This window comes from Odontesthes bonariensis, chromosome 18 (genome assembly GCF_027942865.1).
Source record: "Odontesthes bonariensis isolate fOdoBon6 chromosome 18, fOdoBon6.hap1, whole genome shotgun sequence".
Classification (NCBI taxonomy): domain Eukaryota; kingdom Metazoa; phylum Chordata; class Actinopteri; order Atheriniformes; family Atherinopsidae; genus Odontesthes; species Odontesthes bonariensis.
Window position 1 is genome coordinate 3,419,191 of NC_134523.1, and position 134,459 is coordinate 3,553,649.

The 134,459-nt window shown below is 40.3% G+C and overlaps 3 protein-coding genes across 3 annotated transcripts; 1 reads left to right on the plus strand and 2 right to left on the minus strand.

Annotated features, from left to right (window-relative positions):
• The first annotated feature begins 1,824 nt into the window (after positions 1 to 1,824).
• Positions 1,825 to 72,710, plus strand: col22a1 (collagen, type XXII, alpha 1). Its single transcript, XM_075449920.1, has 64 exons — positions 1,825 to 1,964; positions 2,061 to 2,627; positions 8,009 to 8,089; positions 23,718 to 23,829; positions 24,916 to 25,039; positions 25,185 to 25,460; positions 25,551 to 25,631; positions 30,095 to 30,211; positions 30,327 to 30,371; positions 30,478 to 30,540; positions 30,784 to 30,822; positions 32,461 to 32,514; positions 32,619 to 32,672; positions 32,781 to 32,834; positions 34,493 to 34,546; positions 34,644 to 34,688; positions 37,248 to 37,301; positions 37,400 to 37,453; positions 37,992 to 38,027; positions 38,650 to 38,679; positions 39,577 to 39,630; positions 39,787 to 39,840; positions 42,978 to 43,031; positions 44,003 to 44,056; positions 44,580 to 44,633; positions 44,762 to 44,815; positions 45,309 to 45,362; positions 45,490 to 45,534; positions 45,629 to 45,691; positions 45,976 to 46,029; positions 46,198 to 46,239; positions 46,348 to 46,380; positions 46,561 to 46,614; positions 47,064 to 47,117; positions 47,199 to 47,252; positions 47,344 to 47,397; positions 47,511 to 47,564; positions 47,990 to 48,094; positions 50,842 to 50,886; positions 51,378 to 51,455; positions 51,542 to 51,577; positions 51,662 to 51,715; positions 51,971 to 52,015; positions 54,505 to 54,540; positions 54,638 to 54,751; positions 55,063 to 55,116; positions 55,351 to 55,404; positions 55,515 to 55,568; positions 55,725 to 55,778; positions 55,954 to 56,007; positions 56,118 to 56,171; positions 56,293 to 56,346; positions 56,434 to 56,478; positions 58,820 to 58,873; positions 60,638 to 60,691; positions 60,838 to 60,891; positions 64,021 to 64,092; positions 65,333 to 65,368; positions 65,476 to 65,520; positions 67,601 to 67,780; positions 67,911 to 67,977; positions 68,077 to 68,259; positions 71,446 to 71,523; positions 71,607 to 72,710. The coding sequence occupies exons 1-64, from the start codon at positions 1,874 to 1,876 to the stop codon at positions 71,795 to 71,797; spliced, it is 4,866 nt and encodes a 1,621-aa protein (XP_075306035.1). The 5' UTR covers positions 1,825 to 1,873; the 3' UTR covers positions 71,798 to 72,710.
• LOC142368181 (uncharacterized) lies at positions 9,103 to 11,225 on the minus strand. Its single transcript, XM_075450321.1, has 3 exons — positions 10,955 to 11,225; positions 10,367 to 10,681; positions 9,103 to 9,289 (listed from the first exon to the last, which is right to left on the minus strand). Exons 1-3 carry the CDS (start codon positions 11,223 to 11,225, stop codon positions 9,183 to 9,185), a joined length of 693 nt encoding a protein of 230 aa, XP_075306436.1. The 3' UTR covers positions 9,103 to 9,182.
• A 2,314-nt stretch (positions 72,711 to 75,024) lies between the features above and the next one.
• col9a1c (collagen, type IX, alpha 1c) lies at positions 75,025 to 110,944 on the minus strand. Its single transcript, XM_075449787.1, has 38 exons — positions 110,916 to 110,944; positions 104,990 to 105,075; positions 103,653 to 103,724; positions 102,599 to 102,728; positions 98,237 to 98,633; positions 97,778 to 97,858; positions 95,558 to 95,575; positions 93,721 to 93,810; positions 92,757 to 92,792; positions 91,358 to 91,429; positions 91,164 to 91,208; positions 91,009 to 91,044; positions 90,871 to 90,894; positions 90,694 to 90,747; positions 88,837 to 88,908; positions 88,059 to 88,097; positions 87,801 to 87,857; positions 86,325 to 86,378; positions 86,090 to 86,143; positions 85,920 to 85,973; positions 85,789 to 85,842; positions 85,641 to 85,694; positions 85,507 to 85,560; positions 85,365 to 85,418; positions 83,000 to 83,053; positions 81,532 to 81,576; positions 81,346 to 81,399; positions 81,196 to 81,249; positions 81,005 to 81,058; positions 80,270 to 80,341; positions 80,148 to 80,183; positions 80,015 to 80,059; positions 79,872 to 79,904; positions 79,449 to 79,595; positions 78,937 to 78,991; positions 78,626 to 78,820; positions 78,125 to 78,211; positions 75,025 to 75,897 (listed from the first exon to the last, which is right to left on the minus strand). Exons 1-38 carry the CDS (start codon positions 110,942 to 110,944, stop codon positions 75,695 to 75,697), a joined length of 2,850 nt encoding a protein of 949 aa, XP_075305902.1. The 3' UTR covers positions 75,025 to 75,694.
• Positions 110,945 to 134,459: the final 23,515 nt, after the last annotated feature.

Sequence of the window (134,459 nt, forward strand, 5' to 3'; positions counted from 1 at the left end):
TCTTTTAGGACAAATGAAAACTTCAGCACAGTAAAGGAATGGCTCATTTCTGTCATTTTGCCTTTTAGTTTTATGGAATATTGGCATAAAATTACAGAGTGACAGTGATTAAACAAGGGGAGAGCAGATAAACCAGGCTGATCCGCCTGGTCGTCATTAAGAGATGAATGAATCGTAATGCAGTATTAGCTTAATACAACTTGGAGATTTTCACTTGAATATGTTCAAAACTTGAGCGCAAAGCTAGCAGCTTGTTTATCCATTTGTTTGTCTGTTTATCCAGCTTCCTGACATCCGGCGTGGTTTTTCTCTGAAATCCACTCCAAAAGTTTCAATCTTTGATTGACTCGCTCCAGTGGAATGAATGGACTTCCATTTGACTTGCAAACATCACACACATATGTGGAACTGAGGCAATGAAGTTATCATGAATGGGTAATGGATATTGTGTAAATAACTGGCACCCAGTTGAATCCTTAGTTATAGCTTCCACAGCTTCAATACTTTTCCATGTTTTGGGGTCTTAAGCAATCAGGTCATAAAATGGTTTACACTTATCTCTTTGCAAATAGTAAGCAGAAGAGATGAATGATAAACGTGCTTTCGATCTTTTCTTTTTTATTAATTTCACACAGCGTCCTCCTGCCAAACTGCACACTCAACCTGGTTTACAAACGGTCGGGAAATTCTCTCATAACTCGTTACAAAAGAATAAACAAAGACACTACCCAAAATGTTAAAGCATTGCAAATAATATCAAATTATTTCTTTCTGAACTCAAGCATGTGGGTTTGGGTGAAAGCAAATGAATTGACGGCAAATTCAGCGGAAAAATGTCAGAGTACACTGAAACGTGGTGAAGGATGGTGAAAAGCTTTACAGTTCATGAGGTGTTGTTGCTTTCCAGGTTGTGCATAACTCAGATTTTCCTCCCCTGGGCAACCGCCCCCCCCCCCCCCCCCCCCCCCAGCGAGACGCTCTTCCTGTCAGGATGAGCCCATGTTTAGGCTGCAGTCAGTCACACATCAGTCCTGCTGTAATAGCAGACAGCACGACCACTTGAGTAAGGAAAGGGAAAGAATAGTTTTGTGTTTATATGACAGGATTCTGTATTTGCCAGCAAGGCATAACAACATAATAAATGAGCAGAAACCGACAGATCAGCTGTATGTGGCGTCATCAAACTGGCACAAATTTTACTCTGACGTCGACTACAAATACACGTACTGTCCTAAACCTTGAAAAAGTAAAAATAAAAACTCAGACAGCACAACGTCAGCACTCTTCGCACGTGGAGAGGGTTAAGAAACAGTCTGGCTGCAAGTTTCAACCACCTTTGGTTAGTCCAGCTTTCTCTGGATGGAGAATTCACTTGCTACTGTGGAGAGATGTGTAATTCAGTCTTAGGTTTCAATTTACATGTCCTGAGAATGGAGAACATTTCCTGCCAGCTTCCACACCAAAGAAATACCAACAACAGAAAGGGATTTTCTTGTAGGAGCTCAAGTTTCTTTATACAAATAAAGTGCCAATACAGTTTTAAATTGGTTTTCCATAAAGCCCTTGTCAAAGTAAAGATGTGGCAGCAGCCACTGGAGGAGGCCTGCTTCTCATAGCAATCTTCATGCTCTACAGGAGGTACTTCTTCCACTATGGTCAAATGCTTATAAATTCTGCTTGTGTTTGAGTGAAGGGAAGGTACAAGGGGACAGCTTTAGATTGTAAAAAAGTATTTCCAATTCAGCTGTACATTTATACATTGAGCTTTAAACCTTCAAAGATAAATTGTTGATCTTTCCACTGACCTTTCCGCAGACTGGACAGCTTGATGGTGGTAGAAAGCTAAACAAAACAGATTGCAGCCAAGGCCGAGATGGAGTTACGGCTGGGATTTAGGATCACCCTGGTCTGGTTCATCCTGGCCTTGACCCTTTCCAGCAAGAGAGTAGAAGCACAAAGGGCAGGTAAGATGGCTAAAAATAAAGATCTGGACATAACAGCTGCCGTTGAGTCTCAACTGACTATAAGTGACTAAATCCCTTTGTATCTGTCTACTACAGGGTGTAAAAATGTCCACTATGACTTGGCATTTATCCTGGATACCTCGTCCAGTGTGGGTAAGGAGAACTTTGAGAAGATAAGGCAATGGGTTGCCAACTTGGTGGAGTCTTTTGACGTGGGACCTGACAAGACAAGAGTAGCCGTGGTTCGCTACAGTGACAGAGCCACCACTGAGTTTAACCTGGGGCGACACAGGACCCTAGAAGACGTTAAGCGAGCTGCCCGTAATATACGCTACTTAGGGGGAAATACAATGACTGGGGATGCTATCAGCTACACCACCGACAACATCTTCATCGAGCGCAACGGTGCAAGACCCGCCGCCAGAGGCATTCAGAAGGTGGCCATCCTTCTAACTGATGGCCGAAGCCAGGATTATGTTCTGGAACCTTCTAAGGCAGCTGCCAAAGCCAACGTCAGGATGTTTGCTGTGGGCATCGGGGAGGCTCTGAGGGAAGAGCTGGAGGAGATCGCGGCCGAGCCAAAGAATGCCCACGTCTTCCATGTGACCGACTTTAATGCTATTGACAAAATCAGGGGCAGACTGCGGAGAAGGCTCTGTGAGAGTAAGTCATTTATCAGGCTTTTTGCTGACGTATCACTAACACTACACACTGCATCGCTTCTTTTTGAAGCCTGGCTTTGAAGAGCCTGCCACACCCGGAACGTGCATTTAATGAAATTACGCTCTTATTTTAACCTTTAACCACCATGCAAAGGAAAGACCCTAACCACAAAAACCCCTCCCAACCAAGGAGAGCTGCACACTGCTGCTGCACTGACTTCAGTGATGTTTGGGGGGGCTGCTGCAAAAATTGTCTTGTAAATGATAGTTTCCTAACCGAGACATATCTGTGGTACAGCTGCCTTTTTGACTGCTGCTTCGGAGCAGAGGCGTTCAGCACTGGAAAGCTTATGCAGACCTCAATGGTTTTTCCACTATTGTGCTGAGAAAATTCTTTCAGCACAGGCACACGGGCTTAAAAAGTAGTTCACACAGCTACATAAATCAACTGAAACAGGCTCGAAAATAAACACTTATAATGGCCTCATGTTGTGGCTGTGTAGAGAAATGGGAAACATCTCTGTGCTGGTTTTTCACAGAGAATATGGATACTTATTCTGCTCCACTGCTTCAAATTCCTGCCTGAGATTATTTAAAGGATGTGCAATGTGTGTCTTAAATCTAGCTCTAAATCTGGCTCTAAGTCGTCAGTTTTGAAAAGACAAAAGCAGAGTCCTCTAAACAAAGTGATGACTCAGACTGTATGATGCCTATTCTTTTTCAGCGACTACCGTCTTGCCAAATCAAACACCGCTTGGGCTTTAAAGGCAGCTTGTAAATTCATTTTAAAGCCAGTGACCTCTGACCTTGCTGCTGGAGTCAATGGATTTTCTGTGTGGCAGCAAGTAATGTAGGCTGTATATTATGAGGCATGCTGTGCAGCTAGTTTTTATTTCAGAAATAGCCTAAGGCTAAATTTACCATTGGAGAAAAAGTTCCAGAGTTTTCTTCCCGTAATCTCTGAAATCGCCACGAGTTAGCCTCCAAGCATATCAGTGGTCAGCGCAACGGGCTCCCTGAGCAATGCCAGTGATTTTCACTCCAAAATTATAGCTCTAATGTTTCAAGTGGGTCCAGTGCAGCCGCTCAAATGTCTATATTAAATGTTTCACCTTTTAATCTATAGGTTTAAAAATGGGCACCGTTTATTTCGTGCTGCACCGATTCATTAGGGCAGGAGTGGCCTCACCTAAGAATACACGCTCCTAAGATCACAAGTGTGGCCGTACGTCACCACCGTGACAAACTGGCAGCTCCAGAAGCTTAAATTGTTGAAAACGACTCAGCAGCCGTAATAGTGAACGAGAGCACAAGTAATTCCAAAAATGAAAAGTTTACCAATCTGTTTGCAGCAAAAAGAGAAAAGAAAATATTGGTTGTAGGTGTGTAGTGCTCAAGCAAAGGCAGGTTTTACACTGTTTCCAATTTCACTCCTAGTCAAATCCCTAAATTATAGCCCCAGGGCCACAAGTGCAGGGAGTTGCTCAGCTATCCAGCATGCTAAGATTCAGGGCTGTGCAACAACGCTGTCTTTAAATAAGAGTGACGCACTTCCATTCGTTCACAGAACGGTAATTTTTGGTTGACAGGCTGGCTTTCTAAACAATATAAACCAAGTATCCGTTGGGAGGTCTTCTATTATCACGTTAGGAGACTCAAACACTAGACAAAAGGACCTTTCAGTTTGAATGAAAAAAAGTTCAACAAATAAATAAAAGAGACAGTGCTGCTCCTTGTGGAATGACTAAAAGCTATACTAATGCTGTCAGTTAACTAGAGACGAGCCATGGTGACACAAACAACAGCAATAAAGATTCATAGCCTCTCTGACATGATGATTTTTATAGCTGTGACTTAAGAAAATTATAGGATTTTATAAGACATGAACTTGATGTACAAGATGTGCAAGTACTTGACCCAATCTAGGGACGCCGGAGTGTATTTTGAGTCACAGATCGTATCACAGATCGAGTTAGGAGAACGCAGGCAGGCTGTTGGCTTACAGTTTAATGAGAATTTCCTCAGAACAGATTGGACACAAACCAGTGACATCATCCCGATTTGCTGTTGCCTGAAAGTCTTCCAGACGTGTGTGACGGGTGAAAGGTTTTCATTTTTCATTCATCTGCTTAAATTTGCCAAAAGTTATGAGAGGGAGCAGACTGAGGTGATGTTTTCGAATACTAGTAAAGCCCAGTTTGTCTTGATTACCATGGGATTTAATTTGGGGAAACTACATCCATCTACAGCATTAGTGTTGGTGATGAGACATTTGGAAATATAGACTGATATTGGAAAGTAATCACCCTTAAAAGAATCACACTTTTTGTAGATTTATAGTCAATGTGAGAATGAGTATTTCCACTTGTTTCCTTTATGGCCATTTGATTAGTTTCAGGTTTTCGGTGCTTGCTGATACAACAAAGGTAATGACACCATATGTATAGACAGCACAGCACTGTGCAGGGTGTTAGTAAAGTACATCTGAGGCTGATGGAAACACTGACTATTGCAGTTTTACTGATGATGATGCTTGATGAGCCAAAGTTACGACGTGTCACCTAGAAGGCAATATGTGCAAATAGCCTTATTACAGTTTATCCAGTAGTAGTTAGGACAGTTCACAAGAGAAAAAGAAAAAATACAGACATAAATATGAGGTTGTGCTGAGCAAAAATCAAGTTATCTACAAGAGAGATGAGAGTCCCAGTTGTCAGGAGGGTGTTGCTTTTTTATGTTTCCAGAAACCACGGATACGTATAATCGCAATGTCTTTTAGCCAGAAGAGCTCGGTCTTTGTTGTGCCAAACATGCAGGGTTTTAAAAAGGCTGTATTTCACACATTTCAAACCATGACTTCTTCCTTTTCCTAACTCTAGCAAAGTATTTCTGGTGTCTAAACCAACGATACGAGCAAGAACAAAAGTAAAAAAAAAAAAAGAAAGAAAAGATTAGTCCTATCAGCATTAATCCCAAAAGTAACTTTGAAACTACACATTTACTTCAATCTAAGTAAAAAGCATCTAAGTCGAAATTAATTTTTTTTTTACTTTGAAAGTTTGGTTGGCGAGGTGCAGATTTTCCTTTCGGACGTTTCCCATTGAAACAGGGCAAGACTATTTTATGACATGTTATTTATCTTTCAGGTCACTTATAGAAAAATGCGTGCGCTGAAGAGTTTGATTGAATCATGAAAAACCAAGCTGAATAAAAAAAAAACAGCCTGTGAAATAACATTAGCAAAGACACTTGCTACGACAATGAATGAAACTGAATGTGCTGCACGTGCTCATTTCATGAAAATGAAAAATAAACTTTGTTTTACCACCTTAGACTTCGTCATTTACATCCAGAAATGCCACAGATCCTCCTCATCACTGCTCCGTCATTGGCCAGCAAACACAGATCAGAAGAGACAAACCAAACTCTGGCTATAGAATAGGTCTTTTGACCTTTTCTCAGCCACTTCTTATTTTCCTACCCACTTGTAAGGGGAGATTTTTTTGGTAGTAATTCAGCACTGGGAGTGTGACAGGTAAGTATGAAGAGAGAGGTACCGTCGCATGACAAGTTGGGCCTTGAACTTTGACCGGCTGTGATGAGGACCTCAGCCTCTGTATATGGGGCCTGTTCAACCAGTTAAGCTACACAGCACCCCAGCTGGCTGAAAAGCATGCTGCTTCGTGGCACTCTATTCTACACATTGTGTAGAATGTGTTTGATCAGGTTCACAGTCTGTCAGATAAAGTTGTAGCAGATGAAGCCCAAGTTTCACGATCCAGGCTTAAAAATTGTGACAACCTATGACAACACTGTGCAACCAGTGGGTAAAGTACATGAAAAAGGATAGTTTTCTTATTTTAACCGTGCATTTTTGTACATCTAAGCCTAACTATTATACATTCATTTGAACCCGAACCATGTACTTTTAACTCCTAACTGAGGGCGCATGGGATCAAAGTAGCTAAGTAAGACCTCATGGAAGTAGAGAAAGTGAAAGGATTGCTCAGATCAGAATTTGAAACAGCAATTTTACGCTTGAAGGTCAAGGGTTTTCACACTACCAAACAGCCCTTGTTATCATTACATCGCGAACGTTAACGTCGTCATGTGGCAGCGGGAGTGGAAAGGTCATCAGTGGCACGATGCGTTGCATTAGAGAGCCGAGCAGGGAAAACGTAGCTATCGCACATTTTTTGAGCCTTTGTTGTGAAATTGCTACGTATTTTTCCATCACCCAAAGTAGGTCTCTTACCACCTGGCACGAGACAGCGTTGCTTATCGCACCGACTCCCCCAACAACCTTGACAAGTCCATTTGTTTACTGGTTGATAGGGCACCTGCGCTTATATAGCATGACTAATTGGCTACATGACTATTATACAAAAAAACACAGCAAGTGGTGTTGTGTGTGATTACAATACATTCTGCGCTTTTCACAGCCTGTCTTTAAGGAGTAGTTATAATACACCAAGATAGACCATGTGTTATTACTAAGCATCCTTTCTCGCATTATCTTGTCAGTTCAAACTACATGACCGGATCGCACCCTGCTCTCTACTTTTACCCTTGCCCTAACGATTTGACTTATCATAATAAGAGCAAAAAGCTTGAAATTACTGTAAATGACATGAAAGAATGTGCCCAAAGAGGAGCGCTATTTATACGCGTATCCATGAGCTCACGTTGCGCATGAGGCACAAGCTCATTCATGTTGCCCGTGTTTGCTGAGAGAAATACTGATTATTCTTATATTTGGTTTCAAGACACTTTCAAGAAATGATATGGCAGGCCTTGCAAAATATCAGCCAGGAAGAAATGATCTGAAACGACTGACTGACATTTCAATAAGAGGTGTGAATCCTTTAAAAATTTTCTTCACATCTTTAAGCCAACATTTACCTCCAATAAAGTAAAGAGTGTCCCTCTCTGCACTCTTTAGTAGTGAAGCTGGCATCTTGACACAAATAGAAAATTACCCCTCCTGCCAATAAAAACTCAACCTGAAGTGTTCCCTTTCTCACTGTCACCACCATCATTGAACTATGCGTGTATGGAAATATAAAACCTCCCACCCATCAGAGCATTTCACTCGTTCAGACATCAGACATGAGATATAGCAAAAAGAGGGCAATCTGTCTACACTGGTGCTGTTGAAATCACAACAAACAATCCAGCTCCTCTCGCCATTTTTTGTGTGAACCCTCAGAGGTTTTCTGGTTGGCTTCCACTTCTAATTAAACAGTAACACATGATTAGATCTCCAACTGGAATTTACAAAGTTTTCCTAAGCGTTTGAACACTTCTCTTCCTGTGCACCTACATGAGCATCATATTTTACCTGACAGCACGCCTAACTGAACCATTGTCTTTTCTTCTCAGATGTCCTGTGTCCAAACATGAAGGTCCAACCTGATCGCTTTCAGCCCGACAGCACCAGTTATGGTCTTGAAGAGGTTCCAGGTATGTGCAAACTGCTGCTTTCCGAACGGCAACACACAGTGCTGGCAGTACTTGCCTGTCAACCACAAAGTCAACGCTTCATCTTTCAAAGCATTTCCTACACACCCACATTTGGCCTTTTTTTTTTCTATCCAAAGAGAGGCACTTTATATTGCCAAGATTTAGACAGCTTTCAAAATTTCCATCTATTCCTATCTGATTGGAGTGTAAATTGGTTTTATTTATGACTTTGAAGGTGCTACCCAGAGGAAAATTTTACTGCTCAAAGCTTGCTCTTCTATAACTCAGGAGACAAATTTGAGATTCTCATCTCAGCCTCATTTTAGTTTCTATTTTGTCTAAAATGTTTCTCATGTGTTTCTCCTAAAATTCACTAGGAGCAATAGGTGAGACAGAGTAATTAGAGGGAGTCATACTTGAGATTTAAGGGAGATACCTTGCTAATCTCAATTCAGTGTTTTTAATGGCTCCTTTATTTCTCCTTGGACAAGAAAATGAGCCATACTGGAGCTGCTATGGAGCAATATGGTGCGCGCGCACGCACGTGCACCATATTGCTCCATAGCACACACGCACACACACACACAGTAGCATATATATATATATATATATATATATATATATATATATACACACATACACCCCAACAGCCATCAAGCTATATAATTCTATAGCAAATGAGCTGACAGACAAATTGATTTCCCTTTTGGAATGAATAATCTGAATCTTTATTCAAAATCAAAACAATGACTAAGTACAATGACTGAGTATTTCAAGGAGCTGTAATAAGGTTAACAATAACAATAATGTTTACAAAAAAAAAGTTAACATTGAAAGACAGCAAAAGCTATTCTCACATTATTATAAAAACTGAAATATAAATGCTCTTTTCAGTAAAACTATGTTTTTAAAACAGTACCAATGTCCAACAGTGTTTTGAGCAGCATCAGCACAACTTTACAACAGTGCACATTGCACAACATTTAACAACTTTTAAGAGTCTTTAAGGCCCTCATTCAGCATTTGTATACAGGGACTTTTTTTGAACATGGTCATTTCAACAAATGTCTATCAGTATGCCCTATGAAATACTTCACAGCGTTGAGGCCCTGATGCGGCATTTATTTATGAAGGCTTTTTTTACTTTACTTTTCTCCACCGGTTTCCATCCATCCAGGGTACTACAGCGCATGATGTAAGCTGCAAGAAGAAGAAAAACAGAAAAGAAAGCACAAATTACAAATTTCATAATGTAACAGCAGTTACAATGACAGTATTGAGAGCTTTTTTTATGTCACAAAATTCACATTGAAATATCTCTGGTTCACACGAGGAAATTCAGTAAAACTGTGAGGTCACTGAAACAATCAAAACATTAAAGGGATAGTTCGCCTCTTCTGACATGAAGCTGTGTAACATCCCATATCAGCAACATCATTTATGAACATCTTCTTACCCCCTGCTGCGTCCTGTGAGCAGAGTTCCAGCCTCGTTTTGGTGTTGATGAAGGTAGTCCGGCTAGTTGACTGGGGTTTAAAAAATAAAGCGTATTGCTTCTCAAAACAATATGCGTTCAACAGAGTAATACATTTGCATCACGAAATTGTTCTCCAGGAAAAAGTCAGACCTCACAATCGCTTGGCCCTATTTTCTCTCCCTTCGTATCACTGCCTGCTGCCGCCTGCCGACAGCCGCGCCTGTTACGGTGTTTGCTGCTCGGTCTGCACAGTTTACACAGCCCGTAGTGATACGAAGGGAGAGAAAATAGTGCCAAGCGTTTGTGAGGTCTGACTTTTTCTGGATGAACGATTTTGTGATGCAAATGTATTACTCTGTTGAACGCATATTGTTTTGAGAAGCAAAACGCTTTATTTTTAAACCCCAGCCAACTAGCCGGACTACCTTCATCAACACCAAAACGAGGCTGGAACTCTGCTCACAGGACGCAGCAGGGGGTAAGAAGATGTTCATAAATGATGTTGCTGATATGGGATGTTATACAGCTTCATGTCAAAAGAGGCGAACTGTCCCTTTAAATGTAGCTATGTGACACATGGGGTTCTAACACATAAGAAATTATACCAAATTTGGCCAGATATTGTGATGAATGTGAGAAGGGGCAGAAGAAAGAGGGGAAAACAAACTAGAAATTAAAAGTAGAATGACAACAAATTAATTTTTGAAAATAATTCTTCTTTATGTTATGTATTTTAACTGATGGATTTCCACAACCTGTCCATATTTCCATAAATTGTTAACAATGAGCAATGTACTTACTTAGAATCCCACTGACTTTGAACTTATCCAGGACTGTCTTCCCATCTGGCACCTTCCCGTGCTTCCCAAAGGCCACAGCATTTCGGCACTCCTCTGCAGTAAAAAACTCATCGAAAAGAAGATGGAACAATCTGAGGCAGTCCTTCTTTGCTTCTGCATGTATTGCAGCCAGGCGGGTAGAAGACATGAATAGGCCACTTTCTGGAAACAGCTCTTGCTTCCCAGATCTGTGTTTTGGAGCCCCAACATCAGCCTGAGGTTGGATCTGTTCCACTTTGCTCAGAAAGCTTTTTAATGCCTCGAGGTGCTCACCACCTGTGACACAAAATATGAATTACCTTACAGGGACACAGCAGCAAAAATAAACTAAAGAAAAGGAAAAGACTAGTTCAAAATAAATTAATAAAAAAAAAAAATAAATAAATAAATAAATAAATAAAGAGATTTCAGGATGGGCTAAGATTTTTTCCAAATTGCTAAAAGCTTTTAAGTTTTAGTTTAATTTGGTACATTAGGGAAATTGTGAAAGGAAAAAGTAATAGTGTTAAAGGAACAATTAACTGCAACAGAGAGACAAAATGTACTTACTTATACTGCACAGCACATCCTGCAGTGTGGCCTTCTCCTCCACTAATTTTTCCACCTTTGCCTTGCATGCCCTGCATGGCTTCCATGATCTGTCTTCTCTTGATTCAGGCAAACTGAAAATTGGCTCTCCATATTCTGGAAGTGGATCACGCTCGATGATGAAAGTATCTGCAGATGACGAGCTTGAAGAAGTCTCATGTTCAGATGTACTAGGCTGGCTCTGGTCCCCAAGAACAGCAAGTGTTTGGTTTTTACTAGGACTGTACAACATTTTGAGAAAGCTTTCTTTGGCTGTTACAGTAGGAGCTGGTGGCTATCTTTGGTGATCCAAATCCATGAAAACAGGTTGTTCTGACAGGTCTGAAGATGTGGGCAGTGCCGTGTGAGATTGGTGATGCTTTGAATACTGTGAAAGATTGGAACAATGTGTGACTGGAGACAGAGTGGGTACATACTGGTGGGGCGGCTGGATAGGTGGAAGCTCGTAACATGGATGCGTACGTGGCGATGACTGGGAAACTGGAACCTGGTACTGTGGCCGGGCAGTTACAGGCTGGTGCTGTGGCTGGATAGGTAAAGATGACTCGGTAGGTGGAGGTTGGTACACTGGCCAGGTAGTTGGAGACAGGATGACTTTGTGATCCACAGTATTTGGATGATCCTGTTCAGAGGTGGACTGATCTGTTTGAGGTAGTGATGGAAGGTTGTAGAATCTTTGAGCAGCTGCATCTTTTTTTTTCATGTCTTTCTTTGTGGCCTTCTTGGCATCCACTGTCTTGTTAACTGTTCCAACGAAGTCTACTGTGGCGCTGTAGAACTTGTTGTCGGACCATCTTGCAAGTACTTCTTCCCCTGGCTTCAGATCTCTAAGACAGGCGGTGGGTTTATCATCTTTGCTTTGTATATCACAGACATTAAAAATCTTTGCCGTGTATCCATCTTCAAAGGTCAAAAATACAAAAAGTCCTGAAAATGAACAGATAAAGGAGATTTTGAGTAAACTAGAACAGGCTAAAAATAAATCTTACTTATCATGGTACTATATCTTATTGGTCTCAATTCTAATCCTCTTAGACCTTAGCAAAATAAATTTGTTTCTTCACTTGAGCCTTCAACTAGCATTAACTTTATTCTTTTTGCATAGACTTTATTATCTTGTTTTTTTTAATCAATTTCCCAGCCCCAAATGTAGTGATAATTTGACCAATACAGTTGTAAAATTCTGTCACTAAAATGTATAGTTTCAAGTGGGGGTTACTCTCGCCTTTCTTGACATTTCTTTTGAAAAAATCCTGTAAATCAGTGTTTGTGGCTGAAACTGCCAATATATTGATAATAATAATCCAAGTCATAAGAGACCAGAGACTGTCAAAGATTTTGGTTATTATAGTGTCCAAAGTAAGTTAGAAATGACAATTACACCAAAAATGAGCAGAGCAATGTAGTGAAAAAATAACTCAATTACCATCTGAGTCGTCTTTGGGTGAGCCGGGGTCTGCTTCATAAAAACACATCTTCTTCGGTGGGTTTCGCGCTCTTTTGGGCATCTCTTTTTTGGCATTTCCTGCTGGGCCATCCATTCTGTGAAATACATAAAAGTAGAATACATTTTAATTATTTAAAAAGGTGATTCAATGTCTTATTTAGTTTTATCATGTCATTAAATATCATAATTTGGTACAGAAACTTGTTGAAACATTTGGATACAGAGATGTGTTACTGTAACCATATCAGACAAGTCAGGAACTGAAAAACAATGTCTTAAAGAGGATATATCCTCTTAAATTTCAACACATAACAATTTTGGCCACAGCGAGCACTTTAAATATGCATGAGGCTCCAAAGCAAATATCTTAATTGCCAAAAATCATACCTTTAAGGTAAGATTTGATCACCAAATCAGACTTGCTGTCTTGTTTGCTAATTATATATAAAATATAATTAACCAACCACAGAAATCTGAAGAACTAACACATGAAAAAGTATATAAAATTAAGTTTAAGTCATGAAACAATAAGCATCTGCTCTGAAACACTGGAGGTGTTTGCTGGAGATACTGAACTCTGTCCAGCTGCCTGCAGAACTCCCTTATAAACATACATACATTTACAACAAGCCTTGTTTAGAGCAGTCTTGGGTTAAACCTAGGGATAATAATGAAAAAATAACATTCATTAGCCACTTCAATGTCATTCGGCACATATTTTGTAGGTAAAATTTTGAAGGTCAACTATAGTTTTTCAAATTTGAAAGTTTTTTCAATGGAGTTCAGTATTATCTCACTTCACTGTTTGTGAACAAAAAAAATAGCCCAAAGTGCATATTATTTAAATCAGTGGTTCCCAAACTTTTTGTGCCCAAGGCACAACAAAGGACAAGTAAAAATATCTGACTGACCGACATGATTGCATCATGCATCACCGGCCAAACTGGCTAGCAAGTTTTTATTAACACCTACGAAAATTATTTTTAACCCACATATGGCGGGTTGGCGGCTGTTAATGTAGAACCCTGGATATGTCACAAATCTCACCGCACACCCGGACTTGACCCGCGGCACGTTTGGGAACCAATGCTCATGGCCACATGTGCTCCAGGCATATAGCCTCACTAGCTAGCTTCACTATTTGCCACATATACCAACCAGTTTCTTCAAAAAAAGTATCTGAACCAACATAAGTACTCGCCATTTAAATTTTTACAAAGTTTTACCCAAATTACGCTTGACAAATATGCCGCTTACCTTCTTTTACGTCCAGTAACGGCTCCTTCTTTCTCCATTTCTCCTGCCCGCAGCCCGCACTCAAACCGTTAAGACTTTGTCAGACCTATGTCAATTTACCAATCATGATGCAGTATTTGTGACTGATGGCGCTCTCTCCCAATGAAATGTTGACGTTAGGGCTGCATCATTTACTGGGTTCAAAGTTCACAACTCGTTTGCGCCAAATGCAACTCGTTGAAGAAAACAAAGATCCATGATACAGCTCCTGTAAGTGGTGAGTATATAAAGCTACACTTTTTCTAAAGAATCAGTTTACTTATTTTCTTTATGAGTTTAGCTTTAGTTAGTTTTGCATGTACAATATATTTTATGAATATTTATTGCGATTAATTTCGATTAATTAATTACAAAGCTTCTAATTAATTAGCCGGCCCTATTTTTTTACACTCAGTATTTCGACATTTTCATTAAATATAATACCCTTATAATACCCCAATAATGAAATGGTGTGAAAGATAAGTTGGTGATTATTATATGTCAGTAATATATATATATATATATATATATATATATATATATATATATATATATATATATACACTGTACTATGAATATATGTAATTTGTATATGTATCATTTTCACGCATGTATCTCTACTGTTGAAATTATTTCAGGCAAACAGTTGGGCACATTTGAAAATGGCACAGAGGCACAACTCACGCTGGAGGAGAAAGGTGAAGAGCCAACAAAATACTTGCAAAAGATACAGAAGAAAGGTAAGGAAATTTACATTTTATTATTTATTGTCACTTGCGGTGATGGAATATAAGTATATTTACTCAAGTGTTGGTACTTAATATTTCCACTCCACTATATTTTGGAGACAAGTATTTTATTGTTTATAACAGAGCTCAAATAGGGAAAACAGTTTACACTTCCAATCAGTATGTCAAAGCCAAAAGACGGAACAATTCCACAGTCTTATTTTGTGATGGTATGCAGATCAAATATGGCCAGATTGAATTATTGTGTTCCTACAAAGAAACCAGTGAAGGTCAAAATGAGATGAATCTTGTATTTGTGAATGAATTTGCAGTTGCAGGCATAAATCTTCTAAGGGACACTTTGACAGGTGGGACATGTTTCCATATTGTGAGCCTCTTGGAAGTTCCTGTAAAAAGGACAGTAGTTGGACTTAAAAGTATTTTGGGAAACTTGATGTTCATTGATTTGTCCTCAATGCCTGGTATTGTGTTTGCTGCACATTTCCATAATAAACTTGAAAGGGACTAAACATTATGAACTCAAAGACATGATCTTTTTGTGAACAGAAGACCCCATGATTTTTCCAACTAGTAGAAATTCCTTACTGAAAATGTAAAGTCTCAAGTTGATGGGCAGATAGTATTTTGATGCCATATTAAGACAAATGTCAGTGATCTCAACAGTTTTATTAATCTATTGCCACACAAATAGGTCACTTTGGGGCTTAACATGAGAAGATACAGACATCTGAATATAGTACATTGACACACACCACTAATGATCTGAGTTTTTGGCAGTTAAACTTTGATACAGCTGAAACATATTTTCTTGGTCTTAAAAGCTACATCATTGGATGCTAATATAGTTTTGATCTTGAAAGACTGTGATAAGTGCAATGTTCCATGTACTAATTTTATTAGATTATTGATTTTGAGATGTCCAGTGAAACATATCGTTATAATTGTTTTTGTTGGCATTTTGTAAAATAAATTCCCTCAATGCAAATGTCAAAAGTGTGACTTTCTGTTTACTGTTTTGATAGTTATTTTCCGAACTATTTTCACAAATGTGTTTGCTATTGGAGGTAATGGTAGTGGTAGTAGTATTTTTTTCAAGTATTAAAAGGTGCTATATTCTGATATTGGACTTTGTTGAAATAGTAACTTTATTGCTCTCAAATTACTAATAAACTACTGTCGTTTTATTTTACGTTTTATTTGGTTCATGAAAAAAACCTGAATTACGTGCATTGGAATACTTAAAATTATTCATAGAAATATAATTAATATAAAAGCAGAAGGTCTTTGCAGCCTAAATCCATAAATTTTCAATCAATTCATTCTGAGTACAGGAATACATCATTTAAAAAAAAATCATGTGGTTTACAATAAAGTCAACGTGATTAACAACAACCAAAACATTGATCTAAGTCTGAGAAATAAATGAGTGCTTGTGGAGAGCTCTTCATTTGTTCTGTCTGAGCTTAGTATGAGATGGATAAACTGAAGCTGGGATGAGAATAGATTGAGTTTATAGAGAGAGCTCTCTAATTTCTCTGCATGAGGTCACAGAGAGACACAAAAGTTGAGAAACTCTGAGAATTATATGAGAGCTTGTTGAGATCTCTTCTGAAACTTAAAAGGAGACTAAATTGAGATTTAGTGCATCTTATTGCTCCGGAGAAAAAGATGAGACACAGGAGAAATGACCTTTAGTCTCAGTTTGGTGTCACAGAGATCTCATAGTTGTCTAGGAGAAGTAAATGAAACATTGTTGAGATCTCTTCTTGAGTTTTCTTTTCCTCTGGGTACTTCTCTGGCACTATTTGACACTGCCACAGTACAAACACAATATATCTGGATTTGCACAAACAAAATGCTTTTGCAAATCATTTTGCAAATGTTTGTGTTTTAGGGATGTATGTATTCTCTTTAATCTTCAGGGCAGCTCTTAGCTTTAGTCCATTCAGACAACATGAATATTTATCAGGGGGCGATAGATGTGTAATATCTGCATGTATCATTACAAAAAATACATAATTATGGTAACAGGAAATATTCAACATTGTCAGGGAGAGAGAAGTCTCCAGTTTTGTCAGTATGATGCTACAGCAGCTGCTTGTTTGGTAAAAATGAAAAAGTAAAGAGTTTAAATTACTTCCACCAAATTTTGAGTTTTTATTTTGACCTTTTATCATGTCCATCAGATGTTTTTTTGTTTTTTTTATGTTACTGACAATATAAGGAGAAAAATGTGCCATTGACACAGAGGATTTCTGCTTTGAATCTGCAGAACACTATCTACAGTCTCAGAAAAGCGAGGACAAACGCTATATTTATATATTCCACAAAAAAAACATTGAACAAATCACTGCTGACTACTATCTGGGACTTTATATGCATACATAGTGTGGAGCCATTGGAAAATTCGATGCTAGGGCCAACTATGAAAACTCAACCGACTGCTCCTAGCAAATGCTAGCTTCTGCAGCTACTACAACAGTGACTGTAAACACACAAACATACTGAATAACACAGGCCACATGCCAGTGGAAGTATCAGAATAGTCATTTATTTCCTGTCTATCACTTTCAACAATATCATAAATGCATGGCTCACCGTTCAAGTGAGACAACAGTCATTAGCAGTCGTGTCTCTGACCTGCTAGCTGCCACTGGCCTTCCCATCCACTATAGCCATTAGCTTTTGTAGCTTGGTTGGTGGGTGACTGCTAGCTGCCACCTAGCTGCTAGTGAGGACCAGACTAGCCGTATATGACAGTGGCTATATAGCAGTACTGCTAGGCATGCTAGCCTATAAATGGCCTGTATCTGTGTTCCTATGTGGTTATTTTCATGTCTGGGTGCACAAGATATTGTCCCAAGACATGTTGTGTTGTTATGACATGTTGGTGACCAAACTAATGTGTTAAAACATCATAGTAGACCTAGGTGGACCAGCAACACCACATAACCTTTCTAAACTGTTTAAAGCTATTTTTGTCAAAGGAGTCTGGTAGCTTTTTGATGGCGTAGACATACATTTTGGCTTCAGTTTGCTACTGATATATGTGTGTGTGTATATACATACATATCTATCCCTCTCTTTACATATATAAATATGCATTTGGATAGATATTAATACATATTGTCTATCTCTGTTAAAACAAAGCCCAGTCACCAGAGTATAATATAGCTATCTTTTCTTTCTAGAAACCATGGATATGTATTATTTAATTGTTTCTCATAGTTCTCAAGTTGGTTGCAAGTTATGTTTCTTCACTGTACAACTAACAACAGAACATAACAGAAACCTGTTTAAAATAATGTTACACAGATCCTTCGAGCAGGAAGAGTGTGGAATCACACAAATGCAGTTATTTAAATACAACTGTTATTTAATTTGTCGAAACTAAACTCTGCACATTGCTAGATGTAAGTCAGCTGATGATTTTATTTCTTACTGTCCAAGCGGCCCTGTTCAAGGCTTTTGCCCGAAGGTCTTGAATAACGTTTATCCAGAAAGGTCGGATGTTGTTACAAGAGTGTCTTTTGGGAGATCTGAGTTCCTGTCTGTCTCCCACCCACCGCCATCACACTAAGAGAAAAAACAGATGCACTGGCATGATTTGTTTAGACTCCTGCTATGTCCAAGTACAAGGAAACAAGATGTCAGAGCACGAAGAGCTATGTTTCATAAAAGTTGACTCTTAACACACTTGGCTGGCACAATGTTATCTGATCATTTGGTTAACTGATAAAGGTTCAGACTTTGTCTTATAGATATTAATGGACTCTTGTGCTGTATTCAGTTATTATGTCTTTTTTAGTTGAATGAAAAATGGTTAGAGCAGCATTATAACAACGATCACAGGCCACTTTATTGGCTTGGTGTTTGGAGAAATGAATAAAAATGATATATGTTGACGATTGAACATGGTTGCATCTATCTTTTATGTATGCCCATAATTTATGTTGAGCATATTCAGTTCAGTCCTGAGTCAAGTGCTGACATGGGACAAGAGACAGGGTGCACCATTAACAGGTTGAACAATCTATGACAGCTCACACGCACAACAAAACTCTTCTCTCGTATGGGCAATTTGAAGTCTCCAGTTGAGCAAACCAACATGTCCTTGGTCTGCAGGAGGAAACCAGAACAACAGCTGGAGAACTCCACATAGACATAACAAGCAACTTTTACACAGAAAGACCCCAGCTGGCAAGTGAATTATAGTCCAAGAACTGTATGTTATGAAGCTACTATGGTTACCACTGAGTAAAATGGTAAGCAGGAAAGATGGATACATTTTGGAAAGAAATTAAATGTCTGTACGAGTTTCATACGTTGCTATTCAAGCTGTTGATTTCGGGAGAGCACCATCATGTGAGAGACTGATGACCACGGCAGATATTTGATACGTAATAAAAGGCAGGTATTTGTTTAGCATACTGAATGTTCTTGGGTGTACAATGTTTGACTGACAGCTTTTATTAAGCTTTTTAGACCATGATCTGCAGTATGACAGGAACATTTAGAGCAATTAGATCTCAAAAAATATTTAGATATGGTACATTAGTAAAAAGAACATTACAGCCAAGAAGTTAATACTGCAGAGTTCTATCACGCCTAAAGAAAGAAAAAAAAAGCTCAGTAAGTTAATTAAGTTGATATATATATTTGAATGAATATATTTTTGTTTTAAACTAAATGTTTTTTAAACATTAAACTGTATGACACCACCATTATTATATTTGTTATCACTGTGGAAGTTTGCAGTTTCAGCTGCTGAAAACCCATAGTCTTGCTGCAGGATAGTTCAAAAACTGCGAGAGCCGGCCTTGCTGGGCTAGCTTGCAGCCTTGAGTTAGCTCAGTTAGCTTCTCGAGTATCTTCCAGCTCACACAGTGAGCAAGCTCCTGGCTCCCAACTGAATGAGGTCCCTGCTTGCTTCCAAGCTCCTAATTTGCAAGGCCTTAAGTCGAGCTTCTTCACTGTGCCTTGTTTTTACCTTCCTCTCCTTGTAGTCTATGCTAACTTCACCCTAAAGCTTGTGTTATCTTCTCATTTAAAATGCTACTACAGCGTTTACAAATTAGTGCTGGTTCCTCCAACCTTTTGTGTGGGGAATGTGCCTCCCTGACCCCGTTTTTCTTAAACTGTTGGTGTTGCTTTGTAGATTCACAGCAGAAATCCTGAGCCATTGAACTGACATGCTCATCTTAAAGATACGCTAACAACTTTGAAAACTCAATTCTTGGTGGAGAGGGACTGAAACAGATCTGTTTTGGTTGTACTGACACTGCTGTTATACTTCATGCACAATTTGTCACTTCAACATTATCTGACAATTATCAAGTGTTTTATGACCTGGTGTTTCATAACCGACGGATAAAGTCTTTATTTTCTATCTTATTTCTTCTTTTGTGAACACAGCGTGGCTGCATTGTGACTTTTTGGTCAACCCTTTTGCCCTCGGCAGGGATTCAACGGTACAGAGAGGAAGAGAGAGTGTTCATGATCAGAGACGATAGCATTTCTTCACACTGTAAAGACACATTATCGCATTCTTGTCATTGGGCATGTGCTCATTATGTGGTTTTGCTTTTCCGCTTCGCTGCAAAAGGAAATAAGAGTAAACTTTCGATAAATCATTGAAAGCTGCTGTTTACAGAAGCAAACATCCCATTTTGTGTCAAAAGCATTTGGAATAAATCCTCTCGTTTTTTTTGTTGCTGTTGTTTTTGTCTTATACCTCCAGAAAGCAAAACTAGAAAATCTTTTCTTGTAACCAAAAGTAAAATTTGTAAATATAATGTAGGCTACCCTGGTTTATATTAATTTTACATATAGATAGATAGATAGATAGATAGATAGATAGATAGATACTTTATTGATCCCGAAGGAAATTCAAGCATCCAGTAGCCAGACATAATAAAGCAATAAAAATGTTTATACAATTATAAACAATTTAAAAACAATCTAAAAATTTAAAAAACAATTTTGAAAAACAGTTAAAAAATATAACACAAATGAAATGCGGTGCCTGTAGTGTTCTCAAGGCACTATAATAATTAGAAATCCTTGCTTCTGCCATGATGTTTGAGTATTATTTAGAAAACAATGTCCAGATGTGCATGAAGAGGCCAAAGCGGGTCAGCAGAAAATTTCAGTTTTCATCCTAACTGTAGATGCTGCACGTTGCGAAAAAGAATTACTCCAGTGCAACACTGACAGTCATGTCATAATTAGTTTCAAAACCTGATGTGGGCCCCACTTTGGGCAGAATGCTATCAAACCGCGGTCTGAGGTCTTAAACACTTACACGGTAAAGATGTCTGGGGGTTTCCATAGTGTCGTAACTTGATCTATGCAGCCCTAACTTTAAGGCATGCATTGTCAAACACACTTGAGTGAAGTGCTTTTTTCAGGTCGTGACTCGGCACACAGAAGTTTTCTACATACAAAGTATCAGACCTACAGGATTTATTGTCACTACTCCGACAGCTCCCACTTATAATTACCCAAAAAAATGTTTACAGTGGTGCAGAGAGAGTGCAGTTGTGTCTGAAAAATGTCAGGACCATTTGCCACTGATTATGATTCGACAGCCAAGAGGCCTGTGGTTTCAGGCAGACAGTCGTCTGACCCCTCAGGATACTGAGTGCACACAGGAGGCTGTGAAGCGTCTTTGTGGTTCTGTGCTCACTATCTACTGCACAAATGCTGCCATCTGCTATGATCAAAAGAGCGATGTGTGCATGCATTTGCCTTTCCCAGTCAGTGAACTCATCTGGCTTTTGCCGCAGATCACCCCATTGGTCGGTCTTGGCTGTCCAAAATAACTTTTTTTCGGGTTAATTATACGCTGTCAGCTGCCAGTCCAAATTACAGCTCTGAGCTCAGATGGACCCCGAGCAGCCAGAGAGATGGCGTGGTGAGCCAATGTGCACCACACAAGCGTGGTGACAGAAAGTAGCGAGTCCAGTAAAAGTCGCAGCTGCATGGCGTCTTCGAGCAACTGATAACCAGCGAAACATCCCTTCAGTGGAGGCAAGCACCACGAGTGCTGAAAGGGAAGAACTGAGAAATTTACTTTTTTACTTTCAAAGTTGTCAGTAAGCAAAAGTGTTTTTTTTCATCTTTAGGGTGTAATATCTGAATATTGCTCAGATTCAACAGGAAAACAAGCCCTTTCAGCATCACTCTTCTATTATTAGACCTCAGTGGTTAAGATAAGGTTAACCTTGACCTCATCTCTTTTAAAACAAGCTGCAAATGTTCTGTTTGATCCAGCTCTCACTTAAGGTTGTAAACAATGGCTTTATAACAGAATACAGCAACAAATATTTAAAGGGATCCACTGCACTTACTCTCTGACGTACTCAGAATCACACACACGGAGAAGAAGAGATGTCACTTCTGTACCCAGAGGTATAGTTAGCAGAATAGTACGCCGTAAGGTACACATGTGGTCCTTCAGGTAAATATTGTGGACCTTTGTTTAATTCTCAGCTTTAATGGTCTTTAATAAAGCAGCAGAGAGAGACAGGAAGGTGGGCAGAGACAGGGAGGTAACATGCACCAAAGCGCAACAGGCCTGGACATGAACCCGGACTGGCCAACATCAGGACGTACTTCCTCTGTACATGGGATGTCCACCCAACCGGCCGAGCCATCAGGCGCCCCCATAATTGTACCTTTAATACCCTGAACCTTTAGGTAAATAGATTAAAGCTTACATTTGAGTTTATTCAGAACCTTAATATATACATTTGTCCACATGTACAAAATGTAGAGGGTCACATATGGCCATGCTCTTTTTTTCTGTTGGGCAGCCTTCATGTGACACAATAAGAAACATGGGGCATGAAACAAAAGTAGAAACCCAAACCATTTAGATTTTTATAACCGTCTAACCATGTTTTATAACATGACCACCTAACCTCGTGCACTGATTTAAACTCTAACCTTGTTCTTTGAACACCGAACGCTAAACAGTGAAGAATTCTGAGTGGAAGGAAAGTCGAAAAGGACAATGAGCTTCTAAAATGCTGCGCAGGGTTGTCCCACCGGGATAAAGCATACATACCCGTTTGAGACCATTCCTGCGCTTGGATTTCTTAGTGATTTCTTAGTGAGTACTGTTGCCTCCATATTGATACACCTATTGAAAGTTCAAAATGAGAGCAGTTTTAGGGACGAAGATCAGTAATGTGCTCTTATAAAGATTAGTTTATCTCCAGAATTGATAGCCAACTATAATGGTGACAAAACCCCAGTACAAATGATTAATTCTGCATTTTGAGGCAAAGAAGACACAGCACCATCTCCTGGCCAGTCCTGTCACAGATTAGAGTGAACATGCGGTTTCCAAAAGTGTATTAGAAATGTCCCGTGAAAAGTTCTACCCTTGAGAGTGTAAAAAAGTGAATATGAGCCTCTTTACTAAGAGACAAAGAAGCGGAGCCCCTTTAACTTTTACTCGGTTGCTAAAGGTGGAGCGTAGGGGGCCTGTATGTCTTACCACCTGTTTCCAGGCTATTTCTAATGACATCCACAAAGCTTTTGCCAGACTCTCACATTACCACTCTGGTTTCCTCTTTGAAGGTTTAGCGTGCTTGTGTTAATATTCCCACTGGAAACCTTACAACCCACAGGTTTCCCTGCAGTATTAAGACATGCAGGAATACCATGAAGCTTTGCACGTCTTTTAGACATTATAATGGCACTTTGTCCTCTCAAAAGAGTAATCACCTGCTTCCAGTGAGAGTTGCACAGTTAACTGGCAGTTTCAGAACTGCATAAGTTGGCATCACCATGGCTACAGCACTTGTTTGCAATAAAAGGGAGTATCCTTTCTAAACCACCTAAGTACAGTCTGTGGTTAAACCACTTCAAATCACACGCTGCAGGGAAATGTACACACACGTGGACACACTCACAGGAGGACCTCACCAGCGATGGCCGCTAGTTTTATACTCTGGCAGCAAATCTAACAAACATCTCAGTGTCCTAACAAACGGCCCCTTTTTCCATTTGTTCCGAGTCAGACGACGATTTCAACTTTTATCCAAAAAAGCCGCAAACAGAGCAGCTACAGGGTGTGGTGGGCCTGGCCCAGCTAAACTACAGCACATCACCAGAAATCTGACAAAGCCATAAGTCAACCTCAAGACTTGAGAGCCTGCTGTGCTTATTTATGTGTGTGACAGAGAAAGTAAGTCAGAGACTGTTTGGAGTCCAACTGGGCTGTTTTACTGTGTTGCTGCAGGGTTCGACCTGATGGAGTACTTCAATGTGAAAGATATTCTGGGAGGCAGAGTTGACGACGGCCAGAGCTCATATGTTCGTCTTGGCACCATGCCGATAGTGCAGCAAACAGAGTAAGTGGGCACACCGTCATGCTGCAGATTCAGTTCATCTCACATTTTCTTCAAAAAATACAGAAAGATAGAATCTAAAGGCTTGGCCAGACTCCCCAGGTAGTAGGGACAAAACATTTTTCTTCTGACCACAAGCCTACCCACCCTCAGAGGAACAGGTGTGCCACGTTAAGCACAATTTATTATACAGACTAGCAGAGATAAAATTGCAGTGACCAGACACAACTACTTTAATTAGGAATTAAGTGTATAAATTAATATTGCCTAGAAATACAGAGGAAATATGACTCTGCAGGGCATTAATTTCAAAAGTTATTCCAGCAGATCGTTGGGCTAAAGCTGCAAATAAGTGATACATTTTTTAAAACAAATTTACAATCATGCAATTGGCAATAAATATATCTGACCTGTGAATCGAGAATTTTTCCCATTATGATGGCTTTTTTTAAGTTATTACAGTCCAAATGTTTGACTTTTTGGGAAGCTACTCTTGAGTTGGTTCAACAGGTTTTAAGGTTTTACTGCCATTAAAGGGAAAATAAATGACAAAAACATTCATTATCAGCTTTTGGCCTTCGAGCAAATTATTATCTACAACATCGGTATTGGTTTCGCAATCATTGCATTCCTAGTTTTAGCCCTGTGTCATGGAACAATTGAACTGTTATCTTTTCTACAATAGCTTTGGCAACAGTATAAAGTCTAGACAAGGCAAACTCCCCTCACTAAATATCATGTGGTGGAAAGCAAAGTCTATCACATGCATAGGCACAATACCGGGATGAAAATACTATTGTGTGTGCATATAGTGTGTAACAGGCCTATTATATATGTATTTCATTGAGAATACAAGTTTAGGAAATGATGTCGAGCAGAATTAATGTATCTTGTTAATATTAAACATCAGAGTACAGTATAAAAGAAAAGCTTAAAAAATGCATGAGCAGTAGCTATAAACTGAGTGGTGGTTAGATGAAACACAGACACTGTTTACATTGGGGTTTACACATTCATATTTAAAGTGTGTTTATCACATTAAGTGCACAGACTTTAATAAACCAACAACTCTGTTCTTTTATTTGGCAGAGATGTGTTTCCTCAAGGTTTGCCAGATGAATATGCCTTTGTGACAACGTTCAAATTCAGGAAAACCTCAAGACGTGAAGATTGGTACCTCTGGCAGATTTTTGATAAATATGGAATCCCACAGGTGGGTGAGCCAAATGTGTTCCGATTTGGAGGTTTCAACTTAGAATAGTCTCAGCTCACTGACCATTCGGCTCCTTGTTAAACTGATAGGATATGGCTTGTTGGAAAAGTCTTTAATTTACGTTATCCTCCCTCTGACTTGCAAGGTGTCCATCCGTCTGGATGGTGAGAACAAGGCGGTGGAGTACAACGCTGTCGGACTGACAAAAGATGCTGTCAGAGCTGTGTTCAAGAACCCTGAAGTTGACAACCTCTTTGACCGCAATTGGCATAAGATTGCCCTCAGCGTTGAAGCCAAGTCTGTAACACTGTACCTGGACTGCAAACGCATCCAGACTCTGCCAATTGAAGAGCGGGAGGACATAGATATTCAGGGGAAGACAGTAATTGGAAAGAGGCTGTATGACAGTGTGCCAATTGATGTAAGTCTCTACCTTCATGCTTGACACATTTTACTCATGTAAGCTTCTTTTCTCGGAGGTTTATCTGTTCGTCTGCCTGTTTTCATGCAGTTTGACCTCCAGAGGATGATGATTTACTGTGATTCCAAGCATGCAGAGCTGGAAACCTGCTGTGATCTCCCCAATGGGCCTGTGAGTATTACTGGTTTTAGACTTTCAGTCTGCATTTTTGTATTGGTGGTGCAACCATGTACTTTAGAAGCTGTGGTGTCACATCTGCCTCAACCACAGACATTCATATGTATATTAATATAGATTAAAAGAGAGGAAGGCATTTGGGCTTTTAAGTGTTTAAGGTTGAGCCAAATAAGTTATTTCCGCCCATTTTCTCTCTAATTTGAATAATTTCTTTTAGCTTGAAAATCCATGCTAGTTAGCATGAATTTTCAGGTTTTTAGCATCACTGTAGATTTCAACACTGTTACAAGCTGTTGTTGCAATACTAGAATAGAATAGAAAAATACTTTATTCATCCCCGAATGGGGGAAAGTCAAATAACTAGTAGTTAGTTTTGCTCAAACTAATGCTGTGATAAGAAGCAGTATATGTATTTATAAGAAAAGTATTGTCCAGAATGGGTTTAATCAACTTCATGTTTATAACATGTTAGGTTAATTGGTGTCTCTAAAATATTATCCTTAGGAGTGAGTATGAGCATGTGTGCATCTATTGAGGTTTTGTAGTCTACTAGCTTGCACTAGAAATCTTTGACTCTGTTCTATTCATCCAGTTGCTCACTATGTAGTCCACTGTGCAGTGAATTAGTCATTTTGTAGCACTATTTGAAATCTCAACCATAACATTTCATTAATTGTATGGTGCACAGATTTTCTTAGCATAAAGTTTAATGTCAGTACTGTGGCAAGAATTGTTATTTCTCAATCAAAGACAGCAACCTTGTGCTGTGGATCACCTCAGATTTTTGCTTGTACTTATCCTTCGGGTGTTTATGTGACACTGAACTTTTTTATCTTATATTTATTAACTTAACTTAATTGTCACTTAACTTATTGGGGCCTGCCATAGCATTGCATAGGAGGCCTCCATGCAAATGCAAGGCAAGGCACCTATTACTATTCCGTTGGCAAAAGTCTATGGGATTTAACATTGAAAACGTGTCTCTTTATATATATATTTATTCTTACGGGCCCGCACATCCCAACAATATATATATCAAAACGACCGGCTCGATGAGTTTTCGCGGGCTATTACTTTAATTGAAGATTGGAGTTACCATGGCGACGTAATAAGCAAAAAACAGCCCCCCATAGACCCCTAGGAATAAACAGGGGGATGACCTAGAAAAATCATAAAGAAAAAAAAATTTTGAGCAGTTACTGTGTCATCATGCATTAACCTAGAAACGCCATTCAAATGTCAGTTTGTAGATACGTCCGCGCTGTGTTCAGAAGTGAAGACGCCATGTCGATACCTGCTACGGATTTCCCACAGCATGCCTCCAAGCGACCCAACGTTTTGGCCAAAATCTGCAAAATTTGTAGCCTAGAAATCTAGACGCCCCTAGCGGCCGCAAATGGAATTTGCTCCGGGGCTAGTCTAGTCACTTGCGGTCGTTTTGCAACGTTCCAAATCAAAACTTGATCGAGCAAATCAAATCGTGAGGAGCGGGGTCGGAGGCCAGGCTACCTAGTGACGACAGAGGTGCGACGTTTCAGTGTGTAGTTCCAGAGAGAGGTAAACAACAACAAAAAAAAGTTCCATTAGCTAGCTCTCTTTAGCTTTATAGGGAAACGAAGTAAACTTACATCTGAGAGCAATCCCCAGTCAATTGCGAGCATGATGTACCGAAGACAGCGGGCCGATCTTCGTCTCAGAGCTGAGAAAACTCTCCGGTAAGGCATTTGAACGGTCAAATTCCGTTAACGGGACGAGAGCAGTCAAAACGGCTAAACCGGAAGTGCGTTGCTCACTGCGGCTAGCTTTAGCAGCGCCGAATTCGTGGGAACAAAATTGTAAATAGCCGGTATTTTGTCAGATTTTCAACACCTTGGGGATCTAAACGACTACTTTCTCGCCTGAAAATGTTTCAAATGTTGCTAAAGTTTACAGAGTTTAGAGCTTAAGGGAAATCAGCTTTTCAGGCCATAGACTACAAACCACAATGTAAATTCCGTCACGTTGACTACGTAAAACTTCTTCATCGCTCTGATTGGTTGTTGCGCCATCCTATTGCGTGGCGTTGAACTTGACAGACAGCCGTTTATCCCGCCCACACTGCTATCCAGCGTCACTAGACCCATGTACAGCTTTTTGCTGTACGGGTCTGGCTTGCTAGGCTACAAAATTTGAATTTTTAGAGAACAACTGCCATTTCATTAGAGTGTGGGAAGAGCAAGAGTTCTGACCTCAGATTCATTTTCGAATCGCCCTCACGCCTACAAATATTGCTCCAATGCCATTATGTACTGTCATAATATAGGCACGCATGTTGGGATTCATAAAATGTTTTCATATTTCATCTAGGGCTGACCGTTTGCTCTCAGAGCCCCTCAGAGCAAAGTGATGTCGGGGCTCAAAGACCTCAAATCCCCATTTTAATTCATCCAATTCTGAGAATCTCAGCAGCTCCTGCAGCCCTTCTTTCTCTCATCCGTGCTTTCACTGTGACTGTGCTACAGATCTGAAACGCGGGAATATTGAAGTCCAAAGGTGTCCCTCTGCGAGAATTCTGCGAGAATTTTTTCCGTAGCTCTTACGGTTTCCAAATGGGAAGCATCTGTTCGTAGAGGTTTTTTGGCTCTGAGAAGCCTGAGTCTAATATAATTAGTGTAGCAGCAGCTGGGGAGGGAGATTAATTACCATAGAAACAAGGCTAGTGGCCCAGCCAGTCCTTTGAAGTTTCAACAGCACAATTAACGCTTTAAAGGGACAGTTCGCCTCTTTAAAGGGACAGTTCGCCGATTTAAAGGGACAGTTCGCCGCTTTAAAGGGACAGTTCGCCACTTTAAAGGGACAGTTCGCCACTTTAAAGGGACAGTTTGCCGCTTTAAAGGGACAGTTTGCCTCTTTAAAGGGACAGTTCGCCGCTTTAAAGGGACAGTTTGCTGCTTTAAAGGGACAGTTCGCCTCTTTAAAGGGACAGTTCGCCGCTTTAAAGGGACAGTTCGCCTCTTTAAAGGGACAGTTCGCCGCTTTAAATTTTTTAATTTAAACGGCTTTGATGCCGTTTAGGCTTGAATGCTTCTTCTTTAGGCCTTGCGAACCATTACTGAGCAGCCGTGATTGGTTGAGCGATACGCACACTTTTGCAGGCCCCTGCTAAATTTCTTCAGAAATGTTCTAGTTATAGTTATAAACCACCTCTGCATTATCTGAAATTCATAAGCGACTGTCTGCTCCTATTCCCAAGGGAATTCTCTCTTAGTGAATAGAGAACTCATTCATAGTGGATGACCACAATGGACAATCCAAGTGCATCCACTGAGCGGTCCTTATTGGATGCACTTGTGAATGTGTAGCTTACAGCCATGCTTGGTTAGGCTTTAGAGGATTTCCCCTCTCAATGTAATTTTTTTCCCAGTGTGTTTTTAACATTGTTAACTTTTGTGTCAGTCTCATTTTTGGTTGAGGCCTGAGGGGCCAGGTTGTAACATAAATGGGGGCTTGTCCGGGATTTGAACCCAGAATCTAAAAATGGGCCTGAAGAGATATTCCTGTCCCACAATTTTATGTGGGGGCATAGAGCAACAGTCTACTATGACACTGTACAGTAATTAGTGATTTGGACAAATTCCAATCCTTTTCCTGAGCTAACAGCTAATAGCCCCCTGGATCCTGCTCTCTGGTTGACTGGCAGACACGAGATGGGCATCTATCTCAATTTAAAGAAGTGTATAGAAGTATGCAAATAACTATTTCATCAGACAGTATTTATCTTCAAGATTTCCAAAGTGTCATATGTCAAATCAAAGTCGAGCAGTGATGGCTAACCCCCATCGTGTCTCCTCACATCAGCATACTCAGGGGAATATAATTGCTCATGAATGCACTGCAAAGACAATCTCCATCTGACAACTCTGATGTACAATGTATGCGTGTGAAAAAGGACACAACTTTGCAGAATTTGCTGTGCAGAATGGAGCAGGAGTCTATGAATTATTCAGTATAGTACTGTTGATTATTAGTTCAGTTTTATCGTCCAGCATAGTTCCAGCTTAATTATTGTCTGTTTTTGATGTGTTCAGACTCAAAAATTTGCATTTCAATTTAAACCAACATATCATATGAATTATTTGTGACAACGCACTGCAGAGTTCATGTCACAATGCTGAAAGGCAAATCAGAGGGATTTCTCTTACTCTCCTACCTGATTGCATTGTAACATAACATTTAAGTTTGAAAAAGCCTGAACAGGGTCTGACACAGCCGACGATACAGTACATGCCTAAAAGACGAGACGGACAGATATTCACAAATGCTCCAAATGTTCCCAATGGCTGATTGTTAGGTTTGTATAATCGATTTTACATAGTGTAGTTGCCAAATCAAGAGCAAATAGAAATACTTTTTAGAGACTTGTGCCACTTTCTCGTTGCTTTTCTTCATTTTTTTCTAAATAAACTGTATCATTTCAGTGCCCGAAGAAAATTGTGACAGAGGCTCCGCCTGTGCCAATTCCCTTTCCAACACCTACTGTCGTGGAGCAAAAGAGAGGCCCTCAAGTAAACTGCTCCTGCCCCGAAGGGGAGAAGGTAAAGCTACTTGACCCTACCAGACTTCTTTATCCCTGTCTATTATTTCCATGGTTGAGTGGGAGTCCTTTCTTTAATGGCTTTCAAAGGACGGCTGTATTCTCATTTCTCGCAGGGAGATATCGGTGCACCTGGTGTTGCAGGTCCAAAGGGTGAAAAGGTCATCTATCCATCGTTGTAATTCCGTGCTAGTGTGGCACACAAGATTACAGTGTCTTTGTGTCTATCCTGCTTTTTTTATTGTGTAAACATGCTTACCTTTTTAGGGGGACCTTGGCCCTAAGGGTGCCATCGGACCAGCGGGCATCAAAGGAGAAAGAGGAGAAACTGTATGAAAAATTAGCGTCCACAATCTCACGTGTTTATTTTTGTTCCAATGCAGAAAAAAAACAGCTAATAATCTAAAAGCTAGCTCACTAAATTGGACTTTATCATGCAATCAAAGGTTAGAAGATTTCTGATCAGTGTAGTTTCAAGCAATCTGAAATCTTTTCACACTGCATGCCTTCCAGCTGTTCTGCTTCTTCTCCAGCCTCGATAATAATTGATCCTTATCGATTAATTATTTGCAGGGCAAAGTAAACTCTGTCAAAGGTGACAGAGGCGCGAAGGTAAGTAAACATGTCTTGTCGCAACTCTGCATGATCCTCATCTTAACTCAAATACTTGTCAGTCTGGATATGATGCATATTTGTCTTTGCATGTGGACAGAACATTCTAATCTTGTCCTGGAAATATGTATTTTTCATGCTTATTTCTTTCCTGCGTGCTTTTCATATTTTCATATTTTCAAATTGAATCTACTATTTACACAGAGCATTTAGGAAGTGGCTTATTTGAATGTTATTGTCAGAATTACAGGACAGCTCACTGATGTTGAGCCAGTAGGGAGGAAGTTGTAAACAGCAGCCTAATAAGTCAAATCACAGCCTCTGTGCTCCCGAACAGTGAAAACAAGCAGCATCAGAGCTTGATATGGTTTATGAGACAAACACCTTGGCACACATCAGTAACACTGCCCTGAAGAGGCCGCTTAATACGACCACAACGGGTCTTGAAACCCAGAATAGGCCCTTTTATTTATTCAGTTCTTCTGTTTATTTTGTGCATGTGATAGTTTTTGGAATACAACTAAAGAGTCCTTTGGTTAATAGAGTCGCACTACAGGAAGCAGCAGGACACCTATTCAGAAAGGCAGCTGAGCTCTTTTCATCACATGTTTATTGATTTTATCGTCCCTAATGCTGGGAAAAAAAACCTTGTGGCTTTGATGAAAGTGCATTAAATCAAACTTTAATGCGTGGCATCCCTGTTGCTTCTCCACTTGTTACCTTCTGCTTCAGCATCTGTCTTTGCTTTCTCTGAGAGAAAGCTGCAATTTGCTGCTGTAAACTTTTTCCAAACTTGAAGCAAACCCATGACGTAGGCTTCAAGCCACAGTTAAAATTGGCGGTGTTGGTCATCTAGTCGAAAGGGGCGAAAGTGAATTCGTCCTGCTGTGCTGTGATTGCTTCTAATTGCGCCTTTCACCAACGCGAGCAGAAAAATCCCCCCGCGTGGCATTGTTGTTGTAGGTAATTTTCCTTTTGGTTTTAGGGCACGGCAGTGCAGGGGACCTCTCTCCTTACATCTCTGATGAAAGAAAAGCAGCGTGTTAATATGAAAAGAGCCTGAGATAATTAAAGGGCAACCTTCTGTGACTTGTAAAGTGGTTTATGGAGCAGAGGGAAGTCTTGCGGTGGGCAATACCTCACGGTACCGTGTAATTTAACAGCCATTAACTCTTACTCAGTCCAGCTTTGAAAATCTACTGGATTCTTTGGCACAGACGGTGACATCAGTGTACGATCCAAAACTGTATTACTCTGAGGACAATGAAGAACCGCTGTTTCTTAAGTGTTTGGTTGAATGTGCGACCAAACCATAGTGGGTCTCGGTAAAGCATTGAGCAGTTTGTGGCTCCCGAGCCTTTGCTCAAAAGTGTTTTGTTTACCTCCTTGTGTCCTCTGTGAAGCTTTAACATCACATTTGTCTGTGTGACTTCATGTTTCTCTGTTCAAATAACCAAGTCTAATAATCAATCTCAAAATGTGTACTACTGGGTTTTGTATTAATCTGTGTACTAAACAGTTCTGTGATGCTAACAGGTTGATTTTCTGACAACACGCCATCGTCGCCTGCACCAGCCGACCTGCATGCTCGTGTTTGACCAAACCTAAAAAGTAAACACTTGTTTTTTTGATTTACAGGGTGATAGAGGCAGTTTAGGGTTGAAAGGTGCTCCTGGACTAAAGGGAGAGAAGGTGTGAACCGGAAGATGTGGAGGACGTTTTAAAATATTGTTTTTGAGTCTTAAAAAAACAGGTCTTATACTGGTATTAATGATGTGTTTTCAATCATTCCACAGGGTCTTGGTGGTATACCAGGTATTGATGGTTTATCTGGTGACAAAGGGCAGAAAGTAAGAAACAGAGTTTTTGCATATCAGTGTAAAATTTAGGCTTTGTGGCACTTTGAATTGCTTCAATGTTTCAATCGTTGTTTATTCATTTATTTATGTTGTAATTAGGGGGAAGCAGGCTTGGCTGGTGTTGCAGGGCCTCCAGGTTCATCTGGACAGAAGGTGGGTGAATGTGATGTGTTTTTTAATCAAAGCATTAGAGAGCGCTCATAGATGTGTGCCAGCAGTAGTATTTTTAAAACAGATTTCAAAAAGAGAAATGAAAATTAGCATATCTTTAGTATATAGCTAATATTTAGAACATTTTGAATATAGCTATTTTTTTTCTTTCTTGTTTTGTGACTTTTTCTGTTAAATGGGGCATACATATTTATATTTTGGTTAACTTTGTCTTGAATGAGGCGTCTGATTAAAGAGACAGAGGAGGGAAGGTAGAGGTGTTATATCTGATTGGGCTACTGAGCTATAACACACTGCCAAACCTAATGAAGGAAATTTACATGTAGAGCACACTATCAACTTTTATTGTTTTGATTTCTTTTGTGCTGACATCAGTTGTAGGAAGACGGAATGAAGGTGATGTCATCAGGCATGTCAGTTTATTTGGGTTCCGCCCTCTGGTGGCAAAAAGGCAGCTGGCTCAGCGGCCGCAGGCTGTTTGACTGACTGAAAAGCACAGAAAACGTGTCTAAAATAGTGAAGAGCTCTGTTGTGAAACAGATTCAGAAAGAAGATGGGGTTTTACTTTTTACAAACTTACAAAAAGCTTTCAGAAGAGAGTTAATGGGGAAACCAGGATGCTTAATTAGTAGTAAAAGGGACAGATAGTTTTCTCCGCAGTTGGTGCAGTTAATTACTGACGTTTTAAACGAATATTTTTGTCAGGAAATACAATCCTAAATGATACATTTCTCCTTCGTAAGCTGGATGCAAAAGTAAGCTAACATGTTTCCCAGAGGATCTTTATTTGGCAACAGTTTGCGTGGCTTTTGAGTTGTTCGGTTATTGTTTAGCTTTTCCAGCCTCAAAAGAGTTGAATAGTTTTTCTATATTAAGCAGTGCCAAATATATCTAACAGCAGTCTTTTATTCTAAATATATACGACAGCTGACAGCTAGCCCTTTTCATAGTCGGAAAAAACAGTGCTATCCATAACAAACCTATTAGACGGTGTAACAAAATGAGCACAAAGTCTCATAATAAGCAGAAGTATGGCTTTCGTGGCATGAACCCTGACATTGACTTTTTATTTTGTGTCTTACCTTAAAAACAGTGGAAACTTGTGAAATTACTTAGTAACCACAGATGGAACGTAATCCCATTGTATAAACATAAAGAAACATGCTAAAATATGTACATATACAGTTTGGGATAATGTCTTGCTCATTTTTTTACTTGACTTACAATGGTACAACAAAAAAAAGAAAAGAAAAGGAGGACATTGTTATAGCGACTCAGGTCCCACCACAAATGAATGGAATTGGAGTGCTTGTTTGCTAGGAGCCCCACTCAGTTTTTTGTAAAAGGAAAAAAACAGTAATTCTACTGGATGTCAGAGGACCAGGAGACACGTTTCTCTCTTGTTATTGCCAAAAAGAAAGAAAGCAAGCCCAGAGGTTTTACCGCTGAGGCTATGTCCTTGACTGCTGTTTGATCTTTCTTAGTTGGTCAGTTGCAAATTTTAGGGTGACTCAACTCTGACTGAGCAGCTCCGACTTGGCTGACAGAATACAAATGTACTGCAGAGTCAGCAGAACTAACACTGGTCCCAAGTCAAAAACTCCCACTGACACAAATGCTGATCATTTTATGTCATACAGGGAATCCAAGGCGATGCGGGGGATCCTGGTGCGCCTGGACCCAAAGGTGTTACTGTGAGTAATGCACTTCAGTATCTTCAGAGGCGATTTGATGGCAATTTAAAATGTTATTTTAGAAATTATTTTATGATGTCACTATGTTTTGTTGTAGGGCGATTCTGGTAATAAAGGTGAAAAAGGAACTCCAGGAACCTCAGTAAGTTACTGCATACTGTAACCGTTTCTTAAAGAAAATAGAAGCTATAGCTGGAATCATTTTTATTTCACTTTCCATATATTCTTACTCACACCTCCGAGTTATAAACACGAGTCCTTTAGTCACGCTACTCACTACTTATCAACAGTCATTGCTGGGAAAAACAGAGACCCCCTCATTTACTTTCCTAATCCATGTTTTTGCCAGCATGTCTTGAGATCCGAACCATGATTCTAGGTTTAACCTTTACGGAGCTGGATATCCTGATAGCAGAGTAGACTTCTGAGAAAGTGAGATCATTCTTCTCAGAGGACCTGAGAACTGAGGGGAGTGATCGTGCAAACAGATGGAGCTCTCTTGATTTACTCTCCATACTTCCTGTCTGGAATTTTGTGGGGGTGTTTTGGGCTTTGTTGATGTCTGATGTTTCCTTTGAGATGTTAAAACCTTCCTTAGAGATGCTAAAAACTTCCTTCTGTCGCTATCGCAGCGATGTTAGAAAACAATAAAGATTTCTAATATCACTGTGAAACGTTTATCTGGCAGCATTTGAAATGGTTTTCGCTGAAGTCGTTGAATTTGTTGATGTTTTTATGCGTCAGGATGTTCTTTTCATCATGACCTCAGATGTTTCAAGTTGCATATTGAGTATCATCAGAAAGATATGAGAACAAATTGTATCAATACGTTTTTTTAATTTTTTTCATCGTGCTAAGAGGTCAGCTTGAATTTCAACTTAAGACTTCAACAGGTGGTTTTATAAATAAATAAATGTAAAATTGGCACATTAATTGCTTTGCCACATGGCTCGAGGATTTGTATCGGGTTCTAAGAACACTATAGCTTCACTCAGTCATGCTGTGGCCAGGTTTAGAGCTGTCTGTCAGCCATTCAGTCACTCAGTCAATCAGTAAGCAATTTCCTGTGGGTGAAAACTACTGGAAAAGTACTTGTCTCCTTATGGTGATAAAGGGCTTAGGTGGTTTAGAGGAGGCACATGGGGTGGATGTTTGAGCAGAGTTTGACGGGAAAGTCAGGAATGTGTTTTTAGGGTTCAGCAGCACTGATCCACCACTTCAAGAGATGCTCTTTTATTAGGAGTGGTGGTCGTGTCGGTCAGGTGGTCTAGCACTTAGGTTTTGAATATATAAATCACATGAAATAGACAGCAACACACAGATCTATGAAGCAAAAAGGAGTGTTAACTGTTGTGAAACACTGGCTTTTACTTTAAGGCCTGAACATGAGCGAGGCATTACTGACTGAAATACTTCAAAAGTCTTGGGAATTGAGACTGCACTGGAAAAAAATCAAAGTCTTACCAAGTATATATGTCTCATTTCTAGTCAAAATATCTCATTACACTTAATATGAGACACAACTGCCTAACAAGTTCTATTTCAGCCAGCTATAGGGACTGGTTTTAATACAATACATCTGGAATATCTTGTTAAATGAAAAAGTCTTGAAAACAAATTGTTTTGAGTCGGATTTCATATGAAACAAGCTTTTTTTGACATTTGAAGAGGTTTTTAAGCTAATTTCAAGATCACTTTTATCTCAAAAGTCCCAAATATCACATCTTATTTCAAGAAATCTTGACAAGCCGATTTTCACTAGTTCCAGATTTTATTGCTTATTTCAAGCAAAAACGTCTTTTATTTGTTGTTTTTCTTAATTATTTTTGGAGGGGCATTTTTTCCAGTGTGATATGCATATAGGCTACTAGTTGGTGCCAGTTGGCAAATGCTATGCTAATATGCTAAAGTACGACAGTGAACACGGTAAACACAATGTGAAATATATATATATGTGTGCAACATATTGTGTTAGTTTCACAGAAACATTAGCCTTGAAATCAACAAATGCTTACGGATGGCGTTTGGATACATTTCACACAAAAGCATAAATCAAGTGTGCTTACATATTAAGAGGTATCACTCTGGAATACATAAGTATCTTCCCTTCCAACTGCCGATTTTCCCAACATTCTGATTGAATTGAAATTAAATGCCAGAGAGTTCTTCGGTCGTCGTCCGAATTGAAGCGATCATTGTGGCCTGGTATGAGCACAAAGATATTTAGATATGGTACGCAGTGTAGTTTAAGAGCCAAGTGACAAAAAGATTTGCTATTAAAAATAAAGGATCCAGCCATGAGAAAAGGAAGAGTATTTGAGATCACAAATTGCTGGAGGTTTACTGCAGCTTTATGTATTTATTGCAGCATAGCCACTGTGAGACATGTGACCACAAAACTGAAAAATATAGCAGTCATCAAAAGCCTTATACAAATCCATTAAGAAAGCATAAATAGCATATTTTAGTAGTGTTTTCAACATGGTGCTTCATCATTTGAGGTATGACTGCTGGTTGACGACCTTTACCTTTTTCGTATTTAATGACTCCCAACTGAATGTTCACTGACACCACCTCTTTATCTCAGTGATCCCTTATATTAGAATGTGTATTTTTCAGAGTTAAAGATTAATTTGATTTTGTGCGACACTATACAAAGCTGACTGATGTACCCCTCCTACATCTCTAAAAAACCTTTTAGGGTGCAGCTGGTCTGGATGGATTACCAGGAAAAGCTGGACTTCCTGGGAAAGACGTAAGTTGTGATCATGTTTTCAAGAACCTGAAGTTATGAAGACACTAAACATACACTGCACTCCTTGAGTTGTGACCTTTATCATACATGTTTTTTAGGGTTTGAGAGGACTGGCTGGAGGATCCGGGCCGAATGGAATTAAAGGCGATAAGGTTTGCTCACCCGCCTGCTGTTCTGCATACAAAACATTATTTTCACTTGCCTTCAAATAATTTATAGAGGATATTGCCACAAGCATAACGTTAGGATGTTTGTGCTGATATAAATCATTTTAAAGGGCTATCATCAGAAGTTTCCCAGGCTACTGTCTGCCTTCTCCAGACATTCCTCTGTCTCCTCTGTGCTCCATCAAAGTCAGCCCACTCGTTTGTCTGAGAAATTAAAACACACAGTTCATTTGTCTGCCCGTGATTACTGCCTTTGATGCTTCTTCCAGTAATGCACACATGCTAACAATACCACACCCATGAGCATTCACTCAAGCACACACATGCATACAAAGAGGTGCTGTGGTACTTCACCCGCAAGTTTCACTTTCCTTTAGCCCACAATAACTACACGCTTTAACGTGACTCATCTCATGAATTATAGTTCCAGCTGTGTTATTACCATAATGCTCGAGGGGGCTGTTCCCTGAAGGTCTCAAGATTCTAATGAGGGGATATTTGTCCTTGTTGTGTGAACTCATAGGGGGAGAGAGGCCTTCCTGGATTACCAGGAGATGCGGTAAGTGCTAAAAACACTTCAAAAGGGCAGAGGAATAGCATCCTCAAGAACTCCCCCTTTTTTTTTTTTGATGGTGATGGAGAACACTGTGAAGCGATGTAATTAGAGAGAAGAGCAGCAGATTATTGCAGAAGCGATGGTAGTGCAGGTAATCATGGCCACAACTGTCCCGGTGAATGTTTTATTGCCAAAGTACGTTGAGGAGAGGCAGTCCTGTTTACCAGACCGAAGAAGCTGCAGTATATCACTGGGTCCATCTATGTAGGATGAAAAAAGAGCAGAACTAATTGAACTAAACAGCAAAGTTGAGCAGCACTGAAGTTGGTTCTACAAGCTGTTAAATCACAGGTGTAGTTTATTTCTCGCACGACTGTAAATGACACTTAATTAATATCTTTGGGTTTTGGATCAAACCCAAAAAAAGTATTTTGTTTTGAAGAGAAAACATCATCTTTTTACAGAAACTATATCGGTATTTATCTATGTATATGTGAAGAATATGTATAAACACTATTGCACAGTTTCCAGTTTTCTATCCTTAGGTTAGGCTAAATAAAAAAAAAGAATATACACTCATATGACAGTTACATCACAAGTTATTCTTTTTTTTATATAATTTCAGGTACACAGAGAAGGTCTGCAGGGTGGAAAGGTGAGTAATTGATCAAAAGTGAAATAGTTTATCATATTTTGATTAAAAGTAGATTTTAATGGCATGAGGTATTTTTAAAAAACATACAGTTTGGATATGTTTGTATCTCGGAGGTCTGCCCATATGCCTTATTTGTTTCTTAGAAACTTGATTCATTGAGTTGGGGGAGCTTACACCAATACATCCAGTCAACTTCTCATTTCAAGCCAAAGAAGCTCAAGTTACGAGAATTTGCATTTATGAGTTACAAAGTGGTCTGAAAATGCAAAAATTCTGGTCGACAAATTTGGTATTGGCCTCAGCTGACGAAGCAGCTGGAGAACTGCATCATTCTTGAGCTCATCAGAGAGTTCATGCAACCAGGCGTCAAGCTGCTGATTTCTGAATGCAGTACAGAAGTTCAGCACAATCGTGTTCAGGACTGGTGAATATAAGTATGTTTTAGATGCTATCACAACACCACAGTGGCAGTTGCTCTTCACTCATTAGATCAGCTTTTCATGCCAGATTTGTCTGTTTGGTTGATGTTCGCTGGTAACAAATCAACAGATGCATTATCCGATCACCCGATGAGTACTTTTTGTATGCGTCTGCCGTTTTTTTACCGATTTTTACCAAGTCCTTCTTAGATAGTTCTGTGAAACAAGTCAGCTGGTGCGGCAGGTTAGCACTGGCCCCCCAACAGAAACATCCGGCTGATGGTGGGCCAACGTTTTGGTGCCTTGCCAAAGGACGTTTTGGCTTGTGGACTCACAGCTGCCCCCATAACGGGAACTTCTGTAGATACGTCAGGTTGATTAGAAAAGACTGGCCCATTCCACTAAATTCTGATGTGATGTTTAACATGTGTGAGGTGGATCTTTATGAAAACAGGTGATACATACTAATTTGTTTCAGGGAGAAACTGGGCCTCCTGGGCCCCCAGGAGCAGAAGGCCCCCCAGGACCTCCCGTAAGGATTCTGATTTATTACTTTCATGCTGATGATTAGCTTTTGATGTGTTAATGCTGAGGAAAAGCCATCTGTTTTGATGTAATCCAAAGCAGTTTATTGAAATCTCAGTCATGCTATATGGATGGATTCTGACAGTGATGGTTTATTCTTCAGGGCCTTCCTGGTCAGCAAGGTCCACCTGGTAACCCTGGAGAGTTTGGCCTAAGGGTAAGGATCTCATTATGTCAGGACACTGTCTGAATATGGTTGACTTGAAAGGTAGTTTTCACATGAGGATGACTTTTTGAGATGCACGTAAATCCACAGTGAAGCCTCAACAAAAAAGGAGCTTGACTGTATCATTTGTTTCTGTTTAGTCTAACATCATTAACAATGTGATTGGCCAAATGACTGAATAAAGTTAGTTTAAACCATAAGGTGTTACTCTGCCGCTCAGTCTGATGGTACCTCATAAAAATCATCATCAGTCAAAAATATCATTTCAAGCATGGCGCATCTTTCAAATGGAATATTTATTTTGTGCCTTCATCATGTTCTGTGTCATTTTCAGATTGGGCTGGATTCCTCAACTCAATAAACTATGTAGGGCATGCCACAATGTTTTGGTCATCTTAATTTTCGTAGTTTTTCATGCCAAAACCTAACCAAGTGGTTTTTAATGTCTAAACCCGATCAAGTTATTTCGATCAAAGCAAAAAGTGAGGGAAACTGCAGATGAACAGCTGGAGGAAATAAAAGTGAAACAAAATAAAGTTTGGAAAGTACAGAGCTGGATGGTCAGACTTGGGCTTTCTAGATGACCAGAACAACACAAACACTCCAACTTCTCTTTTTGCCTCTTATAATGAAAAAGATCTGCACATTTGTTATGTTTCTTCATGTCTATGTGCACATTCGTAACAGTTTCACAAGTTTCCACTTGACTGGATGGGAAAGTGGCATCCGTTAAACACTGCTCCAGGGGCATCTAACTGTGATGTCTGATCAGCCATGAACTTATTCCGAACACTTGGCCTTATTGGGTAACCCAGGTTATCTATAGAGCTGCTGCCTATTGAGTTCGTGTTTAGCAATAGCTTAGCATCTTATTATCCTGGTAAAGCAGGTGGGATCTGTGGAGAACCCAGGAAGATGGTTCTGCCTGGAGGGCTCAGTTTAGGGCCAGAAAGCTCCCCAGCTTCAAGGGTACATTAGTTTTCTTCTGTCATTCCTTTGCAAAATGCAGAAGTGGCTAATACCTTTCTGTTATCATTCAGTATATTTCATTGAGCATATGAGGGAATCTGTTTGCCGACCAAAGTAAGTCCAACTCCGCTACAATAGGTGGCAAAATGCTCTTTGCAGCTTGATGGTTTCCAGTTCACCAATTAAACTACAGGCCAAAACAAATGGCAGTTTAGCTGGTGGCAAATTACCAAGAGGTCTCGCAGTAAATTGGTCGGCTCAACATTTCATACGTTCTGTGCACTTTTCTTTTTTAACAAATGAAATGCATGCCGAATTTTGTGGTTGCTCTCTGCTGTTACAGTCTTCTAAATCTTCTTCTGTGTTCTGGATTCATACTTTTGGGTCACAACCCATGAATGGAACTGTGGCCTTTGCACTACACGCATAAGCCAACTTTAGTTCCACTGAATGCATGCATGCAGGAGTCATTTTGGGTGCGTTAGTCCAAAATTAGCTTGAGTACAATTCAAGCAAGGCTACGTGTTTACATTTAATTTTGATCATACCATTTTATTTGGACCACAACAAAAATTAAATATTTTCTAAACTCAGTAACATTATGACAAAAATGACAAAAAACAGTCATTCGTTAATTAATTAGCTCAACGTTAAAAGCTGATTTTCTGGAGAATATCTTTGCAAGAAACAAAAAAAATTTGAAAATAATATTTGTTGTCTTTGAATACTTGAATAACTGGAGGCTTACACATTTTCCCTAAATGATTTATTTCTTGTTCTAGCTACTCATGGTTGATGCTGCATACTGTATGTTATCATCGCTTTGCAGAATTACAAAAATTGTCCCTAGATTTGTTCTTCCAAGACATTTGCAAATTTAGTGACCTCCATTTCCCTTATCCTTTGGGAGCACTTAACTTCTCATTAGCACTGTGTTGGAACCAACATCTGCAGCTGCTCAGTTGGGCTACAGAGTCAAGCCAAACCTCCTCTGGCAACAAGTGAAACGCTTTGAACACCAGACTTTACTTTGTCCAGAGCTTCTCAGAAATTGAGGGATTTGTAGTTTACCAAAATAAATGAAGCAGTCATGCTTCATTACATGTAGAGAATACAAATTTGTGTGGCTTTAGGTTTTATTTTTATTTAGTTAGTTTACTTTTCTTTTTTTTAGGGTCTCTGGTGGTCCTGCTGAGATATTTTTCTGCTCCATGGGATGAAAAAAAAAGATAGCTTGATTTATTTTCTTAGGTTTAGGGTTGTTTTACCTCTATCAAAGGTGAACAGAAGTATAGTGTGTGTGTGTGTGTGTGTGTGTGTGTGTGTGTGTGTGTGTGTGTGGATGAGAGGAAGAGTGTTTGAAGATAGGTTGTGAGCTATGATAAGAGAGTGGTTTGCACAGCTGTAGGTCTCCAGTGTTGTATGGTTTGCTTGAGGCTGAGTCTCTCTCACCTTTACTCCTGCAAACTTTAGATGTACTAAAGATATATATTTTTTTAAATGCGGGATTTAGAGATAACTTGATTTACCATAGCTTGTTGGCTGAATTCCACTGGAGCCCAAAGTTGCAACCAGAATTGGTCTTTTTTGCTAGCTTTGTACGTTAGCTGTAGCATGACTTTTGCTGTTTGTTTTTTCTATTCTAATGGAATTTATTTGCTGTCTTGATTAGCTGAAATATGTAGCCTATATGATGAAATTGTTCAGTTTCAGAAAACAGCAGAAATATTCTTATTAAATTTAACTTTAACTTTAGCTGTTGCTTTAGCAAGAACTGGTCATGGCTACAGCAGCAACTAGCCTTAAGTTCATTAACAGTTTGTCGCATTGCTTCAGCATTTGCTGTCTAGATAGCTTCTAGAGCCTTCTGATTTATTTTTATTGTGTTCAACAGATGCGAAAATGATTCTTTTTAATTTTTATTAATATTATTATTATTATTATTATTATTATTATAGCGTTTTGCCTTTGCAGGGCACATCAACTCAAAATGACAGACTCAAGAGCTTACTAACTTCTTGCCAAAACATTTGATAAGTTACTTTCTTTAAAGCTGTACTCAAACTCACCTCTGTGGCTTTGACACTGAATAAATGTGCACCTTATGTACTGAATGTTTTCATGTTTAGTCTTTAATCCTACTACATGTTTTCTTCCAGGGAAAGAAAGGTGAAAATGGGTTGGCAGGAATAGATGGACTTCCTGGACCTCCTGTAAGAATCTTTTCTTTTTTTCTCTCTCTTTATTGACCAAATGTGAAATACAGTTGGAAACACCAGTAGGGCATTCAGAGTATTTCAGAGTGTATCTACTGAAATGTGATGTGCATTGATCAGTCATGCCAGAAGGTGCAACATTATTCAAAATAAGTATGTTCTAGAGGTGCGTTGTCATTCATTTTGTGAGATCTTTACAAATATGCTTCTTCTTCTTTTTTTAATGATTTTGTATGGTGCATATGATCCCAGGGTGATTTAACGTATCCCAGATTTCCCTTCACATACTGCTATTGTCTGCTGGATAGAACACGGTGATGGCTAATTTATTGGTGAAAGATAAAATGTCCTAAAAAGCCTCTGGACTAATGCTACGTGTCAGGGAATAGGAGAAAGGTGAATAAAGCCTCAACATACCACGACATGTTGCCTCATATCAATGACAGAAATGTCACAACTAATTTAATACTTTACATAGTTTCTTAAAATTATAAGCTGAAAATGATGTTTTATCAAAAGCATTTTTACTACTTTAACTGTCGTGTGTTATGTAAATAGTATATGAATACATAGCTCATGTTGAAGCAGAATAGGATTCATTTTAACACTAAAAATCACTCACTACTTGATGTTACCAACATAGTTATTGCTCTCTCAAAGGTGGCTTATTGTAAGTGTTAATAGAATAAACAGCCTACTTTAAAACCATAAGGTTGTGTCAATTAATTTTCCAAATTGCTCCCAAGAGCAAAATAGGAATACCCGTGTCCAATTGAGTGAGCTGGAAACAGTATGAAATACCCCCATCTAGTGGACAATAACGCTTAATGCTACAGATATACACTGCGTGTTCTGAGTGTCCACATCCAACCCTTTTTGGCTCATGTTTGAAACATTGGCATAATGTGTTTTTATTTGAGTGTTTGATTATTGGAAGCACATTTTCACCGATGTCTTTTATTTCAAAGGGTCCACAGGGTCCACCGGGGGCACCAGGAAGCAAGGGAGAAGTTGGGGCACGAGTAAGTGATGACCTGTTATCACAACATTGTAGTCATTGCTAAGCTCGTGTTAAACATGTGGATTTTTTTTTTTTCCTTGAGTTAAGTTGGTGTTATGTATTTTTATTACCTTAGTTTTTAGTTTGCCGATGTTCACTGTTGTTCCTTACACCGTAATTAATGTTAATTAACATGGTCATAGATGTTAAAGATAACCATAATCTCTGAGTGAGGTTAATGGATATTTGTGAGAAATATATTTTTGTTTACTTTTGCCTATATCGAGGACTTGTGTTAGTTGGAATAGACAGTCGGGGATATTTACGGTAGGTTAAAGTGTTTAAAAGTGTCTGTGTAAATCTGATAGTAATAAGATGTCAAATGTGAAACGGGACATTGAGTGAATTTTGTATATGTTTGTATAAAATGGTTAATGGAAAATAAAAAGTTCGAAAAAAAAAACATGTGGATTTAACGTGGCAACCAATAAATCTCTGCCACAAAGTATTAAGCGTCTTGACATACCTCTACTGCCTTTTTGAAGGGTCTACCTGGGGAATTTGGAAGGGGAGGTAAACCAGGAGAGCCAGGGAAAAGTGTGAGTTGACCTTCTAATTCCTAAATCAGACCATCTTTTGTTGTTTATGATACTTTTGCTTTTATGTGTTCAGGTGCTCTTTTTTTCCCCCTCACTAAACGTCAATGACTTTCTCATGATCTTTGAAGGGTACTCCTGGCACAGATGGTCTGGATGGTCTTCCTGGAAATGACGGTGCCATGGTCAGTATGACCCTTAAATTTGAAGTGTCTGCCTATAATTTAAAGCTCCACCAGTCAAACATTTTGGATGAAATATGGGTTTAGCTTATAGCATCAAGTTACCACCTGCAACTTGATAAGTTAGCTGCGGATCTCGCGACTCAATACCCAGATGAAGTTGACAGATGTTGGTAAATATAAAGCCAAAGGCCGGGAAAGTTTGGGGGCAATTGGAGCGCATGAAGAAAAAACCCATGCAGACACTGAAACAACAGATAAACTCCACACAGAAAGGCCTCAGCCAACCAGTAGCTTCCGACCCAAAACTTTCTTATGGTGACATAACAAGGCAAACCATTTTCGGGTAAAATTAAGTTGTGCATTCACTCTTCACCTCATACAGGTCACACGGGTACTGTAAATATTCATTCATTTCATCTGTCTGTCTCAATGTTTTGGCCTGATTGAGGGTTTGAAAGGATGATTTCTTAAAGGTAATCTTGTGTCTTTGAAGGGGCCCATTGGAGAGCGTGGGGCAGATGGTTTTCCTGGCAAGCCCGGACATAAGGTACTGCCACTGAAATCTTACTCAGAAACACACATGGAATGACTGAAGACATGATGTATGCCACCTATGAAGTAGCATGTGCATTTTCCATATGCAAAGCTGACATTTTGATGGGTCTTCTCCCCAGGGCGACCAAGGGCCTCCCGGACCAAGAGGTCCTCATGGGGAGCGAGTGAGTTCACACCACACTTTTTTGTTTGGTTGATAATTTGCATAGAAATGGAAACATATTTTATAAAGTCATGTGGGTTTTCTTTATCTTTTAGGGAGAAGCTGGTGCGCCTGGGCAACCAGGTACTGATGGTGCAAGAGGAGATAGGGGTTTTCCGGTAGGTTTGGCAAAGCTTCTTAGAGCTTTTTATCATTTTAATTTGCTTAATTTCTGATTTACCTCCCCACATCTGCATAGGCAAATGTCATCGCCTGAGCATATTATATATTAAGTGGTAGATTTGTTGTAAAAAAACAACAGTGGTCTCTGATTGGGTAGGGTAATCACCTCCAGGGGCTGCAGGATGACCCCAAGTCAAAATCTACTTCTGCCTGTATTAATATCCACATATGTTGTGTGATGTGTTTAAAACTTTCCTTGGTTTTGCCTTCTTTTTCATAGGGAGAAAGAGGAGTGGGGGGACCAGTTGGGTCAAAAGGTGATAAGGGTGACCAGGTAAATAATAAATAAGGATTTAAAAGGTGGAATTAATGACTTTTTGCATATCCCGCAGTGTTTGTGGAGATCCAAAGTCATCCCTGTGTTTCAGTAATGGCTACCCTGTAGTATGAGTTGTAATGATGTAATTAGCATACAAGCTAAACATATTGTGTCCTGCCTCAGGGTGAAGTGGGAGCAAGGGGACTGCCTGGAATTCCAGGAAATGTAAGTGAAATTTCTGCTGTGTCTCAGCATTTCCAGCGGTGTGTCATACCCTTACTGGACTTAACATTCGGTTCAGATGGGGTAAATCGTCATATATTGTGTTCACAGGTTGCAAATGTCATCCCTGAGCCCGGTGAACCTGTAAGTACACTTTATCTATCATACTGACAAAACTGCATTATAAGATAAGGCAGTTCTAGGAATATCTCTATAAGCTTTTGTTTATATTCAGGGTTAGGTTTTTTATTTGAAGCAGATATTTGTTTCGTTGATAACCCCATGCTTTCACTTCTCTTCTAATGCCTTTGTTCTTACCTTCAGGGGAAGCCTGGAGAGAAAGGAGAAAAGGGGGACCAAGGGAAACCAGGAGAGATGGTGAGGATTATTATTCATTTTGTTTTACTGTGATACTCTCCTTTGATGTAAATCTGGCAATACACTCAGGCATCCACTAGATGTCAGTAGAGATTTTATAACACAATGAAGCTGCTCTGAGCTCATTGAACTCTCCTTGATTGGTTGAGTTCATTAAACTCTTCTAGACACAATGTTCTGACCTGGTTTTCAACTCCCTTTGGTGCATAGATGGAAAGTATATTTAGCTGAGCAGAGATTTCTTAGAAGGTTTGGTAATTTCACTTTGAAATATAAAGCATAAAAACTATAAATTATGTACTGCACAACAGCATGTTTCAGTTGTATTATTTTCAGTATATTAAGTCAATATTTCTGATGTTTATATTTGATATCTCTTTTTTTGGAGCTGTGTACAGCTTAGTGTACAATGTTTAAATTAATTTTGGACTTGTGTGTCTTCTCTAAAGGGCCAAAGAGGGTTACCTGGTGAACAAGGTTTTAAGGGGCTACCTGGACTACCTGTAAGAAGCTTGTAATACCTCTACTCCTTTATTCCCAGTCATTTTGAGTGGTATAAGTCTGATTAGCTGCTTATATTTCAGGGTCCAAAGGGTGACACTGGACTCACAGGAGAGACGGGACGTGTTGGAGACCCTGTAAGTTATTGGATTTACATTAATGAGATTTGCCTCATGGTGGAGATGTTCAATTTTTTAAAAACTGTAATGGCTTCTGCGTTTCTCCCAGGGTCCACCTGGCCTAGCAGGTCCTCAGGGTACCCGTGGATTACCAGGAAGTGTGGTAGGTTTTTCCTAAACCTTGCAGTCAGTTTAAAACCTACCTGCATTCGCTGTATCTCTCTACTGAACTTGTTTGTTAGCTCCACTAAGCGCCAGTCACCAACTGTTTTTTAGGGCATACCAGGGATCATTGGGCCTCCTGGTCCAGCTGGACAAAGAGGAGACAAGGTCAGTGATCTCATTTTAAAATCCATTGGTATATTTGGTATTTTGGTTGGATGTGCTTTTCAAGGTATTCACATTATGTTGAGAATGAATTTTGAAGGGCAGATAGAAAATAGGACTGCATGGAGGAGAGTGTCCTTGCATGTCCTTAATTATTGTACCAGTCTTTTATTTCCTTTCAGTCATGCAGCAGCAATGCAGAGCACCTTTACTGTCGAGTGGCTTGTTTCACTTTACTGCATTTTGTTTTTCTCCTTAAGATACCAATACACAGGGCATTATACATATCAGTTTAGTGTCTGCAAAAAGAGCATTACACAAAGAGTTTGTTTTGATTGTAATAGTATGAAATCCATCATGAAAATGAGAAAATACACTGTTGTTGTAGTTTGTGGATAAAAAACTTTTTTTTTTAAATGCATTTTTAGGGTGAACAAGGTAAACCAGGACAATCTGGTCCACAAGGCCCATCTGGAGAGCCTGGTGTGATTGGACCTCCTGGATCACCAGGGAAAGGAAAAGATGGGCAAAATGTAAGATAAATATTCTCTTTATTCTAAATGTAAAGTTTAGTATAATGTATAGAACTAAAGTGAATTCACTCCTTTGCAACATTAGTTGAATGTTGAATGAATGTTGAATGTCAACTTAAAGTAATTGTATTCGTTGTAAGGTGAACGATCAGTTTTAGCTTTTATGTTTGATTAAAAACTAACAAGGGTGGAATGCCCTCTCCGGGTCGGGAATGAGATCCTTCCCCAAGTGGAGGAGTTCAAGTATCTCGGTGTCTTGTTCACGAGTGAGGGACGAATGGAGCAGGAGATTTACCGAGATCGCGAATACAAGCGGCCGAAATGAGTTTCCTCCGCAGGGTGTCTGGGCTCTCCCTTAGAGATAGGGTGAGAAGCTCGGTCATCCGGGAGGGGCTCGGAGTAGAACCGCTGCTCCTCCGCATCCAGAGGAGTCAGATGAGGTGGCTCGGGCATCTGGTTAGGATGCCTCCTGGACGCCTCCCCGGTGAGGTGTTCCGGGCCCGTCCCACTGGGAGGAGGCCCCGGGGAAGACCCAGGACACGTTGGAGAGATTATGTTTCTCGGCTGGCCTGGGAACGCCTCGGGGTCCCCCCAGAAGAGCTGGAGGAAATGGCCGGGGACAGGGACGTATGGGTTTCCCCCGCGACCCGATCCCCTGACAAGCGGAAGATGATGGATGGATGGATGGACTTTAGAGCAGGGCTTCAACGTTTTTCAGGCCAGGGACCCCCAAACTGATGGAGAGTTGGAGCAGGGACCCCCCTACTATTTATATGGCATACAATTGTATTTTATATTTAACGGGGCCTAGTGCCGTGTATAAACATAGCTACTCTGTTATTGTACTAAGCTATTCAAATAATACACAGGTTAATATATTCATGTTTTTATTTTAAACATGTGCAAGGTACAGGGTGGCCGTGCCACTGCCATTTATAAACAAACATCTTGCATACAACACTGAGCTGTTCAAATAATCCACAGATTTTAACTTTAAACATGCATGTAGATGGGACAATGAATCCTCAAACCATCTGTGGATGGCACACGTTTGCACACAATTTGTGAGAAAAAACTGTTTGAAAAGAAAAAAAAAAAAAAAAGAAATGTTAAAAATTGTCTTATCAACCAAAGATTTCGCGACCCCCCTGCAGTACCTCTGCGGACCCCCTGGTGAAGACCTCTGCTTTAGAGTCACTGTTTTGAAATTAATGGCTCAACTGCAACTTTGTCTTGGGAAGAAAAAAGTCAACGCACTTTTCATTGCTGAGGTTCACGTCACAGTTTTGATGCGCGTTAGATAGCGACCATGTTGGAATATTCCACTTCAGTCAATTTTTTTGCTGAAAAAACTGAAAAACATCTTGTCAGTCAGTATTTTTGTACATCTGAAGGCTTTCACTGTCCTTTATTTGAATGTCATCTCTCCAACACCTTCTTCACTTACAAAAGCCCATATCTTCCCATGTTCTTGTTCTCTGGCAACATCAAATCTATAAGAAAAGAAAGCAAGGGCAGGATTTTTTCTTGGATGTTTGGCATTAATATTGGTGAAGTAAAGTGTCCCTCGTGCACGACTGTTATTTAACCCAAATTTCCACGGGTAATCCCAGAGTGACATCATTTAAGGTGGATCGCCACCGCAGCTAGCTCTAACTCAGCTCTGATTGGTGGTTTATTGTTTTTCTAAACCACTGTTTATTGATTGTTGTTACAAATCCACATATTTTCAGTCTATCTTCCATAATCCTTTTCCATCTCTTTTTAAGTCTAATTTTTTTTCATGTCCTCTATTTATTCATTTTTTTACGATGCAGTTCTGGTGTGGACAGATCATTTTTGGATCAGAATCAGAATCGGAAATAACATGTGTTGTCAATACGATTTCAAAGGTCACAAGTTTTGTGTGTCAGCGTTCACAGTTTTTTTTTTTTACATGTCTTTACCAAATTACTCATAATGAGGGAAAAGCATTTTTTTGCTCATCAAAATTATACCGGTGTTCATTATTAGGCTTATGGTGCAACAGGCAGGTTTACGATACTAGTAACGTTTATGTAGAAGCATGTAGGAGCAAGATCTTCAAAGAAAAAATGAAAAAGATTGAAACTTCAAATTGAATTTAGGAGCGAATGTATCCGGTTGTTTGTCTTGTTCAGAATTTCTCCATTTTCAACTGAATTTTCGCACCTATGTCTCATGAAATGCAATAAGTTTATTGAGCACATGTTTCCACAGAATTCTTTGTATAAATAGTTCTGTTATCATCCTTTTATTCAACACCATCTTTTCACCAGTGAATCCAAGTGATGAGAAGCAACATTTTAATGTGTGTTCCTGTCATCTGCAGCTGGGCCTCTGAACACCATCTTGTGTTGCACATGTGTTCATGCTTGTAAACATCCCCTTTGAATTGCAGAGCCACAAGGTAACACGAGCAGCCGTACGGGACGTAAACAAGCCTGAGTAGGCACATTTTTGTTGTGCAGCTCAACATGTTCCTCCATGATTTTTCACCACCGCCAGACATGTGGCCCAGTTGCTGACGAGGCAGGAGCAAACAGGAAGGACATTGTTAAGACATATCACATTAAAGCAGGGGCACAAACAGATCTGGCTCGCAGCGGTTCTGTTTTTTACTGCTGCCAGGTGCGGCTGGGAGGCCTCGCCACAGTCACGTGTGCAGAGTGTTTATTCAAAAAAGGTGTAAGCAAGAAATTTGATTGTTTTCATTTGTGGTATTACAGGGAGAATCGGGACCACAGGGAATTCAAGGACCCCCGGGACCAAAGGTAATGCGATTCAGAAACTTTCAAGAGCTTTCAAGGTTGCGTGAGGCGTTTTTTTTGTTTAGTTTTTTTTTCTAATCACGCGCAGGTGCTCGTTTGTTTCTGTGAAAAACGTTTTCCTTCTGGCATGGATGAGAAAAACAATTCATTCTTTTTGTTGGACGCACCAAAAGCAATTTCTGTGTCCACTGCTCTGTGACCGCCGCTCTGATTATTGCTGCCTCTTTGCTGTGAGAAGTTTGATGTCGAGGGCAACCAATGGCTGAGGCTAAACAGGGGCATTTGCTGAATTTACAGTGTCAAATTGCTCACCCTCATCACTGCTACATTTTCTCTCCTGAGCTCTGCAGATTAAGTTTTTTTTCTTTTCTCCCCATCATAGATAATCAGTCATGTCGGAATGTGCCGAACCAGACTCCTAATCAAACATCACAGCTAAATGATGCTATTTTAAGGAGGACGAGGAAGTAACCTTTGCTTCCCTTTCTTTCCAGGGACTACAGGGCTCACGTGGTCTGCCCGGGTTACCTGGGGACAGGGGTCCTCCAGGAGAAGGCAAAGAGGGACCACTAGTATGAACATCATTGGTTTCCATATTGATCCTCATCCAGTTCATTTAATTTCAGTTAGCTAAACTTGACCATGCTTATCTTGACAGGGACCTGCAGGGAAGAATGGGGAACCAGGACCTGGGGTAACTATTTGCCTGAAAAATAACATAAAATACATCTGTGTTTTTCAGTCGTTTACTTCATTGTATGTGCATTCTTGGTTTCAGGGCTTGAGGGGTCCACCAGGAATCGTTGGTCCTCAAGGCCCAGCAGGACACAATGTAAGTTCAAAATGACAGAACTGCTCAAAGATAAGGTCTCTCAATAGAAAAGCTTGAAAGACTTCAGTTCCATTTGTCTTGAAATTCCAGTTTGATTGCCTTACTCTAATAATTTGTTGGCTTATAGGCAAGTTTAGTTGTATAGCACAATTCAACAACAAGGTGATTCAAAGTGCGTTATAAGATATTAATTTAATAAACGCTTTATCTTTAGGGGATAGAAAATGTAATTTGTTGTTTGTGCTCCAAACTCAGGGTCTACCAGGAAGGCCAGGAGAAAAGGGATCTCCCGGAGAGCCTGTAAGTACTCACAGAAGGGGCTTTCGAATGAATGTTTCCCTACTATAGTTATCACCATTTTGTTGTCTATACTGTGTATGACTGTAGTTGATAAAGCTCAGTTTGTCAGGTCCTTTTTTAACTCCCACCTCAGAGTAGGTACTCTCCCAACATGATGGGGACCCTCTGGGATGTTAACAGTATGTTAATTGATGGAACCCATGAATAAAGTCCTAGCCCCTTACCATTAAGGGAAAATTCATGTTTAATCTTTGGTAAAATGATGCACATTTCAGCAACACTTAATATAATTCCTAAAAATTGAATTACATACAGGAATGGGCCGACAGTGAAGTCCAGGGTTTAGTGAGCCGAGGAATTACAACATGATTTTGGCTCTTTTGGGAACTGCCAGCTTTTTTCCCTTTTTCCCAAGTTGACACTTGCTTTTTGACATCTGAGGATTTTAATGAAAAATAGTACAGAAGGACATTACAACTCTTACTTTTAAAGCTATGACTTTACAGCTCTTTACCTTGTAACTCATTTTAGGGTGCGGAGTGAACGGCTCACCCCCGCCACCTCCCATCAGGCAGTACCATGGCTGAGAGCCATTACTAGCACGAAAGGCAAACCAAGCTCAAAACTTCCACTCACCATAATGATAGAAAAATACTTGATCAGCAGATCAAGTACTTGAAATACTTGAAGCGAGTCATGTGTCAAACTAGCCCAGGTTTTAAAAAGCACGACAGATAGGATCACTGAAGCAAAGCAGAGGCTAGCATGTTGCTTAGAATTCCAGTCAAAACTCACATAATAAATCTTCCGTCACATATCGTCTCCATAACACAGGGCTTCACTCTAAGTTTTTAGCGGCCAGAAATGTTGCTCATATGGACTAAATTGAACCAGAGTTCATCTCTCTAATGACGGTGCAGTCATTGACAAAATGCAAATTAAAATGCTCAACTTTTGATTGGGGTAAAACGACAGAATGCCAATTACAAGTTAGATTTCCTATCACGGATATAAAATGTTTGACCAACTACTAGTGGCGCATGTTTAGCTTCTTTTTATTTCTTATGGTAAGCAAACTCACCCCATATAATGTGGAAACAACGGTATCGTAATTGTGTGGAAATTATTTTCAGATTTTTTTTTCATGTTCATCAATCAATGAACTTAAAATGAATCAATAAACATTTTTGATTGGCTTACATGTTGATCCGGTTCATGTGGCTTTACTTTCATTTATGTTCAGCTGACACAAAATAATTTTGTTACGCAAGCCTGTTTCTGTTCAGTGTTCGACCAACTGCTGACCACTGCATCAGATAGATGTTTTCTTTAAAAAACTCTGAAAGACTGAACATGGAGGAGCTGCTTTAAGCAGCTTACTGTGTTATCAGTAACATGCCTCAAAGTAGAGGTTAAAGGAGACTGAATATCGAACAAGAGCCGAAGATTTGTCTGCTGGATGAACAGTTGTGAATTCATTCATTTTTTATGGCTTAAACGTACAGTTGCTCAGCTCATTGCCTAGAATCAGTGAAGCTTTTAGTGTAGATCTAAATCAATGAAATCATTGGAAAATATAGATGCTTTTTAATCCAAGGGTACTATCTGGGAAACTACTGGTACAATCAAAAGTGTGGGATGTTCCACTCTGGCATTTCCTCACATTAAAATGAAAAATTAAACTGAAATGAAATGGAAGAAATATTTATATTGTTGTAGTGTGTTGTGTTGTGTGTCGTTGTTGTGTATGGTTACTGCTTCTGGCAGGAATGACCTTTGGTACTGTTATTTATTTCTGCAGAGTTGAAGAAGCCTCCAACTGAACACACTGTTGTTTCGTCACTGTGTTATGTACTTAATAAAAAAAGAACTGTCTGGTTTGTGTTTGGCCAAGAACGTTGGTTGGACCAAACTGCTGGTATTTCATACATCCAGGTCCTGATGTGTTGACTTTTTACTCACTGATTATTATTTCCTAGTAGACACTAGCTAAGATTTGATTTAGGGGTTAAAAGATATATATATATATGTAGTACACATTTTTTTTAATGATCTTGAGTTCTTTTCATTGTCTGGGCTTAACCAATTAGGTCCAATCACAAAAAACCCTAATGCTACAACATTCTGAACAGTTGCATCTGGTAGCAAGTTGGAGAGGTTGTTTGGACAGTTTTACAATGTGTGTGCCCACGTACGCAAAGAGCTTGTTGTCAATCACTAGATCTCACTTATGCTCTTGTGGCAAAATGGGAACAAAATCCAGTCAACTAGAATTCACATAGTAGAAGCTGTTAACGCAGCATGTTCACTCTGAAAAGAAAGATGTTCGGCCATCTCACTCATAACGTTGTTCAGGCATTATCTTTGTCCCTACACTGTTTCATCTGTGTGTAAATAATTTCTTTTGGACAGGACACTAGTATAACCATTGTACACAGCCTCCAATCTCGCTTTCCCTTATTGATGAACTTTTTTCCCCGGTCTCTCAGGGAACGGCAGCAGACCTTTCTGACTTGAATCTGAAGGTAAGGATACTCTTTATCATTCATCAGTGAGAAAACACTATATGTTTGAATCCTCTGACTGACCAATTAATCATAAAAATGCCTGTGCCCTCTCCAGGATGTTTGCTCGGACTGCCCTGCAGGTCCACCTGGACCACCTGGACTGCCAGGAGTCCCAGGAGATAAAGGACACCAGGGACCTGCCGGGAAAAATGGCGAAGATGGATATCAAGTAGGACAATGTCATTAACATCTAATTGTTGTAAACTCCTAACTGCTCTTGTGATATAAAGTCTATTATAGTAATCCCTCTCATCTTAAATGGAGTATTATATAGTGTGTGTCTCCACTACATTCGCCCAATGTGAGGCGAGAGGTCCGAGCTTGGCATCATCAGTCACAGTAGCTGTGACGGATGGCGAGGCTCTGCCTGCATCATTAGCCGGGTCTCCTTTGGGGGCAGCGGCAAACTATTAGGACCCGCTGATGGTGCTCAATGCTGTCTGTCTGGACAGAGACTGATGGTCTGCTGTGCCATTACAGGGCCCGCCTGGACTACCCGGACCTCAAGGACCCCCTGGAGCTGACGGAGGAAAGGCAAGTTTGCAAAACATCTGCACTCTTATCGTGCCCATGGACTTAAACTAATTAGTTTTCTCTGACAGTTTTTTTTTGTTCTTTCTTTTCTTTTTTTGTACATTGCAAAGTTCAAATAGTAGACTGAAAATATATTGAGTTATTTAAAACAGCACAATAGATTTTGCTATTGTGATATTTTTGAATTTTGAGGTTTTGTTTTCCTTTGACATTTTTCTTTCTCTTTCACCACAGGGTATAAAAGGTGATCGAGGACCTCCTGGAGGCCCTGGAGACAAAGGTGACAAGGTAGGTTTCTACAACATGAGTCCTCATTTCCTATTTTCTCTCTATCTCATTCAATATCTGTTGTTATGAATAACATGTTTGTATTTTAATCACTATTATCTGTATTACAGGGTCACCCAGGACCACCCGGCCACCCAGGTGCTGCTGGAATAATGGGTATTCCTGTAAGTAGCTTTTTTGGCCTTATTAGTATATTTACAGGATATGCTCTTATGGTCCAAATATATAACCTTTTGGTAAATGAGGCTCATTTGTTTGCTCCCACAGTCAGACTATATTTTTCTAATGAACTCCACTGACACTACCTCTTTCTTCTTCAGGGTAACGATGGGCAGCCTGGACCTGCAGGCCCCCCAGGTCCCTCCGGAGAAAAGGTCAGGCTGCATTTGGTGTACTTTCCCCTCAGAAAGCTTATTATCTGTGTGTCATTATTGTAGAGACCTCTTCTGTCTAGCATGTAGGTCATCTAGCCTGTGCTGTAATAGCAGCCATTAATCATTTCTTTTTCCTTTGGTGACTGTGACCAGTTTGTGTGTTGGTTTTCACCAGGGCAAGGAGGGTCTCAAAGGAATCCAGGGACCGCCAGGTCTTCCTGGCTTGATAGTAAGGAAAAACATTTAATTTACTGCATAGGGAATAAAAAAACTATCAGTGTTGAAAATGAACCTGTAGGTCTTTACAGTAGCTGAATAGTAATTGTCTTTAATGTGCAGGGCCAGCCAGGAAAAATGGGAAAAGATGGCAGACCAGGTGAAACGGGAGAATCTGTAAGTAGACAAAAATGATCTAAAAATCATCTAAATTGAGCATCAGCAACAACACATTGTCTGTATTTAGACACCCATAATGTGCAAGAAAATTATGTTTCTATCTCTGTGATATTTCCAGGGCAAGCAGGGCGAATCTGGACCTCCAGGAAACCCTGGACTCAGGGGACTTCCTGTAAGTAACCACGCCTAAACAGATTTGATTGAAAAAGTTTGCACAGTGCAAAATGAGTGACTTAATGCTTCTTCTCTTTCTGTCCAGGGTTTCAAAGGCCACAGAGGAGAACCTGGACCTCCAGGATCCAAGGTCAGATAATCTTTCATGCCATGGATCAGACCTATTTGCATTGAAGATATTGTTTTTGTTATCCTTTTGCAATGATTTTCCTGCCCAGTTAGCTTCGGCCGTTTCCGTCTGCAAAAGTATTCTATTTGCTATAACAAAAACTAGAAGAGTGAACTTCCATTGCATAATGCAATGTCATGTCTTTTAAAAAAAACTGGTAGTATATCTGAGGATTTTAGGACAAAGAGCAGCAACATTTCAGCCTTAACTTGCAAGGTCATGCATGCAAATCCTCGACAGTTTGTGACAGCAGTGTTCAGTTTAGGTTGTTGAACCTAAACATGTCAGCTATTGAAAGAATCCAACACTGATAACATAGAAAAATATACCACATTATAGCTTATCTATGTCAGAAGAACAGGGTTTCAGCTGGATTTTCATATGTAGCCTACAGGTTTCCAAACAATAAGATGAGTTGTTGTCTGGAGTTTAATGGTGGAACGTCCAAACGGACTTGATTCAGTCACTTTAGCCTCGTTTCCACTGTCAGTACGGTTCGGGTCACTTCGTATCGGTACGGTACGGGTTTGGTCGCTTTGGGGTCAGCTTTGCGTTCCCACTGTACAAAGGGGTGGGCGGAGTGCGTGCCGAAGCGTCACTACGTCGATCGCTCCGAAGCTTCTTCAGCTTAATGCGACACTGGCTCGCTGTCCGGTTGAAACCACTCTCTGCCATTTTCACGGCAATCAGCTGGAAAACTTTTTCGTTTCGCACAGCGCCATCGAGCTCCCGCTGCACAGCCTCCTCACCAACAACGGAGAGCAGAGCCTGGACCTCCTCAGCACTCCAGGCTCCTCAATTCAATTCAATTCAATTTCAATTCAATTCAATTCATTTTTATTTATATAGCACCAAATACAACCAATGTCATCTCAAGGCACTCCTCCCCAAGGGAACCGGTCCTGTGTGCTAGGTACCCCAAGCTGAAGGGTTACAAAAATGGTAACAGGTACCATGGGACCGGTACGCTTTTGTGTTAGTGGAATCACTGAAATAAGCGAACCATTCTGAAACGACCCGTACCGGACTGCATCGTGGAAACGGGGCTTATATAAAGCTTTGGCATAACATACAGATCTAATCTATACGAATGTAATCCTTTTTGTGTTTGAAAAGTGTGACACTATCCCTTTTAGAAATACACATGAAAGTATGCAATGTGACACAGGAGAGGCATAATAGATTGCCCATCCAAAAAGACAAGGTTTTTTTGCTCATCAGCCACTTTCCGCACTGCTCCCTGTAGGAATGCCGGGAATAGCACATAGCCACGTTCAGCATTTGGCATGCATAACTGCCATGTCAATGTAGAGTATGTCACAGCTGCACTTCGATCACACACCTCCTCGGAGAGAATCACTGCACCTGCTGCTTTGACTTTTACACAGCTCAGCACACACCTGCAGGAAAGCCACAGCCCCGTGAACAAGAGCACGGTTCATTACAGACACCTCTGAGTGAACCGCAGCGAGGTGGGCAGACCGTGCGCCCCGCAGCCCAAGCTGCCACATTGCACTGCAGACATCTTCTTAGACAAAGCGCAACGTGTTGCCATAGATACTGAGATTTACCCTGCACCGCTTATAATCACTGTCACTAAATGTCAGTCATATGAATTATAATTGCTGTTATTCAATTACTTGAAAGTTTATGCATAGCATGAAAAGTGCATGTCTGGCACAGGGTCTCGGTTCAATTTTGAAGTGTCACATCGGCTCTGATGATAAACTGTGGACCTCTAGCCTGTAAGACTGTGCTTTTTGTTCAAAATCTATACTGCTTACGTGACGCTGCGTAAACTTTAGACTACAACATTTCAGATGGTAAGCCAGTGCTGAAAATATTGGACTGCAAATAATAACTTCTTACTGGAGAATAAGGGAAAACTTGCTATCTGTGAGAGGAAGTTTGACAAGGCTGAAAATTTTGATCAACTCGCAGGTCTTCCCCCCTCCCTCTCTGCTGTGCTTCAGCTCTGCTTCCGAAGCCACTCCCTGCAGATGAGGGTGTCATACAGTAGTACTCATGGAAACTGTGATGGCAGTGACTGACACCAGTATGAGACTCTTTCTTGCTGCTACTGGTTGTTTATACTCTGGCATCTTGGATTCTGGCTGATTAGAAGCACGAGGAGGAGCCAGAGCGGTTTGAGTTTTTCCACAGAGACTGTCTGTCTCGTGTACTGTTTAGAGGCTATAAAGACAAAAAAGTCATTCTTACTTTGTTACTAATTGTGTCTTCAACTCGGACCTAGAAGTTTAATTTTTGATTCAGTCTACATGTTTCCTAACGCGCTTCACAGGGAGAAGATGGAAAATCCGGATCGCCTGGGCAAGATGGCAAACCTGGGAAGGAGGTAAATCCAAACCCACACATCAGACATTACACCCTGTTTTCCAATTCAGTAGATTATTTTTTACTTCTCCTCAAAGTTACTTCCCCTTTCTATCGAGAGACTCCTTCAAACTTTTCAACTTTATTTACATACAGACGCATCATTTTTGTAGCAGTATCAACCAGGGGCGATTTTAGGATCTGGTCTTTAGGGGGGCCCAGCCCCAGTGCTCACAGAGGCACATTATTTCTCACTAATTGAGGCAAACTAGTACATTTATAAATTTTGGAGCCGTATTAGTTTTGCTTTGAGTAGTGTTTTCCCCTACAACATTCAATTTTGACTTCTTGACTTTAAAAGACTTGTGGCTTGACAGGGATAACAGAGAGCCTGAGACAAATATTAAAGATAACTCAACATTTATTTTGGGAGTAAAGAGTTAAAACAAAAACAAATGCTAGAAAATGAATAAAATGGTCACTAAAAAGAAAAAGTGTTTTTGCATAATATAATATTTAAAAAATGTGCTGAGCCAGGGGGTGCCGAGCTATCTCACGGTGGTGCCTTGGCACCAATAAAAATACCTTAGCCTCACCCCTGGTATCAACCAAAGGTTTGGACACACGTACCTTCACTTTGTGCTTGCTAGCAGCTAAATCTGTACACTGCATCTCTTCTCATCTGTCCATCAGATATATTTTTTTGTACTTTAGTTTAGTTTCGTTTAACTGGACTTGAGACGGATTAACAAGATAAGCATAACTATGCTGAACTAAAACACATCATCAAAGACTTCTGTGCTTTGCTTTTGTCGGATGTTCATTTCAGGCATTATTTTTAGAAGAAAGTTAATATTATTAGTAATATCGGAACGATTAAACATCACGAGTATTGGGGCTGCTTTGTAGCCTCATATATAAACTCTGGACGATTAACAAAGTATTTGTTAATGTGAGTTAAATTCATTGCTTTTAACGAAACATTTCAATAAAGTTTTGCTCTTCTGTAAAGTAGGATTTTCCTGTGGAAATCAAGCCCTCTGTTTACTTTTACTTACTTTTACTTCTGTTTAATTCTTGTGTAAGCATTTCTGGAATACATACAGAAATATGCCTGCTTGTATTTTCAGTTTACAAGTTCTCTCAGTCTGTCACAAAATCAGGATCCTGATTGATATTTTTTTTTTTTAAAAAAGAAAAGGATTCATTACAGATGACAGCTTTAAAGCTCAAGATAAAATAAATCCGTATGCCTTTATCTTTCCCCTCATGTCCTTTCGGTATTAAATTATTACAAATGTTCTCATGCATCGAATATTCAATCCCTGTTTTATAATCCTACATGGCATTCTTTATGATTTTGGACAGGATGTAAAATATTTCCAGCCCTCCGCCCACAGAATCTTTAATTATAACCAGTTTTTTTCTATCTTTTGACACTGTTCAAGAGGTTTTTCTTTTCCATTAATCTGATAGAAAAAAACAAAAAAAAAACAAAGCCACAACACTTTTATTCCCCCCGATTTTCTGATAGCGGGACGACACAATAAAACTCCGCAAAAAAACCTCTTTAAACCAAATTCATCCTCAGGCTGTGAGTCGAGGAGACAGAATGTTCTCACTGCACAAGATAAGAAGACATTTTCCACGGTTTCCTTGCATGAAAACCGGAGCTCAGTGGGTTTCTGTCTGCGTTCTCTCACACACTCTGAATTCGACGATTTGATGTCAGTGTGATATTGACATCGAGGAGGCCTGAAAGAAATGTTGTTCTGTTTTTTTGCAGGGTGTTAAAGGACCTCCAGGCCCAGATGGACATTTTGGACCAAGAGGAGAACCGGTGAGTCATTTTCACCAGCAGCCGGACTGACAGGCGCAAACAGAGGACAGAAGCAGACGGATTAAAAAGCGACCCTCAAGTCATTTCACCTGCGGTCAAGTTTCTCATCACATCTTTTTTTTCTTTTTGCTTGTTTTGCATCTCAGGGCAAACCAGGTGAACCAGGACCGTCTGGAAAATCAGGCCTCCCCGGAACACCAGTGAGTTACACATTCCTGCTCGTCTTTAAATGCAAGTCTTTTACACAAAGTCTAACAAAAAGAGCCGTAACCTTAAGCTCTGTGGCAAGTTTTTCCATGTTTCACTGAACTATCTGCATTTAGCAGAGGAGTCAGAGGAAAATCGGCAAGCAAGCGGCTTTCTCAGCGATTTGTGAGCAGACGGATCCTGTGAGGATTTACCTGAGAGCAAGACGAGGCTGTGAAGGACTCCTTTGAGAAATAAGCTGTCGAGTTGCAATTGAAGATTTGAGTGAATGCTGTTCTGAGCAGAGAGGGAACATTGCTTCCCCCCCGGGTGACAACGTACTGACAAGATTTGACCGGGTTGTTGCTGGTATGAGATGAGACAACTCACATCACAGGGAAAAGGTGGGAGGGGACCGTCTCCTGGGATTTGACTTTCATAAATACATCGACAAACACCTCCGTGGAGTCTCCGGAGAGCACGGCGAAGAAAATCTATGTTTTAGGTTTTACACACAGCAGCGTGTATCGAGGGGAAAAAAAGTTAGACCTGTCAAGGTTGTGGGGATGTTTGCCTGCTACGCCAAGCTGAGCCTCTGAAGCTGAAGACTGATGGAGGATGGACACGACACGAGGAGCTGAAATCTGAACTACAGCCTCATACAGCGTCATATTTGTTTTCTAAATCGATCTTGAGCCATCATGTCACGCACATTTGAACACTGAACAAGGTTCTGCTTGGTGTTTATTCCCCCTCTCTACACTGGCCAACGAAAGGTTCAGTTCAGGTTCCATCAATCAATTCAGTTCACTTCAATTCTCTTCAAGTGTGGCAACTCACAGCATCTCAGGTAGCACTTTTCTGAAAAGTTGACACGTTAAATCTTAACCCAAAAGTTCATTTTTAAGCACAGTCCAATTCTGTCAGATTATAATCCAATTAATTCCAGTTCAGATTAAATTACATACAGTCCATTTAAATCCAGTTCATTGCACATTGATTAAGGAACTGTACAGTACAGTATTACATTATTTACACAGCAGCAGTTTGTAAGAACTTAACTTGGTCAGGAAACTGATTGGATCAAATCCACACTTAAATTCAACCCTCCTTACTCAGCAAAAGATCTCTTGCTGTGCGCTTACTGTAAGACATTAGTGATTTTATCGAGACAAACCAAAGTGCATATCTTTTAGTGTTTGAGAAAAACAGAAAGGACAAAAAGTTTGGTCAGATTTGAAGGATTTTCAGCTCAACTCTCCCTGCAAAAGCTTTTAGATTTGTGGGATTCTTCCAGAGCCAGACGACTCGCTCACACTGTTCTTTTGAAGTGTTTCCTCAGATTTTCTATGATGTTCAGGTTGGTGCACTTTAAAGGCCACGGCTCCCTGACATGGTGCATTGTGGGGTGTTAAGGATCGATTTCCTGTAGCAGAATCTGCTTTTCCTTTTTCACAGACTGTGCGATGCTCACTCTAAGAATTTGCTCCATTAAATTGAATGTTTTCTTCCCTCTTCGGGGAAAATGTTCCCTGTGAGAGTGGCTGCAGCAAAAAGGCCAAAAACATGACCCGATCAGGCATGTTTTCAACATTTCCCGAACATTCTGCATCTTTTTTTTTATTTGATCCAAATGTATATTTCTCCTTTTTTTTTTAGCTCAGGTTTCCAAAATGAATCGGGCTCATTTCGATATTCATTTGCAAAAATATGAAGCTGAACTTATAACTTATAACTGAGGAACTGGTTTCACGAAAATGCTTTACTATCTTCTTATGGTCTTCTTTTACTTTTTTGGGCATCTGTTATTTTTACATTTCAAAGCCTTTGGTAGCTGCCTCGAGGTTGTCATGGTTCCTGATTCTGAGGATAAGGTTCAGGGGGTCAGAGCTCTAAAATGTACATAACCTGGTCATTATGGTCTTTACTACCAAACGAGCCATAACATGTGGCTTCTTAACTTCTGCATGATGCTTCTTTGCTTTTTTTCAATTATTATCATTATTCTGCAATTTCACAATTTCAAGTCTTTGATTTAATCAGAAAGTTTAGATTAGATTTGATCAGTCAGAAATGAAGACCTTTTAGCCTAACAACCCCCTGAAACACTCCTAAACAATGTGGAAATCTTTTGCTCACCTGAGCCGATTTCACTTGTCACCTTGACGCAGTTAAGTACAAATGTACTGTGACATTACAGGTGAACACTCCTGACTGAACCTATTGAGTGGGGCCTGTCGCAAAATCATATTTGAGACAAACAGAGAGTAGAAGCAGCAAAACACTGCCTCATAGTCTGTTTTTTTTACATCAGATGTAACAGAAAATCATGATTATTGCTCAACTGTGTGCATTAGATTGCATAAGAAAATGGTAGTGACTGGATCTGACATGGGGATTTGAGTTGTTTGTTAATGGCAACATCATCGGTAGCTTAATCAGCTCGTTCTTCTTCTCTGTAAAGCTGCGTGAATATATTTTGTTTCTGCATCAGGTGCAACAGAATGATATCTAGCAAGAGCTGCACTTGTTTGTGGGCTGCATTTGGGAGGTAACTGCGAGGTGGTAGGCAGCTATCAGAGAGGAGAAAATGATATCAGTCAGCAGAGGGAGCAGGTCTTCAGGAACTGTCGGGGGGGCAGGGGAGGACGACAGGATCCAAAATGCAGAAAGGTCAGAAGAGGAAACAGAGAGGGATTTCATCACTGTGACGGTATTCGTGGCAAGATCCGTGATCACCGAAAATCCTATCAGATGTTACAATTTACTACACACGGGGAGGATGGCGCTGTGAGCTGACAGAAGCACGTGAGGCTGCAAAGAATTTTTTTTTTTAATCATGAGATGAAAAAAGGAACATGAATCAGTAGATGCCTGCACTCTGTGGCTGCCCCAACCAGCCAGTGTTTAGGCCCACATGTCGCTTGTAATATGAATTTTAATCTCCTCGGGCTGGTATGTCCCGCCACAAGATTGTTTTATGAGATTTTTGTCCAGGGCACCGCTTTATGCTGTACTGAAAATGCAGCTGAACGTTAATCTCACTAAATCCTCAGTAATGAGCAGAGCTTTTAGGATACGAGTGCGTGTGTGTGTCTGTGCGCGCGCAATGTGATGAAGGCCATGTTTTTGCTGTCATACAGGGTGTTAGGGGAGACAAGGGAGAGGCTGGCAACCCAGGATTACCAGGCTTCAGTGGTCCTAAAGGCCCCGCGGTGAGTTCTTATTCTATTTTACATCCCTACCTCCTAAATAGTTTGGACATTTTGTAAAATGTAAATAAAAATAGAATGCAATAATTTCCAAATCCCATAAACCAACATTTTATTCACAATAGAACATAGAAAAAACACACTAGAAGTGTGACATTCTATTATTTCATAAATAATATTATATTATTATTATGTTGAGCCAGTCCAGCACCTGGGCTCTTCTACTGTGAGGCCATGCCGTAACATTGTCTTGCTGAAATCAGCAATACAATACAAGGTCTTTCCTAAAAAAGATGTCATCTGGGTGGGAGCATATATTATGCTGAAACCTGCATCTACCGGCAAGCATTGATGGTACCTTCCCTGATGGGCAAGTTAACAGTTCCATAGACACAAATACATCTCAAACCATGCAGGATTTTGAGTTGAGTGCTGATAACAAGCTGGATGGTCTCTCTCCTCTTTAGGACGTGAGGTCCATGAGTTCCTAAAAACTTTATTTTTCAATTTGTCTGACCACTTTTCCTCAGTCCATATTACATGAGCTTTGACCCATAGAAGGTGGCATTGTTTCTAGATCATGTTCACATATGGCTTCTTCTCTGCATGATAGAGCTCTAACCTGCATTTGTGGATAAAATGGTGAACTGTGCTCACAGACAATGATCTCTGGAAGTGTTCCTGAGTCCATGCAGTGATTTCCAGGACAGAATAATCATAGAATAATAGTCTGTTTTTAATGCCGTGCGGCCTGAGGGTGAAAGTCACTGGTATCCCATACTGATTTTCAAAGACGTCCTTTGCGAGCAAAGATGTGTCCAAATTCTCTGAATACTTTGACGGTGGCATGCACTGTAGATGACGGAATATTTCAAATCTTCACACTTTTACAATGAGAGGGACGTTATTCTGAAATAATTTCGCAATTTGTAGATGCAGCTTTTTTTTCAGATTTCTGAACCTCTGCCCATCTTTACTTCTTAGAGACTCTGCCTCTCTTAGGTGCTCTTTTTTATATCAATTTCGTTGTTACTTACCTGTTGCCAGATAAAGTGTTGCTGCCAATATGAGCTAATATTTTTCATTAAATGGTAAAATGTCTCACTTTCAACATTTGATATGTTTACTATGTTCTATTGTGAATAAAACATTGCTTTACGAGATTTGCAAATCATTACATTCTGTTTTTATTTATATTTTAGTACAAGCAATGAGTAATTTTAACTTTTACTATGATTTCCAGGGTCCCCATGGTCCCATTGGCCCAGAGGGAAAACAGGTAAGAACTTGTAACTAATGACAACTGATGTTTTTAAAAAGATAGTCTAGCTGTACACTGTAAGGATATTTCTTGCTTATAAGTGCTCCTCTCCTGTGTCTTTTAAGGGAGTGCCAGGCAGAGCTGGTGATCGTGGCCTCAAAGGAGATAAGGTGAGGTCGTCTAATATTCTACTGGTTCTCAATGTACAGTTCAGAACAGTATTCACAGAAAAACAAACTGATCAAATATGAGCAAACAGAGATGATTCACATATTGTACAAATACCATAAGAGCATAAATGGATCCCTACTCTAGAGTTGAAGAGTCAGTCCAGAGAACGCCTACTTGATTCTCAGTTTCTCCATACTGCCTACTTACCAAATCATATAGTATTCTGTGTATAATGCCCCAGTTTAACTGTTCTTATGCTGACAGTGCCTGGAAATACAACTGTATAATTTGTAAAGAGCTTACTTATGACAGTAAAATGATAATGTGCGTTGTGGAAAAGGAGAAGCATCAGTAGTGATGCACAACTATTTCTGAAACAAGCAAAAGAACAACTATTGTTCGTTCTGAGAAACTACAAACCCCCAACATGCCCACGCCTGGAGGTGATGGATTGGTCCAAGATGCTGACTCTGACTCAGCTTTGTAAATCCTGACTCAGAGTCAGCATCTTGGACCGATTTATCTACAGCCCAAATATAGAAGCATTCACAGTGCGAGGATATGTTAGGACACATGAAGCCCCCGCAGTGGGGATGTGGTATATGAAAATCTGTGTGTAAAAATCAATAAACTGATGGAAACCGTTGATAAAACAGAGAACAGAGAAGGATTTTGGCAGTGAAAGCCTGTCCAGGCATACAGTTTTCTTTACTTGAAATGCAAAAGTAAAAATGTGACTTCATTAAACATGCAGAAATATCAGAGTAGAATACTTCCACCTTGAAGCTGCAATGTGCCAGTAATAGTGCCAAACTGCAAAGGTTTGATACATAAAGAACCAGCATGTCACATTGCTAGTCGCACAGGTGTAGTATTCTTTTTTAACGTTAGCATTTTGGCATATAGCATTTGTGCTAACGCAGGCAAGCTAAAGGCTGGTATTTTCATGGTGCAGTAAAAGGGGTAAAATTAGGACTGCTGAGTAGGCAGTGGAGGCTGAATGCTAGCCGAAGGGCAGGAGTGTGAAATGAGAAGGACCGCTCGTTCAACATCGCTATCAACCAGAGGCAGCTAGGTGCTGAAGTAGTTAGTGACCCAGAATAAGACCGAATAAAAGCTAGAGGTGCTTGGGTCGTGTTCCCCATGAATAACATTTTCAAAAATATTCTTTAAAAATGATAATTGTTGTGTGAAAAAATAAAAAAAGATTGCAAGGAGAGAATTTTGACTTGAGTACACTAATACCTTCTTCTAATCCACAGTTTTTAGAAGAAGCCACTCTTTCTTTTACTTATCTAACAGAGAACTAGAGCTGAAATGCTTTGTTTCATTTAATCTAATTTGAAACCATCTTTCAGAATTCTTTGTCACTTTTCATCCATGTTGAGTTCACGGTTCCATAAATGTGTTCATTTCTTTCATTGCTTGAGATTTATTACTGTTGGTTGGACGAAGCAAACATTGTGATGGCCTTGTCGAAATCTGCTGTTTATCGCTGTGATCTTACTTGCTTTAATTCATGGATTAAGCCAACATGACTCCGGAGCAAAGGAAACCAGAAAAAATCGAAAGCAACATGATGGGTCCAAAACACGGCGGCCAGTGTAGACAGATACGAAGGCACCAGGACGCGCAGAACTGATTGTTAACCAGGAGGAAGTGCTCCAAAGCCTGGGACAAAATGCTGCCGTCTGTACAGCTCACTGCCAGTTCATTTGAGCAATGTGAAGTAACCGTAAATGTAACAGAGACACGCAGTTTGGATCCCTGTGTGTCGTATTTTGCTCTTGTAAGTTTTTCTATTCAACACCGCCTCGTCAAACCTCTAGTGGCAACTAATATGACCAACACAGCAGGGGAAAAAAAGCCACAACAATGTTTGCTGTTAAACCAGCCTTCATCTTTAAATGTGGAGTTCACCTGTGTTACAACATTTATGATAAATAAGGCCTACAGCTTCTCTTTTATTTTAAAACTTAGATTTCTTTCTGAATCTTCTCTTAAGGAAAAGTTATCTGCAGATAGTAGCTTGACATCCTACCAAATCAGTTACTTACCAATTGTTATTATCTAATCCAGGGAGACCCAGGTGTGAAGGGAGATAAAGGACAGACTGCAGATCCAGGTATGCCCGGAAACCCTGGCCCACCAGGCAGAAAGGGCCACACAGGGATGATGGGCATGTCGGGACCACCAGGAGAAATAGGACCCCAAGGGCAACAGGGACCTTCAGGAAACCCCGGTCTCCCTGGCCCCAGGGTGAGTCATGTCTGTGAAAAACCTAAACAGGATTCAGTCATGAAACAACACTAATGCTACAGCTTCAACAGATGATTTAGATGGAGGCATTAATAATTGATTTTTTTCATTATAATCTCTGCTTCTTCAGGGAGAGTCAGTGTCACTGGAGCAGATGAGACGGCTCATCCAGGAGGAGCTGGCGAAACAATTAGATGGTGAGGAAGCGATCTTTCTGTTGGGGGGCTGCTAATATATTTAGTATAACCTGGATGGAGAAGTATCAGACTTAATGAACTTGTGTGTTTTGTCTCCAGCCAAAATGGCTTACCTCATGGCTCAGATGCAGCCAGCCCATGTGAAGAGTACAGCGGGCCGTCCCGGACCTCCGGGTCCTTCTGGTAAAGACGGCAACCCTGGACGACAGGGTCCCCCTGGAGAACCGGGCATGCCTGGACAGAATGGAGGAGACGGACCCAGAGGACCTTTGGGCCCTAAGGGTAAGACATAGACCAAGAGCGCTAATAATGTTTCTATTTGGTTCCTCCACTTTTTCTGCAGTGCACTTTTTCTCAAAAATGTTTACCCTGCAATAAGATATTGCACATCCAAAAACATGAACGCTAGGTTAATTGGTGTCTATAAACTGTCCCTAGGAGTGAGTGAGTGTGCATGGTTGTGTGTCTCGTTTGTCTCTGTGTGGCCCTGTGATGGCCTGGTGACCTGTCCCGGGTGTACCCTGCCTCTCGCCCAATGACAGCTGGGATAGCCCCCCCCCACACACACACAACTCTAAATTGGATTAAGCAGGTATAGAAAAATAGATGGATGCTTCTGAGAGATAAAACATGGGTTCTTTGGACAATTCAGTCTGAAGTGGGGAAGACAAAGGTGAATTCTGGAAATGTTTACCAAGTTGAAGAAGATCAGAGAGGTGAGAAGGAGCTAGTGGAGCAAAGTCTATGGTATCCGTCAAAAAGCTGCCTTTCAATGGGCCACACTGGTGCATGTTAATGATGCACCGAGTTTAAATGGTGTTTCAACCAGCCCATAAACACCAGCTCAAATGTACATATACATATACCACTATCAGATGTTGTTTCTGCATTTGGCCAACACTTTTATCTAAAGGGACTTACACTTATATCCCAGGTAAGCATTCTGTCATTCGGGGGAAGGGGGTTCAAACCCCAGTCAGGATTGGATCCCCTAGTCACCCACATGAAAGGCAGCAATCTTACCTCTACACTATTCAGTCACATGGTTTTATGGACTTCCAATTGTCGCTGTACAGCAGCCAGTAAATGCTGTTTAATGCTGATCATTTTTCTTCCTTGTGTCACATTTATCTAGTCAACGATTTGCGACACAATAAATCTTGAGCTTTCTAACACATCACGGCTGTTTAAAAGTGAATAAGTTTGCCGGTGCATACGTATTGATTGACCCAGATTGATCAACCCTCTGTCATCACCTGGTCAAGGCAAACATGTGGAGTGGGCAAATTTTCAATATTTCATGTGTTAATAACACCTTATTTCAAAGCATAACCCTCAGGCTGAAGTTGCAGGGCAAACAGATGAAGAAGTGACCAAGCGATAGAAACCTGTAGAGCGGTTTTTGTACTGTAAATGCTTTGTATAAACTTTTTCATGCATTCTATTAAACTTTGATGACGTGCAAGCACGAGCTGGTTAATCTCGACTGATCTAAGTGAAGTCATTTTCAAACGCTTGACAGAGCTCCACTGAAGACGACACAGTTTGTATCGTACTGTCATTAAATTTGGATTTCCATGAATCGAGAACAGATGGCGCTTTAAGTTTAATGCTGAGAAAAGCTGTCCGGAAACTGAGCCTCCCACAGCTACATGCTACACGGGACATGGAACGCTACTGGGATTCTACTGGCAGATTCTTGAGTCACAGCTGATGAGTGGTAGGATACATTGAGTTGCCGCCCTGCATGCAGTGCACATCGTGCACAAAACATTCCAGAGCTTTGCCGTTGTACTAGAAGTTGGATGTTGTTAAGAAACATTGAAACTCTTGCGATGGCTACTTTAGCTGTGAAAAACAACATTTAAGCAATAAAACTTCTCAAAATAACATGTCTCAAATGGCCCAAGAGCAGTTAATATACATACAGAATATGTAATATTTCTTTTTAAAGCTCCACTTCTGTCCACAGCTCTGTCGCTGTTCCAGTACCGACTGGACATATTTTAGTTCTTCACATAGATCGATATTTGGTACTCTACAAAACTCTCGATCTACTCCACATTTATTTCTATTTTGCTTATTTTGCCAAACAGCCTGCCTTTGTTATAATCTTGTAAAGTGGTCTTGAGAAATAGTTCTCCAGGCTTTCTGAATTGCTTTCAAAGGTTTTCTTTGGACACTGGCTGCTTTAACACTCATTTTCGGCCGACTTCGTGTACCTGACCATTTTCAGAAGAATGGGTTCTTTGTTAATTAACACTGACCTGTGAATCATGCAATCAACTTAAGAGATAAACCAGTGTTGCGTCTACACATAACAGGAACTTGGCAAAGAACCAATTTGACATTTTTTACATCTATTTAGCCACTTTATTACTAGCAGCCTGTTACAAAAACAAAATATTAGTTCCCATTTCTTTAGTTGTGTCCATAAAAATCCCAAAGATGACACAGTTTGAATGAAAATGAAATAATATTGTTGCAGCAACAGGGATTCCCAAAAGAGCTATTAGCTGGAAACTTGGCAAATCTCAGCAGTGTGCAGTGAGTCCTTAAAGAACTTGAAGAAACTGGACAAGTGGAGGACTAAAGAAGAAGAAGAAAAAAGCTATCGAAATAAGCCATTCTTAAGGAAGGGACACAGGGGAAAAGGCTGAGCTGTGCCAAATGACACAAGAAGTGGGCTGAAAATCAGTGGCAGCAGGTCTGATGGAGGGATGAATCCTCCCCAGAGCCCGGAGCTCAACATTGAAGCAGTGTGGGATCATGTTGGCAGAGAACGGAACAAAAGGCAGCCCACATCCAAAGAAGAGCTTTGGGATGTCCTTCAAAGAAGCCTGGAGAACTATTCTTAAGTTCTTAACTATTCTATACTAAGACGACTTAAAGAAATTACAAGAAAGCTTGTCCATGAGGGTTCAGGCTGTGTTGGAGAATAAAGATGCTCAGACCAAATATTGACTTTGAAGCTGGTTAGAATTGCTTTTTTTCCCTTATATACAGTATAACCATCTATAATAAATAAATAAATATTTGGGACTACAGATGTGTTGGACGTGTTGTGATGAACTTAAAAAGAAATGACACTCCTTTGTTCTCCGAGACTTCACTCGTTCTGAAAGGCAGCGCAGCTGCACGTCGTTGCTGTGTTTTCATTCCTTTTGATAATGCAGTGACAACAAAGTAACGGTGCCACCTGCAGCACATTTCCAATCACATTGATTTCTGTAGAATCCTGTTCATGACCTGTGATCATGTCTCACACTCGTTCAGTCATCTAATGACAGAGGCAGAGAAAAAAAACGGGAAGGAGTTTATATTCTGTGCTGATCAAAGGCCAGAGCTGCATCTTCCCCTCCCTTCTCTTGTTTTTCTCATTTTCTCTATGCCTCACAGCGGCTCGGAATTATTTATGAGGAATTAATGTGCTGGAATCCAGAGTGAGTGCTCTTCATTTCCTTTCAGGTGAGAAAGGAGCAAAGGGAGAAAAGGGAGAGCCGGGTATTGGTGAAAGAGGAGAGCGAGGCCCTTCAGGGCCCATAGGTAACAACCAGAACCTTCAGCAGTGCTCCGAAATTGACTGGCTGATCCAGGTTAGAGTTTAATTTCTCCTTTCACTGATCCAGGTCCAGCCGGTCTGCCCGGATACGGCAAAGACGGTAGCCCAGGACAAGCCGGAGCCCAGGGAGAGCCAGGAAACCCCGGCCCCCACGGTCAGGCAGGACCTCCAGGTCCTCCCGGCCAGTGCGACCCCAGCCAGTGTGCCTACTACGCCAGCCTGGCACAACGACCCCACACCAAAAATGTGAAGGGGTAATAAAGAGAAGGAGACTCACAGGGCTGGAAGTCTGGCAGTATTTATGAACTTGGTCATGTCAGTCTGAATCAAGAACTTTTCTTTTTCAAAGTAACCTCAATTTGGAGGGTTGAAGCAACAGGTGCTGCCGGTCAGATTCTTTGTTTTGTTTTGTTTTGTGGTACCTAGCTTGGGGTGGTTGGGGATTAAGCAACGTGGGATATTTCTCAGATCATGGGGGACAGAGGGCAGCTAAACAGTATTTTTTCCTCACTTGCATGCTTCCTGTATCATATGTGGGGGACATAACACCCAACCACACCCCCTCACAGCCCACACTGCACCACGTCCCAATCTGCTCATCGAATAAGTCATCAAATCAATCTCCTCAGTCAAGGAAGTTATCTGTTTTACTGTCATAGATGGCTAAAGGGGGAGCAGAAGGTGTGAGGCAGTGTAGGAGGAGTGTTAATTAGTCAGTGTGGGGAGTGATGAATGCCCACTTTTGTACGCTTCTTGCCTCCAAGCCAGCAGCAGTTTTCTTACTGTACGTCGCCTTGCTGTGGATCCTTAAAACAGGCAGAGAAATGAAAGTATTTCTAGAGAACTCCACCTTGAAACAAATTGGGATTTTGTTTAATTCAATAAAATCAGCTTGTGTGAAATATCTAGAGATGAAGGAAAGAAAGTTTACTGGAACCTACAGATGAGATTCTTAGCAATTTAGTTTCAAGCTTTGAGAGAGATTTGAATTTTAATTCCAAAACTCTTGTTTATTTGTCTAAAATGCTTCACGTGCCATTTAGAGATTTGATATCTGACTTTAAAAAAACAATCATTTAAACTTGCTTTCACATCTGTAGGTTGTTCTGGGCTCATCTGCGGCATTCCTTTTCAAACAGAAGTTGAGACAGGAAGAAACGTCACTGTTAAGTTTTTATGAAGCGACACCAGTCAATTTCTCTTTGAGCTGTGTGTGGACCTGTACAGTAAACAGCTTTGTAGAGGTGCTATAATTGCAGACTTTGTTCAATTTCCTCAAAGAGCTGCTTTTTATGTCAAACCCAAACTGAGCATGCCAAGATGTTCATCATGATCTATAACAAGTTATATGAAAGGACACCATTTAGTTTTGGTGTTGCTGATAAAGCAGACTGGCATTTTCAGGATATTTCTAACCCCTGGATCCCACCAGACACAGATAAGAAAAGGCAGTCAGTTAAACCACACAGCCATGTTCAGTAGAATCCAGGGGTAAGGCTGCTCTGGAGGCCGAGACCATATTGTTTGAACAACACTGTTCATTTTTTACTTTTACAAACAGATCGCTGAACGTAATCAATAAAAGCCACCCTTGCTTAATTCAACCAAGAGAGGACTAGTTTTGTTTTGGTATCTGCTATTTTTCTACATAGACTGTTCAATGGACATAGCATCGACTGTCAATCATAAAGCTGAAGTCCCTGAAAGTACACACCATTGACGGCCCTTCGCCACTGGCTCCGAAACATCTTTGGCTCCAATAGATTCCCATTCAAATAGCACCAACTTCTTTTATAACGAGTCTGTCACCAATATGGAATGAGTGGCTAGATTCAATCCTTGTGATCAGTGTCCTTCTGAAAATAATTCCATAATTCAATAGAAACATACTTCTGTCCAATCCGCCTGCAAGTATCACTCTCCAACTCCTTCCTGTTAAAATATTTTCACTTTTGGCTCCAAAAAGCCCAACAAGGGAAAGGCTGAATACCAAAATTGCTTCAAAATGGTAGTTCACAAACCAATATTGTCAAGGCGGCTGTGTTTATAATTTCTTATTAGCTATTTGTCATGGTAAGCTAAGGCAGTTAGGTAGCTTGTGCTTCTAACACAATAAATTGGCTAGTTTCAAACTGAGAGTAAGCTAGGCTAACTAGCTTTTTTAGCAGTTTCAAACAAATCATGATGCTAATATTCAGTATTATGCCATTACTTTTGAAACTTTTCTCTGTCTCATGATACATTACGTATCCAACCAAACTGTATTTGTTGTTCTTTAGGTTTAACTCAACCATTGTGATTGGTGTTGCCTTCAGTGCAGCTAATGGTTAGCTGAAAATGCTAGTTAGCTGCAGTACAGGAAGACTGCAGTCTCCAAAGCGTTTGAAGCTTTAAGTGAAGTGAAATTTAAACATTTACAGTGAGTTTAGAATCAGTTCTGATCCTAAATGACTTGTTTTTTTTCTACCATGTAATACATCTGATAGCTGCGTCTCTATCAGCGGTTTACTATTGAACAGTCAGTATTACTATTTTGTGATTTTTGTAAATGCTTGTTAAAGTTACAGTTGATAGACTTTCCATTACAGCATGGGATGATGAATGGCTGCATACGGCTTAAAATTTGTAAAGCATAAAGGCCATACTTTAACTTTGTTTAAGTTATACTGCTAAATTATTCATAGTTTGAACAAATATAAATGTGTTTTAATGCATTAGCCAAAATTCATGATCCTTTTAAGCTTTTTTTCCTGATTAATTGGTGCTAAGATATTTTTAAAAAGTAGCATAATGTAAGTATTGGAAAGACACCTGTACTGTACTGTATAATAAAGACTGGAACAGATTCATTTTGTAATACTGGCTTTTGCTTTGTTTGTTGAAAAGGCGATTATTTTTCACACAATGCGGATTGGTAAATTTTTTCTATAAAAATGAACATCTCTTACTTTTAATTGTGATTTTATTTACTTTTAATCGTAATTTATCGCTTATGATGATCCAATTGAAGTGTTCTTTATCCTCCTAACATCCATCATGTTCACATTAATTGTGAAAATCAAGCACCAGTCTTTTGCGATCTCAGCACACATTTAAAATTTTTTGTGGCTGAGCCATAATAAGATCTATTAAAACAAAAAGATGTCCTTGGGATGGCTGCTATGCTAACTCCTCTCCAGCAGCTCACGTAAAGGCCATATTTGATCAGTAAATGTATTTGTTCTGTTCAGAGAGCGGTGGGGAGGATGATGTTGACTCTGCTTTGTAACCAGGCAACTGTGTATTACCCTTCTGAATCAACATTAAATCCATCACAACCCAGGGACCTTGTTTTCAGCACAAGAACATTTTACTGTAGAGGCTGTGGAGATGCATTGATGTTCAAACAATCATAACCTAATCATGCTATAAACAACATTACAACATATTTGTCTTTTCTAAGAGAGCACGGCTCCAGCAGACATTCTGTGTTTCTTTTAATACAGCAGTGTGCAACACTTCCAAAACATCACATTTTATTACACAGTTTGAAAAAGGAACATTTATGGGACAAAACTGGGAAAACAAGCATACTGGATGATCCATAATTAAAGAGCCAATTGTTGGAGATGTGAGCTCAGGTCTGAAGGAAGAGATCAGCATTTTTTAAAACAAACGCTTCACCGGATACGGCTCCTAACTGGCTCAAGACTGGTCATAAGGTGGGTCGAACTGGTAAATGGGTTGCCTTTATTCGTTCAACTAAGCAAAGCTGAATGAGCTGATTCGATGACTTCACTGAATTGAATCGTGGAGTACATGCTTAAGAGGAAATCAGAGAGATTAAATAAGGCTGAATGTTGGGATCAGCACTTGTTTAAGGTTTCTTTTTGTGTCAGACAGCTCACGGACCTGCGGGCCCGCCGTCAGTCATAGAGGTTTGCTCGCTATCTGTAGCAGCGGTCTTTGGATGATATATAAGCTCTCTCTAAAACCACAAGTAGAAATGTCTTTACAGTACTGTACAGTTGTGTCTGGTCTGTGTTTCCTTTTGAGTCTCTTCCATCTGTTGTTCCAATGGAGATCCTGAAATCGCCGCGCCCGGACTTACAAGCAGCCCTGAAACGTGGTCGCTGGCAGGATGAGATCTGGAGAGTGTCACTGAGCTGGGATGTCTCATGGGTTTTTGTAAGATGCAGATTTCTTTCCACTGACCATATAAAGAGGTGGAAGCCTGCTTATACAAGTTGATGGGTCGCAAAGGCCTGGGGGTCCTGAGGGCCCCCTCAAACCAGGAGATCCTGGGATGCCGGGACTTCCAGCCTCGCCATGCTCTCCATTCTTGCCATCCTTGCCAATGCCAGCAGGGCCAGGAGCACCTGAGGGAGACATAACACATGTGAGATGCTATTTCAACCGAAATTCCTTTCCTTCTATGTTTTTAAAAAATATTGGTCTTTATATGAAGATTTCATGAAAAGAAATCTATGTAAAAGTCATGAAAAGTGTAAGTCTTTGGACTTGTCATCTCCATGTGTTGCATTTAAGGCTGATGTCACCTGTTTGTTTGTGGACTCCTGTTTGGAAACCTTTAGTGATATTCTGACAATCACCATTTTGGTTGATAACAAGGGAGTTTAACTTGGTTTTATTTCAGTTTACTGTTAAGTGGAGCATAACAAACGCCTGATAAAACAATGTGGGCTGTGGGCGGGATCAACTGTTTATTATCACAGCTGATGCGACACAGATGAGACACACGACTTCGCTATGTGCGTGTTTCTTACTTAACATTGATTTAGCTGACACTTTTATCCAAAGCAAATAAACACTGACTGTTATGGAGCTTAACTCATGTAAGCAAAGAAACAAAAGACTGATCTGTAAATCCGCATTCACCGTTAATAAAGATTAGAATTTATTCATTAACAATGAACACAGTATGTGATCCATGTGCACGGATGAGATCTCTGTGATTTCTGTTGAAAACTGTCTGCTGGACTTTCAAATAACTTCATGGCACAAATAAGTTTCTCAGTGTTTAGTGTTTCAGGGTTTTTCTCGGCGTAGTGCTCTTGGAACCTCGGCAAAGGTAGAACCAAAATTGATCAAACAGTATCAGTTGTGGTACTACCTACAATGGAAAACCAACTAAAAAGGGAGCCAAGCCACATTGTACTGTGCCATGTAATGGCAAATGGCTATATGTCTCAATTACAGCTCTTTCTTTCTTCTTTGTTACAGCTAATAGGGGGTCTGAATGGGCTGCTACACAAAGCGACCCACTTGATTTACAAGCCTCATTTTAAAAATCCGGGGTTTCCCCTTCACCTCTGCCAGTGGATCTTTAATGACGACTGAAGGAAAGCAACTAGTTCTATTGAACATCCGTCTACTTGAATGTGGGAAATACCTTCAATAGGGTTGCAATGAGTAGGGTTGCAAAATTCCCGGAATTTTCAAAGACGGAAACTTTCCATGGGAATTTAAGGGAATTAACGGGAATAAACTGGGAATTTTCTAAATTGAAGGTTGGCTCTTCTAGGGAACTTAAATATAGTTGAGGAAAGTATATTTTAGCATAATCATGACTTGAATCTGAGGCCCTTGCACCTGTAGCCTCCATCATCCTCCAAATCCCACCATCATCAGCCGCCTCCGAGCGCAACTGGTCACTGTTTGGCAACACCCACACTAAGGTTCGCAACAGGCTCACAAATGTGAGAGTAGAAAAGCTGCTTGGCATTCGCGCAAACCTAAGGCTCTTTGAGCCTGACACAGAGCCATCCTCAACAAGGCTGGAAAGTGACACTGAAGAGGAAGACTCAGAGTTGGATGTTGAGGAAGGGGACATGTTGTTGGATGTTGATGAGGCCCAGGAAGAGGCTGTTGACTGAGCAAAAATGCAGAGGATTGCTTGAAGGAAGATTTGCATGTTTAATGGGACGTTTTGGAGGAAGAGTGGCATTTTTCATTTAACATTTTGAATGGGACTTTGGAGATTTTTGGATGGGGGGGGTTAGGGGATGGGTAATATTGAACCCAGCACTCCTGTTTTTGTTAATCCATGAAACAAGTAATTAGAACGTGTTCTACTCTACTTACAAATAAATCTGTTGAAATATCTGTTGAAAACATTTTGTATGGATGTTTTCTTATGACTTCTGTTTATATTTATGCTTGGATATAATATATTCCCAGTTGGTTCTCCTAAATTCCCATTAGTTCCCATAATTCCCAATATTCCCATGGAAAGGTTCCAATATGGAATATATCCAAAATTTCCAAGCTTAACTTCCCATGGAAATTTACTGGAAATTTTCCGCCCCTTTGCAACCCTAGCCGTGAGCTTATTTAACTTTGAGTATTAACATTTGTGGGCTGCATACGTCTATGACCAGCTTCAGCCAGCAGTGACACTGGTTCACAGTGGTTGACATTAATGTTCAGTTCCTGAGCTCTATCCATTAAAAGATGGAGAATAGTAAAGAGATGAGATTTCAACTTTAGTTCAATCATTCTTTCTTTCTTTTTGAAACATTTTTAAAACTCATAGTTTCCTCTCAGCAGAGTTCTGCTCTAATTAGCAGCAGAGCCCAGCCTTACCTGGAGCACCCGGTGCGCCTTGGCTTCCTTTGATTCCCACACCGTCCTCTCCCTTGTCTCCCTTGTCTCCCTTTACCCCAACATCACCTGCAGAGCAGAGCACACAGAGGACATGAACATAAACACTGAGATGAAATGGAGAGGCATACTGTTACGGCAGCATAATTAGCAAAAACTAATGACTTCATTCTGATTCAGCCTTGTTAAGGGACTTATTGATTGTATAATTATATGCGTGACTGAATCTCTTTCAGTTTGCATAACTTGTTTGGGCGATTCTGTTGGCAGAACGAAGACGAAGCTGCACTGTCATGAATGACAGCCTCATTTTCCTAAAAGGCTTAAATTAATTCTTTTCACGATTAGAGCCATCGTAGCTATCCAGGAAAATAAAAGCAAAAAGCTATCACAGCTTTATCCATCAAGATGATGGAGAAAAGGCTTTTTAAGGTTTGGCTCCATATGCACGAATGGAGAATGCCATTCAAAGGCCACACTGACCTTTCATGCCAGGTGCACCTGGAAGTCCATAGAAACCTGGATGGCCTTTGGGACCCATTGGGCCTGGAGCTCCTGCGGTTCCTGCCACCCCAGCTGGTCCAGGGGTACCAGGAGGTCCTGCTGGTCCAGGGGTACCAGGAGCACCAATGGGTGCTGGCCTCCTCAGGAGCTCTTTCATAAATTCTTCTAATTGCTCTACAAAGAAAAAGAATAAATTCACACAGAGGAGCAGTTTATGCCATTTACCCACATTAAGACATCTTATCATAATCAATGAATGGAAAAGTCAAATTTAAGTGAAAAAACTGCACCTCCAACAACTGCCGAGCACATTTCCCGAAGCTTTTCATCGCTCACTTTGGGGCCCTGTGAAATAAGCAATAATAGATGACTGATGGTTCCTGTAGCATAACAGGTTTAGCAATGTTCATCAACCTAATCAAATTTGATTGGTCCTGTACAGACAGTAAAAGTATATATTATATTCTATCTTATCTGTTAACTAAGCATGCAGCATGCTAACTTTAGCTGAGGCTGATGAGGTTGTCACGAGTTTTGCGGATATTTGGTCGTGAACAAAGCAAAATTCTATTTGTAAAGTTGTTTCCTCATTTTTATTGTCATGGTATGAATGTGCCATTCCCCTTTTCTTATTTATATCTTTTAAAAAGGCAAAAACAATAAAGGAAACCCGGCAAGTGGGACTGTGAATGTCGCTGGGATCATATATGCTTGTCTTAAAAGTCCATGTAAACTTGGCTCTTGAAGGCTACACGTGTGACGCTTAGGTTGATGCATTTTTATTAAGCTACTTAGTACTTACAGGTAAACCTCTGGGGCCCGGTGTTCCGGGGAGGCCTGGTTCTCCCTCCAGCCCTTGAGCTCCTATGCGACCCGCCACACCTTCATGTCCAGGTTGGCCTGGTCTGCCATCAGCTCCCGTAGATCCAGTTTGGCCCTTTTCACCCCGCTGAAGGTGAAAACACAAATCAGGAACAGAAATGTATCTCGAACAGGAGGATACGGTGGGCTTCACTTCCACTTCAGTAAAGTGTATACAGTGGATCTTAATGTCTATCCTCAGTGGCAAAACTTTTTCTGGGAGGGGTCAATATTGTCCATGTTAAACAGTTTGACGTTTTTTTGTGTATATACAATGCAAGTTTCTACAGATATTAGGGGAACGCGTTCCTATGTAAGAGGCTCCTTAGGAAACAGTTTAGATAAGACAGCAGTTTCTGAATACCTCGCCTTTGATTCCAGGCACACCAGGAGGGCCCTGAAACACACACAAAGTTAAGTTGTTTTCTTTCAGATCCACGAGAGGACAAATTATTCCAGAATAAGTGTTTTGTTGCATTTGAGACAGACAGTATGGCAGTAAATTACCTGATCTCCTTTGACCCCGGGATCTCCTGATAAACCTGCGTCCCCCTGTTTCACAACAGTGACATGGTGAACGTGTTACTATCAAACCAAGTCATTCTCAGAAACAACTGAATGATAATATGATAGGTCTTACCTGACTTCCTTTTGGTCCCTCTGGTCCTATAGGACCCTATCAAACACATAGAAAATTAGTACATGCTTCCATGGATTATCATCATTATCAGTAACGTCAATAAAAAATTAGATCTGTCCCACCTGATCACCTTTGTGCCCAGTATGACCCTTCAATCCTTTGGCGCCAGTGTGACCTTTATCTCCTTTGTCACCCTGAAAATACAACATTTATAAAAATCTGTTGTAAACTATATTACAGTCGGTGACAGGGTGAGGGTGTCAGGATTGGGTATAAAAGGAAGAACCACCAATGGCTTAGTTTTTTTGAAGAAAGGGTGGGTCAAGGCTCACTAATTTGTGCCAAACTTTGTCAGAGAATCATCAAAAGTTCCAAAAAGTATTTCTAAATGGAAGATCACAAAGTACTTTGATCTTTCAGCATCTACGGAGCACAATAAAAGAAGTCCACATTGAGAATCCACTGTTGGATGGTTAGAAGCTGTGATGGTATGGGGGTGCGTCAGTGTCTATGACATGGATGACTTGGATATGTGTGAAGGTAGGGTTGATGCAGATGCAAATATTGGAATTTGGAGAGAAATATGCTTCCATCAAGGTGATGCTGGTCAGTGAGGACTTGTGTCTGTTGAATAAAGTTTCAAACAAAATTTCAACTTTTCTGGAACTAGGGTTTCCAGTTGCTCATCAGCAGCAGCCTCAGGTCCATTTTGCAGAGGTTTTGTCAACCATCAAAGAAAAAGCTGTTCTGCACTAAACTGTTCTGCACACTTCTGTATCATTGTGTCTGGATTTAGGCGTTTTAAAAGCGTGACCGTACTGCCTTATGAGAGAGCAGGGGGGGAAACTGACTCTCACCTGTATTCCTGATGGACCTGCAGGCCCCACTGGTCCTTGTTTTCCTGTTTCACCCTGTGGATTAAAATGATGTTCATGTGTTCACTCCAGTTTACAAGGCAATTATGCACCAAAAATGTGTATAAACAAGTATAACCCTGACTCAGTGGGAAAAAAATGGAATGACAGGTAAAAAGCAAAAGCAAACCCACAGTCACTCCTTTTTCACCAGGTATTCCATCTGCTCCATCTTCTCCAGCCTCTCCCTACATGAGAACAAATCATTTGGATGGGTTTTTAAATGCTAAGAATTATACGTAGTACGTAGTATGTGGTACGTATTGTGATTGGGTGTGTCTTACCGTTTTTCCAGGAAGTCCAACTGGCCCGATGGGTCCCTCTGCACCAGTTTCACCCTAAATCGAGGGCAGGAATGACACGGAGTCAGAAAATCATCTTACTTGTATAAGCTCAAAGCAGGAGTTTGACTGAAGTCGTGGGTGTAATGTTTCTTCATGCCTCACTAAATAGGAGATTAATCCAATTACCTTTTCACCAGGGGGTCCAACTACTCCCTGCTTCCCTGGCAGCCCCTGAAAACATCATAACGTATGAAAGGGAACTGAAATTCAATGAGTCATTCCTTTAATCGTGCCTGAGTGGGAAGTAGGAATTAACGTTAACAGTAAAACCAGATTCATATGTATTAGTTCAAAATTGCGAAAGAATTCAAGGCAAGCAATGTCATATTAAACATTCAAGCTACATCTGTATACATCTCAGCCTTAATGGAAGATGTACGTGCTCCCCTGGCACATTTTCCCACCAGCTGGTCTAAAATGTTTTATTCAGCTCAGCTGCTATGTGGCTTCACATTGTCCTCACTAGTTTTCTACGGTGGCCCTGAAGTGCAAATCACAACGGCAAATTAAAAAACACAAAAGAGAAAACACAACGACATTGACCAAAACGGAAAAGGTAGGTACCCTCGAGCGACATGAATCGACGCTGATTGGACTGGTGGTGGTCCGTGCTTTAAACCGGAAAAACTATGGTTAACACATTTTCAAAATATAAGCGCTGCTAGTGACAACGTACGGGCTGCTATTAAATAATATTTTTATGCGAATATCCTGCCTTACATGCTGCTTTATCTCTCGATGTTAACAAAAAGATCTCAAAAGATGTTGACAAGATGTTATTGAACTTTATATGGAGGAACAAAAACCACTATATTAAAAATATCAGTAATTATGAGCTCATATGATAATGATGGCCTTAACTTTTTAGACTTTTACACTTCAAATAATTTTATACCAATCAATAACTTCATACCAAATATTCTCTAAATTAGGAGGCCTAAATGTCTTTTTACTTTGTAATTATAATGTTGAAAAAAATCCCCTACTTTCATAAACAGATGCTTCTTTCTTGGTCATTGATCTACAAACATAATTTTTCTCCACATAGATACTACATATGGAACAATATTGGTATGAAGTTCCAAATTGAAGATGGGTTCTTGATAAATTGTTTAAGCCAATTTATTTTGAAAGTATTATTTCCGTTTTGGGTAATGTCGTTGTCGTTTCTCTTTTGCCGTTGTGTTTTTTCTTTTGCTGTTGTGTTTTCTCTTTTGCTGTTGTGTTTTCTCTTTTGCTGTTGTGTTTTCTCTTTTGCTGTTGTGTTTTTTCTTTTGCTGTTGTGTTTTCTCTTTTGCTGTTGTGTTTTCTCTTTTGCTGTTGTGTTTTCTCTTTTGCTGTTGTGTTTTCTCTTTTGCTGTTGTCGTTTCTCTTTTGCTGTTGTGTTTTTTGATTTGCCGTTGTGTTTTCTCTTTTGCTGTTGTCGTTTCTCTTTTGCTGTTGTGTTTTTTGATTTGCTGTTGTGATTTGTACTTCAGGGCCACCGTAGTTTTCCTTACTTTATTGCATTGCAATAGAAACTAAAATGAAGCAGCCAAAATAAGAAGTAACAGAATTATAGACAGTAACAGTGAATGAAAATGAAAAAACTTACTGGAATACCCACAATACCCCTGACACCAACAGCTCCTTGGGTTCCAGACTCTCCCTGTTGAATAGATCCACAGTTTATGCAAAGTAAGCATAGTTAATCAATAGGGTTAGAGTAGAAGCACAACATCATCTACTGACTATAAAACCATAATATTTACCTAATGTCACTTAATTTAACACTGACGGTGGTACTTTTCATTTGTGACAGCATTAGCTTTGAATTGTATGTTTATCTTTGGATGTATTTGTTGTTTTCACTCATTTACTTATCTCTCTTCATTTGACTTTGTTATAAGTTAAAGTTACACAGCACAACAGCATGCCGCCTTTTGTTGACATGGAAACACAAAACTCCCCTGTTTAAAGTTCCAGTCCTATTGATTTATGTTACATTTAGTCATTTAGCAGATGCTTTTATCCAAAGTGGCTGGTAAGTTCCCTGGTGTAAGCGTTATGTACAAACACGGACATAAGTGCCAGCAGAATGGATAGAGAAAAGGAAAATAACTGCAAGTTAGGCATATTAAAGCGTTAGAGGTGTTAAGAGAGTCTTTTTTTTTGGTTTGAGGCACAAAAGAGAGAATTCTGGGCCGAGGCTTTCTTGTGCATAGGGATTGCAGTACCAGACAGTGATCCAAGGGGGAGCAAAAGCTCTTTTTAGTTTGGATGAATTAATAAAGACCTATACGTATATATGTAAGCAGCCATTAATTACTTTAATTTGATTTGGGCAACCATGGTTAACCAGGGGATGTGTCTTTTTTTTTGGTTTATCAAACACTAGACATGCTGCTACATCACTGACCATCTGGTTTCAGGTTTCACTTTGCATTCTAGAAAACCTGCTATGACGGCATTGTTGTCGTCGAGGTGGGAGAAACCATGGCCTGCTCCGAGAGTGGTCTGTCATACAGAATCTGTTCCTGTGATGACGGCTTGCTGTGTGTGTGAGTTTCAAAAAGGCCGACGGCGACAGCATAACAGCATGTGAGGTGCGACCACTTTATGGAAAGGCCTTAAGATGAGTTGAGGGAGATATCCCTTCATCCTTAGACTCATTGAGAGGCTGTGGGGTCATATGGTGGAATGACAGATACCGCTGGGTATCATCTGCATAATAGCAGTGGTACAAGATCAATCAGTCAAGTGTAAGGTGGGTTAGAGCAAGCTATTTTGGTGGTCAAATGATAAGGACACCGAGCAGGATGAGTGGAGGCTGCCACAAAGGAAGAGTGGACGGAAGACGATATTTTTTAAAGTAACAATGGAACGGGACCAGAGGGGTGGAACAGAGGGCTGTTCTCAAAGACAAACAGTGAAGTGAATAAAGTAGTAGTCAGGGGCCCAAAGAGATGTGACCATTACACACGGCTTTCTTTTAACTGAGAATGAGGTTGAGTTCTTTGCCAGCTCATAGCTATGACTGTCGCAATGGATGTTCACGTCAGCTAGGTGGAGTAAAGGGCAGCCATTTACTGGAATGGAAGTGAACAGATTCAAACACAAATCTGCCCTTACTGTCTTGGTGGACGATAAATTAATATCTATGAGACATTTACCAGAGGAGTCACCATTTCAGTCACTTGTTTCAGGGTAATCTTATTTTCTGTCTGCAGTTTTTTGAAAAGCCAATAACAGAAGAAGTCAAAGGTGTTTATCGTAGATGTCGTGAATCAAAATGCCTCATTAGGAGAATTTACACTGTGCGAACTTTCCTCATAACGGAAGCTTTTGGAAGAGTTTAATTCCCTTATGTGTGCACCTGACCAAGCTCTCTCTGAGTAGGCAAGTATATCTGCATTTGTTCCAGCATTGCTGGACATTACATATCTGTGGCGGAAACATAAATCCTGATGCAGCTGAGGGCATTTCACAAAAAAAGAGCATAACTGGACACCAGTTCTGGTCAAAATAAAGATCCTAGAACTTATTTTTTAAAAACAAAACATGAAACAGTAGTTGTTGGACATTTTTAGCTGAAAGAATATTAATTTGTTTTTACTTCTATTGTTTTTACTTTTGAAATATTTTAACCAGGAGAGCTTCATGCTGATCCAGACCACAGGAGAGTAGCAATGTTAAATTCTGGATGAAACCATTGTTAGAAACAGGAATAACATGCATCGCAAACAATAAAAAAAAAAGCAGGTTCAACCTCTCAAATGATTAATGTTTAATTCAATATGTCTAATTTCCTCGTCATTTTAGCGAACAGTTTGAAGTTTTCCAGACAACCCTCAGGTTTTCGAAGGCTTTCTAAAAATGCAGCCTGAGTTTGTAATAGGCTAATTGCATAGAGTGAATTTTAACATACTATAATTTGAATGATACATTCTTATCAGCTCAAACACTATTTCAGCGATCACCTTGACACCGTCAACTCCAGGAAGTCCATCCAAGCCGTCTTTGCCAGGCTCTCCCTGTAATACGACATCGCACAGTTAGACACTGGTTTGCTAAAGAAAGAATGGGCCCTGGAATCCTTTACTCAAATATTAGCATACTTACAACTTCTCCTTTCTCCCCTTGAGTACCTTGCTCTCCATTAGGTCCCACAGCACCCTAATAAAGGCTCTGTTAGTTTTTCAAAAACGCACTTTGCAATATTACCTAGAATCCTAGCTAACGTGTGCAGGACTCACCTCATCTCCCTTAGGCCCCGGCAAACCCTGACGTCCGCGGATTCCCTCCACGCCCTGAGTGAGAGAGATAGCTTTCAATGACATCCTGACAAGCCTACCAAATGCCAAAAGGTCAAAACACAGAGCTGTCCAAACGAAGGCTGCTTACAGGAGCTCCAGGTGGGCCAGTGGGTCCAGTGATGCCATTGTAACCGGGAGGACCCTGCAAACAGAGAGGAGTCAGATTTTATCCATAAGCACGATATTACAAATGACTTGTGTCACCACCGCAGGACTTACTCTGTCTCCTTTCTCTCCAGGGGTTCCAGGGAATCCGATGGGTCCTCTTTGTCCCTAAAACAACATTTTTTTTTACTGTTTTTTTTTCAAACCTTTTTGCGTCTTTGAATACTGTGACTGTATTTGCATGTATTTTTACTGATATTCAGTGAATACAGAAGTTTCCCTACGTCATCTCCCATGCGACCTGTTTGCCCCTGAGGGCCCGGGTCTCCAGAGTCTCCCTACAGAAAAAAAACAAACAAAAGAAAAAAACACTATAAAATAAAAGCACGAGAGCAGAGTTTATCATGATAAGATGCTTTATAGGCTCATTTCGAACATTTCGACAGCTTTCCAGTTGCCTGGTACCTATAGTTAGGAATTGAGATTTTTGTTTGATTGTTGTTCTCACTCTTTGCATACCTTCTCTCCTGGATCTCCATCTTTTCCTGGCTCTCCTGCCAGACCTTTGTGTCCCTGAAAGCAACGATCACCTTTGTTAACAGTTCTGTGTTACTAAAAGTGAAAACAATTCTTTCTTACTCTGAAGAAGGGAGAATCTAATAGCTTGTTGACAAGCTATTAGTAATACTCTGACATTTTGTGGGTATTTCATCCATCACGTTCATCGTCTTAGTTTAGCATGCTAACACTTGCTCATAAGCCTTAAGAGGTACTGCATATCAAAACTTAGGACAATAAAAAGTCAGAGAATCATCAAAGAAAATACAGTTCATTGTGCTGGGAATGTGAATATGAACAAAATTTTATGTCACATAGACTGGCATCACACGAATAAACAAATGTTGCGAATTGGACCAATCTGCATCGTAATAAACTGGATTGAGTTGGATTACACAGAATTGGAGAATTGGATTCAAATGAATTTGTTTAAATTGGAATACGTTAGAAATTGAATTAACTGGACTGAATCTAATTGGACTTGTTTGAAACTGCTACTTTCTCAAGGGTCTTGAGATGTCATTCGTTGTGAATCAGTGCTGTAAAAATAAACTGGACTTTCACATCCCATAACCAATTCTGTATTCGCAAATGAATAATTGAAAAACATTAGCTCCCCTTTACAACAAAAGCTTGAAGAGTAAGTGGTACCGTTAAAAAACAGCACCTGGATGAACATGTCGCAACTAATTAGGTCAACTGGCAACTGGTCAGAAATATGATTGGACATAAAAAGAGGACCTCAGAGAGGCAGAGTCTCTCAGAAAATAAAGACTGTCGGCGCTTTAGCAATCTGCAAAAATACTGTGTCCACAAATTGTGGAGCAATTGCAGAATAATGTCCCTCAACATAAAATTACAAAAACTTTCAATTTTCCATCATCTACAGTACGAAATGACGAACGATTGAATCTAGAGACAATTTCCGTGTGCAAAAATATCAGCACTAGATGCCTGCAGTCAAACATTCCTCTCTCGAAGGTGCATGAACTGGTCTCCACAGTTCCAAAACATTTACAGACTGTTGTCAAAAGATGCATTGGTAAACATGGCCCTGTCCCAATACTTTTGAGAGCTACTGCTGCCATCTAATTCAGGATGATCAAATATTTCTTCTGAAATATTAAATTGTCTCTCCTTCAGTATGTGATATGCTTTTCGATGTTCTATTGTGAATTAAATGTTTGCTGTTAAGATTTGCAAATCATTGCATTCTGTTTTAATTCACATTTTACACAGCGTCCAAACCTTTTTGGAATTGGGTTTGTATTAATCATTTAATCAATTATTTTCATGCCGTCTAATCCTCCTGGACTGAACAAATGGAATTATTGTGCGGATATAAATTGAGTCCAAGTAAAAACTTAAAACTAAAAATTCTCAAGAAAACCAATTTTAATGCTTTGATGCTAGTTTGGCTTCAGAAACATCCCTCACCTTCATCCCTGGCAGACCATGTAATCCCTGAGGTCCAGCAGGGCAGGAAGCAGGACACTGCAACACACACACACACACACACACACACACACACACACACACACACACACACACACACGGTTACAAACTAAACAAGTGAGGCTGCTGCAAAGCCTCTTTAACTTCAGTGACGCATTTTGATCAGACACGGTGTCACCACTCCAATTGCCATGCATTCCGGAAACATTTGGCAGCGTGTAAACACAGTAAAACACTCACAGCTTCCCCACTTCCCTCATTGCCGGCACCAGGCGGTCCCTAAAAGACAGCAAAGTGACATCTAAAATGGCCGCAGGAGGGTTTAGATGTCTTTAGAAAATCACCACAGCTTAAGTTCCCATATTTAACGAGGCACATGGAAGTGCTGCATGCAACATCATCACACAATCGTGATTTCACATGGAAAGCTGAGCACAGGAAGGAACAGAGAAGACAGACTGATATAATGGTTAATGGAGTTCCACCTGTACAGCTGATGGTCAGAATACAGCATATAGCTGACCATCAGGTATGCAGATACTGATATTGGTTTGTCAATTTTGGCAGAATACATTTTGGTGTATATTGCAGTATTTCCCAAGCTGAATGAGCTTATATCATGTCTAACTACCGTGTGGCCAAAGGAATACAACTTGTCAGGTTTAAAACTATTACTTATTGCCAAAATGAAAATATCAGGCCAATTAGAGTCTAAAACTGGCTGTTTTTTTTAAGTGACTGGTTTAAATTCGCTATTGACAGAAGGTGGCAGACAGATCCAAACAAACACCTGCCAAGTATTAAAGGTGCCTTCCTTTTTAAAGAATGTTTCACAGGTAAAAATCAGGTTAACCTAAAGTTGTTGGTGTGAGAATTGTTTTCTTCCAACACAGTTGTATCAGCCAAAATTGACAGTCAAGAGTTGGAGTCCCGAATGTGGGTATCTGCATACAATATATAATATGTATTAAGGGATGAATTAGTAGCCATGAAAGCATGGGTTAGATCTGGCTCTTACCACAGGCCCTGGTGGACCAGGAGGGCCAGGGGCCCCAGGAGTGCCGGATCCTCCTCTGGGTCCAGGTGGACCCTGCAATTTCATATTAGACATCAAAAACAAATCAACAAATCCCAAAATACTTAACATGTTCTAAGATTCATGGGGCCAAATAAAGAGGAAAACACCCAACACGAAAAGTCTTTCAAAAGAAAGAGCTCTTGGTGATTAGAAAGCTTCTCTTAAAGTTTCTGCTTGTTATTTCAGCAGAAACTCCTACAAAAAACATTTTTACACAATCCTTTAAATTTACAATTTAAACCAGTGAGGCCACTGGATGCACACAAGTGCTCAGTTTTTAGTGAAAATAATCAAGCAGAAATGGTCAAAATTGTACTTAGTTACTCAACCAACTGACAATTTCTAGTGCCCCATGAATTATGGCTCCCACATGAGGCAAAGCAACCTGATCTCTTGTTGCTCCAAAGCACAAGATGCTGCAGTTTCACAAGGAAGGATCAAAAACTGTGAAATGACTGTGTGCTCCTGACTCATTTGCCTTTCTGAAAAAAAGACAGTTCGCAACTCGCGACTTCAGAATGTCAACATCGGATGTCTCACATGAGCCGATGTGCCTGTGCAATGTCAAACTCCATCGTTTGACATCTCACGACATGATGATGTACTCATTTGACCTGCTGATTTAGCCACACAGGCATCTAAAGACAAAAGGAGGGTTGGACGGGGGCGATAGGCTGCCAGTTTCCGTGTGATGGACCAGAAGTTTGAGACCCATCCTGTGCAATATTTTCACAGTTCCTTAGCTTTTCAACTCTCACTCACTCATGGATTAAAATGACATGGTTAGGTTTACATGTTACTCAATAGATTATTAAAGTTTAACAATCACAGTTCAAGGAGTATTAGCATTAGCAGTGATGGATGCCCTGCACAAAACTACCTTGCCTTTCATGATTTCTAACCATGGCATGTCACCCGTATGATTTAGGCATATGAACAAGCGTACCTCTTTGTTGGGAAAGAAGTATGATACATAAATAAATTTGTTTAGTTCAGGTACCAAACAAGTTGGTTAGGTTTATGAAAACCCGATGGTTTGGTTCCAACAGAGGACTGCATTTTGGTTAGGTTCAGGCATCTGACAACTTGGTTAGGTTTAGGAAAACATCAGGGTTTCTGCTAAAAAAGAGGACCTTGGTTAAAGTAAACTGCCAGTGGAGATTAAACTTTCACCAAATGGAGACATTTTTAAATCCAGGTTAAAGACATTTCTTTTCTCATGTGCCTATGCATGAAATCTGCACGATATCTTTTAATTTATCTGGACTGGTACTTGTTTTTAAAATCATTTAAATCATTTTGTTTCTCTTTATATTATTTTATGTATTTTTAATGCTTCTTCCACTCCCTGCTGCAATGCTTTTATTTTATGTAAAGCACTTTGAATTGTTTTGTACTTGAAATGTGCTACAAATAAATTTGATTTGATTTGATTTTGATTTGATAATAATAATAAGATTGTGGAATGGTCATGTTTCAGCAGCTGCATCCAGTGTTTCTCCATCTGAGGAATTAACAGTTATTTTTCAAGTGTCTTTGGTTTTGGTTTAGGTACCAAACAACTTACTTTGATTTTGGAAAACAATGGTTCTGTTTTAATGAAACAAGCAGCTATGTCCAAATAAATTTTTAATAATTACCTATCCTCCTCCTTAGGTGCCCTTTTTGCCTATGAAACCTCCTAATTACATCAACCTTCATGAACATTCTAACATTCTCAGGAAAGTGTTGGCACTGTTCAGACACTGTTTTAACATCAGCGCATTTACAGTCCTATTCAAATGAAAGCAATCTGACCTCAGGCCCAATGTTTCCTTCGTCTCCTGGAATTCCTGGTTTCCCTGGAGTACCCTGTCACACACAGAAAGATAGAAGATAATACAGCAGTGCACCTTTACAGGAAAGCCACACATTAGCATATTCAAATGAGGTTTTGGGATAGGACTAAAAGCAGAAAGAGGTCCAAACACATACAGCAGGTCCCTCAGTTGCTGGGCCCTGTGGAAGAAGAGACAGAACAAAAAATTAAATTGATCATGTATAAATCTAAGAAAGAAATAAGCATCATTCATGCACATTTGTGCTGCTTTGATAAGAGACTTTTATACATACAGGAGGACCTGCAGGTCCGGGAAAGCCAGGAAGTCCCTGCAATCAGAGGGAGAGGAAAAAGTGACATTGGAAATGTTTGCAACAGGAAAAAAACAATCTATTCTTAAAACAGATGATTGAAACATGATTTTAGGGGAAATTAATTATAGACTTACTCTCTCTCCTACAGGTCCTCTGGGACCCATTGAACCTGGAGAACCCTGCAGAAAGCAAACACAGTCAAATCAATAGGGCATTTTCTCTCACTACACCATCACGTATTCTCACTCACAGACACCACACACTTCAATTTACACCGAGAGCAAAATCAGATATAATAAAGAGCGTTTGTAAGGATGATGTTTCCTACAAGAGGTCCTGGAAGTCCAGGAAGGCCTCTCTGACCGGGAAGGCCAACCTCTCCCTTCTCCCCTTTGCTGCCCTGAGAAACAGACACAACACAAATAAAACAGCATTATCTTCTTCCTGCATCACTCCATACTGTTGCTAAGATACACAGAGGCAGAAACATTGAATAAATGAAAGGTGGGTGACGTTTGGGAGATCAACCACAAGACAATCTGGTGGAGGCCTATGCAGATAACAAATGGAGCAGTTTCAGTAAATGGCAGAGGCATAAATAAATCAACATATAGGACAGACTCATCCCTGCAGTTGAACTGGCTACTGAAAGTGTTTGTTTTCAGCGCAAATATATTCTGCACAGCTATGCGAGATCAATTTAATGACATGAATTAAGTTTACAGTTAAGTACATTGGATGTCGTGACTGCATATTTATGGAAATGTTACAGGACGACAACAGGACGAAGGAATCAGCTACATAACAATGTATCCCCACTAGCAGCAACTCATTAAATAACAGGGCCAATTATTGAGGAAGACACAGAACCTCATTGGTTAGTTAGTAAGTTTGGATTTACTAAGATGCTACTAATGATCGTATGTGATAACGTTACAGCGCTACATTATCCAAGTAGATGAGTTTATACACAAATGATTAAATCCCCAACAACATTATGTGGCTTCATTTTGTACGATATCCGTGAGACTAACGTTTACAGCATTTTAAAAGTCCAGTTCTAGTATAATGTAAACCTGCTTATCAAAAAGAAACAGGCGTGGGCATGTGTTGTGTGCTGAACTGGTACTGTGTATGTATGTTAGAATGTCCTCGTTGATTTTAGAGTTAAAGAGGAGAAAACAAAACTTTTTTGATTCGTAAAAATGTTTAGTGTCCTTTATATGAAGGTCTGTGCACTCCGTGCTGCGCTGGACTGCAAATATAACACTTCTTTGTTTGTCTTTCCGTGTTTTGTCCTTACAGTGAACCCATTTTTCCTGAGAGTTATTTGACGTGAAGTGCACGTTTTTATTGTGTTTGGACCTGAACTCAGATTGTGACAAGTTATTGGATTTACATCATTTTGTTCCATTAAGCTTTCTGTTTATGTTTGCTTGTTTTCTTGTCTGAGGACTATATCACATTATCACAGTTTAATTAGGATTAAAACACAGGAGACTCGCACTGGACATAAACTCTGGGTTGGTCTACAATAGGCGAATTCTCAGTAGAAAAGACTTCGAGACGCAGAGGCACCTTGTCCAACAAATTGGTTTAAGAACTGCTTAACTGCTTAAACATTCATGTGCAGTGAGTGTCACCTCCTTGAGGTATCAGACAAACAAACAAACAAATGGTTGCATCAACATCCTTCAGGCATAAAATATTGTCAGCAAAACACTTACAGGAGCGCCTGGACCGCCAGGAGACCCTGGAAGACCCTACAGAGACAAGAAAATAAGGATTTTTAAAAGCAGTTACAAATGTATATTAGCGCTGGGCAAGTTAACTCGGTATTATCGCGTTAACGAATAAATTATTTAACGCCGATAAATATTTTATCGCACATTAACGCATGTTTTTTTTTTATATTTGGAGGGCTATTGTGCCTTTAACAGATAGGAAAGTTCATAGAGACAGGAAGCAGGGGGCCAAGAGAGGGGGAACAACACTCAGTACAGGGTCTTCTGATGTGGGACTCGAACCAGGGCCAGCTGCAGCGAGGACTATAGCCTCTGTACATGGGGCGCCTGCTCAACCCACTACACCACGGACCATCCCTGTTTCAACATTTATTTTATCATTGTAAAAGTCTGTTGCTCACAGGCTTTTATTTTGTAAAAGTCTGCTGCTGTCTGCTGCAGAACCAGAAAAGAAAGTAATCGGCTGATTCACCAAACATGGAGAAGGGTACGGAACTTTTACTCGGCCATTTTCATTTTAAAGTTCTTCCAGACGGCGGAGTCGACAGAACCAAAGTCATCTGTAAACACTGCCAAGTTGAATTGTCTTCTCAGCGTAGTAGTTCCAGTCTAAAATATCACTTAAAGGCAAAACACACAACTGATAGCAGCAAGTCATTCAAGGAAACAGACAGTGGAGCGAGGCTTCTACATAAAAACTACAGAAAGATGCTGATGTTAAAAGTGTGTTTGCACAACAAATGTTATGGCACTTTCATTCATATGGCAGCACATTTAAAATAAAACTGAATGCTAAAAGCTATACGCTACTTTTGGATTCATTTTTGGATTTTGCGTACAAATGCGATTAATCAGTGAAATCATGTGATTAATTACATTAAAAATGTTAATCGTTGCCCAGCCCTAATATATATATATATGTAAAACATAAAAACATAAAGCTTACGTCTCTTCCATCCCTGCCATTTTCTCCTGGGGCCCCTCGGGGGCCCTCAAGACCAGGGACACCTGGGGGACCTTGAACTGATCTGTCAGGCTGAGAGAGAAGACAAACACTCAGAAAATGGGACACACACTGTCCCATTGGCGAAGACAAATACACATTCAAGGTTTGTTAATCAATGAAAGTTCTTTTTTCCACATTATAAATCATAGCCAACCAGTTCTTACTTCCAAAGCATCAAACACTGCAGTTTTGAAAAAGCCAATGATGTCTCTGTGGCACCACTGCCCTGATGCACTTGCTCAATATTTGACCCCTAAAGTAAAAGCTACAACTGTAATATCACTGTGATGAGAGTTATATCATATATTGTAAATAGTAAGGTCCTCATACAGTATGTAGGTTGGTGGGGAGGTCACAGATAATCACTTGTTCTTCGGTTAGGTTTAGGCAACACGATTTCAATTCAGTTTCAATTCCAAATCTAGTTGGGACACTGTGTAAAATATGAATAAAAATGGAATACAATGATAAGCAAATCTTATAAGCTTAATTTAGACAATGTTCTATTCACAGTAGGACACAAAAATCTTAAAGGTGAGACGTTTTACTGTTTCTGTTCCGTTTTACTGAATAATACTGCCTCATATTTAATTGATTGGCTGTAATATTTTCCCAAAAAGTTGGGATGAGGGAAACAAAAGGCTGGAAAAGTAAGTGGTAGTTAAAAGGAAACAGCTAGAGGAACATGTTGCAACTAATTAGATCAAATAGCAACAGGTCAGTAACATGACTGGGTGTTAAAAGAGCACCTTAGAGAAGCAGAGTCTCTCAAAAGTAAAGCTGGGCAGAAATTCACTAATCCACCAAAAAAATGCATCTGTAAATTTGGGCGTTATTTCAAATCCTGTTTCTCCATGTAAAATTACAATGAATATGAAAATACCATTATTTACAATAAATTATATTATTAAAAAAATTCAGACAATCTGGAGACACGTCTGTGTGCTCAGGCCTTCAGGCTTTAGTGCACGAACCACAGGTGGGATTCTGTCACTGCATGGACTCAAGAACACTTCAGAAATCATTGTCTTTGAGCACAGCTCATCACACCATCCTCTAAGATCCTCTAATGCAGGTCAAAGCTCAACCATGCAAAGAAGAAGACGTGTGTGAACATGATCCAGGAGTGCGGCAGTCTTCTGTAGACCGAAGCTAATTTAAAAATGGACTGACGCAAAGTGGAAAACTCTTCTGTGGTCAGACAAAACAAAGATTTTTGGAAAACATGAATCAAATGTATTGGCAAACATGATCCTATTTTTAGACGCTGCCATTAAATCTAAGATGAGCTAATAAACTGTATTTTATGCTTCACTTTCAACTTTCTACAAGTTTTCTATGTTGTATTGTGAATAAAATATGGGTTTATGAGACCTTTTAAATCAAGGCATTCTGTTTTTACCTATATCTTTACACAGCATCCCAACTTTTTGTAAACAGGGTTGTAGATTTTCCCTGTGAAGCTATGTTCGCCTGGCAAACGGCTTCCTTTGACTTTGATTTCTGGCACTAATGGTCCTGCCGAAATGGTAGTTTGTGAACTGCTAGAACTGAAGTAAATCAGCTAAAGCTTGGTTGCTGGCTATACGAGGACTGGGGAAGGTACGTATGAATAGTGGATCTTTTATGTCATCCTAAAACAGTGAACAAACAAAACCACCACCATGAAACAGATATAGGAAAAAGCAATAAGGCAATTAGGTAACTGCAGCACTGAAACAGATTACTGGCTTAAAATCACAAAGCAAAAAGAAGGTAGAGTATTGAAAATAAATACCTCAGCATTGGCATACATCTGCAGAAGCAAGAGAAATCGGATAAAAGGAAAGTTAGTGAAAGTAGTCACACCACCCTCACCAAAAAGTGTCAGCAAAAGCGCACCTGTCCAGAAGTGAGTAATCATCATGCTGTCATTTAAATACAAGGCCCCATACACAGTAACCACAATCCCCACGTCAGCCTCAAAGCTAATAGAGTGCATCTGTCTATATACTATCATTTTCATCTCGATACATGTGCCTGAATAAAAATGCTCTCTTGCTAACTGATCATTTATTGCACTGCAGATGTTCCAGAGAATGAGATGAAGCAGAGTGGCGTTTTCATTGCAGGCTACATGTGTGTCTCAGAGGCAGACATCTCATTAATTGTACTGCAGCTGCAGAGGAATGAAAGACAATGTTTAATCATAAATGTCATGTACTATATACATCTATGTGTGTGTATTTCATTTTAGTATATGGGCTTGTTCTGGGGAGCAGGTTACACTCTCAGATTGTATTATATGTGTTTTAGATCTTCATTAACTGCTGTAATATCAAAGATCCCCATGTTTATGACAATGTGAGTGTTCATCTGCACATGTGGTTGCATAGCATCATTTACGTATCGGGATGTGAAAAATCATCTGGTTCTTACCAGGTCCAAAAACTATAATAACTATGAATAACAACACATGACATATTACATCATATCAGTATTCATTGAACAAAATACATGACAAAATGCAGAAGCAGTGGATGAAAAACTAAGTATAACCCATGACTCAACTGCTTGTAGTACCACATTTGATTTTCCACAGTAGATTCAGTGACAGCAGATTGCCCAAGCCCAAATCATCAGCCCTCCACCACCATGCTTGACAGTTGCTAATATGAGGTGTTTGTGCTGATATGCTGTGTTTCACTTTCTCCAAACGTGCTGCTGTGCATTATGACCAAACATCTGTACTTTGGTCTGGTCTGTCCAAAGGACATTGTTCCAGAAGTCTTGTGGTTTGTTCAGATGCAGCTAAGCTGTGCTGCCATGTTCTTTTTGTAGAGAAGAGTCTTTCTCCTGCAACCCTTACGTCTTTTTCTAATTGTACTGTCATGAATGTTAACATTTAACACGCTAACGGAGGCCTGTAGAGTCAGAGTATATAGTTCTTGTTTTGTTTTTTTCTGATCATTGCACGGTCTGACCTTGGGGTGAACTTGCTTGTGAATAATCGTTCTCTCTGTAGAATGATGGATTTAGTTTGTAAATGACTTTATAACCCTTCTAGACTGATGGGCAGCGACAATTGCTTCTCTAAGATCATTGCTAATGTCTTTCCTCCTTGGCATTGTGTTAACACACACCTGAATGCTCCGGGCCAGCAAACTGACAAAAGTCCTGCTATTATAGAGGTGCTCACACCTGCTGATGAGCAGCTAATCAGGTGCATTTGATTAGCAGCACCTGGCTGCTACTTATCTTCTTAATTTTCATGGAAGATATTGTGAAATAAATAATGACACAGAGTAACATGTCATGTGTTGTTCTTAATCTGTGGTGTATCTAACTCTCGTTTTTACGACCTGGTAAGGATTTTTTAGATTTGTTCTTATGTGTAAAACCTCAGAGTACTTTTGACTTTAATGTTACAGCCAATTTAATTATTTATTTATAAAATCCAGTGAATAAGTACTCACGACTAAGACAGTTGATGAATCCTCACGGTCTACCGTTTCTGTTTTTATAGTTCAGTTGTAACAGCGGCTGCATGATGATCTGGGCGAGTCACCACTATCAGGTAATTGCAGTCACAATTCATCCTTGCTGTTTTTATGTTGTATTAGCTGTTCTCTGCCTAACCAGCAAATATGTTACAACCTGAATTTAACCCTTCAGTGTCCTGCTTAACCGCTGGGTCGAGCACCCTTTTCGGTGGCTGGAGGCCTACTGTATCTTATTAGCGCTTTGCAGAAGTAAAACTGTCTAAGCCATCTCTGGCATTGGCTTCAGGAGTAACTCTTCTTCCGTGTTAACAAGGTTTACCTGTCAGAGGTTCAGGGTTTGCGTTCTGACTTGAGATCATAAACTGACTGAAACTTGTAACCTCTGACATCGTAAAAAAAAAACTGCTCAGCAGTATATTTATGTTGCTGCGGCTCAGCCTTCAGCACGCTGGAAGCTCCATCTGCCTGAATAAAAAACGCAAACTACAGCAGAGGCTGGGTCCTCATTACTGTACCTCCGTGGCGGGCAGTTCATTGCAGCTCTCTCTCTGGGCCCTCTTCGGGTCGCAGTGAATTAACATCCACTGGAGCTCAAACTGAAAAACAGGTGTCACTGTTAACACATATAAAGATATGCAGTGGTTTTACATTGCAACACAGAAATAAAGGGTACTGAAGTGCTTTGTAATGGTACTCTCATTTCTTTGTAGTTTTGAGTCAGTGCTCTCTATACAAGCTGCTGAGCTTGATTTTCCAGCAGTGCGATTTTCAGGTGGGATTACTTTTTTCCCCCTTTTTTCCCCTCTGGAACCCAGCTGAGCAGCTCTGCTGTGGCAGCAGCACTTTAGAATTATAGCAGACTTCAGCACGCACATAAACCTGAACATGTTTGTTCACAGAGAGCATTTCCCTGACAATGCTACAAGTTGGCGAGCATGATTAAATGCAGGAGGCGATTCTCCGTCCTTGCTTACCACCACAGAGGCATCAGGATCCGCATCCAGCCTGCCAATGAGAGTGTCTCCCTCTGTGTTGATGGGGCCTTTGCCCTTGATGGGTTTCTGATCCACAGGCTGGCAGTCCACGTACAGCGTGACCTGCTCGCGCTCCACGCCGATCATCACCTTGTGCCACTTGGTGTTGAAAAGCACAGACAGGCCGGGGAAGGTGACCGTCTGCAGGTTTCCATCTGCGCCCATCAGGAAGTACTCCAGAGCCTGCAGGTCTCCGTTCAGCCTCAGTCCGGCCTGTTTGTTGCCGTCTTCGTCCACTATCTGCCAGACGTTCCACACCTTGTTGACCGTGCTCTTGATCATTCTGAAGGTGGTCATGAAGGAGTACTCATCTGGGAAGCCACGGGGGAAGTTAAGCCTGAGGGGAAAGGTGGGGAACAGGGGCTCAGATCACTTGAATGTTATGGTTCGTAAAACTCAGACAGCCGCCCTTTAATTGAAAGACGTCTCGCAGCCAGCCAGGTCATAACTCAAAACATCTTTTTTGTGTCAAAGATGATTAATGATCACGATAAAGGGAACTCCTTAGTAAAAATCATCAAATGAAGTGCAAGATTTGGATGGAAATAACTCAACGCTCTGTCATCCCTTTCACTGACATTCAAAGTAAAGCGACACGTTTCAAGGAAACACGGATACGTTTTTTAGTGAGAAGTTGTTTCAGTGCATGAATCAGTTAGAACATGCCGTCCTGGTTAGCGCCCGCAGTCGGGAGCTTCTCTGCTTTTAACAAGCCAGATTCTCAGTAGGTGGTGCATTCATAGATGGGCACTCCAGCCTGACTTTTACCGTCTTGTAAACGACCAAGCTAGGCAATAAAAGGAGGAGTTTCCTGTTACCCAATAAAACAAATGAAGAACTTTCTTTCGAGCATTTCCTGGGGTCAGAAAGTTTGAAGTATGTGGCACTTTTGCCCTTCAGACTATAAGAGAGAGAGTGCAGCTGAAGCACAGGCGGACTTCAAAGCATTGGACCTGTAGAGGAAAAAAAAAAAAGAAAACCTGTATTTGCATTCAGTGTAAGAGGCCTGAGTGGCATCGATCTCAGTTGCCAGTGAGTTATCTAACAGCCTCTAAAGAAAGCTGGCACGCAGGAGAGACATTTGCCAAAACAGACTGCAGCAGGCACACTGGGAAGCACCAGGAGACATCTTTGGTTATGTAACGTTATTAAAACCTTCAACCTGCACGCTCCGTTCTGAAACCAGTAAGTGGAAACGATCCCTAACATCACACCTTTGAAATGTGTTGAATCAAGGGAAAAACACTGACGTGAAAGTGGTCCATCCATCTCCAAAGGCTCTGGCATGCAAAGGTTCTCTTCACCCCCACAGGAGAGGATTAACAGCGCAGAGGGAGGTGGGGGATAAAAATAAAATGTTCCGTGTGTTCTGTGCCAGTGCAACAGGATTTTTAATTTTGTAAAATCACAGGGATATTCAGCAGGGAAGACCAAAGCAAATAAGTCCAAATATTCTAAGCCTTTCTTTAGTGGCAAAATAATCCAGTGATAGTTATTTGTCCAACCATGAATACATGACAAACAGATACCGCTCATAGCCAATGCGGCACACTTTGAATGGCAGCAATTTGACAAAGTGTTCACAAATATGGGCTCCAGCTGACATTACAGGCTCGTGACAAGGTGTTTGTCTCCTGATAGCTTTAACAGTGTGTGAACTGTGTGCCAGAATCTGTCCGATTGTTAGTGGTAATGTGTTCCCATCATACTGGGAGCAAGACGACTCATCTGACTGGATTAAAGTAATTTGATCGTTTGATGAATAAATACTTTTGTTTCCTTTGTGTTATATACTGCCTGTAACATCCTCTTGGACTTTTAGGCAGAGCAATCCTCATGATGTTATGTGAATGATCTCAGCTAAAAGTGGACCACAGAATTCTTTAATCTTCTTCTACAATCGATTATAAGTTAGAAACTATTGTGCGTCTCTTGGGGATTGCAGCATTTCTTGATCTTGAGGTGCTTCTTTTTTTTAGAGACCTTGTATCATAATCTAAAATAAGGTGTAGGAAATTATCATTATTATTGTTGTTGTTATTACTATTATTATTTTGCTCTTTGTCAACTTACTCCTTAAATAACTGATTGTGTGATCTAAATCAGACAAAAAAAACGCCCTTAACTGTCCACAATTGTGATGTGTTGTCTGCGGGCCGATAAATAAACGTATTTACTTCAGTAAATAGTTAGAAAGTAGTTTGCTTTATTCTCAAACTGAAAAACTTTAAGGGAAAAACCCACAGCTGTGTACATAAGCCACGTGGACTGACCATTATAAATCCTACTCAGCTCATAAAATCAGCACATTTCTGTATTTTCAGTGGCTTTCCGTGTCATGCCTGAAATTGAACTAAGATGATGTCACAGAGATATCACCAGATTGATCTGCGTCTTGTTTGAAAATACAAACTCACTATTTCTAATCACTTGCTGGACATAAGAACTTTAAAGGATTACAGCAAATAATCAGGCAGAAAAAAAAACCATGATGGGAAATATAGGACCACACAGTTCTGAAGCTGGAGCTTTGTAAGTTGAGTGGACTACTGCAATTCTTTATTATTAGGCAGTCCCTAAAACTCTTTAAAGAGCCTCTAGCTGATCATTAAATGCTGCAGCAAGAGCGGAGGAGATCATGTTTCTCTCCTGTTAGCTGCTGTTCACTGGCTAACTTGAATCCTTATTATAGCTGAAAATTCTCTCATATAAAGCTCTTAATCGCCAAGATCCATCATTTCTTAAAGATCTCATGAGTTGGTCTTTTCCCAGCAGAGCACTTTGCTCTCAGACTGCAGGTTTACTTGTGGTTCAGGCCCTTCTGTTGTGGAACCAGCTGGCACTTTGGGTTCTCTTCTTTTCTTTGCCACAGCAGGTGTCCGTGGCCTTAGAGTCAGGGATGTCTGTCCACGTCTCTGTCCTGTCCTCTCAACCCCCAACCAGTCCAGGCAGATGGCCACCTTTCCTGACGGCCCTGTGCAGGCTCAGGACAATCCAGGGACCGAATCAAAGTACGATTCAAAAGAATCCATTGGCTTCATTAGCTTTCAGTTGAATTGGACTGTATTGCACTGAACTTGTGCCGCTTTTGTCTAACACACCTGATTCAGATCAAGACATCATTAACAGGCTCGTGCAGAACTTAACAATCTGTTGAAGAGATCCATTGAATCTGAATCAGGTGTGGTGAAGCAGGGCAACATCTAAAACCTGCAGGACAGCGGCCCTCAAGGACCGACTTTGGACTTCCCTGCTCTACCGCTTTTGTGAATTCATGCCACGTAGATAACCTGAATTGAACTGCTTTGAGCTTTGGCCTGCGCATCATAACTTTAGTCTAATTGTTGCAATTCATCCAGTTGTTAGTTCGATTCTTTCATTGGGAGCCCAAGAACAAGCTGGAGAAATCTGTAAAAGTGAAATACTAATCGATTCCTCTTTACACTCCGTGTACACGTGACATTACTCTTGTCTTTAACTTGTGTTAAAGCAATCTAACACAATCTGTTAGTTTTCTTAACTTGGCTACTTTTTAAAAAATTGTGTGAATTGAACTAAATTTAATTTATATATCAGTAAACTGCTATTTAATTCATTTTTCATCACTGTTAATCAAAAACTAATGTTATTCAGTATTAGCATCTTACAGACTCTTCAATGTAGAGTTCAAAGCAACTCAAAGTGCTTTAATAAGCTACTCCAAACAAGAAAAGTGAGCAGAGACAAAGGGCATAAAACATGAATCAAATAGATTACTTCGAAAAAATAAGAAAGGAAAAGTAATACCTACTAAACATTTTAAAGTATAAGTGGTCCTCGGGTTTCTCAATGGGGCCCCTCCGTATTTATGCCCCAGGGCACCCCAAATAGGTTTATTCAGCCATGCTGGCGCGGTAAAAATTTAATTACAATCTTCACAGGAAACCAGTGCTGTTTAATTTTCACTCTAAACCTTTTAAAGGGCCCATAAGACAATTCATCACTGAAAAGACAAGGTGAAATATGGTTCTTTACATGTTGTGGAAATACAGGGAGGCTTCAATCAACTCAAGCATGCACTCACAACTCACTCAAACACACACGAATAAAGAAGAATTCTACTCTTTCCTCTGTGTTTGTGTGTGGGAGACATGCCAAAAACGCCCAGACATGTTTTTCCTCTCCCAATTATATGCTGCCCGCCTCGCTGTAACATCTGCGCCTGTAATAATGCAACACCTGCACCAGCAGACTGCTACTGCCGCTTCACCTTTGTGAGTGTTTTTTATCTGTTTTCTTCTTAACTGCATCTACTGTACTTACATGGTTGGAATTTGAAAGTTGGCCTCCCTGTCGAGGCGATAAGCCACCTGGAGGGGGGTGGAGCCGTCCACCTTCCTCACACCTTTCAGGGGAATCACGTCCAGCTGGAACTGGGTGATCAAATCAAATCCTGTGTGGAATAACACGAGATCTGTATGATGCCAGTAACATAATCATCTCCATTGATCACATTGTGTTGTAGCAGCAATGCACACATATAAATACTGTACTATATTTGACTAATAATAGGAAACATTTGCAATACCAATGTTAGCATTAGCCAATAGAAGACATATGAGCGATAATAACATTGGCTTTGTGATCAGCATTACATTTTTTTTTTTTTTTATTCTCTTTAAATTTCTTGTTTTTCTGTTCTTTTAAATGCCTTGTCTTTATGTAAAGCACATTGAGTTGCCTGTGGTATGAAATGCGCTATATAAATAAAGATGCCTTGCCTATTAACAATCTTCTACACAGTCTGTCTTCAGAATGTGTAACAGCTACATTGGTCCAAAAATGGGGCAATTTTACAATAAAATGTAAATACATCACTTTAAATGAGACATTTTAGAGTTTGTGATGCTATTGGACGGAATTAAATCGACGCTGTTAAAACCTTTTGTCATCAGAAAAGGAATTTACATGCTCCAATATCTTTGCCTTTCCGCGAAAAGATTATTGTAACTTAACAGGGTTAATGAGATCACTGTAGCAACATAGTTGTTCAATTTCAACGTAAACCCCTTTATAACGAGAGGAAAAAAAAAACACACAGTTACTTAAAGCACAAAGCAGATGCGCTGAATGACTCAACAGTTGTTCAGCAGTTGTGAGTAATTACACTCTTGCTGAGGTGTTCCGAGTAAAATTCTGTAAAACTCAAGTGGAACATTTTATTTGCCTCATTTGAAACCTAAAGGTGTCTCGAGACATAAGGCAGCCCTCCCTGTTTAGCTAATCAAAAATCACCACATTTGTTCAAATACTCTATTTTCTAGTGGTTATGTTGCAGCAGCTGCTGTAAGCAGCTTTTCCTCGGTGAGTATTTTACCTGGAAGGTCATCTTGTCCATTTCTCATTGGCGGGCAGACGGTATCGCCATCCAGTCGGCTGAGGTCTAGTTCTGGCAGCACAAAACAGAAGGCACTAATCATGTTGCACTTGTTCTTTGCTGGATTTGACAAGTGTAATACATTACTGGTCACTTTGATTCACTTAGCATAGTCCAGGAGACGGCTACAAGGGAATATCATGTCAGAGTGGATTAATATCAACGCATCACAGCGCGTTTTAAATGCAGGGCTCTGTTGCAAATTCTACACATGTTCCTACATCCAAAAGCATGAAGACGAATCAATCAACAAAACGCTTGAGATTCATAATGCAGAGCTCTCAGATATTCATTGTGATCCAAATGTTCCACAAGAGCCGGAAAAATGATGTTGATAAGTCATAAGCTGTATGGCCACATTCATCTTTTTGTTTGTCCGTGGTTATTAATCAAGATCGAATTCTCTTTGAATGAAATTACAAATAGAGGCCTATTTTTTCCACTGCCCTTACCAAACTGACTTCAACGTATATTGTGTGTGACCTCAGAAAACTTTATTCAAACTTCATTCAAGTGAAGAAATCTGTGTCTCGAATGTGTCAGAGAAGGGCGCTATCCTTGAGTCCTCGCAAAGAAGCTGCGAGCAGGAGAGGCCTCTTAAAAAAAACTCCATGAAAAGAGGACGGTGACAGCCAGAGGCGCTCATTAACTGCGATCAGCATGAACACAACACATCTGGAAGCTGTTCCCACGTCCCACATAAACTGCTGAGAAATGAGATAAAGTGGGGAGACGGTATTTATAATCCCACATTTACCACCGCTAAACACTTATCTGACTGCGCATGTGGGCCTCAAGTTGTTAAAGTTACTGCAATGTCGCAGCATTACACTCAGAAAGCCAGTCATTAGTGAAATGAGCTGGAGATGAACCACAGTTAAGATGGCACATGAAGTCACGTGTGCGCGTTGTGATAACGAGGCGAATTCCACAAAGCAGTACACCTACTGTATGTGGCGCTCAGTGCCCATTCATGTTAGATTTGTTGTGCCTTCAAACAAGAGCAGAGAATGGGTTTGTTTATTATCAGAGGGGAGGTTTAATCTGATTTAATCCTATGACACAGACCAGCACAGTGTGTCTGCTATTTCTGGCCTTTATCTCGTGAGCTCTGACAAAGAGAATGGCCCAGCAACAGTGCATGTGGATGCTAACAGTAACTCCACTCTGTGTTTACGCGACAAACAAATTCACAGTAAAGGTGGCATACATGTGACATGCAATGCATTCAGTTTGTAAGGTGTCAATGATAGTGAAATCAGCTATAGGTGACTTACGTCCAAATGCTGGGGCGAGGAGGAGAGACAGAAGAGCCACGCATAAGGGGGAGCATCCCGACATTGATAAATGGCAAAGCTGCTTTCTGTTCAGGAATGAGAAAATAGAGAAAAATAGAGAAAACAAAATCAGTATTCAGTGATGCTCATTCAGTCATTCTCTGAAATTGTGTCAGCGTCTGAATCGATAAAACGCCACTCTAATGACGTGTATTCAGCTGTGACATTGATGTCCATCCAGGACACATAAAGATGTGGAAAAAATATTATTTCAAACAGTTTTTCTTTGCGTCCCAGCAAAGATTTTAGAAAAAGATTACTGTAAATGTAATGTGTCATGAGATGCCACATGCAGGTTCAACTTAAAATAACCTATTTGCAAACTATATAGTGTTTGGTTTTGTAGCAGATGAATTTCAAAGCTTAGAAATGCATTAGATAGGCAAACATGTCTACTTTGCATATTCTCATACTAACTACATTTACTGAATCAATGTAATTCTGTTTCGAAGGTGCCACTTGTAATCATGACAACACTGAAAGTTGTCACCTGCCAGACGTTTTGCTTTCCGACCTGCGGCCTTACTTTTTAAATATTAATAATCTGAATAAATAATAAAAAAAATGTACATGAATTGCGTAGTCCCACTCTTACCTGCCTGCACTACGCTAAACACTGATAATGTTAGCAACTTCCTAATGCCTGTTATTTGAAATTAAGCTAACATTAGCTGCTAAAGAGGTTTTCTTTAGCTAAAGAGCTTTTCTTTTGCTGGTAGGGGCCAGAATAGAAGGAAAGTGAGTATGACTGTTTATCAGGACCTTGACGTGACCCAAGATTAATGTTAATTTTTCTCTGCATCTTCTGTATAAGCCCGACTCATTACAGAAAACATTACAGCTAACAAGTTTGTTGGGCGATATGCTAATGGCGGGTTTACAGCTTGTTTCTAGTACCCCAGAAAAAAAATGTGTTAATACTTTTACCTAAAGTCAGTTAAACACTGGCATGCAGTTTATATGGCTCTTGCAAAAGAAAAAATTGATAGTTGTAGTTACTTTATACTTTGAGTTTATAATGCTAAAAAAAAGCTTATTTTTCTCACTTACTGTATATATTTAGCCTAAAAAGAAACAGAGAATACTTTTCACCACCAAGGTGACTCTTTTTAAGCTGTGGGTATGACATCATAGGCTTTAGGTCATTTTACATGCTTAAAATGTTAATGTTGTATGGACTGATGAGGGCTGAGTGGGCAAACATTACATTAAGTTGTAATACATTTATATTATCTTTATTCCTTTGTTAATTTATTCTTTGTTCAGGTAATTCTGTGTTGCCAGATCTTCCAAGACTATGTTGTTGAAACATGGACAAGTCTTTAACTAAATGGATTTTATCCAGGGTTGTAAGACTGAAAAGTTGTGTAAAATGGGTCATTTTTTTCCTTCAGAGGCTATTAGGCTAACGAGTCCCACAGAATCTGCCCTCATGTTCACTTATCACATTGAAATGAATAGACTTGGGACCAAGTTTCCTAAAGAGGTGGACCAGTGGAGGAAGACTACATGCCATGATCGTCTTCTAAAGACCATGTAGTTTTCAACATTCTCTGCTAAGTTAAAGCTGCCGTCGGCAACTTTTTTTTTGTCATATTAGCTTGAACTGTCATGGGATTCTGGAAGTAGAATATTAAATAGGCTGTTTAGGAAAAATCCCGAATTCTGTAGCTCCCTCTAAAGCCTGTAATCGTGCTTGCAAAAATCGAGCGCTCCCGGCTGCTTTCTTTTAACCAATCACGTTAGGGTGGAGGAATCGCTACCTGTCAATCACAGCTTGAATCACAAATCGTATCTAGGTTAGCTTTTTCAATAAATCTTTTTGTATATCTTGTCAAATCTTTGGAAGAACATTTGCTAAATCCTTGAATATCCATAGATAAAGTGCTTCACCTTTACTTTTAAAAGTGGCTTGATGTCTGTACGTGTACATGAATATTTCCAAATGATTCTTCACTCCAGATAATGTATAGCTGAGCAGTGGTACATTCTCTCCTCACTCTCACACTCTCCTCTTTTAGATTCCTTTATGTGTGTCTTGATTTGTGACAGCTCTCCGCAGCCTTCCAAAATTCATCATTAGCAACACTGACAGTGATAGTGAGGACTTTTCCAGAGGCAAAAATTGTGGCTGAGTCTAAGAAATGAATATGGTAGGGAAGATATTACTGAGGGGTATAGCCCATCTACACAGTGGGAACTTTCTTGTTAATGTGTGTGTTTTACATCCGTGTGTTTGTGTGTGTGTGCTGGTGAGTTAGTGAGGTGTCAGAAGAACAATGAATAGCTCGGTGAGCAAAGTCTCTTTAGAGGAGAAGTTGGTCATGAATGCCCTCTAATGGCCATCACCGCATTGGCGCATCTTCAGAGCCACGCTGGGACGGCAGTCTGTCTTTAAATTCTGTCAGTAGTCTCTCACTTGTGCAACTACATGTCAGTGATGTAATATGACCCAACGTAGGCCCTCAAATCTAGGATTACAGAGTTTTCGCAAATGTTTTTGGTGACGAGAATCGTGTCAGAAGAATGATATCAAGACATAATTGCATTACAGTAGAAGACAGTCGGTACAGTAGTTAGCTTGATGGTAGATGAGACTAGTGTCAGCCTCTATCGTTAACAACCCCCTCTGACCAGTAGCACCAGAGAATGGAAATTTGTCATTTGTATTAAGCAGAAAACCATCTGGCTGACTAATTTATGACTAATTTAACCATCTCTGCCAGGATACTTTCCTCAGCCACACCCTCCTTCCCAAAACATCTGTATCCTAACTACACTACCCACAATCCCACCTTTGTAAAGGGGAAGGCTCAGTTGGCAGATGAATGGTATCTTTGTATTGCATTCATTTTAATAGAATCAATTTCTGATTAAGAGAGGAGGATCCGCCAGATAGTCGAATCTAGGATTCAGGAGGTGCAGTGTGGTTTTCGGTCTCTGTATGACCGGTGCCAGAGTTTGGTCCGCATTGCCGGCAGTAAGTCGGACATGTTTCCTGTGAGGGTTGGACTCCGTCAGGGCTGCCCTTTGTCACCGATTCTGTTCATAATTTTTATGGACAGAATTTCTAGGGCGTTGAGGGGGTCCGTTTTGGCGACATCAGAATCGGGTCTCTGTTTTTTGCGGACGATGTGGTTCTGTTGGCGTCGTCAGGCCGTGACCTTCAGCTCTCACTGGAGCGGTTCGCAGCCGAGTGTGAAGTGGCTGGGATGAGAATCAGCACCTCCAAATCCGAGACCATGGTCCTCGGCCGGAAAAGGGTGGAATGCCCTCTCCGGGTCGGGAATGAGATCCTTCCCCAAGTGGAGGAGTTCAAGTATCTCGGGGTCTTGTTCACGAGTGAGGGATGAATGGAGCAGGAGATTGACAGACGGATCGGTGCGGCGTCTGCAGTGATGCGGGCTCTGCACCGGCCCGTCGTGGTGAAGAAGGAGCTGAGCCAGAAGGCCGGTCAATCTATGTTCCTACCCTCACCTATGGTCCCGAGCTGTGGGTAGTGACCGAAAGAACGAGATTGCAAATACAAGCGGCCAAAATGAGTTTCCTCCGCAGGGTGTATGGGCTCTCCCTTAGAGATAGGGTGAGAAGCTCGGTCATCCGGGAGGGGCTCGGAGTAGAACCGCTGCTCCTCCGCATCCAGAGGAGTCAGATGAGGTGGCTCGGGCATCTGGTTAGGATGCCTCCTGGACGCCTCCCTGGTGAGGTGTTCCGGGCCCGTCCCACTGGGAGGAGGCCCCGGGGAAGACCCAGGACACGTTGGAGAGACTATGTTTCTCGGCTGGCCTGGGAACGCCTCGGGGTCCCCCCAGAAGAGCTGGAGGAAATGGCCGGGGACAGGGACGTCTGCGATTCTCTGCTGAAGCTGCTGCCCCCGCGACCCGATACCCGGACAAGCGGAAGATAATGGATGGATGGATGGAATTTCTGATTAAATTTAAATCTCTTTCCAGCCTAAGTGGATTGATAAATTTACCGTAATATTTTGGGAATAAAATAGTTTGCTGGTCATATTAGTACATACTAGGATAGTTTTGTGGCTTTGTTGTGCTCAAATGGAAAATAAAATGTGGTCTTTAGGAAATAGCGACAATATCATAAGTACCCGATAGATATCTTTATCCAGATTCATTAATTGCTTTATCAGCCAGGCTGTCTGTCTTTGTCCGGTCAGACTTCAGATACTGCAAATGGAAGCAGTAGTCAAAGGCTGTCTTTGTGATAGAAGATCCTGGCAGAAGAGACAGGTGAGAGCAGTATTGGTACTCTCATCTAACTCCCAAGTAAGCAAATAAGTTTGTTTTTACTTGTATTCCAGAAAATTCCTTTCAGTAAGACAGCTATTTCTTTGCAGTTTGATTTAATTTTTTCATTAGTTTTTGCTTTGAGTTCCCAACTATATTCAAACTATCCTATAGACAACAACAGAAAAGTAAAGAGTGTATCTTGTCAAGACATGTAGGCCTATGTATCCAGTTTCAGGCTAACAAAAACTTTCAAAACAGCAGCTGATTATTTTTATCATTTAATTTTGTTGAGAGTTGTCTGAATTGGCTAAAAACCCTTAACATCTGGCTTTTGAGTGCAGTCAGCATTCAGTTCTGGGTCCAATGACTCTGCAGCAGTCTACAGATTGGCTTTGACCCGGGTGCACATGTGAATTTTCCATGTGGGTGCTGCACTCAAGGCTACACGGGTGGGCACGGCTCACTTTTTCTTTACACAAAGAGACATTTACTGAATGTCACAACTCACGTGAAGACATTTCGCAAAACAGCTGGCAGCTCACTCTCAGTCCTGCTGTGTTGGGCTAATGTACCTGGTCCAATAAAAAAAATAAAATAAATAATACACTGGCCTGTCGTGACTATCAGAACCTGTGGTTCAGCACAGCCAGTAGGATATGGAGTCATGTCATCTCTTCGTGTTGACGTAGCTTGCTTCTCCCTTCAGAAGTAGCAGTTACGAGACGTAACTCCAGTTCTGTGTTCATGGTTTAGCATCAGATTTCTGGGGGTAAACATGACTCACTACTGGCAACGGGGAAGGATTTAATTTGCTTGCAATAGTGGGTGTAAAATAAAAAATAAAAAAATAAAAAGTTTAAACACTCTACCTTTGGTGTAAAAAGAGTCTTAAAAATTACATTAATGCCTCTCAAAATGTATGAATTTGAAAGCTTACTTTTTATAGCTTTAGAGAGTAAAGATATATTTAATTATCTTACTGTAATAATAAAGGTTCAAGGTCAGAGCTGTGGTTGTTCCTGAACCCTGTCAATCTAACATCCAAAGGCAAAACAATCGAAGAAAATCCCTATAAATAAAAGTCCCATTGCGTCAGTCAAGTCAGTCTGATGGTGTTGTGTCATGTGCTTTAATTCCTGACATTAATCAGCGTTCCGTGGGGCTTTCCTCTGACTGCCACCCATGTTGTGATGCCCCCATGGTGCTTCCAGAATTCCGAGAACAAGCCGATAACCCTGGCACGAGTTCTGTCATCCAGTAATTACCCAAAAACAGTTCAGGCATATTTGAGTTGACTTTTGCAGAAAATGAAAAATATCTGGACAAATACTTTAAGAGATTGAAATGGGATAGAAACAGTAAAACACAGAAATCGGGAAGCTTAAGAGCTTTTTGCTTTGTTGAAGTGTAGCAGAGATTTCTAGGCCACATGTTTGCATGTGTGGGTCAGATTAAACGGCAAATGGCCATCTTCTTTAATCTATGCTTAGCGAGATCTTGCTGCACCCATTTAAATCACTGACTTATGTGACAGAAGAAAACACGAGTGCTTCCTATTTCTGTATGAATGTTAAAAAGTGTCTGATTTGTATGATATGATGTGATGTTATGTTATTTACCTTCTCGAACCAGAGCTGTGGAAGGCCATGTTTCTCTCCACTCCGGGATGGGACACAGACAGGTCTTGGCAAAGAGGTCCACAGCAGTGAGATGTCAGAGCAGAAGGATGCGAATTTCCCCTCCTTGAAACCAGTCCTACCTGCGCATGTTGAGGACTGACTGAGTGAAGTTGTGCAGGGGGATGCTCAAGCATTTTGGGAGGACACATAAAAGTTTGTTCAATGGATTCTCATTGGCCAAGAGTTCCGCAGGAGGTGGTGACTGCGTTTTATTACCAACACTTAAAAGGATGCAGAAGCCCATAGGCCTTTATGTGAACACCTCCAACTGCTTCTCTTCTTTACGGTCCCTCCTAATGATATGTGCCGGCTGTATGTAATTCTCTTAATAATCATTGTCCCGATAGGGAAGAAGCATCCAGTCAGTGATGAAATGTGGATTTCATAATCACGTGTAGCTGAAGAATGCATGGTAGCCGGTGGTGTTGACACGAGAAAAAAAGCCTTGTTATTATCTGAAGGGACTCGTTATCCAACATGTTATGGTGTTTGATCTGCGCTTTAGTAGATCTGAGAAAAGTGAAAAAGTTTTTTAAAAACCGACTAAGATAGGCTCATTTCTTGCAGAAACATCTCACCAGCTAAAGCCAGTAAATGCTCAGTGACATTCCTCACTGCTCTGACTTTCTTCGACTCGTTCGGTTACGCTGACATTTCTCACAGGTACAACCTCACGCCTAAAAGACATGTCAGCGCCAACGGTACAGGTTACACTTTACAGTTTACACAACAGTTTTGAAGCCACAGGAATCCCCTTTGCCAGTAGGTACAGATGTCTCTGGGGGAAATGTCACTTTTATGTTTTAAAGGCAAAAATGTTCCTCATCTGCTTCAAAGGGAAAGCAGTTTTGATCAGATATGAGCATTAAACACATTTGGCCAAGAGCTGAAAAAGAAAGACAGCAAGGAAAAAGAAAATACACAGTGACTTGAATATATTTCATTCTAAAGGATCAATTTCGAGGAGTGCTCCAGTTCACAAGATCTTCAATATTTTGTGTTAGATGTATTTTCAGCTTATTGTTTATTGATTGCGGCAGTTCCTGTCCCCGTCATATGATATGATATCAGGAATCATTAACCTCAAAGTCACCTGATCCTCTGCACTTTACTATAGCCAATGACTCCGAAAATATGAGCATAAAATATTTGCTGCTCTAACGTGTTGCGTGAGTGGATTTTTTTTTGCAGCTACACCTCAGCGCTGGTCTGATGGAGCCGTAAAGGAAACGTGATACAGCGTCCAGGCCTCCTCTGAGAGCTGTCAGAGATCATATGTCCAGTCTGGGTAATTGAGAGCTCCTGCTCTCAATGAGAGGGGAGGCAGAGACGGAGCAGTCAGAGAGGGAGAGAAAAGAGTTTGTAGCTATTCATCCACGAGGTTGGCCCTATGACTAGAACACGTGTGAGCTGGAGTCACAGACACAGAGGCCCTCCAGTCAGAGAGTACAGCTTGACACTGTTCTGGAAATGAGCCTTAACGTGTCAAAGCTGAAATCCCTACCTTCGCTCCATTGAAATATCGTTTGGTTGTTGTTGGGGCTTTGCAGTGACCTGTTGCAGTTCAATTTAGTTTGGGAGGCGATGCATAAAAGTTTGCAGACCAGTAGGGACCAGTAAAGGAGTCCGAGCAGTTAACATGAATACAGTCAACCAGACAATGAACCAAACTTTATTTATACTACTTTGGTATTTTAACTGAGGAACTGCTGTCAAATATATATCTCAAGAATTAATCTGTAATGAGGAATGAAATGAGCGGTCAAGACAAGGATGTCATGGCCTGCTACAGGGAGCAGAAAGGAGACGTCCCTATTGCTGCCTACCCACCTCAAAATGTTCTGGGATCAAAGGAGCAAAACATCAGAAAGTTATAAAATACTTAAGAATATATAAAAAAAATTTGGGCTGGGCGAGTTAACTAGTTATTGTCGCGTTAACTTGTTAATTATTTACCACCGATAAATATTTTATCACGCATTAACGCATGTTTTTTTTTTTTAAATTAAAAAAAGAAATAAAAATTGGGGCTTTAATGGATAGGAAAGTTCAGAGAGACAGGAAGCAGGGGGCAGAGAGAAGGGGAATGACACGCAGCACAGGGCTTTCCGATGCGGGACTCGAACTGGGGCCAGCTGCTGTGAGGACTATAGCCTCAACCCACTATGCCACGGAGATGCCATTGTTTCATGCCTCAACAAATAAAATCCTTTAGTTTTCACACAAGAAAAAAAACATGTCAAACAAATATTGAAGATGCTCCTGGCTTCTTTTGAAAACCCAACAACATAGTGCACAAGGAATTAGCGATGTCATGCAGAGCAGTACTTCTCTGCCAACACCGAAGTCATCAAAACGCTGCCTGAAGTTTTCACTCAGCTCCTCTAGAAGGGAAATATGATTAATTTGGTGATTGCCATTTGGAATTTCAGATTGAGCTCATTTAAATGAGATGTTATGTCAAACAAAAAAGGCCACAAGCGCCACGCCATTATCAATTCTCAGAGAATCCAAGTACTGCCTGGCTGTGGGATTCTTTCGTTGGGACAAACACATCTCCAGGTCTCTCTTGATAGCCCAGAACCTCTCCAGAACCTCTCCAGAACCTCTCCAGAACCTCTCCAGAACCCTGCCCTTACTCAGTCACCTCCCGTTCCTACGGTGGAGTACGTCATCGTGGGCAGCATTTACCCGGTAAGACAAAGAGTAGGGTAAAAAAGTGAAGATTCTTTGTCTCACAAGTTTTTATATGTTTCAACAACATTTCCCAAAAATGTTATCATGATGGGAAATACATTTCTATGGATTCCTATTGCATTCATTTATAAATGAAAAGATTTACTGTACTGTACATTCTCGGGGATATCAGAGGTACACTTATCATTCTAGTAAATAATTGGGGGAGATATTGAGCATTTTTTTAGTAGAGAAGCCTCAGTAGCTTTCTCTTGCTTTGTCATCGAGCTCTCAAACAACTTTTTCGTCAATTTATATCTGCTGAAGTTTTGTTGTCCTCACCTCTGTATTTTGTGGATATTGTTTGTCAGAATGACTGTGCTTTGAGTCAGAGTGGCGTTTTACATTTCCACTCTTTACTACTCCAACGGAGCAAATTAAGTATATGTTTATGCACTTAGCAGACACATTTATCCAAAGTGACTTACAAATGAGGACATAACAGCACAGCTAACATTAAAGCTAACAATAAGCTACAAAGATGGAAAACAACTAGTCAGGCTCTGTCAGAGGTGACATAGGTGACAGTATAGAGATAGAGTGCAGGCATAGAGGGAAGTAAAGAAAGAGTAGGTGCAGTAGAGGGGGTAGGGAAGTACAGGGTAAGTGCGAGGGTAGGAGATGCTCTCTGAAATTCAAACACTGAACTAAGGCAAAATAAACGTGTATTTTTCCGTCCACTCGTCTTTGAAAACTCTGTTTTCCAGGTCTACTTCCAGGTGACACCGACAAAAGACGCTCTTCTCTCACTCTCGTCTTTTAGCTGACTTGCTAACGTTGCTGACTTGCCAACGCAGTGTGCTGGCTCACTGTTATCATGGTTACATTTTAATCAGGGTACACTGTGGCCAATAACACAATAAACATCTAACGTGTTAAATTTGACCAAATCAATAAGAATAAAAAGTTTTTAATGTGGTAAACATACACTTCATTGCATCGTAACAATGCATTCCTAATATAATGTATTGAGCTGGGTCCGAAATGAATCTGTGATCAAGAGTTTGCACATTTGGAATTGGAGTGGGCACAAAACTGGAACTTCCAGCAAGAGATTGCTTGTTCAAATTGCTTCATAATGTTTCCTCAATCTGTTCTCTTTTCTACTTCAGCGATTATCAGCTTTTTTTTTTCGTGTCCACAAGTAGGCTACACGGCTATGTTCAATTAATGTAGGCCTACATGATAAAATTGAAATCTTCAAGAATATGTGGTTGGATATGAAAAATATAAATTGTCACGCCTTACAAAGTTTAATTTTCACTCATGGTTTCTATGATGCTACTGGCACAAAACAAAACAGTAAAAAAAACATTGTCATCTCATATTTTTTAAGTCTGGAATGTGAAACTACAACATAGGTCTACTGAAAGTGAAGACAAACATTCATATTTTACCATTTCTTTTGAGACTGGGCTGACCTGTGTGTCTATTTGTGGCTATGTCTATGCTAAACCTGCAAGAGATTAGCATGTGTTTTACAAGGCATTGTTAAACAATGAAATAATTCAATTCTAAATTTATCATAATTCCATACATTAAAGAGTAAAAGGGACCGCATTTTTTGTTTGTCCATGATTCCTTTTGTAAAACCTGAACAAGACCTGCTGATGATCTTTTCTTTGGACTAAAGTTGAATGTAATGTCTGAATGTTCAGGTTTTTTCCACAGAGATTTTTTTATCTATCTGTATGTTAGTCTTCATTCAAGTCCTGTCAAAACTGTTTTTGTCCCATTAATGAAGAATAAAACAGGTGTGAGGCTTATTTAACAGAGCTTAGTGTAAACAGTAATGTAGAAATGGTTGGCAAGACTGAGTTAACAAAACAATCCGTAGTGGTGGCAGGGACTGTTAGCTATCAATGCTAGCTTTTCAAAATACACTAGATTAGATAGCATTTTACATATAAAAGACTAAGATAGTTAGTCTAGAAGGTAGTCTTATTCTTAAACAAAATACATTTAAACATTTATCTTAAAACTGTTTCCTGTACTCAGAGATGCTAGCTGTGCAATTGCTTGCTAGCAAAGACTTCCCATATTGCTGCTGATCATGCTGATGGATCTTTTTAAAACATTTTTTTAATTAAATCAGGGATCTTTCTAGAAGCCGTCACTTAAAGAAATGTATTTTTTCTTCCAGATCAGTCATAATTGTCCATTGTTGTAAATAAGGTTTTCACTCGTGCTTTCCACCAAAAAACAAAACAGAAGGAAAGCAACATCTGGTGGGGCTAATTCTCCAGTTGGGTACAGATCATATGAGAAAAAGTACGAATTATGTTTTAAGTGTACCAGTAAAGCCTGGAATGACAGAGAGTAATGGTTTCTTTGAGAGTCTGGTATTTCAACTAAATACTTTCGATACAGAAATTGAAAACAATAAACAAGTTAACAGAAATATACTGAAAGGCTCTCAAGTCTCTGGCACTCTTTCGGAGGGATAGAAGAAATCCTTGAAATAAGTGGTTTGGAGATGGAAGTGGACTGTGTTTGTTACACCCAAAATCTCTCATAGGTGTTGAGTTGAGTTTACATCTCATAAGAGTTAAGACTAGAGCACACGATTCTCTTCGTATTTGTGTGTGATCATCTAATCTATACACAACAACTCTACGGACATCAGCCAAATCAGATGAAAAGTAAAACCAAGCTAATTGTGCATTATCACAGTAGTTCTGTCGTCTTATCGTAGACCAGAACACATCGACTGTGTGAAAATGGTTGTCCTTGCTGTGTAACCTTGGAAATTTCTGCCAGCTTTTTCCCTGACTATGTAATGGTCTGGACTCTGGCAAGTGCCTGAAAGAGAGAAAAAAAAAAATCAATAGAGCTCCGCACTTAATCAAGAGTGCTCGGAGCTTATGGCAGAACGCCATGAGAGAGAAGCAGCAATTGACTTTGGGTTTATAAGCAGAAGGTGAGTCTTAGAACACAAGAAGAGAACAGCTATCCTGCACCCGCTTGGTGAGTCAGACAGAAGAACCGTACAAGCCCCGCTGGAGGAAACTAGTGCTGCCAACACTCAGACACACAGTTGCCACAGCCAGCAGCTTATGTGTCATGGACATTTTTATTCATTTGTTACATAATCCTTCCCTTCCCCCTCGTCTGACAAGTGATTAGTCTGAGAGGAGTTGTTTAACCAGGACAGATGGCATTTTGATTGCAGTACCTGAATGCCAGAATCAAATGAGACAGAGGTTACTTAGTGAATTTATTGTGTTTAAAGTAAAATCTCCATTTGTAATATGGAGTGTTTTAGCCCTTAGATTCTATAAAGACTGGTTTGAAAAAGATCAGAAATGCCTCTATGTGACGTTCGAAATGAACTCTGTTGCTTGAATTACAAAAAAATATGAAAAATCAGTTTTCACCCTTTCCACGGAACGATCAGTACCTTTTGCCACATTGAAACATTTGTATTGACAAAGTTTTACTGAGGAAACGGACCTTGCAGTGTATGTCTTGAAACTGGTTGATTTGAATTGAAACTGATTTTGAGGCGAGGAATTCTGCTTTATGGAACAAAACACAACACAAAGAGACCCAGAAAAGCTACTTAGAGTCTTATTGCCCTGTCAGACAGGAAGCAACAATTACAATTTTCAGTTCATTTTTACATATATATATATGGCAGCAATTCTCAAACTGAAATCATGCAAAGGCACTTTAAATAGAAAATATAATTAACATACCAAATAAAAGGACCACTTCAGTCATCTTATCAGCTGTGCACTTTTATTACTATCAGTGTGGCTGATGGAAACAAGCCATACTTATTATTACCTCCGCCAAGGAGGTTATGTGATCGCCCGAGTTTGTCTGTTGGTTTGTCTGGATGTCTGGATGTTCGTTCGTCTGTTCGTGCTGCAATCTTGCGACCTGCCACAAGGTGGCGCGACCTCAAGGTGCCAAAGCCAAACAGAGCCAAAGCCAGACAGAATGCATATTGCGCGGATTTGCTGTAATTAGCACAACAAAAGATTGCAACGGCAAGCCAGTGTGCATAACTGCATATAGCGTAATAATAACGGCGAACACTGCTTCCCGACAGAACATTATAATAATAATAATATTAATAATAATTAATAACGGCAAACACTGCTGTTCAATAATGAATAGGGAGAAGGGAATGCCTCTTCTGCTGACAGCGCCAAAGAACAAGTAGCCCACATCAGGAACGTATGTCCATACATGGCTCGCTATCCACAGGTAGGTTGGCGGTTGGCGGAGGTCTGCACTCTCTGAGTACAGTTCTAGTTAAATCTTGTTATGCTAACATGCTAACTGAGATGTAGCCCTTTCTCTGAGCATTGCACAGTCTGACCTTGGGGTGAACTTGCTGAGATATCCACTCCTGGCCGAACTGACAAATTTCTTGAATGTTTTCTGTAGAATGATGGACTCCGAACAGTTTGTAAATGGCTTTAATACTTTTCCAGATTGATGTGCAGCAACAATGGCTTCTTTAAGATAATTTCTGATGTCTTTCCTCCTTGGCATTGTGTTAACCAACAGTATTGAATGTTCCAGACCAGTAAACTGACAAAACTTCTGCTTTTATAGAATTGCTGCTGATAATCAGTTAATCAGGAGCATTGATTAGCAGCACCTGGCTGCTGCTAACCATCTTTATTTTCATGGAAGCAGTAACAGTGTTCTTAGTTTTGACACTCCGCTTTAGCATTTTTGGTGTAATATGTAGATATTTACAAGTTTTTTATTTTATCAACAGAATTTTACAAAACAAAAGCCTGTGAGCAACAGACTTTTACAATAATAAAACCTGCGTTAATGTGCGATAAAATATTTATCGGCGTTAAATAATTAACAAGTTAACGCGATAATAACGAGTTAACTCGCCCAGCCCTACCCATGTTATGACCTGTGGACAGTACACTAGCTTGTAATAATATCCTGCTGGAAATTAGGTTGGAAGACCATTTTAGGGCCCTTTCTTCTTTTTTCTCTAATAACAAGCTCGTAGCATAATTAGCATGCTAAATTGAAAAAAAACAAAAAACAGTCAGTACCATATGTGGTGAAAAAATCAAACTGCTGTCAGTTCGACTAAAACTAGATTTCTAAACTACATTCTAAACGACGGAAATTGTACAAAAGCAAAATTTCTCAAAGTCGAGCTAACGCACCCAGATTTACGTACACCGCGTATATGTCAAGTGGGGGCTCAGGCTGGTAATATGTAGATATATTATTATTATAAGTTTTTTATTTTATCATGACCTGATATGTAAAATCTTACAACTAAATAAAAATACCTTTTTTTTTCTTTTTCCCAGGATTGTAATCGACTCTTGCAAAAATCAGAATTTAGTTTCCCAACCGGGTTTTTCGTCTCCCAGTCACGTGACCCCCGTGAGTTTATCATCGCTTTGTTTGCATAACACTCCTCCATTGTTTCTTAGCGTGGCCATTTCCGCGTGCACGGTTCACTTCAGCTTTTAGGGCTCAGGCTCTGACGTCAGTTCGACCTTCCGAAGGCGCACACCACAGAGCAGCAGAACACGCGCTGCCTGGGCGCTGACTATTGATATTCCCTTTGTGGAACCACTGTGCAATGCGCAGGAAACGCGGATAAAACACAGATACGGGCTGACGAGACAGGGAACACTTTCTCAAATTGAAATCAGGAGAGAGAGAGAGAGAGAGAGAGAGACTTAGAGACGGAGGAGAGAGAGAGAGAGAGAGAGAGAGAGAGAGGGCACTGCAGAACATAAAGGGTCTGGATGAATAACCATGGCAACAGCAGCCGCAGCAGGAGAAGCGGCGGTATAAACAGTGCAAAGTGCGCATCCGTCCGCAAACAGCGATTTACTCAGTGAGGACTGGACCCGAACCCTCTGCGGATATCACACCACATCGCTGCTAAGGTGAGGCTGTTTTATTCCTCCCGCGGTGCCGGGATGCTTGTTGTCTGCATGTGTGCGGAACGTGAAGGAACTGGGAAGCTCGTTGTCATACATCACAGAAGAAAAGGATGCTGCTGTAGACAGGCGGCGGTCTGAGGATGGATTTCAGCCGAAACATGAAGTGTGATTTAATTCATTCTTCTCATGTGCTTCCTGTTAAAAGCTGTTTGAATGTCTTGTCTGAACTATTGTGTGTGTGTTCCGTGGTGCTTAAAAGGACATACACCACAGGGACATTTTTTTTTTAGTTTAATTTACCCTTAGAAATAAAAACTTAATTTGGATAAAACTCCTGAATGCTGGCAGCTACAGTCCGGTGCAGCTGCGTGTTTTTACATACAGTCAGCGAGAAGGTGTGACAGAGCTGCTCCTGTCCACAGTGTGTGGTGTTCTGCTTCACTTTCCCACAGATGAGGTGGTCCTACAGTGTTGCCAAACAAAGCAAAGCGCCCGAGCTGAGACTTTATCAGCATCAAAGACGATGAAGCTCAAACGGATTCTTACTAAAGCTGTTGCTGCTGCACTGCAGCACGAGTTCAGGCACTCATGTGACCCACTCGTGGGAACATTTCCTTACAGAGCAGAAAACCACTAGACTGTGTATTTCAAAGCAGTTAACACAACTTACACTACTATGCAAAGGAATTTTGCCACTTGTCCTTTCTGTATTACCAGGAAAACCGGACAGTTACTGAAACGTGTGTAGATTTCAATATCGTATGTAAGACAGAGTTTGTTCAATTCTAAGGAGCTTGAAAGTGAATATCTGCTCTGAGCTGCTTTCTCCTCCAGCACAGCCTGAACCCTCTCAGACGAGCTTTCTGTCCTTTCTTTAAGGAGTCTTCAGGAATAGTTCTCCAGGCTTCTTGAAGGACATCCCAAAGCTCTTTTTTGGATGTGGGCTGCCTTTTGTTCCGTTCTCTGCCAACATGATCCCACACTGCTTCAGTAATGTTGAGCTCCGGGCTCTGGGGAGGATTCATCCCTCCATCAGACCTGCTGCCACTGATTTTCAGCCCACTTCTTGTGTCCTTTGGCACAGCTCAGCCTTTTCTCCCTGTTTCCCTTCCTTAAGAACGGCTTCCTGACAGCCACCCTTCCATGGAGCCCATTTCTGATGAGGCTTCAGTGAACAGCAGATGGATCAGCTGAAGGCCCAGATGCATCTCTCAGGGCCTGTGCCAGGTCTTTGCTGGATGTTGTTCTTATTGATTAAGTAAACCACTCTCAGATACTGTTCCTCGGCTGTAGATAGTTTTCTATGCCTGACTCTTCTTCTGCTCTCCTTCTATAATTCTCTAAGGACTCACTGCACACCATGCTGAGATATGCAAAGTTATCAGCTAATAGCTCTTTGGGAATCACCTTGTTTGGGCAAAAAAAAAAAATTTTAGTAATGGGAACAAATCATGTCTTTCCAAAAGGCTGCTACTTATAAAGTGCCAAAAAAAAAATTAAAATGAGTTCTTTGCTTAATTTATGGGTAGACACACAACACTGGCTCATTCCTTGAAATAGGTACTGTTTTTATTCTCGAATGAGTTATTGGTCAGTGTTAAAAAACAAAAGACTAAAAGGGAAAAAAGCTAAATAGAATGAAATCATGGGTGGAGGAAGACTGTTGCACAGTGCTGTCAGTAACGAATGCACATCTCCATATTCATACCCAGCTGTTGGAGGGATCCGTGCACAGCTCATACGCACGTATGCGCAAAATGTCAGGCTGTTGGTTTTGATACAAATAAGTCAGCAGTGACTCAGAGTTGTGAACACAAACAGCGTTTCTGTTTGTGGTCACATGTAGCTCTCCAAAAAACACAACAGCCCCTCTGAGGGAAGGATTTAACTTCTGCATTTGTCTTTTCTTTTTTTTCTTTTTTTTAGTCTGAAAGAAAAGCCATTTGATGATGAAATTTTCTCATTTGGAGATTGCGAGGATGGCAGTCATTTCAGGTTATGCACATTCTCCCAAAGTCATACTCTGACTCAGATGACTCCATAACTCAGGCCACTTCACATTCACATTCACATTCTCTTCCCCCATGCAGGGATTTGGCATTGTAATTCCACAACAAAGGGAAAAAAATACAGCATCATAGAGGGTTTTAGCCAGTGCTAAATTAGGCCATCACATGATTACTGGGCTGGGTTTCTGGAAAGGACTCTGCATGCCCAATCTGCAGGTACTTTTTCTCAGAATGAGTACTGCTGCATCAGCTGTGATGCGACTGATCTTTGAATTCTTGCTGAAATGAGGTGCTGTAACCTCATTGTTCCTTATCACACATGCTATTTTCGGTGACAGCCCTTTGTCTGTCATTGTGTGCTGCAGTGGGAGTTAATGAATGGAATAATGCCGGAGATTAATTTCCGTCCCCTTTGAGCGGCACACACGTAACAGCAGCTTTGACTCACGGCGCAGAGCGTCTCTGTCTGTGTTACGACGACACCTCCGCCTATGAAGCCCGCAAAATCTGCTCGTTTCACACTCGCCACTATAAAAGTGTCGTTTCTCCGTCCTCCACCAAAACCGAGGCTGGAGATGTCGATCAGAGTGTTCCCAGCAGAGCTGACACCAACAGGAGTGGCTGGAAGAGGGAGGAGGGCAGCTTAAGGGCAGCCAGGAGATTTTCCCTAAGGTAGCAGAATTAGTGAAGCTGCAACCTCTAGACCTCCAGAAATTCGTGTGTGTGTGTGTGTTTGCAGCCTGCTTTAAATAGTAATCAGATAGCAGATGGCTGTTTTGTATTGATAAGTGTTTAATGATTTGCTGCAAGAAGGAAGATAGCGCTTTTGAAAGTGCGCAAGCAGCAGATTGGAAGCCTCGCTGTGGCTACAGGTGATGCAGATGTGGGTTGTGGTGATAAAGCAACTCGTGCACTTGGACTGGGATTTGAACAGAAAAAGGCTTGAGGACACTGAAGCAAAAAGGATTTTTACTTATCGAGCAGGGGATTCATTTGTTGAACCCTATGCTGAAACACATTACTGTGTTATGTGGTCAGCATGTTTGATATAAACAGGGCTTATTGTTTTTACTCCCAGCCCTATGACCCTCGCAGCCCTCTCACTTATTGATGCATCCTTGAACTTGTCACCCGTCTGCTTTGTCCCACAGGAGTCTAACACATTATCTAAACACATCTTTTCCTCCTATATTGTTTTGGCTGGATATATATTTATTACTCTTATACATCAGACAGGATTTATCATAGTAATTTGTGTGTATTTATAGTTTGATGGGCTTTGAATGTTGTATGTTAGGTTTGCTGTCTCTAATAGCCTCAGTCTCAATTCAGCCGTCATTATCTTCAAGTGAAAACGGAAGACAGTCAGTAGGTTTCCATTCACAGCTGAGATATAGTAATAGCACAGCAGGGACATTTAATCACACTGCTTTCCTCGTCCTACTATACAAGCACAGGAGACTAATTCATTTATTGATCAAAGTAAGTCTGACTGCTACGATACTTGGTCATATACCCCCTTTCAGCCTGTTAGTTTTGGGTTTGTTAGGGGTAGATCAGGTGACTCATTATGTCTCATTATGAAACAATCGATATAACACATTGATGTCTTTGAGAATTTTGACTTGGTCCGATTTCAGATGGACTAACATGTTAACATGCAGATCAAAAGTCAGGTTTTAGTCTGACTAACTCTATAATTAGATTTTATTCGAAGCATTGTAATTAATCTTGAGGGCAGGGAAGCCAGTCTGTGCTGGTGTTACAGTTGCTAAAGCAGGGAGCATTGTTTACACTTGGGTTGGACTAAAAGGTTTCTCTGCCAGTGACAGATTTGGTGGTTATAATGGCAGACTAAAGCCTTGTTTCCACTACGCAGTCCGGTACGGGTTCGGTTAGCTTATTTCAGTGTTTCCACTACCACGAAACTGGTCCCATGGAACGAATATTTCGTTGCAGTTTGTTTGATAGGCCAAGAGATTATCAGTCAGTCCTTGCACAGTGAAGTCGAGCCACAGTTCTGGCTCGACTGGGCCGTTTGATGAGACTATTATCCCAGTATGCAAGCACAGGAGAGAAATCAATTTATCGGTCAAAGTAGCTTTTTTCTGGTTGACCTATTATGTTCTGGTTAAAAAACAACTGACAAACGATTTAGCTGGTGGTAATTTGGTACCACGACGAGCAGTGAGTTGTACAGATCTGTACGTTTTCATACAGGTATTTTTTTCTTTAACAAATAAGACACAAGCTTTTCCTTGTGGTAATTCTTTGTTTTAATCAGCTTCTTCTTTTATTTCTGGGTCAAATCCCAGGACGGGAACTGTGGAGCATACGCAGAGCTCCTAGACCAGCCTGAGCCCCACTTGACATATACGCGGTGTACGTAAATCTCGGTGCGTTAGCTCGACTTTGAGAAATTTTGCTTTTGTACAATTTCCGTCGGTTAGAGTGTAGTTTAGAAATCTAGTTTTAGTCAAACTGACAGCAGTTAGATTTTTTCACCACATATTAGGCAAACGTACTGACTGTTTTTTTTTCATTTTAGCATGCTAATTATAGTTCAAGCTTGTTATTACAAGAAAAAAGAAGAAAGGGCCCTAAAATGGTCTTCCAACCTAATTTCCAGCAGGATATTATTACAAGCTAGTGTACTGTCCACAGGTCATAACATGGGTAGGGCTGGGCGAGTTAACTCGTTATTATCGCGTTAACTTGTTAATTATTTAACGCCGATAAATATTTTATCGCACATTAACGCAGGTTTTATTATTGTAAAATTCTGTTGCTGTCTGCTGCGGAACCGGAAAAGAAAGACCGTTACAGGTGCTCCTCGGTCTGTGTGTGAAGCTCACGGGGCTAACCGGCGCTACTTCCTGTTTCACTTGTTTCAACATAAAAGCACGTATTTCAAAATAAATTTAAAAAAAAACCTCCTGCATTTACAGCCAAGTTGAATTGTCTTCTCAGCGTAGTAGTTCCAGTCTAAAATATCACTTAAAGGCAAAACACACAACTGATAGCATCAAGTCATTCAAGGAAACAGACAGTGGAGCGAGGCTTCTACATAAAAACTACAGAAAGATGCTGATGTTAAAAGTGTGTTTGCACAACAAATGTTATGGCACTTTCATTCATATGGCAGCACATTTAAAATAAAACTAAATGCTAAAGGCTATACACTACTTTTGAATAAATTTTTGGATTTTGCGTACAAATGTGATTAATCGTGATTAATCAGGGAAATCATGTGATTAATTAGATTAAAAATTTGAATCGTTGCCCAGCCCTAAACATGGGTTTGCTTGTTGGAGTCATACGAGCTCATAATGATAAAACAGACAAGCCTTCTTGGTACAAGACTGTAAAACGGAGGTAGCTGGCATACTGTGCCATGTTTCATTTTAGTCGTCCAAATTGTGGCCCTTTCAATACTTAAACTATGTCAATATGCCCCCCTGGAAAAAGAAAGTGTTAATAATAATACTTAAAAAGAGGTTTTGGGATTCTTAGGGGTAAAAAACGCACCTTGATCCTCCTCTTTGTAAGAACAGGAGAGCAACTGGTTTCTGTTTACAGAGCAGCCAGACAAGCACACGGAGCAGAAAAGTGCAGATAAGAAGTACAGTATAAATCCAGCATGTCGGACTCTAACAAAGAAGAGTGCCGTTATCAAATGTACAGCAAAAGAAAAGCTTACAAATGGAGTCCAAATTCACTCAGATGGTAAAGGAATATGAGATCATAAAATGTTTTTATTTGTAATCACAGTTGTTGAACTTTATGTAATTTTACTTTCTGTTTTATTCACCTGAACAGAGCTGCTATCCCAAACTATATAAAAAGAAAAAAAAAATCTAATCAAATCTTTCCATCTTCTTCAGTTATTACCTTTTCCCCCAAAACAGATGTGCAAATTATGTTTCAAAACATGGGTAATTCTGCTGGAGAAATGCTGATTCTTACATAACAAACACAGTACCAAAACCAAAATGAAACATGCTTGTTGCCGGTAAGATGGTGTTAAAAGAAGGTATGTTTCTTTTTATAAACCTGCGCGCTCATTAGCAGACCTGAATTCGACGACAACCGTGTCTTCTCAAGGGATTTATTGCGAATGTGGAAGATGTAACACCATATTACCCTTCAAAGGTCTTATGCTGCCGTTCAGCTTCAGCTGATGCGTTCTTTCATCACTGTCACCATCATCCTTGGTTGTCACTGTCATCAAAGGGAACACAGAGCATCCGACCTGAATGACAGCCGTCTGCTTTTGAAGCTGTCGGTGTGGGGGCTTTGGGCCGTGCCTTCCAGCGCACGTGTCTCATTTCTTTTGTTCTTTATTGAGGAACGAGAGAATATTACATTAGGTCTGAGGACTGCGAGCCTCGATTTTCACTGAGTACACAGTGTTCGCTCTCTTCCTTCCCATCTGCCTGACACACTGCTGGAGAAGTGAGCCGCTCCTTCTCGTGAATATCAGAGACTGCAGATAACAGATAATCAGACCTCACTGGATTAGGAAAGCAACGGGCCAGCTCCTGGGATGGTATCTCTTAGTCAACACTGAAGAAACATGCCTCTCATTAAATGACCTTTACACTGACACAGGACATTTCCGTGATTGCCGTCACATGCAACATGCTGAGCCTGCAAAATATGGACATTTCTGGCAGCGGCCAGGCAGAACATTAGCCATGTTGGCTGGGTTGCTTTGGACTTCACTGCTTTGCTTTTAGGATAATGTGCTTTAATGTAGGTGCCCGGTCTTGTCAGAAAACTCTGTATTTGGTAAGTCTGTCCACAAAGAAAGGGCCACAGTTCAAGGTTTGAAAAGATAAGATCGCATCGTAGCCCCTAGCTTGTTGTTGTTTGAAGGGCTGCATTCAAACATGTTCATGTATTCTGTGAAAGAAGTGTTTCTTTTTTTAATTATTTTTTTGGGTGTTTTATGCCTTTATTAGATAGGACAGTGTAGAGAGACAGGAAGCTGGGGGCAGAGAGAGGGGGAACAACACGCAGCAAAGGGCCATCTGATGCGGGACTCGAACCGGGGCCAGCTGCAGCGAGGACTGTAGCCTCTGTACTTGGGGCGCCTGATGTACCCACTACGCCACAGACCGCCCCAAAGATTTGTTTCTTTGGTAAAACTAGAAAGGAAAATATTATGACTGAACAGTTTCTATTGTAAAACTCTGTGTACCAACTTAGCTGTCGCAAGTTCTCTCAATAAATCGGGTTGAATGTGGATACGTTTCTTTTTGCTTGCTTGTCTTGGTGTCCACATGCTGGTTTTGGATGCTGGGGTTTAGATTTCATTGAATGTTTCCTGGCCTTTTTTTCTCAATGCTTTACAAGATTCTTTTAATTATTCTCAAAAAAAGAAAAAGATTAAGGTGAAGAGGAGAATTTTTCTGACAACTGAGAGGACACACCTACAAAAGTTACAGAGTTGTATGTTACATTAAAGGGACAGTTCGCCTCTTCTGACATGAAGCTGTATGACATCCCATATCAGCAACATCATTTCTGAACATTTTCTTACCCCCTGCTGCGTCCTGTGAGCAGAGTTCCAGCCTCGTTTTGGTGTTGATGAAGGTAGTCCGGCTAGTTGGCTGGGGCTTAAAAAATAAAGTGTTTTGCTTCTCAAAACAATATGCGTTCAAAAGAGTAATACATTTGCATCACAAAATCGTTCTCCAGAAAAAGTCAGACCTCACAATCGCTTGGCGCTATTTTCTCTCCCTTCATATCAATGCGTTCAGCCACCTGCCGACAGCCGCACCTGTGATACGGTGTTTACTGCTCGGAAGCAGGGGACTGCTCGCTCTGCACTTCGGTCTGCACAGTTTACATAGCCGTAGTGATACGAAGGGAGAGAAAATAGGGCCGAGCGATTGTGAGGTCTGACTTTTTCTGGAGAACGATTTTGTGATGCAAATGTATTACTCTTTTGAACACATATTGTTTTGAGAAGCAAAACGCTTTAATTTTTAAGCCCCAGCCAACTAGCCGGACTACCTTCGTCAACACCAAAACGAGGCTGGAACTCGGCTCACAGGACGCAGCAGGGGGTAAGAACATGTTCATAAATGATATTGCTAATATGGGATGTCATACAGCTTCATGTCAAAAGAGGCGAACTATCCCTTTAATGGTAATCTTTTAGTAGAAACGAAATATAATATTCAAAAATGTGTTAACCTCGTACTACAGTACACAGCTACATAATGCACTTCAGTACCCTAGAAGGGACAAACCAAGCACTGACTCTAGAGAGGACCTTTTGCACTTTTATAGTGTCCATCATAGAGCACTGTTCATGACTCTTTACGCGGTCCTGCTGCCTCTGGAATTCTGACCAATACCGCCTGCTCCAACAAGATTTGTTTAAATTCCTACAGGACACCTTGAATCTCAATCCCAATTCAGCGCTCTTGCTGCTTATGGAACTGATCAGTGATGAAGAAAGGCACTGTCCTGTCCGCAGTCACATAGTTAAGTTCACCGACACCTTTGTATGGTACTACCTTTAAGCCACAAATAGAAAGCAATAGAAAAATGTGCCTGCTTACTCAATTAAATGCAAGTAACAGCTATCATTAAACAAGGGGTAAAAGCAGGTGAGAAGTAAACCAGCAGTAATTCATTTCTTTCACGAACACCATTAAAAAAACGTGTCTAAGATTCGTTACTCCAGTAGTCATACTGAGAGACTCGCCTACCTTTATGTTTGTGTTCAGTCCTGCTTGAATCTTCCTCTAAACTCCATTTGCTATTTCTAACACTCGGATTAAAGGTAGCTAATTACCAAATTCATTGTTGCCGTGGCGCTTGTAGTTATTTTTTTACTATCCACTCCAGCCGATAAAAACAACCTACAATGAGATTTACAGTATCCTAATGCAACCATCGACTCCACTTAGCAGGAGGGAGTATTTTGTTGATTTGAACTGACATTTTATCCCTCTAAATGCTAAATTAACTGTACTTATATATTCTAGTCTAGTTGACCACTCAAAGCCCTTTCATAGTACGAGCCACATTCACCCATTCACACACACACACTCATAGAGTGCGTCTTAGTCAGACTACACAGCATTACAAGCTACACGTTTCTTTATCACGCACATTCACACACCAATGGATGCATGAGAGGCAACGTGGGAATTAAACCGCTGATCTCTTCTTCTATGGTGCTTTAGCAGTGTTCTATTTTATTTTCTGTTTTCTATTCCCAGCACAGCACTGCTGATGTCTTCTGGCCTTTGATGTAGTCAGCGAACCTCTGACAACATTCAAGCCTCTAAGTTCTGGTGTAATAAAACCAGCAAGTCTGGTTAAACCTCCACTGGCTAAATAAAGTGGACTGTGGCCATAGGAGGCTTTGAAGCCAGCCAGGCTGATGACGAGCTGTAATACAAGTCACTCTTCTGAAAGATGTCTGTTTGTAATGATACTTTGGTGTGTGCATCTTCCTTTCCATCCACATTATTATCCCGGCCAGTTTTTACAGCAGACACAGGAACACTAACCCCCACACAGCACACAGGTGAGGATTATGTTTCAAAGCGTTCAATGAGGGGTTATTTGATCCACTTTGCTGTAAACACTGTCGGTGTTTCATCTCCTTTCAGCTGGTGGAAGCTGAGCACTCAGCACACTTTCTCTTGACATCGTAGCATTGAAGCACATGTTTTAATAGTTGCAGACGGTGTGGAGCAGTAGGAAAAAGTAGACTATTAATGTTCTGAGTTTCAACTGCTGTGAGATGAGAGTCATGCTGATCAATGGTTCTTTTAGACACCAGTTTTTTAACGATGTGATGCGGTCAGGCACAATGCGAGTTTGCCTACATTTGTTTCAGTGAGATAAAACCTGTCTATCAGGCTCTGTATATGGCTAGTGTGAATCCCCAAGTAAAGCGCTAGTGAAAACCCAGTGTGCACAGATATGAGGCAGCTGTGTGACAGTGTTTTCTCAGTGAGCATGACCTTGGCTTGTTGTGTGACCAAAGCTGCGAAAAGCACAAGATTCAAGCTGAACTCAGTTGAGTTAAAAGTGAAAAAAACGGTCTCATGAACAGATAGAAAAGACAGTTCGACTTATTTTGCCTGGGAGCTTGAACACTGACTTTAAACTTAGATTTCCTTCAATTTAGATATGGTAAACAAGAAAAAATAGAGCGGTGTTCTTGGAATTTTATACTAACTCAAAAGTGTTATTTGCGTCTAAAAAAAAAAAAAAAAATCCTCAAACCTTTGAATAAACTCATTAAAGACACAATTTTGCAATGAGATTTTCATTTCAATGTGCAAAAAGAACGATTTAAACGGCACATCTGCAAAAGGCCTTGTCGATGCTCATTTTTTAAATCATCACACAGTATTTCATATTATGACAAAACACAGAGCAGCTGCACACACCTTTTCTGATGTGACAGAGCGATGGTCATTTATCTAACATCAACCTGAGCAGCGATGGTCATTACTGTATTCAGATCGAGGTGTCTATTTTGGGATCACACAGTCCATTCTCCACACCACACTGGACTGTATGAGTCATCGCCTCAGCGGACAGAGGACCTAACAAAGGGAGCTGGTTTTAGAAGTGTCATCATTTGTCTTCTACTGTGGAAATCATTTGTCACGTATATGTCATATTTACTGGGCAACTTCTCTTTTTACAGGTGATGAGCGGGACTATATCATGTCTGAAGTACAGGGAACACTGGAGTTTTCCGTAGAGTTGCACAAGTTTCACAATGTGGATCTCTTTCAAAGGGGGTAAGCAATGCTTGTTATTTTTAAATGTGTCTCTACTGAACAAAGAACACTGAACATATTTTAAAAGACACCCTGTATAAATAGCTTAATGTGACAGTTGTGTAGAGTACATTTTCCCTCCAACACCTGATGAACATGGTACCTGTGGGCTGAAAGCGTATGGGGAAAAACAGTTATTATCAATGAAGATCTGACTCATCTTTGGATCTATTATATATATATTTATATTAAGAAATTTAAACATCATCTCCCATTCCACGTCTTTTACTGCTGCCAGTCAAAGATTGTGTTATAAATCTGACTAATTTTATCTGATGACAAAAATTATGCTCTCATCTAAGCTGGAAGTTTGGTGAAAATGCAGTTACTAGCTAGCTGTTTAGTTGCCAACAGCTAAACAGCTTGCTAACTTTGTTTTCACCCTATCGTGGAATTCTACAATTTAGATAACTTGCATAGAATTAGATATATTTTCTAAACTAAAAAGCTGGATGGACTGACGGCACCTGTAACACCCTGCTACTACCAAATATGATGCGCTTTATAGCACACGAGGTCCATCATCTGTTCTGCATGATATAAAAGAGTGGGCCAGCTTCTTGCAGCCCGAGAACACATGCAAGTAGTTTAAAGGGATAGTTTGCCTCTTTTGACATGAAGCTGTATGACATCCCATATTAGCAATATTATTTATGAACATGTTCTTACCCCCTGCTGCGTACTGTGAGCCGAGTTCCAGCCTCGTTTTGGTGTTGATGAAGGTAGTCCGGCTAGTTGGCTGGGGTGTAAAAAATAAAGCGTTTTGCTTCTCAAAACAATATGCGTTCAAAAGAGTAATACATTTGCATCACAAAATCGTTGTCCAGGAAAAAGTCAGACCTCACAATCGCTTGGCGCTATTTTATCTCCCTTCGTATCACTGCGTGCTGCCGCCTGCCAACAGCCACGCCTGTTACGGTGTTTGCTGCTGGGAAGCAGGGGACTGCTCGGTCTGCACGGTTTACATAGCCCGTAGTGATATGAAGGTAGACTACCTTCGTCAACACCAAAACGAGGCTGGAACTCGGCTCACATGACGCAGCAGGGGGTAAGAAGATGTTCATAAATAATTTTGCTAATATGGGATATCATACAGCTTCATGTCAAAAGAGGTGAAATATTCCTTTAAGTTCACTGCTGATCTCAGTACTATAGGCAGGAGAAGCTGTGGAGCACCGGATGAACCAAAAAAAAACGATGTGTATCTGTATTTGTTGGGTAGCTGGGTATTGCAAATTGCTGTGTTGTAGCAATTAACATAAATGATGAAACATATTTACACAAAAGTACATAATTAACTATGGTTATATATATATATATATATATATATATATATATATATATATATATATATATATATATATATATATAAAACCAATATGCTAAGAAGTCTGTTCTACCCACAACCTCAGAGTTGTATTTCCAGTTCCTTCTGTTGTTGAGTTTAAGACTCAGAAATCTCTAGAAGCGGAGGATCTATTCAGATTTTGTTCTAAGGCTACCAGCCTTACTTTCAAAATAATGAATTTCTTTAGGACGTCTCCTTGTGTCTATGAGCTGTGTGTTTAGCTAAGGGGGGGGACTTGGTGGTCAGTGAAAAGGTATATTTTGAGCTAATGCATTATTAAAGCATCTGTTTTAACACAAGCCGTGTTGTTAGCGGACTCTTAACCAAGTCGTTCTCAACGCTGAACCCTAACCGTGTGGTTGGTAACGTGTGAAACGGCAAGGAAACAACCACTGAAACAGAAAATGACCAAACTACAAAACAGTTGTTGTTGGGTGGGGAGTCAGACCCCCTCGGTTTAGCATGACAATCTGTGTATCCATCCCTCAACCCTCTGGCCTCCAAATGGGAGCTTTGTTGCCTTTTAAATGCAATGCAACAGTGGTTTAGTCACTCTTCGTGAATCGCAGTGGCGCTGTGCCTCTATGGAGCTAGAAAATCTTGGCTGTGACTGCAAAACAATATGTGAAATTTTCATAACTATTTCCCATTTTCCCGTAAAACTGGATTGCCTGTGATTGTTTGGTTCGTTACTGCCAAGAGGCCAAAATGAGCCTTTCACAGATCTATTACTAAAGAATAGATACGCCGTAATTAAAACATTTTAAAAAATGGCACAGAATCTTCGCATCTGTGAGGATTTTAAATTCTCTGCAAATCAGTTCATTAAGAAAAAAAAGCCAATACTTTCAGTTTATAGTTTGACTAAAAACAACTCGTCCCATGTGTTGTGTGCAAATACTGACAAACAGAACATTCAACATACAGTAACAATGGAAAAAAATGGCACGTACGTGACACACAGTCGACGACATCCCTTAATAAAGGCAGCAACTTAAGCACACATCAGTCAGTACAACACGACTGTGTTTGTGTGTGAATGGGTGACACCATTCTTTAACTTTCATTTTCATATTAACTGCACAGTTGGGGAGTTTTTGTGACTGCAGTGTTGACACAGTTGCAGCATTACAGACACTACAGCCAGATAGATGTAAATACCTGCCTAAATATGTTTGTGGTTTTAGCCATTTTTCTATTTACGATAGCAGATTATTATTGGATCGATAAAGAAAAACGCAGTTATTTTTTCTCTAACTTTTACTTCAAGGATTTTTCTGTGTTGCTCCATGACGTAAAAGAAAAGGCTACGTTAATCCTGCCATGATGTGTCTGCAGGAGGATTAAAATCTCTCACCCGCCTTCAACGAAAAGCCAGCTTTATCGAAAATGATTTCCTCTGTCCAAATGGAACGGGCTCAAGCTTCATCGTGGTTATCTCTTCATCTGAGTGCACTAATATGTTTGTTTTTACCAGTTGCCATGTTCCTTCGGATAGCAGCAGAAATCTTGAGGGGACATTACCCAGCAATGGATCTCTGTGTAAATACGGAGCACTTTGTCATAAAAACAGTTTAACTTCTAAGATCTTGGATCTTGCCACTCTGAGATATAATTACTGACGTCAGTACTAATCCTTGCACAGGACTGGTGGCCCATGCAGCTGTACACTTAAAGGCCTGTTTGTGCACTGATTGCATTAAAAACACAGATTCAATCTGTATAGGAGGCGATAACCCCCCCCCCCACATTTTTAGATTACGCAGTCCAAGATTCCCCCAGATACTAAAATTAGGAGCCCGGCTGCACGTCATTCATACTTCTGTCACTGTATAAACAAAATCATTGGTTCTTTTGTTCTCCAGCCTCTATTTACTAAGAGATATTTGAGATGTGTGAAAGTCTCTTACACTTACTTAACTTGTTAAAATGAAATAAGAATGGAATTTTATTGAAATGTAAATACTTGAGTGCCCTCTTCTATCTTTGCTGGGGGGAGTAAATTTAACCAGTGATTGCCCATTAAGTTAACCCGTTTCTTTGCATAAACATCTCTTATTTTTATTCTTTACTCTTTTCTGCCAAGTTCTCATTTTCACGAGTGCTGCAGCTAACAGGGCGATGTTTTGATTTTATTCACAGGCCAGCAAAATGCATCCCAGGAGAATCCTTTTCTACACAGAACCTGCCGTGGCTTGAGCTTGAATTGTGAAATTGTGAAACATGTAAATTATCCATATTTATGTCAGGGAGAGTATTCTTTTCTGTTGTGTGTTGAAAGTGAGAACAGTTACTTGTCTCATACCTTGTCTCATCTGCTCTACAACCTTTGAATAGAGGAGTATTTTTTTCGTGTTTTACATTATTGATGTCCTTCCCCCTGTAGACCTTTAATGATTTAGCAACATTTGTACATTTCTTGGCTGATTTTGTTTAACATGACCATTGTGCTGTCATTGCCAAAACAATCCATTACCCGTAAATTAAAGATGTCTTCAATGGCAAATGGACTTTTAATGATTCCAGTTGAAAGTCTGTTTTTTTTTAAAGCATACTAGCTTTAAAAGATCAAAACAAACAAAAAAAACACTCCTTAATTATCTTTTTGGAAATTGCATGCCAAGATATTACATGGTCCAAACTCCCATGCAACTCCCATGCAATTTTCAGAGTGA

Excerpts from the sequence above, each read along its gene's own strand:
- col22a1 (XM_075449920.1), top strand. The coding sequence starts at position 1,874 with ATGGAGTTACGGCTGGGATTTAGGATCACCCTGGTCTGGTTCATCCTG. Across the intron at positions 39,631-39,786 it reads AAGGCCCCCCAGGACCTCCC|GGCCTTCCTGGTCAGCAAGG; the intron begins GTAAGGATTCTG and ends TTTATTCTTCAG. Across the intron at positions 45,692-45,975 it reads GAGGAGATAGGGGTTTTCCG|GGAGAAAGAGGAGTGGGGGG; the intron begins GTAGGTTTGGCA and ends TCTTTTTCATAG.
- LOC142368181 (XM_075450321.1), bottom strand. The coding sequence starts at position 11,225 with ATGTTGTACAGTCCTAGTAAAAACCAAACACTTGCTGTTCTTGGGGAC. Across the intron at positions 10,682-10,954 it reads GGATGTGCTGTGCAGTATAA|GTGGTGAGCACCTCGAGGCA; the intron begins GTAAGTACATTT and ends TTTGTGTCACAG. Across the intron at positions 9,290-10,366 it reads CAAAGTCAGTGGGATTCTAA|CTTACATCATGCGCTGTAGT; the intron begins GTAAGTACATTG and ends TTCTTCTTGCAG.
- col9a1c (XM_075449787.1), bottom strand. The coding sequence starts at position 110,944 with ATGGCCTTCCACAGCTCTGGTTCGAGAAG. Across the intron at positions 91,430-92,756 it reads CTGGCGGTCCAGGCGCTCCT|GGCAGCAAAGGGGAGAAGGG; the intron begins GTAAGTGTTTTG and ends TCTGTTTCTCAG. Across the intron at positions 88,909-90,693 it reads AAGGAAACATTGGGCCTGAG|GGTCCACCTGGACCCAGAGG; the intron begins GTCAGATTGCTT and ends ATGAAATTGCAG.